Source organism: Rhinoderma darwinii, chromosome 1 (assembly GCF_050947455.1).
Source record: "Rhinoderma darwinii isolate aRhiDar2 chromosome 1, aRhiDar2.hap1, whole genome shotgun sequence".
NCBI classification, from domain to species: domain Eukaryota; kingdom Metazoa; phylum Chordata; class Amphibia; order Anura; family Rhinodermatidae; genus Rhinoderma; species Rhinoderma darwinii.
This window is the reverse complement of record NC_134687.1, coordinates 637908519-638038849: the sequence shown is the minus strand read 5'-3', so window position 1 is coordinate 638038849 and position 130331 is coordinate 637908519. Positions and strand designations below refer to the sequence as shown.

The following is a 130331-nucleotide window of genomic DNA, read 5'->3' as shown; positions in this document are numbered from 1 at the left end:
CATCAACCCTATTATTTTTACTTCTAACATCCTTAATCCTGGCGTAGAGATCCTTCAGAGAAGGGGGAGAGACGGTTTCAACTGTCTGGCTATAATCCAGCCTTAATCATATGTAAAATCCTGCGAGATCATGCTGTGCTGTGAGTACTGCTAAACATGAATGAAGAGAAGTGTATGACGCTGATTGGTCTGCGTCATACACTTCTCTTTACAACGCCACTATAAAGGATCTCACCGTGTTTGTGGATCCCCTGTGTCGTCTGGGTGATGGTGCATGTAACCCAGGTTTAGAGGCAGTCTGATAAATAGGACAGGCAGCAGACGTCGTTACGGGTATGGATAGCAATAGGTCAAGGCAGGCGGCAGGCAAGGATAGTACAAGTTCAGGCAGAGGTCACAACGGGAAATCCAGACAAAGGTAAAAGGCAAGGTAACGGAAACGGTACAGGGAAGCTCACAGGGATAACTTGGTTGAACAAGCAAGGATCTGAGGGAGGAGGATCCTTAAATAGGAAGTCTAAGGCTTGGTTCACACGACCTATTTTCAGACGTAAACGAGGCGTATTATGCCTCGTTTTACGCCTGAAAATAGGGCTGCAATACGTCGGCAAACATCTGCCCATTCATTTGAATGGATTTGCCGACATACTGTGCAGACGACCTGTAATTTACGTGTCGTCGTTTGACAGCTGTCAAACGACGACGCGTAAATGGACTGCCTCGGCAAAGAAGTGCAGGGCACTTCTTTGCCACGTAATTTGAGCTGTTCTTCATTGAACTCAATGAAGCACAGCTCAAGATTTACGAGCGTCTCAGACGGCTCGCAAAATGCGAGGAGGAGCATTTACGTGTGAAACGAGGCAGTTGTTAACAGTCTGTCTTTTCACACGTAAATGCCTCTCATCGTGTGAACATACCCTTAGGATTTGGGTACGCGCTGGCCCTTTAAGAAGGGAAGAGCCAGCGTGTGTGCCCTCTAGTGGCTGCAGCCGCACATCATGGATGACGGCCGTGGAGGGAGGTGAGAGATGCAGTTACCTGACGATGCCCAGAGCCTGCAGAGCGTCTGGATCGGGTGAGTGGAGCTCGGGACGAGCATGAGGGAATGGAGGGTACTGGAATTGAAGCAGTGGGGAACGGCGCGGCAGCCGTTACAGCCCACTTGGTGTAAAGGGAAGTGTTTTATATATTTATATCTATGTACATGTGAATGTAGATATATATATATATATATATATAATATATATATTTGTCCCTCCAGAAAGGTGTATATTCAGACACCCTCGGGGATGGAAGCCATAAGCATTAAACTAATCCAGGAAACAGGAAGTTCCAACTGCCCTCCTATCCCCCTACTAGATAATGGAATTCCATGAGGCCCAGGCCCCCTCCCTTTCACCTGCATGAGCCTGTGATGTCACACAGATGTGCACGGGGGGTTTAAAAGGACAAACGGTCCCAAAGTTCTGTCTCTTCTTCCTGCTCCCTGGCTTCACTAAGGGTTTCCTCTTCCCTCCTGGCCTGCTCCTGCCTCATGGCCCTGATGGCCCCACACGAACCTTGGACCAGATGAACTGCTAAGTATCTTCTCCCCTATACTCCCAATAACCCTTTCCTGCAGCCCCCACATTACCTGTACCCCTACATGCACATTCCCATACCCCCTGGTCCCCCCACCCTTCTTCCATTTACCCTTGCTGCACTACCCTGCAGTTACCCTTGACCTGCACATCCCCAGGTACACAGAAAGAAGAAGACATTCCCCTTGTTTCTCCTTATCCTGATTATTAAACCTTAGTGTATAGGGAGTGGTACAGAAATAGTGAGCGTGTATTGTATTGTAACGTAACTGTATTCATATGTATGTTTAGGAATGTGGGTGGAGGCATAACATAGGATACCGTGTTTATACTGTACTACGTATAGTGTGAGTATACTCAGTATATATTAACGTATTATATGTATTGGGGTATACTGATACTATACAGTGATCAGTTACTGTGTTCTGTGTTTCATGTATTTTATATGTAAGTGATTACTGTTAGTAATAAATATTACCCTTTATTTACTATACAATTATATTTATTGTACGGTCTTATTCCGTTGAGTAGAAGCAAAGCAAGTAGACGTTAGTATAAGGAAAAGGTAGGGGAACTGATTATAAAGGAGGTAGTAATAGTGGGCGACCAAGTAGGTGAAACCCAGCTATTATAACAGCCCTTTTACACACGTGGGTGAGTGTGTAGTGAGTATATATGGTATATATTATATATATATAGCCCTTTTTCACTTTGTAACAAGTTAAAAAAAAAAACGGCCAGTTGGTCATTAAGAAACTAATTAGCATAAATCTAAAACTGTTCATAACGTGCTAAAAAATGATATGTTATCTACATTACAGCGCCGATCAGATTAGTTAGGAGAAAGGGCACTTATAATCTGGTGACAGACCCTCTTTAAAGGGAATGTGTCGCTAGAAATTATTTATTTTTTTCTCAGTTAAACAGTTAGTATATAAGTGATTACACATTGTTTTAATTTTTTTCATTTTTTCACAAGTCAGGAAATATTATAAATTAGATTCTAAGTTATAACATTTCCATGTGCTGGTCACTAGAGGGAGCAATTCCCAAAATTGCAGCATTGGCAATGTGGTAAAGCAACCTCATTGCTTTATGCTGAAAATTTGGGGTAGACACACTCGCTCTAGTGTCCTCACACAATCCCCCCTCCCTTATTCTGGCTAGTGCCAGGAGAAGGAGGGGGTTGAATCTTCAAACCTCCTAAACTTTGTGCCGCCATTTTCTGATCGCACAGGGTAGGAGGATTAGATACAGTGGTAATCAGACAGTATAACACGAACATAATACACACATCACATACACAAACATAACTAGTGTAAGGAGAAGGAGGTGGTTGAATCTTCAAACCTCCTACACTGTGTGCCGCCATTGTCTGAGCGAATGCACAGTGTAGGAGGATTAGATACAGTGGTAATCAGACAGTATAACACGAACATACACAAACATAATACACACATCACATACACAAACATAAGTTACCTGCTCCTGCCGCCGTTGCCGCCTCCACTCCTATTCCTTGCGCCTTCGCATAAGGCCGGAAGCCGCGACCGGAAGTCGTCATCTTACTGTCCGGCCGCGGCTTCCAGTCCACATGAAAATGGCGCCAGATTTCGCTCTGCCGAAAAACTTCCTTTTGATTTGTGTGGGAACGGCGCATGCGCCGTTCCCACACGGACGGTGTACGCTATAGTGAATGTAACGGCTCCCATTCGCATTCTCTATGGGGATGTATGTGCCATATTCCATCTCTGTATGTGTCGTTAATGGACAGATACAGAGATGAAAAAAAAAATGGCAGCCCGCATAGAGAAGTAAAAGTAAGTAAAAAGTACAACACAACAACACAAATAAAGAAAATGTATATTAATAACATACTAAAAGCATTATTATATATATAAAAAAAAAAATTGTGACACCTTCCCTTTAAAGATAAAGAAAGAACCACTATGTCGGCACAGGAGGTGGAGTTGAAGGTACTGACTGAGGTGTGTAGACTGGCTTAAGGTAAAACTGCAAATATGTATACTGACTCTAGATATGCTTTTGGTATTGCACATGATTATGACCCAATCTGGAAGAGCAGGGATTTTTCTGGATCCACAGGTAAACCCATAAAGAATGTTGAGAGAGGCTCTGACACTGCCAAAGAGGGTAGGTATACTCAATGTGCAAGCTCTTACTAAAGTGCAAGCTACCCCTGAAGCGAGGAGAAATAGACTTGCAGCTGAGGCTGCGAAAGCTGCGGCTCTCACGTCCCTCAAAGAGGAGGACGTAGTATTCTTGACCAGCATAGCATCTGGTCCCATAGGCATGACAATATTAAAGGGAATGTGTCGCTAGAAAATATTTTTTTTTTCCAGTTAAACAGTTAGTATATAAGTGATTACACATTGTTTTCATTTTTTCACGAGTCAGGAAATATTATAAATTAGATTCTAATTTATAACATTTCCATGTGCTGGTCACTAGAGGGAGCAATTCCCAAAATTTCAGCATTGGCAATGTGGTAAAGCGACCTCATTGCTTTATGCTGCAAATTTGGGGTAGACACACTCGCTCTAGTGTCCTCACACAATCCCCCCTCCCTTATTCTGGCTAGTGCCAGGAGAAGGAGGGGGTTGAATCTTCAAACCTCCTAAACTTTGTGCCGCCATTTTCTGATCGCACAGGGTAGGAGGATTAGATACAGTGGTAATCAGACAGTATAACACGAACATAATACACACATCACATACACAAACATAACTTACCTGATCCTGACGCCGCTGCCACCTCCGCTCCTATTCCTTGCGCCTTCGCATATGGCCGGAAGCTGCGACCGGAAGTCGTCATCTTATTGTCCGGCCGCGGTTTCCGGTCCACATGAAAATGCTGCCGGATTTCTCTCTGCCGAAGACCTTCCTTTTGGTCTGTGAGGGAGCGGCACATGCGCCGTCCCCAACAGACGTCGTAAGCTATAGTGAATGGAACGGCTCCCGTTCGCATTCTCTATGGGGATGTATGTGCCGTATTCCATCTCTGTATGTGTCGTTAATAGACACATACAGAGATGAAAAAAAAATGGCAGCCCCCATAGAGAAGTAAAAGTAAGAAAAACGTAAAAAGTACAACACAAGAACACAAATAAATAAAATTTATTTTAATATCATACTAAAAGCAATATTATATATATAAAAAAAAAATCTGCGACACCTTCCCTTTAAGTAGAAAACAAAGTCAAGCCACAAAAGAAGAAAAAGAACAGTGACAGACAATGGGTGCCGGTGAAGGGGAGGATGGAATATGGGTAATAGGATGTGCCTAACCAGAGTCCTCTTCCCCATGGTAATCCAACTAATGCATGGACCAACACATATGTCAAGAGAAGGAATGTGTGCAATGGTGGGTAGCCCAAGGCTTCAGCAGTGCCGCTGCCAGATTTGTCCAGAGGTGCATGATATATATGTGCCTGCCATAACATAGGCAAAACTGTGTAGGTTGCAAAAAGGCATATGGTAAAGGCAGACAACCCATATCAGTGATTGCAGATTGACTCAGTTACCAAAGGTGGGACAGTATGAACATGTACCGGTCGGTATAGATCTGTTCTCCGGGAGGCCTGAGGCGTGGCCAGTAACGAGGGCGACAGCAAAAGTAAAAGATTGCTCTCAGAAGTGGTATGTAGATACCCTAAGACAATAGAAAATGATAGAGGAACTCACTTTACTGGAGAGGTACTCAAATAAATCTTGCAGGCCCTGGGCATAGAGCAGCTTCTCACACCCCTTATCATCCCCAGAGCAGTGGGAAGGTAGAAAGGTTGAATGGGACTTTGAAGATAAAAATCCAGAAGGCCATGGCTGAAACCCATAAACCATGGACTGAGTGTCTGCCCATTTCACTCTGATCTCACCAGTTATTTAGGAGCTCTGTAAAAAAAAAAAAAAAATAGCTCACGCAGATGTATAAATATGTTTATGATTCCATTCCAGATCCCAAGTGAAAGGAGGACATTGTTTACAGCCGGGGACTGGGCATGATTAAAGAGACAGCGTAAGGCCTCATTTACACGAGCGTATTATACGCGCGTGCGACGCGCGTGCTTTTCACGCGTGTCGTACGCACCTATAATAGTCTATGGGGCTGTTTAGACGATGCGTGTATTTTGCGCTGCGTGAGTGCGTTGCGTAAAACTCACGACATGTTCTATATTCTTGCGTTTTTCACGCAACACGCACCCATTGACTTCAATGGGTGTGTGAAAACAACGCATGCCACACGGACGGTCCTGCGTTGCATGCGCGAAAAACACGCAAGAGCTGTTATGTCCATTCTAATTAGTCTATAAAGCTACACAAAGCTACTCCAAACCAGGAAGTGCCTGCCTTTCAAGTGCGAGGGGGCAAGTCTAGCCAGTGCCAGGAGAGTTGTCTGCGGATAGTTTGGAGTGTTTCACAGCCATATACTACAGCCATGCCGCGCGGGATGGATGTGGAGCGCCTCATACTTTTTGTCCAGGAGCATCCAGCGATATGGGATAACAGATGTGAGGAGTATCACAACAGGACGGTGAAGGAGGACGCATGGGAGTTGGTGGCCAAAAACCTCTTTGGGCAAGAGTGGGAGACAGGCCGAACCCGTGACCGCACTCGGTTGGGTGAGTACCTGGCATTTTCTGTCAATGCCTGTCATGCCTATCGAAAACCTGGGCCCTGTATGTGTATTGCGCACATGAGCACGAGAAACTTTGGTGGAGCAGGTGCTTCCCCACGTCACACCGCATTGCCATTGCAGGGCCCTTCATTTTGTAGTGAGAGGTGATAGTTCTGATGGCGTGTTATGTTTTTGTTACATACACCAGTCCAAGATATCAAGACACGGTGGCGGAGCTGCCGTGATCAATTCAGGCGAGAGATGGGTGACAAGGGACGCAGCGGAGATGGGGCATCTCGCAAACGGCCCTACATTTATACTAAGCAGCTGATGTTCCTGAAGGACATCATGGATATGCGCACGTAAGCATTTATGTCGTTGCATGAGTGTAATGTGTGTTTGGCCAGGTCCTGTCTGCCAACGTGTTGTTGTGGGCATTGTTAGATTTTGTACTCATATTTTTTTTGCTCCTTGTAGAACCACCGACAATTTGGAGGACACAGCAGAGGAGACTGACGTGGGGGAGTCTGTGGCCGAACCCCCTGCTCCCAATATCCTGCCACCCAGCCCCGAGCCGACACCCCAGGAGCCCGCACCAGGCCAGTCAGAACGGCCGGTTGGCTCTCCAGCCCAGGAGCGGCCCGTGCGAGCCCGCAGTCGGCGTGTTCGTGCCCCACAGCCCTCCACATCTGCCCAGGTGGATACGCGGGTACTGGACTATCTGAGGCGAGCCGCAGAGGAGGATGGCAATGATGCCTTCGGCCGCAGCATTGTCCCCCTCCTACGCCTGGTGCCGATGGACCTTATGGGCCGTCTGCAGGCGTCGATCGTCACATTGATCGACGCTTGCAGACCGCCACACAATCCCCATATGTGTTTCACGGCAATAGAGCAGTGGCGAAATAATTACATGCCGCCACCCACGGCCCAGGTGCCTGGCCAATTTCACCCTGTTCCCCAGATGGCCCGTCCGCATCCATACATGCGCCCTATGGCTCCCCACTTCGCAGGGCCCACATTCCACCCACCACATCAGCACCACTATGCTGGCCAGGAACAACCTACCCAGCTCCAGGTCCAGCATAGTGGTGCTGAAATGCAGGCATATGCCTCCCCAGCCCAACTATACCAACACCTCTGAGTGTGTTGGTGCCAATATATTTGGCCGGCACTGTTGTGTGTGGTGCAGGCCTGGCCACGTATGTTGTGGGATCATGTTTTTATTTTGTATTTCGTTACACCATGTTGGTGTCTAAGTTTTTGTCCCCAAAATTTGGGATTGGTCCGAATCCCTAAATAAAAAAAAATAAGGTTAATGGTTTGATTTCGTTTTATTATTCATTTAGACCACACAACAGAAGGTTTGCCACACATTTCATTAGCCTACACTCTCACACACTTCTGGCCTTTTGGACCAATGCATGGACATGTGATATGAGGTTTTAGTTAATCTCTCGTGGTTTGACATGGCTTGAAAGGGATTGCAAAGTTTAGGTCCTGCCATGGGCCCTGAAGCAAAATAAGTACACTTGCAATTGGACTTCCCTAACTGGAGTCCGCACAACAGGATATATGGGCAAAGTAAGTCGGCAACTGTGTAAAGTCCTGCTCAAACCCCGAGAGATATAAGCTCGCAACCCGCGTCAAGGGTCCTCATGTTTTGCGAGTCCCTACCCCAACCCCAACCCACAAAAGAAACAAAACAAAAAATGCCCACATCTCAGGTGGGTAGTGAAGCGTCAAAATAACATTCACCCCATCACAGGTCATCAGCCCCCCACGGTGCTGGTCCAGATGGGCACTCAAAATATGCCGCCAAAGTATCACGAACTCGAAGGCCGGAGGAGACAGATCGCCCGAGAGGAATCACCGGGACATTGTCAGTGGTGTCTGCATGTGTTATGATATAGTCAGCATCAAAGTTTGCATCATTAATGCAGCAGAAGTTATGCAGAACTACACCCGCTTGGATAACACGTGTGACATTATGCATGGACAATTGCATTGTTGACAGAAAGACACGCCACCTGTTCGACATAATGCCAAAGGCACATTCGACACATCGCCGAGCTCTGCCCAGGCGGAGATTGAACATGCGCCTACGGTCATCCAAGCCCCTTCTTGCAAAGGGACGCATGACTTGCCTTGTGAGTGCAAACCCCTCATCTGCCACGATTACATACGGGATTGGGGGCCCGCTGGAGCCTGGGAGGATGGAGGGTTCCGGCAACCCCAGTCGCCTATTCACGAGTCGCTTCCCCATTCTTGATGTACGGAATATGCGTGCATCTGCCGAGCTTCCATACGAGCCAATGTCAACAATAGTGAAACAATAATTAGTGTCCGCCAAGGCTAACAATACCATAGAAAAATACTGCTTGTAGTTATAGTATTGCGAGCCACTGCGTGGGGGCTTTCTCACACGAATGTGTTTGCCGTCAAGGGCACCAATGCAATTTGGAAATTCAGTAGCTCTAAGAAATCCCTCTGATATACTTAGCCACTGTTCTGTCGTGGGCTGAGGCATGACCGTGCTCTTTAAACTCTGCCACAACACGACACAGGTGGATGTGACAATGAACGAAATGGTGGTCACTCCCAAAAGAAATTCAAAATGCAACGAATGATAACTATTGCCTGTGGCCAGAAATCTAGAAAATAAAGAGAAAGAAAAAGAAAGGAAGAACACATGTTAGTGCGGGGCTGGTGAAGCAGACAGCGGCATGGACTAAGTTATAGCAGCTTCATACATACCTCAAGGTCACAAGCAGACGTTCCTCGGGCGAAATGCAGCGTCTCATGTTCGTATTCTGGAAGGTGAGACCAGAGCGAGTTTGCTCAAGCAGAAGGTCAAATGTGGCCACAGACATGCGGCAGAAGGATCGAAATTTGTCGGGATGCCGGCGTAAGTCCTCAAACAGGGTATGGAAATGCCCTTTTATTGTACGTTGGGCCACAAGTGGATGAACCCAAATGCGACTTCTTCCAGGCGTGTGGTGCTGCAGCATGTGTCGGCGCTGGCCAAACCGACGTGAGATCATCCAGAGAAGAAGCACACGCGCCAGTGCTGGCGAAGCCATAATAGTTGGGTGTCAAAGCGATTCCAATTTGAAGGGAAAAACAAACACTGTGGTTTCTGCAGAGGCGGAAATAAGCTTGCAAACAGATTTCTACCAGCAAGCAGGGGTTGGGCCAGCTGGCCTATTTGTAGGCGGGCGTCCCACTAATCCCCTCTGCGTTTTTTACGCGCGATGCAAACGCTAGTCGTGCGCGCGTTTAAAACGCAACAAGGCTGCGTATACGCAGTGCATACGCCATACAAACGCGCGCAAAACGCAGCGTTTTTTGCGCGCGCAAAACGCATACGCTCGTGTAAATGAGGCCTAAAGCACTAGAGCCGCACTGTGGCGGTCAGTACCAAGTACAACTCACAACTTACACATCCGTTAAGTTGGAAGGAAAGACAACTTGGATACACGCCATTCACTGCTGAAAGGTCCTCAATCACAATGCTGAACTATGGGTCTCGTCAAGCTACGGCTGACCTTCATCTCCGTCCTCTCTACTCTACCTATGGTCCAAATGGTGATCTAGAAGAAGAGTTTAAGAACACGTTTATCAAACATCAAGTGATATTAGTATTGACTAAATTGCTGGACTGTTGTATATGTATCCATTACCCTCTTTCTCCAAAAACGATGCCATATCCGAAGATAGATGAAGTTATTGCCTTGGCCTTGCAGTCTCATCTCTTTTCCCTAGTGCTTAACCCTAAGGCTGGGTTCACACGACCTATTTTCAGGCGTAAACGAGGCGTATTATGCCTCGATTTACGCCTGAAAATACGGCTCCAATACGTCGGCAAACATCTGCCCATTCATTTGTATGGGTTTGCCGACGTACTGTGCCGACGACCTGTAATTTACGCATCGTCGTTTGACAGCTGTCAAACGACGATGCGTAAAATGACTGCCTCGCCAAAGAAGTGCAGGACACTTCTTTGGACGTTTTTGGAGCCATTTTCTCATAGACTCCAATGAAAACAGCTCCAAAAACGGACGTAAAAAACGCAGCGAAAAACGTGAGTTGCTCAAAAACTTCAGAAAATCAGGGGCTGTTTTCCCTTGAAAACAGCTCCGTATTTTCAGACGTTTTTGGTCACTACGTGTGCACATACCCTTAGGCTGGGTTCACACGACCTATTTTCAGACGTAAACGAGGCGTATTATGCCTCGTTTTACGTCTGAAAATAAGGCTACAATACGTCGGCAAACATCTGCCCATTCATTTGAATGGGTTTGCCGACGTACTGTGCAGACAACCTGTCATTTACGCGTCGTCGTTTGACAGCTGTCAAACGACGACGCGTAAAATGACTGCCTCGTCAAAAGAAGTGCAGGACACTTCTTTCAGACGTAATTTGAGCCGTTCTTCATTGAACTCAATGAAGCACAGCTCAAAATTTACGGCTGTCAGAGAAGCCTCGCAAAGTGCGAGGAGGAGCATTTACGACTGAAACGAGGCAGCTGTTTTCTCCTAAAAACAGTCTGTCTTTTCAGACATAAATGCCTGCTATCGTGTGCACATACCCTTAGGGCAGATTCAGACGAACGTTGCGTTTTTGCGCGCGGAAACAACGCGGGTTTTGCGCGCGCAAAAAACATTTGACAGCTGCGTGTGTCATCCGTGTATGATGCGCGGCTGCGTGATTTTCACGCAGCCGCCATCATAGAGATGAGGCTAGTCGACGCCCGTCACTGTCCAAGGTGCTGAAAGAGCTAACTGATCGGCAGTAACTCTTTCAGCACCCTCGACAGTGAATGCCGAACACAATATACAGCAACCTGTTAAAAAAAAAGAAAAAGTTCGTACTTACCGAGAACTTCCCTCCCGGCCGTCCTTGGTGACGCGCCTCTCTTGACATCGGGCCCGACCTCACTGGATGACGCGACAGTCCATGTGACCGCTGCAGCCTGTGCTTGGCCTGTGATTGGCTGGAGCTGTCACTTGGACTGAATTGTCATCCCGGGAGGTCAGACTGGAGGAAGAAGCCGGGAGTTATCGGTAAGTCAGAACTTCGTTTTTTTTTTACAGGTTCATGTATATTGGGATCGGAAGTCACTGTCCATGGTGCTGAAACAGTTTAACTCTTTCAGCACCCTGGACAGTGACTATCTCCTGACATCGCGTACCGGAATTTTTTTTGCCGGGTTCGGCCAAAACGAGTTTGGCCGAACCCGGTGAAGTTCGGTTCGGTTGTCCGGGTTCGCTCATCTAAAAAGACACTCCGTTTGGATGTTTGGAAACATAAAAGCACGTGGTGCTTTTCTGTTTACATTCATCCTTTTGACAGCTGGTGCGCTGTTTCAGTCGGTTCGCACGGAAGTGCTTCCGTGCGACCTGCGTGGTTTTCACGCACCCATTGACTTCAATGGGTGCGTGATGCGCGAAATACGCGGAGATATTGAACATGTCGCGTTTTTTGCGCAGCTGACAAACGCTGCGCAAAAAGCACGGACTGTCTGTACTGCCCCATAGACTTGAATTGGTCTGTGCGTGGCGCATGAAAACCATGCGGCCCGCACGGACCGAATACACGTTCGTGTGAACCCCCCTTAGGGGGGATTCACACGAACGTGTATTCGGTCCGTGCGGGCCGCGTGGTTTTCACGCGCCACGCACAGACCAATACAAGTCTATGGGGCAGTACAGACAGTCCGTACTTTTTGCGCAGCGTTTGTCAGCTGCGCAAAAAACGCGACATGTTCAATATCTCCGCGTATTTCGAAGTCAATGGGTGCGTGAAAACCACTGAAACAGCGCACCAGCTGTCAAAAGGATGAATGTAAACAGAAATGCACCACGTGCTTTTCTGTTTCCAAACATCCAAACGGAGTGTCTTTTTAGATGAGCGAACCCGGACAACCGAACCGAACTTCACCGGGTTCGGCCGAACTCGTTTTGGCCAAACCCGGCAAAAAAATTTCCGGTGCGCGACGTCAGGAGATAGTCACTGTCCAGGGTGCTGAAAGAGTTAAACTGTTTCAGCACCATGGACAGTGACTTCCGATCCCAATATACATGAACCTGTAAAAAAAAAACGAAGTTCTGACTTACCGATAACTCCCGGCTTCTTCCTCCAGTCTGACCTCCTGGGATGACAATTCAGTCCAAGTGACAGCTCCAGCCAATCACAGGCCAAGCACAGGCTGCAGCGGTCACATGGACTGCGGCGTCATCCAGGGAGGTGGGGCCAGATGTCAAGAGAGGCGCGTCACCAAGGACGCGTCACCAAGGCAATGGCCGGGAGGGAAGTTCTCGGTAAGTACGAACTTTTCCTTTTTTTTTAACAGGTTGCTGTATATTGTGTTCGGCATTCACTGTCGAGGGTGCTGAAAGAGTTACTGCCAATCAGTTAGCTCTGTCAGCACCTTGGACAGTGACGGGCGTCGACTAGCCTCATCTCTATGATGGCGGCTGCGCGAAAATCACGCAGCCGCGCATCATACACGGATGACACACGCAGCTGTCAAATGGTTTTTGCGCGCGCAAAAACGCAACGTTCGTCTGAATCTGCCCTTACTCTCATGGAATTGTTTCTCTTGTAATAGCAGCGTGGGAATCAGATCCTTGGCTGTTGTTTAACCCCTTCAGGACGCAGCCTGTTTTGGCCTTGTGGCACAGAGGATTTTTTCAAATCTGACGTGTCACTTTATGTGGTAATAACTTGGGAATGCTTTTACTTATCCAAGCGATTCTGAGATTGTTTTCTCGGGACATATTGTATTTTATGATAGTGGAAATATTTGGTCGATAAATTCAATATTTATTAGTGAAAAACACCAACATTTAGAGGGATCTCCTTGTAAAACAGATAGTAATACCACACAAAATAGTCACTAGTTACCATTTCCAATATGTCTACTTTATGTTTGCATAATTTTTTGAACATTCTTTTCTTTTTCTAGGAAGTTGCAAAGCTTAGAACTTTAGCAGCAATTTCTCACATTTTCAAGAAAATTTAAAAAGGCTATTTTTACAGGTACCAGTTTAGTTCTGAAGGGATTTTTATATTAGAATCCCCCAATAAATCACCCCATTTTAAAAACTACCCCTCAAAGTAATCAAAACAGCATTCAGAAAGTTTCTTAACCCTTTAGGGTATGTTCACACAGAGTTTTTTGAAGCGGAAACTGCACCGCAAAACTCGCAAAAAAACGGCCGAAAATGCCTCCCATTGATTTCAATGGGAGGCGGAGGCGTCTTTTTCCCGCGAGCGGTAAAACCGTCTCGCGGGAGAAAGGAGGGACATACCCTATCTTCGGGCGTTTACGCCTCGGACCTCCCATTGACATCAATGGGAGGCAGAGAAAGTGTATTTCGCTGAGTTTTATGCCCGCGGTGTTCAATGGCCGCGGGCGAAAAACGCCGCAAAAATCGGCGTGCAGGCAGAGGAAAATCTGCCTCAAACTTCCAAACGGAATTTTGAGGCAGAATTTCCGCCTGCAAAAAACTCTGTGTGAACCCATCCTTAGGCGTTTCATAGGAAATGAAGCAAACTAGATGGGAAATTTACAAATTTCATTTTTTTTTTGCCGAAATTCCTTTGTAATCCATTTTTCTCTGTAAACTCAAGGTTTTACCAGAGAAACGCAATCAGTATTTATTGCCCAGATTCTACAGTTATTAGAAATATCCCACATGTGGCCCTAGTGTCCTAATGGACCGAAACACTGGCCTCAGAAGAGAAGGAGCACCTACAGGATTTTGGGGTGTGCTTTTTTTTAGATTATATTTTAGGCACCATGTCAGGTTTCAAGACGTCTTGTGGTGCCAAAACAGTGGAAACTCCCCAAAAGTGACCCCATTTTGGAAACTACACCCCTCAAGGAATTTATCTAGGGGTATAGTTAGCATTTTGACCCCACAGGTATTTTGCTATATTTATATTTATTTTGCTATATTTATTGGAGTTAGTCTGTGAAAATAAAAATCTACATTTTTTCAGAAAAAACATAGAAATTTGTAATATTTACAAGGAATAAACAAGAAAATGCGCTCCAACATTTGTAAAGCATCTTCTTCCGATTACGGAAATACCCCATATGTGGTAATAAACTGATGTTTGGACCCACAGCAGGGCTCAGAAGGGAAGGAGCACCTTTTGGATTTTGGAGCGCAGATTTTGCTGGGATGGTTTTTGGTGCCATGTCATGTTTGCAACGCCCTGGAGGGAAACTACACCCCTCAAGGAATTTTTCTAGGGGTATAGTGATCATTTATACCACACAGAGTTTTTGCAGAATTTAGTGGAATTAGGCCGTGAAAATGAATATCAACATTTTTGTTCACTAAAATGTTTACTTTTTTCATTTTCACAAGGGATAAAGGAGAAAAAGCTGCTCAACATTTGTAAAGCAATTTTTCCCGAGTACGACAATACCCCATATATGGTAATAATAGTTTTTTTTTATAGAAATTAATTAACCTTTGCAGGACTGTGTTAGGGATCTGCCAGGTACTTCATCTAGCTATACTCCTGGGATTAATCAATCCACACCTGAGGCCAGACCTGTTCGACTGACACCATCTCCCACCAACCAGGCTGGCAGGCTCAGGAGTGGGAGAGCCTATCGCGGCCTGGTCTCTCGGAGTTAGCTCCGCCCCCTGCCCTTTATTACCTGCCCTGTGCTCTCCCTCAGTGCTTGTAATTCTTTTGGATTCCTGGCCCCACTGCTGCTTGCTCCAGCCTGCTTCTGCCGTGCTTCTGCCTTGCTGCAGTTCTGCTTGACCTGCTTTGCTTGCCCTGGCTTGCTCCTGTCTCCGTGCCCGCTCGGGTGTACTCACTTCGTCCTGGTCCTGACTGTTCGTTCGCCGCCCCGTTTCCTCGTGGCGTTCCGTGGCTACTGCCCCTTCCCTTGCGTGTTCCCTGTTTGTCTTCCAGTGCACTTAGCCAGCGTAGGGACCGCCGCCCAGTTGTACCTCGTCGCCTAGGGCGGGTCGTTGCAAGTAGGCAGGGACAGGGCGGTGGGTAGATTAGGGCTCACTTTCCCTTCACCTCCTTCCTGCCATTACATAATTACAAGCCCTTACCTAGTCTACCCTTTCTCCTACGCTGACGCTATCATGGACCCCCTTGAGACCCTGACCCAGCAGATGCAGGGCCTCTCCCTACAGGTCCAGGCCCTGGCCCAAAGGGTCAATCAGGGTGACGCTGCTTTAGTAGTACCCCTCACCTCACCTCTAGAACCCGACCTCAAGTTACCTGACCGGTTTTCAGGGGACCGTAAGACGTTTCTCTCCTTCCGGGAGAGTTGCAGACTGTATTTCCGCCTAAAGCCCCACTCCTCAGGTTCCGAGAACCAGCGGGTGGGTATCATCATATCCCGACTCCAGGAAGGGCCCCAAGAGTGGGCCTTCTCCTTGGCTCCTGACGCCCCTGAACTTTCCTCTGTTGATCGTTTTTTCTCTGCCCTCGGACTCATTTACGACGAGACTGACAGGACTGCTTTAGCCGAGAGTCAGCTGGTGACCTTACGTCAGGGTAGGAGACCGGTTGAGGAGTACTGTTCTGATTTTAGGAAGTGGTGCGTAGCTTCTCAGTGGAACGATCCGGCCCTAAGGTGCCAGTTTAGGTTAGGATTATCTGACGCCCTGAAGGATCTGCTGGTTAGCTACCCCTCGCCTGACTCCCTTGACCAGGTTATGGCCCTAGCAGTACGACTTGACCGACGTCTCAGGGAACGTCAGCTAGAACGCTTCAGTGTGCTCCCCTCTGACTTTTCTGCGATTCCCCCCGAGGTCCCGTCTCCTCGCCCCTCCACGGAGGACTCGGAGGTACCTATGCAACTCGGGGCCTCCATGTCCCCTCGACAACGTAGGGAGTTTCGCAGAATGAATGGTCTCTGCTTCTACTGTGGGGACGACAAGCATCTACTGAACACCTGTCCCAGGCGCAAGAATAAGAAGCCGGAAAACTTCCGCGCCTAAGTGATCATCGGGGAGGTCACTTGGGCGCACAGGTATTTCCCGTTAATGTGAAACGCAATAAAATTTTGCTTCCCTTTCAGGTCTCGTTTACTGGCCGGTCTGCCACGGGCAGTGCTTTCGTGGATTCTGGCTCATCTGCTAATATCATGTCTGTGGAATTTGCTATGTCTCTAAAGATGCCTTGTATTGATTTACCTTATCCTATCCCTGTAGTAGGAATCGACTCAACCCCCCTTGCTAATGGTTATTTTACTCAGCATACTCCTGTTTTTGAACTCCTGGTTGGCTCCATGCATTTGGAGCAGTGCTCTGTACTGGTGATGCAGGGATTATCGTCTGATCTGGTTTTAGGCCTTCCCTGGTTGCAGTTGCATAATCCCACATTTGATTGGAATACTGGGGATCTCACCAAATGGGGTAATGAATGTCTTATGTCATGTTTTTCCGTTAACTCTATTTCTCCCCGGGAGGAGGTAAACACGCTTCCTGAGTTTGTTCAGGACTTCGCCGATGTGTTTTCTAAGGAGGCCTCCGAGGTGTTGCCCCCCCATAGAGATTACGATTGCGCTATCGATTTGGTGCCTGGTGCCAAGCTTCCTAAGGGTAGGATATTTAATCTTTCATGTCCTGAACGTGAAGCGATGAGGGTATATATCCAAGAATGCCTGGCCAAGGGTTTCATTCGCCCCTCGACTTCTCCTGTAGGTGCTGGCTTCTTCTTCGTGGGGAAGAAGGATGGTGGTCTTAGGCCGTGCATTGATTATCGTAACCTGAATAAGGTCACCGTAAGGAACCAGTACCCACTTCCTTTGATTCCGGATCTTTTTAATCAGGTTCAGGGAGCCCAGTGGTTTTCTAAGTTCGATCTACGGGGGGCATATAACCTTATCCGCATCAAAGAGGGGGATGAGTGGAAAACTGCGTTCAACACACCCGAGGGTCATTTCGAATACCTGGTCATGCCCTTTGGGTTGTGTAATGCCCCTGCTGTCTTCCAGAATTTTATTAATGAAATCCTGAGAGAGTACCTGGGTAATTTTCTTGTTGTGTACCTTGATGACATACTGGTGTTTTCCAAGGACTGGTCCTCCCACGTGGAGCATGTCAGGAAGGTGCTCCAGGTCCTTCGGGAGAATAATCTGTTTGCTAAGACTGAAAAATGTGTCTTTGGGGTACAGGAGATACCATTTTTAGGGCAAATCCTCACTCCTCATGAATTCCGCATGGACCCTGCCAAGGTTCAAGCTGTGGCGGAATGGGTCCAACCTGCCTCCCTTAAGGCGTTACAGTGTTTTTTAGGGTTCGCCAACTATTACAGGAGATTTATTGCCAACTTCTCGGTCGTCGCTAAGCCTCTTACGGACCTCACCCGCAAGGGTGCCGATGTCCTCCATTGGCCCCCTGAGGCCGTCCAGGCCTTTGAGACTCTCAAGAAGTGCTTTATCTCGGCCCCCGTGCTGATTCAGCCCAACCAAGAGGAGCCATTTATTGTGGAGGTTGACGCTTCCGAGGTGGGAGTGGGGGCCGTCTTGTCCCAGGGTACCAGCTCCCTCACCCATCTCCGCCCCTGTGCTTACTTCTCTAGGAAGTTTTCGCCCACGGAGAGTAACTATGATATTGGCAACCGCGAACTTCTAGCCATTAAATGGGCTTTTGAGGAGTGGCGGCACTTCCTGGAGGGGGCCAGACACCAGGTAACGGTCCTTACGGATCACAAGAATCTGGTTTTCCTAGAATCGGCCCGGAGGCTTAATCCTAGACAAGCTCGGTGGGCACTATTCTTTACCAGATTTAATTTCTTGGTTACCTATAGGGCTGGGTCGAAGAATATTAAGGCTGATGCTCTGTCACGTAGTTTCATGGCCAATCCTCCTTCCGAGAAGGATCCCGCTTGTATTTTACCCCCTGGTATAATCGTCTCTGCCACGGATTCTGATTTAGCTTCTGATATCGCGGCTGATCAGGGTGCAGCTCCCGGGAACGTCCCTGGGGACAAACTGTTTGTTCCCCTGCAATACCGGCTGAGGGTACTCAGGGAAAACCATGACTCCGCTCTATCTGGTCATCCTGGCATCTTGGGCACCAAACACCTCATTACCAGAAACTATTGGTGGCCTGGGTTGCCTAAAGATGTTAGGGCTTACGTCGCCGCTTGTGAGGTTTGCGCTAGGTCCAAAACCCCTAGGTCCCGACCTGCGGGCCTACTACGTTCCTTGCCCATTCCCCAGAGACCTTGGACCCATATCTCCATGGATTTTATCACCGATTTGCCTCCATCTCAGGGCAAGTCGGTGGTGTGGGTGGTAGTCGACCGCTTCAGCAAGATGTGCCACTTTGTGCCCCTTAAGAAGCTACCTAACGCCAAGACGTTAGCTTCTTTGTTTGTGAAACACATCCTGCGTCTCCATGGGGCCCCAGTCAATATCGTTTCTGACAGAGGGGTACAATTTGTTTCCTTATTTTGGAGAGCTTTTTGTAAAAAATTGGAGATTGATCTGTCCTTCTCCTCCGCCTTCCATCCCGAAACTAATGGCCAAACGGAAAGGACCAACCAATCCCTGGAACAATATTTAAGGTGTTTCATCTCTGACTGTCAATTCGATTGGGTCTCATTCCTTCCCCTTGCTGAATTTTCCCTGAATAACCGGGTCAGTAACTCGTCAGGGGTCTCCCTGTTTTTCTGTAATTTCGGGTTTAACCCAAGGTTCTCCTCCGTCTCCCCTGGTTGTTCCAATAATCCTGAGGTAGAGGAGGTTCATCGGGAACTGTGCACTGTCTGGGCCCAGGTTCAGAAGAACCTAGAGGCGTCCCAGAGCGCACAAAAGATTCAGGCGGATAGTAGACGTTCTGCTAACCCCCGGTTTGTCGTCGGGGATTTGGTCTGGCTGTCGTCCAGGAACTTGCGCCTTAAGGTCCCGTCCAGGAAGTTTGCTCCCCGATTCATTGGACCTTATAAGATCATTGAAGTCCTCAACCCTGTATCCTTCCGTCTGGAGCTCCCCCCATCCTTTCGCATACATGACGTCTTCCATGCCTCCCTCCTTAAACGCTGCTCCCCGTCCTGGTCCCCCTCGAGGATACCTCCTGTTCCCGTTCTCACCCCTGAGGGGGTGGAATTCGAGGTGGCCAAGATTATGGACAGTAGGATGGTCCAGGGCTCCCTCCAGTACCTGGTCCATTGGAAAGGATACGGGCCGGAGGAGAGGACTTGGGTACCTGCCCGTGATGTTCACGCTGGGGTATTGATCAGGAGGTTCCACCTCCTCTTCCCCACTAAACCGGGTCCCCTTAGTAAGGGTCCGGTGGCCCCTCATAAAAGGGGGAGTACTGTTAGGGATCTGCCAGGTACTTCATCTAGCTATACTCCTGGGATTAATCAATCCACACCTGAGGCCAGACCTGTTCGACTGACACCATCTCCCACCAACCAGGCTGGCAGGCTCAGGAGTGGGAGAGCCTATCGCGGCCTGGTCTCTCGGAGTTAGCTCCGCTCCCTGCCCTTTATTACCTGCCCTGTGCTCTCGCTCAGTGCTTGTAATTCTTTTGGATTCCTGGCCCCACTGCTGCTTGCTCCAGCCTGCTTCTGCCGTGCTTCTGCCTTGCTGCAGTTCTGCTTGACCTGCTTTGCTTGCCCTGGCTTGCTCCTGTCTCCGTGCCCGCTCGGGTGTACTCACTTCGTCCTGGTCCTGACTGTTCGTTCGCCGCCCCGTTTCCTCGTGGCGTTCCGTGGCTACTGCCCCTTCCCTTGCGTGTTCCCTGTTTGTCTTCCAGTGCACTTAGCCAGCGTAGGGACCGCCGCCCAGTTGTACCTCGTCGCCTAGGGCGGGTCGTTGCAAGTAGGCAGGGACAGGGCGGTGGGTAGATTAGGGCTCACTTTCCCTTCACCTCCTTCCTGCCATTACAGACTGATCCTTTTTTGCTTTACTATTTTCGTTTTTCACTCCCCGCCTTCCAAACGCCATAACGTTTTTATTTTTCCATCAATAGAGTGGTGTGATGGCTTATTTTTTGCGGGAAGAGTTGTAGTTTCTATTGACACCATTTAAAGTACCATATAATGTACTGGGAAACCGAAAATAAAATTTTTCGGGGGTGAAATTGGAAAAAACTGTGATTCCTCCATTGTTATTTGGGTTTCGTTTTTACCACTTTCACCGTGCCGTAAAAACGACAACTTAACTTTATTCTGCGAGTTAATACGATTACGGTGATATCAAATGTATATCGTTTTTTTTTTATATTTGACTACTTTTACAAAGACAAAAATATTTGTTAAAAAAAAAATTGTTTTGTATCAACAAATTCTGAGATTCATAAAGTTTTTATTTTTTGGTCGATTGAGCGGTGTGAGGGCTTATTTTTGGCGGTACGAGCTGTAGATTTTATTGGTACAATTTTTTGGTACATACAACTTTTTGATCACTTTTTATTACATTTTATTTAGAGCTATGAAGTACTGCCTAAATAAACGTTTAAAAATATTTTATTGGTATAATTCTAAAAAATAGGGCACTAATGCCCAACAATCTGAGTATAGGCATTGGCAAAACAGATCAAAGATCCCTGATAAAGTGTCTAAGATAAAAAAGTTAAGTTTGGTAGACTTTTATATCGATACAACACTAAACAGGTGTAGTGATTCACACTACTAGTCCATTTGCTATAACGATACAAAATCACCAAGCCTCATTGAGATGTCCTTTATGCACTGATAACAAAAGCGCAACACTTTAGACATTCACAGAGGACCCTAGCAATTATAACAATGGTCTGTAAACCACAGATAAGAAAACGTCCCAACGCGTTTCTGCGCCCCTGTAAATACAGGGGAGCGTCCTCAGGGGTTTTAAATTGCTTTGAATATTTAACGACTGCTGGTCAGCACATATTATGCTGTTTATTTTGTATTCTCCGGCGTGCACTGAGACACTGGTAACTGGTCTAGCGCGCGCCGGAGAAACTCAAGAGCCTTATAGCGCTAGCCCCACCCACATTATAGACGTCATGTGGAGCCCGAAACCAATCAGTGTATTGAACGTCACAGTGACGCCCACCAACTAGAACGGCCCCCTGGTAACATCACATCCAATAGAAAAGATGCATCACGCAGCGAAGGTCGCTAGGGGAGTTTCAGGCGGTCTGAACATACATCGCTGAAAGAACAAGGTTAGGGTATGTTCACACGGCAGCGTCCGTAACGGCTGAAATTACAGGGCTGTTTTCAGGCGAAAACAGCACCGTAATTTAAGCCGTAATGGCATGTTGAGGCACTATTTCGTTGCGTCCATTACGGACGTAAATGGAGCTGTTTTTCCATGGAGTCAATGGAAACCGGCTCCATTTACGTCTGAAGAATTGACAGGCACTTCTTTGAGGCGGGCGTCTTTTTTACGCCCCGCCTTTTGACAGCGGGGCGTAAAAAAAATGACCATGTGCACAGAACATCGTAAGTCCCATTCTAATGAATGGGCAAATGTTTGCCAATGCTATCGAGGCGCATTTTTGGACGTAAATCGAGGCGTAAAATGCCCGAATTACGTCCGTAAATAAGCCATGTGAACATACCCTAAGAGTGAAATGCTCGCTAAGGAAGCTCTAAATTAACAAGTAGAGTAAGAGCAAAGGGGAATAAGTTTGTCGTATGGGATGTCTCACATCAATATCTCCGCAATGATGCCAGAAACGATGCAGGCAAATGCATAAATAAATAAGGGAGAAATAGAGCACTCAAAACGCAACGCAAAAAAAGGGAATAAAATGAAGAGGGCCAGATATATACACTACAGTTCAAAAGTTTGGGGTCACCCAGACAATTTTGTGTTTTCCATGAAAACTCACACTTATATTTATCAAATGAGTTGCAAAATGACTAGAAAATATAGTCAGGACATTGACAAGGTTAGAAATAATGATTTTTATTTGAAATAATAATTTTCTCCTTCAAACTTTGCTTTCGTCAAAGAATGCTCCATTTGCAGCAATTACAGCATTGCAGACCTTTGGCATTCTAGCTGTTAATTTGCGTAGGTAATCGGTAGAAATTTCACCCCATGCTTCCAGAAGCCCCTCCCACAAGTTGGATTGGCTTGATGGGCACTTCTTGCGTACCATACGGTCAAGCTGCTCCCACAACAGCTCTATGGGGTTGAGATCTGGTGACTGCGCTGGCCACTCCATTACAGATAGAATACCAGCTGCCTGCTTCTTCCCTAAATAGTTCTTGCATGATTTGGAGGTGTGCTTTGGGTCATTGTCCTGTTGTAGGATGAAATTGGCTCCAATCAAGCGCTGTCCACAGGGTATGGCATGGCGTTGCAAAATGGAGTGATAGCCTTCCTTATTCAAAATCCCTTTTACCTTGTACAAATCTCCCACTTTACCAGCACCAAAGCAACCCCAGACCATCACATTACCTCCACCATGCTTGACAGATGGCGTCAGGCACTCTTCCAGCATCTTTTCATTTGTTCTGCGTCTCACAAAGGTTCTCAAACTTTGATTTGTCTGTCCATAACACTTTTTTCCAATCTTCCTCTGTCCAATGTCTGTGTGCTTTTGCCCATATTAATATTTTCCTTTTATTAGCCAGTCTCAGATATGGCTTTTTCTTTGCCACTCTGCCCTGAAGGCCAGCATCCCGGAGTCGCCTCTTCACTGTAGACGTTGACACCGGCGTTTTGCGGGTACTATTTAATGAAGCTGCCAGTTGAGGACCTGTGAGGCGTCTATTTCTCAAACTAGAGACTCTAATGTACTTGTCTTGTTGCTCAGTTGTGCAGCGGGGCCTCCCACTTCTCTTTCTACTCTGGTTAGAGCCTGTTTGTGCTGTCCTCTGAAGGGAGTAGTACACACCGTTGTAGGAAATCTTCAGTTTCTTGGCAATTTCTCTCATGGAATAGCCTTCATTTCTAAGAACAAGAATAGACTGTCGAGTTTCACATGAAAGCTCTGTTTTTATAGCCATTTGGACAGTTTAATCGAACCCACAAATGTAATGCTCCAGATTCTCAACTAGCTCAAAGGAAGGTCAGTTTTATAGCTCCTCTAAAAAGCAAAACTGTTTACAGCGGTGCTAACATAATTGCACAAGGGTTTTCAAGTGTTTTCTAATCATCCATTAGCCTTCTAACACAGTTAGCAAACACAATGTACCATTAGAACACTGGAGTGATGGTTGCTGGAAATGGGCCTCTAAACACCTATGTAGATATTGCATTAAAAACCAGACGTTTGCAGCTAGAATAGTCATTTAGCACATTAACAATGTATAGAGTGTATTTCTGATTAATTTAATGTTATCTTCATTGAAAAAAACTGCTTTTCTTTCAAAAATAAGGAAATTTCTAAGTGACCCTAAACTTTTGAACGGTAGTGTACATACACACATATATATATATATATATACATACATACATATACACACATATACATACATACATATACACACATATACACACATACACACATATACATACACATACATATACACACATATACATACATATACACACATACATATAGACACATATACATACATATACACACATACAGTGAAGGAAATAAGTATTTGATCCCTTGCTGATTTTGTAAGTTTGCCCACTGTCAAAGACATGAACAGTCTAGAATTTTTAGGCTAGGTTAATTTTACCTTTGAGAGATAGATTATTTAAAAAAAATACCAGAAAATCACATAGTCAAAATTATATATATTTATTTGCATTGTGCACAGAGAAATAAGTATTTGATCCCCTACCAACCATTATGAGTTCAGTCTCCTCCAGACCAGTTACACGCTCCAAATCAACTAGGTGCCTGCATTAAAGACAGCTGTCTTAAATGGTCACCTGTATAAAAGACTCCTGTCCACAGACTCAATTAATCAGTCTGACTATCTAACCTCTACAACATGGGCAAGACCAAAGAGCTTTCTAAGGATGTCAGGGACAAGATCATAGACCTGCACAAGGCTGGAATGGGCTACAAAACCATAAGTAAGACGCTGGGTGAGAAGGAGACAACTGTTGGTGCAATAGTAAGAAAATGGAAGACATACAAAATGACTGTCAATCGACATCGATCTGGGGCTCCATGCAAAATCTCACCTCGTGGGGTATCCTTGATCCTGAGGAAGTTGAGAGCTCAGCCGAAAACTACACGGGGGAAACTTGTTCATGATCTCAAGGCAGCTGGGACCACAGTCACCAAGAAAACCATTGGTAACACATTACGCCGTAATGGATTAAAATCCTGCAGTGCCCGCAAGGTCCCCCTGCTCAAGAAGGCACATGTACAGGCCCGTCTGAAGTTTGGAAATGAACATCTGGATGATTCTGAGAGTGATTGGGAGAAGGTAGTGTGGTCAGATGAGACTAAAATTGAGCTCTTTGGCATTAACTGCTGCCTATGATCCAAAGAACACCATCCCCACTGTCAAGCATGGAGGTGGAAACGTTATGTTTTGGGGGTGTTTCTCTGCTAAGGGCACAGGACTACTTCACCGCATCAATGGGAGAATGGACGGAGCCATGTACCGTCAAATCCTGAGTGACAACCTCCTTCCCCCCACCAGGACATTAAAAATGGCTCGTGGCTGGGTCTTCCAGCACGACAATGACCCGAAACATACAGCCAAGGCAACAAAGGAGTGGCTCAAAAAGAAGCACATTAAGGTCATGGAGTGGCCTAGCCAGTCTCCAGACCCTAATCCCATCGAAAACGTATGGAGGGAGCTGAAGATCCGAGTTGCCAAGCAACAGCCTCGAAATCTCAATGATTTACAGATGATCTGCAAAGAGGAGTGGGCCAAAATTCCATCTAACATGTGTGCAAACCTCATCATCAACTACAAAATACGTCTGACTGCTGTGCTTGCCAACAAGGGTTTTGCCACCAAGTATTAAGTCTTGTTTGCCAAAGGGATCAAATACTTATTTCTCTGTGCACAATGCAAAAAAAAATATATAATTTTGACAATGTGATTTTCTGTTTTTTTTTTTATATATATAATCTATCTCTCACTGGTAAAATTAACCTAGCCTAAAAATTCTAGACTGTTCATGTCTTTGACAGTGGGCAAACTTACAAAATCAGCAAGGGATCAAATACTTATTTCCTTCACTGTATACATACACACACATATACATACATATACACACATATACATATACCCACACATGCATATACACACATATACTGTACATACACACATATGCATACATATACACACACACACACACACACACACACACACACATACATACATATATATATATATATATACATATACACACATACATATAGACACATATATATGTATACATACATATACACACAGATATACATACATATACACACACCTATACATACATATACACACATATGCATACATATACACACATATACATACATACATATATACACATATAGATATACACACATATACATATACACACATATACATATACACACATATATATACATATATCTATAACGGTTCTCACCGGTTTGTTTGTGGATCCTCTGTGTCGTCTGGGAGATGGTGCTTGTAATGGGTTACAAGCTTGGCACAGCAGGTTTAGAGGCACTCAGATGAATAGGCCAGAATTCAGGATAGGCAGCAGACGTCGTTACGGGTATGGATAGCAATAGGTCAAGGCAGGCAAGGATAGTACAAGTTCAGGCAGAGGTCACAATGGGAAATCCAGACAAAGGCAGAAGGCAAGGTAACAGGGAAAACTGGGTATAGGGAAGCTCACAGGGATAACTTGGTTGAACAAGGAAGGATCTGAGGGAGGAGGATCCTTAAATAGGAAGTCTTAGGATTTTGGGACACGCCAGCCCTTTAAGAAGGGAAGAGTCAGCGCGTGCGCCCTCTAGTGGCTGCAGCCGCACATCGTAGATGATGGCCGTGGAGGGAGGTGAGAGATGCAGTTATCCGACGACGTCCAGAGCCTGCGGAGCATCCGGATCGGGTGAGTGGAGCTCGGGACGAGCATGAGGGAATGGAGGGTACAGGAACTGGAGCAGAGGCCGCCGAAGCAGCGGGGAACGGCGCGGCAGCCGTTACAGTACCCCCCTTTATGCCCCCTCTTTTTTGGCTTGCTTGGGAATCTTCGTTCAAAGTCCTTCATGAGAGCTGGGGCGTTGACATTCTCTACGGGTTCCCATGACCTCTCCTCAGGACGATAATCCTACCAGTCCAGCAGGTACCACAATCTCCCCCCGTGTTCTTTTGACATCAAGGATCTCTTTAATCTCAAACTCAGCATCAGCCGCAAGAGCAGGATGGACAGGATTTGTTGGAAAATCGGTTGAATATTGTAAGTTTCAGCAATGAAATGTGGAAAGAATTAGAGATTTTCAGAGACTGAAGAAGGCGAATTCTGAAAGTTACTGGATTAATCTGTTCTGTTATCTCATAAGGACCCAGAAAACGAGGATCCAGTTTGTAACAAGGGGTCTTCAGTCGTATGTACCGGGTGGACAGCCAGACATTATCCCCAGGAAAGAGCTGCGGCGGTATCCTGCGTTTTTTATCCGCGTTTCTCTTGAACCTGGCTACGGCTTTGTGGATGGAGTCCTTGGCCTCCTGCCATATATGTACAAAGTCACGGTGGACCATGTTAGCAGCTGGAACCTCAGAAGGTACAGAAACTGGTAGAGGTATTCCTGGGTGCTGGCCATACAACAAGAAGAAAGGAGGAGAGCGGGTAGATTCCCCCGCATGGTTGTAGGCAAATTCGGACCATGGAAGTAGACTTGCCCAGTCGTCTTGTCGTGGAGACACAAAATTCTTGAGGAAACTTTCAAGTATTTGATTTATCTGCTCTACTTGACCATTGGATTGAGGATGGTAAGCGGAAGAGAAGTCAAGTTTGACCTCCAGCAGTTTGCACAATTCTCTCCAGAACTTGGATGTGAACTGTACTCCCCTTCAGAAACAATATGTTTAGGAAGACCACGAAGGCGAAAGATGTGCTTGATAAACAGCTTTGCCAGTCGGGAAGATGACGGAAGGCATGAAAGGGGTACAAAATGCGCCATTTTGGAAAAGCGATCCACGACTACCCAGATCACGGTACACCCAGCAGAACTTGGCAGATCAGTAATGAAGTCCATGGCAATGTGTGACCAGGGAGAATCAGGCACGGGTAGAGGATGCAAAAGGCCGGCAGGTCTTAAATGGGTGACTTTATTCTGAGAGCAGGTGGAGCAGGCTGAAACAATGTCTTTAGTATCTTGGAACATGGAAGGCTACCAGTACTGACGGATAATCAAGTTGAGAGTCTTTTTGATGCTAGGGTGCCCAGAAACCCTGGAAGCATGACCCCAGTGAAGAACACAATCCCTATGTTTAGGGTGTACGTTGGTCTTCCCTCTGGGAATGTGTACCACTTCAGCCGGCGCAGCGATCCTAATGCGTTCTGGATCTATAATGAACTGGGGACTGGGCTCTTGATCTGTGGGGTCAAAAGAGCGAGATAAGGCATGAGCCTTGGTATTCTTTCCAGCGGGTCTGTAGTGAAGATATAAATCAAATCTGGAGAAGACTAATGCCCACCGTGCTTGGCGAGGATTCAGGCGTTGAGCAGATCGCAGGTAAAAGAGGTTTTTATGATCTGTGTAGATGATGATAGTATGCCATGCACCATCTAGCAAATGTCTCCACTTCTCCAGGGCCAATTTAATAGCCAAAAGTTCTTTATCTACAATACCATATTTTTTTATCCGCAAGTGTAAATGATTTGGAGAAAAATCCACAGGCTACATGTTACCCTCTACAACTCTTTTGTGAAAGAATAGCTCCGACTCCCACAGATGAAGCTGTCACGGCACGGGGTGTGGACCAACTAGGTACAAAACAATGTCTGTAGTCCAGAACGGGTACCTGAGGCAATGTAGACAGTAGCGGAGACACAACTTGACTTTCACAGTAGATGGCACCGTGGATGCAGCGGAAGACACGACTTGACTTTCACAGTAGATGGCACCGTGGATGCAGCGGAAGACACAACTTGACTTTCACAGGAGATACGATAGCACGGGATACAGGGTACAGGCAGCTGGAACGGGTGACACTGGGAACTGGAAAACACTGGGAGACCATTTGCAAGACAAACTTAGGTATACTACAATGCTCAGGCAAGGATCAAGTGGGCAGAGCCCCTTTTTATAGTCCAGCAGCCATTTGGGCTAATTATTGAGTGATGACAGCTGGACACGTACTGGCCATGCAAACGCCCTGCAGGAAACAGTCCGAGGACCCGGAAGTGATTTCCGGCGTCTCCCTGGAGGGAGATGTTGCCGAGAGGACAGATGTCCATGGCCGGGGCCGTCAGAGGGTAAGTCTGAACAACGGCTAAACTGGCAGTAATAATTTGCGAATCCCAGCAGGCGTTGGATAGCTTTGAGTCCTTGTGGACGAGGTCAGTTGAGAATTGAGGATAGCTTGGCTGGATCCATTTCAAGCCCCTGGTCGGAAATAACATACCCCAGGAAAGACAGGCTGGTTTTCTCGAAGAGGCATTTCTCCAGTTTAGCAAGCAGGGAGTTCTCTTGCAGACGCTGTAACACTTGGCGCACATGCACACGATGAGTCTAAATATTGGGAAAAAGATTAAAATGTCATCTAGGTATACAACCACACAGCTGTACAATAGATCTCGAAAATTTTTATTAACAAAGGCCTCGAAAAATGCCCATCACGAGTGTTGAACGCGGTTTTCCATTCGTCTCCTTCGCAGATACGAATCAGGTTATAAGCTCCACGAAGGTCTAGTTTGGTGAAAATTCTAGCCCCCTGTAAGCGGTCAAAGAGTTCAGAGATCAACGGTAACAAGAGTTCAGAGATCAACGGTAACGGGTACTTGTTCTTTAACGTGATATTATTCAACCTACGGTAATCAATGCAAGGACGCAGGGAGCCATCTTTTTTCCCCACAAAGAAAAACCCTGCGCCAGCAGGAGAGGAGGACTTACGGATGAATCTTTTCTTCAGATTCTCCTGGATATACCGAGACATGGCCTCTGTCTTGGGCAAAGACAAAGGGTAGACTCTACCTCTGGGAGGCGTGGCGTTGGGGACCAGGTCTATGGCAAAGTTGTATGGCCTGTGAGGTGGCAGCGATTCAGCTTGTTGTTTACAGAAGACATCCGAGAAGCTTTTATATGGAGTAGGAAGTCCTGCTGAGTTAGGTTCTGTAGGCTGAGGCATGGATGGGCGAATAGGTTGTAGACAATGTTGGTGACAGAAGTCACTCCAGCGGGTAATTTAACCTCCAGTCCAGTCAATAACAGGAGAGTGCTTCTGCAACCATGGTAGACCCAGTAGCAAAGGGTTCATAAAGTTCTTTAAAACGTAGAAGGAGATACATTCCTGGTGCAGTGCCCCTGTTAACATGAAAATGGGCTCGGTGACAAGATAGATAGCCTCCTGTAGAAGCCTCCCATCCACAGAAGCAATGGACAAAGGTTTGGTTAGTTTTTTAACTGGGATTTGGTAGAGATTTACCAGGGACTGGCACAGGAAATTCCCAGCGGATCCGGAATCTAGAAAGGCTTGAACGCAGAAAGTGGTTCCTGCAAAGGACAGTTTTTCCGGTATGGTCATCTTTTGAGAGAGTGGTACTCCACATAGGGTAGCCTCTCCTACTTGCCCTAGGCATTGGAGTTTTCCGGCCCCACTGGACAGTCCTTGAGGAAGTGCGTTTTACCACCACAATATAAACATAAATTCAACTTGCGTCTCCTCAGGCATTAGTCTTGATCTCTCCACCTGCATGGGTTCATCCAACTGAGAGGAAGATGAGGCAAGAAGAGGCCTTTGGAAGGTTGGTGCCAACCGTGATGTCCGATTGCCCCGAGCAGATTCTTGTTGTCTTTTCGCGGAAACGTATATAAATCCGATTGGCAAGAGTGATCAAGTCATCCAAGGATGGTGGAAGGTCTCGGCCAGCAAGTTCATCTTTGATTCAGCCCGCCAGACCCTCCCAGAAGTTAGATACTTAAGCCTCGTTATTCCACTGGAGTTCTGTAGCCAGGGTGCGAAATTGAATGGCGCATTGGCCTACAGTGGAGGTTCCTTGCCGGAGCTTGAGAAGAGAGGAAGCTGCTGAAGACGCTCGAATCGGTTCATCAAACACCTTTAAAAATGTGGAGAGAAAGTTCTGAATATCATACATTATGGGGTCGTTTCTCTCCCAGAAGGACGATGCCCATGCCAGCGCTTCAGCAGAAAGCAGGGACAGGATGTAGGCCACCTTAGCCCGGTCTGAGGAAAAATGATGTGCCATGACCTCAAAATAGATTAACAAATCCTCTGCAGGTTTTGGGGTTACCCTCATAGCGGGCAGGCGTAGGTAAATGTAGTCCTGGACTGTAGACAGGAGCTTGAGGTGGTGGTGGCTGTATCGGAGGCGCCGGAGGCGCTAGTTCGTTCAAACGAGTGGACACATTTTGCAGAAGCTGGAAAAGCTGGTCTTGGCGAACTCATTGTCTTGAAAGTTCCTGAGCCATATCAGCTGCGTCAGGCAGGGCTGTGTCAAGGGGATCCATGGCTTGTTCAAACTATAACGGTTCTCACCGGTTTGTTTGTGAATCCTCTGTGTCGTCTGGGAGATGGTGCTTGTAACCCAGGGCAACGCTTGGCACAGCAGGTTTAGGGGCAGTCAGATGAATAGGCCAGAAGTCAGGACAGGCAGCAGACGTCGTTACGGGTATGGATAGCAATAGCTCAAGGCAGGCGGCAGGCAAGGATAGTTCAAGTTCAGATAGAGGTCACACCGGGAAATACAGACAAAGGCTTGAAGGGAGGTAACAGGGAAAACTGGGTACAGGGAAGCTCACAGGGATAACTTGGTTGAACAAGCAAGTATCTGAGGGAGGAGGATCCTTAAATAGGAAGTCTTAGGATTTTGGGACACGCCGGCCCTTTAGGAAGGGAACAGTCAGCACGTGCGCCCTCTAGTGGCTGCAGCCGCACATCGTAGATGATGGCCGTGAGAGATGCAGTTACCTAATGACGCCCAGAGCCTGCAGAGTGTCCAGATCGTGTGAGTGGAGCTCGGGGCGAGCAGGAGGGAATGGAAGGTACAGGAACCGGAGCAGAGGCTGTGGAAGCAGCGGGGAATGGCGCGGCAGCCGTTACAATATCCATGCATATACATACATATACATATATACATACATAAACACACATATACAGGGAAGGAAATAAGTATTTGATCCCTTGCTGATTTTGTAAGTTTGCCCACTGTCAAAGTCATGAACAGTCTAGAATTTTTAGGCTAGGTTAATTTTACCAGTGAGAGATAGAATATATTTAAAAAAAAAAAAGAAAATCACATAGTCAAACTTATATATATTTATTTGCATTGTGCACAGAGAAATAAGTATTTGATCCCCTACCAACCATTAAGAGTTCAGCCTCCTCCAGACCAGTTACACGCTCCAAATCAACTTGGTGCCTGCATTAAAGACAGCTGTCTTAAATGGTCACCTGTATAAAAGACTCCTGTCTACAGACTCAATTAATCAGTCTGACTCTAACCTCTACAACATGGGCAAGACCAAAGAGCTTTCTAAGGATGTCAGGGACAAGATCATAGACCTGCACAAGGCTGGAATGGGCTACAAAACCATAAGTAAGACGCTGGGTGAGAAGGAGACAACTGTTGGTGCAATAGTAAGAAAATGGAAGACATACAAAATGACTGTAAATCGACATTGATCTGGGGCTCCATGCAAAATCTCACCTCGTGGGGTATCCTTTATCCTGAGGAAGGTGAGAGCTCAGCCGAAAACTACACGGGGGGAACTTGTTCATGATCTCAAGGCAGCTGGGACCACAGTCACCAAAAACCATTGGTAACACATTACGCCGTAATGGATTAAAATCCTGCAGTGCCCGCAAGGTCCCCCTGCTCAAGAAGGCACATGTACAGGTCCATCTGAAGTTTGCAAATGAACATCTGGATGATTCTGAGAGTGATTGGGAGAAGGTGCTGTGGTCAGATGAGACTAAAATTGAGCTCTTTGGCATTAACTCATGTTTGGAGGAAGAGAAATGCTGCCTATGACCCAAAGAACACCGTCTCCACTGTCAAGCATGGAGGTGGAAACATTATGTTTTGGGGGTGTTTCTCTGCTAAGGGCACAGGACTACTTCACCGCATCAATGGGAGAATGGATGGAGCCATGTACTGTCAAATCCTGAGTGACAACCTCCTTCCCTCCACCAGGACATTAAAAATGGCTCGTGGCTGGGTCTTCCAGCACGACAATGACCCAAAACATACAGCCAAGGCAACAAAGGAGAGGCTGAAAAAGAAGCACATTAAGGTCATGGAGTGGCCTAGCCAGTCTCCAGACCTTAATCCCATCGAAAACTTATGGAGGGAGCTGAAGAACAGAGTTGCCAAGCGACAGCCTCGAAATCTTAATGATTTACAGATGATCTGCAAAGGGGAGTGGGCCAAAATTCCATCTAACATGTGTGCAAACCTCATCATCAACTACAAAAAACGTCTGACTGCTGTGCTTGCCAACAAGGGTTTTGCCACCAAGTATTAAGTCTTGTTTTCCAAAGGGATCAAATACTTATTTCTCTGTGCACAATGCAAATACATATATATAATTTTGACTATGTGATTTTCTGTTTTTTTGTTTTTTTATATAATCTATCTCTCACTGGTAAAATTAACCTAGCCTAAAAATTGTAGACTGTTCATGTCTTTGACAGTGGGCAAACTTACAAAATCAGCAAGGGATCAAATGTAAAGGATCTGCCAGGCACAGCTTATGTGTCTACGCCCATAGGTAATCAGTCTGCACCTGCTTCTATGTCTGTGAGACTGACTCCATCTTCTACCACTCAGGATGGCAGGCTTAGGAGTGGGAGAGCCTATCACAGCCTGGCCAGACGGAGCTAGCTCCCGCCCTCTGTCTATTTATACCTGCCTTTCCTGTTCCTCCTTGCTTGTGATTCTTCTCGTTTGGTTTCCTGGCCCTGCTGCAGCTTCTTGAACTATTTGACCCTGCTTCATATTGACCCTGGCTTACTGACTACTCTCCTGCTCTGCGTTTGGTACTTCGTACACCCTGGTTTGACTCGGCTTGTTCACTACTCTCCTGCTCTGCGTTTGGTACCTCGTACACTCCTGGTTTGACTCGACTCGTTCACCACTATTGTTGCTCACGGTGTTGCCGTGGGCAACTGCCCCATTTCCCTCAGCTTCTGTGTACCCTTGTCTGTTTGTCTGTCGTGCACTTATTGAGCGTAGGGACGTCGCCCAGTTGTACCCCGTCGCCTAGGGCGGGTTGTTGCAAGTAGGCAGGGACTGAGTGGCGGGTAGATTAGGGCTCACTTGTCTGTTTCCCTACCCCCGTCATTACACAAATACTTATTTCCTTCACTGTACATACATATAGACACATATACATACATATACACACACACACACACACACACACACACACACACACACACACACGCACACATATACATACATATACACACATATACATACATACACTACCGGTTAAAAGTTTAGGGTCACTTAGAAATTTTCAATGAAGATAACATTAAATTAATAAGAAATACACTCTATACATTGTTAATGTGCTAATTAACTATTCTAGCTGCAAACGTCTGGTTTTTAATGCAATATCTACATAGGTGTATAGAGGCCCATTTCCAGCAACCATCACTCCAGTGTTCTAATGGTACATTGTGTTTGCTAACTGTGTTAGAAGGCTAATGGATGATTAGAAAACACTTGAAAACCCTTGTGCAATTATGTTAGCACCGCTGTAAACAGTTTTGCTGTTTACAGGAGCTATAAAACTGACCTTCCTTTGAGCTAGTTGAGAATCTGGAGCATTACATTTGTGGGTTTAATTAAACTCTCAAAATGGCTAGAAAAAGAGAGCTTTCATGTGAAACTCGACAGTCTATTCTTGTTCTTAGAAATGAAGGCTATTCCATGCGAGAAATTGCCAAGAAACTGAAGATTTCCTACAACGGTGTGTACTACTCCCTTCAGAGGACAGCACAAACAGGCTCTAACCAGAGTAGAAAAAGAAGTGGGAGGCCCCACTGCACCACTGAGCAACAAGACAAGTACATTAGAGTCTCTAGTTTTAGAAATAGACACCTTACAGGTCCTCAACTGGCAGCTTCATTAGATAGTACCCGCAAAACGCCAGTGTCAACATCTACAGTGAAGAGGCGACTCCCGGATGCTGGCCTTCAGGGCAGAGTGGCAAAGAAAAAACCATATCTGAGACTGGCTAATAAAAGGAAAAGATTAATATGGGAAAAAGCACACAGACATTGGACAGAGGAAGATTGGAAAAAAGTGTTATGGACAGACGAATCGAAGTTTGCTGTGTTTGGATCACACAGAAGAACATTTGTTAGACGCAGAACAACTGAAAATATGCTGGAAGAGTGCCTGACGCCATCTGTCAAGCATGGTGGAGGTAATGTGATGGTCTGGGGTTGCTTTGGTGCTGGTAAAGTGGGAGATTTGTACAAGGTAAAAGGGATTTTGAATAAGGAAGGCTATAACTCCATTTTGCAATGCCATGCCATACCCTGTGGACAGAGCTTGATTGGAGCCAATTTCATCCTACAACAGGACAATGACTCAAAGCACACCTCCAAATTATGCAAGAACTATTTAGGGAAGAAGCAGGCAGCTGGTATTCTATCTGTAATGGAGTGGCCAGCGCAGTCACCAGATCTCAACCCCATAGACCAGTTGTGGGAGCAGCTTGACCGTATTGTACGCAAGAAGTGCCCATCAAGCCAATCCAACTTGTGGGAGGGGCTTCTGGAAGCATAGGGTGAAATTTCTCCCGATTACGTCAGCAAATTAACAGCTAGAATGCCAAAGGTCTGCAATGCTTTAATTGCTGCAAATGGAGCATTCTTTGACGAAAGCAAAGTTTGAAGCAGAAAATTATTATTTCAAATAAAAATCATTATTTCTAACCTTGTCAATGTCTTGACTATATTTTCTAGTCATTTTGCAACTCATTTGATAAATATAAGTGTGAGTTTTCATGGAAAACACAAAATTGTCTGGGTGACCCCAAACTTTTGAACGGTAGTGTATAGACACATATACATACACATACATATACACACATATACATACATATACACATATACACACACATATACATACATATATATTCACACATATACATACATACATACACACATATACATATAAACACATATACATACACATACATATACACACACACACACACACACACACACACACACACATACATACATATACATACACACACACACACAAATACATATACATGCATATACACACATATACATACATATAAATACACATATATATATACTCATATAAATACATATACACACATATACATACACACACACACACACACACCCACACACCCACACACATATACAGACATGCACACACGCACATTTTTTTTATTGGGGGGGGGGGGTAAATATATGTCTCTGGACTTGTGCCCTTGATCTTCTAAGACCCTAGCTACGTCCCTGGTGTAAACCTCCAAGAAGTGACCCCATTCTAGAAACTACAATTCATCTAGACGTATAGTCTGCATTTTCACCCCACAGATGTTTTGCAGAAATTATTACACAATAGTTGTTACAGATTGAAAATTGCCATTTCTCCATAGATACGTCATTTCAGTGCCCGATATGTTGTGTCCAGACACACCCCAGAAATTGTTCTCCAGAGTACAGAGAACTACAACTCCCAGCATCACCAGACACACCCCAGAAATTGATCTCCAGAGTACAGAGAACTAAAACTCCCAGCATGTCCAGACTGTTATTATGTGATATCAGAGGACATTACAGGGAGAAGGTATAAAAGAAGACTACAACTCCCAGCATGCCCAGGCTGTTATCATGGAATAACAGAGGACATTGCAGGGAGGAGTATAATAGGATAGAACTACAACTCCCAGCATGTCCAGACTGTTATGTGATATCAGAGGACATTACAGGGAGGAGGTATAAGAGGAGGGAACTACAACTCCAAGCATGTCCAGACTGTTATTATGTGATATCATTACAGGGAGGAGTGTAAGAGGAGAGAACTATAACTCCCAGCATGTCCAGACTGTAAGGGTATGTTCACACGCTTAAGGGAAAACAGCTCCTGATTTTCAGACGTTTTTATAAAGAGGCTCTGTCACCACATTATAAGTGCCCTATCTCCTACATAATCTTATCGGTGCTGTAATGTAGTTTACAGCAGTAATTTTTATTTTGAAAAACAATCATTTTTGAGCAAGTTATGAGCAATTTTAGATTTAGTTTCTTAAAGACCAACTGGGCAGGTTTTTACTTTTGACCAAGTGGGTGTTGTAAAGAAGTGTATGAGGCTGACCAATCAGTGACCAATCAGCGTCATACACTTCTCGTTATTCCAGCCCAGCTTCTTTCACTGCACAATCACGCTGTGCTGTGGATCATGCTGGGCTGGAACAATGAGAAGTGTATGACACTGATTGGTCGCTGATTAGTCAGCCTAATACACTTCTTTACAACACCCAATTGGTCAAAAGTAAAAACACGCCGAGTTGGTCTTTAAGAAACAAATTATCATAAATCTAAAATTGCTCATAACTTGCTCAAAAATGATTGTTTTTCAAAATAAAAACCACTACTGTTATCTACATTACAGCGCCGATCAGATTATGTAGGGCACTTATAATCTGGTGACCGAGACTCTTTAACCCCTTCCCGCTATGTGACATAGATGTCATTTTTTATCAAAATTTCTTATTTTCACAGGGAACAAAAGACCCCATTTTGTTGCCCAATTTCTCTTGTGTGCAGCAATACCCCATTTGTGGTGATAAACTGCCGTTTGGGGCCATGGGAGGCCTCAGAAGGGAAGGAGCGCTGTGTGTTCTTTGGAGTGCAGATTTTGCTGGTTTGGTTTTCGGGTGCCGTGTCACATTTGCAGAGCCCCAGAAGTATCAAAGCAATGGAAACTCACCAGAAGTGACCCCATTTTGGAAACTACACCCCTAAAGGAATTCATTTATGGGTAAAGTGACCATTTCGACCCCATAGTTTCTTTACAGAACTTATTTGAATTGGGCTGGGAATTAAAAAATATATATTTTTTCAAATAATATGTCGTTTTGGCTGAAAATTTCTTATTTTCACAAGAAACAAAATACCCCATTCTGTTGCGCAATTTGTTCTGAGTGCCACAATACCCAATTTGTGGTGATAAACTGCCATTTGGGCCCATGGGAGGGCTCAGAAGGAAAGGACCACCATTTGGCCTAATGGGGATTTTCTGGTGCGAAGTCATGTATGTAGAAGCCCCTGAGGTACCAGTACAGTTGAAACCTGCAAGAAGTGACCCCGTTTTAAAAACTACACCCTTTAGGCATTCATCTAGAGGTGTAGTGTGCATTTTGACCGGAGACATACACCCCATAAACTGTAATGTGGGTTATCCCGGGTATGGCAATACCCTCAAAGTGACTGTTATCAGCTGCCTGGGCACACAGCAGGGCCCAGAGGGGAAAGACGAGGGGGGATAAGCTGTGCGGAGTACATCAGGGTAAGTAAAATTGGGGTAAATTATAAACCAAGGGATGTATGATAAATTTTAAAACACTCTTTCATACAGAGCTCTGGTTATTCGGGACACGTGTCACATTGATATATTGTGTCATCCCTTATCGTCCTCTTATAGCAGACTTTGCACCTCTTTTGACTTTTTCCCTTCTTGCCAGTTTGGGGAACTTCTCCTGGAAAGTGTTGCCCTGGTACGATGCGTGTGGCCTCGCTTCCAGAAGTACTGGGTGCCCCCCCCTTCTTGGTCCATAAAGATTAGGTTCTTGATAATCACCTCTTGAAATTCCAGGAAAGTTCCCCTCAGGCCTGCACATCGATGTAGCACGTACGCATTGTACAATGCCATCTGTATGATGTGCACGGCCAGCTTCTTATACCACACCGCATGGCGCTGTAGGGCTTCAGGACTTGATCTGACAAGTCCATCCCTCCCATGTACCTATTGTAGTCCAGGATGCAGTCTGGTTTGGGGGTGGCCTTTCCTTCATATATCCTAAATTTGTAGGTATACCCTGATGCACTCTCGCACAGCTTATACATCTTCACGCCATACCTTGCCCTCTTACCCGGCAGGTACTCGCGGAATTGAACCCTCCCTTTAAAATGTACCAGGGACTCATCAATAGAAATACACTTCTCGGGGGTGTATGCTTGGGAAAACCGGGCACTGAAACGGTCTAATAGGGGTCTCCGTTTATACAAACGATCAAAACTGGGGTCATCTCGGGTTGGGCACGGCTCATTATCAATATAATGTAAGAAGCGAAGTATTGCCTAATTTATTAATTTTTTTAGGTTCCAGTTCAGTTCTGAAGTTGCTTTGAGGGGCCCATATATTAGAAACCCCTATCAAACACCCCATTTAAGAAACTAGACCCCTCAAAGTATTCACAACAGCATTTAGAAAGTTTATGAACCCTTTAGTTGTTTCACAGAAATTTAGAGCAAAGTAGAGGTGAAATTTACATTTTTTTTGTCAGAAAATCCTCTTTATACCATTTTTTTTAAAACACAAAAGGATTTATCAGAGAAACGCAACTTAATACGTATTGCCCAGATTCTGCAGTTTTGAGAAATATCCCACATGTGGCCCTAGTGCGGTAATGGACTGAAGCACCGGCCTCCGAAGCAAAGGAGCACCTAGTGGATTTTGAGGCCTCTTTTTTATTAGGCACCATGTCCGGTTTGAAGAGGTCTTGTGGTGCCAAAACATTGGAAACCCCCCAAAAGTGACCCCAATTTGGAAACTAGACCCCTTAAGGAATCCATTGTAGTTTTCTTGGGGTGCATGCGGCTTTTTGATCAGTTTTTATTCTATTTTTAGGTGGCGTGGTGACTAAAAAACAGCAATTCTACAATTGTTTTTTTATTCTATTTTTTTTACAGTGTTCACCGTGCGCTATAAATGACATATTCACTTTATTCTGCGGGGCGATACGATTACGGCGATACCCTATGTTTATAGTTTTTTTTTATGTCTTATGGTGTTTGCACAATAAAATACGTTTTGTAAAAAATCATTTACTTTTTGTGTTACCTTATTCTAAGAGCCATAACTTTTTTATTTTTCAATCAATAAAGCCGTGCGAGGACTTATTTTTTGCGTAACGAACTGTAGTTTCGTTCAGTACCATTTTTAGGTACATGCGTCTTTTTGATCTCTTTTTATTCCATTTTTTGTGAGGTGAACAAACAACCAAACAGTTGTGATTGTTGTACGGTTTATTATTATTTTCTTTTACAGCGTTCACCGTGCGGGATAAATAACTAAATAATTTTGTAGTTTAGGCCGTTACGGACGTGGCGATACCAATTACGTATAGTTTATTTGTTTGTTTATATATTTTTATTAATAATAAATGACTGATAAGGTAAAAAGGGGGATTTTTACTTTTAATACTTTTAAAACTTTTATTTTCTTTTCTTATTTTTACACATCTTTTTTTTACTTTATTACTTTGTCCCACTAGGGGATTGATCGCAATTCTAATACACTGCACTACATGCGTAGTGCAGTGTATTAGAACTGTCAGCTACTCACTGACAGCAAGCATAGTGGGTCCTGACGTTGTCAGGACCCACTAGGCTTCCGTTTATGGCATAGCCAGACGCCATTGTTTGGTGTCCGGTTGCCATAGTCACCATCGCCGGCCGCTATCGTGTAGCAGGCCGGCGATGGCAGCTAAACCCCTAAAAAGCCGCGATCTCTATAAAACGCGGCTTTTAAGGGGTTAATCAGCGGGGACACAGCGATCGGTCCCCGCTGTAGGAGCTGTGACAACTGCTGTACGAGACACAGCTGTCACAGCTCCTGTATGTGTCGGGAAGACGGCCGAAACGGCTGTTACTCCCGAGACGTACTATTAGGTCATGGAGCGCGAACGATACAGCTGCCATGACCTAATAGTACGTCCAGGAGCGGGAAGGGGTTAAAGATATAGGCCCCAACTGATCTGCAATGCTCTTTATTGCATCTCTGGTATAATCAACAACTCTTTGTTGATTGTAATAAATATAATGAATCCAGTCAACATTCTTATTTATTGTAGACCATCCGAAAAGTACAGACTTGAAGTCTGATGCAATCTGATTTCGGGCCTTAAACTCATTTGGCACCCCTCGGGGTACTCCTATTTTATCTATGTATATTCTATGGTCAAAGGAACCTCCAGGGATAGACCGCTTATAGCGATTCAGATAGTCTCCAGGGCGTTTTATCATTCTCTGAAACTCATGGGCTGAAAACAAGTGGAATGGCATCAGAAGCTGAACCAGAGTACAGCTTCCCTGCCACTTGGCCAGTAGCCTCCACATAGCCACCAGAGATCAGTCTTTGTCCTTGTCTGGTTGGTAAACTAATTACCATTATCGGTACCAATATCTATGGTGGTTTCACAAAGCTCTTCAATGAGGTTCCATACTTTCTTACCTTGCCCATTCCTCAGAAAGCAGGTGTAGCTGCCTGGGTAAGCCACTACTAAGGGAGGGATTTCATCTCTCCCCACAGGTGGGTACAATAAAGAGAGTGTCTTACATAATTTATCATCTGCATTATATGATGCATTATATAAAGATAACACACATTGCAGGCCTTGTGGGTTCTCCTTATCTGATAGCCTGAAAGGTATAGTAGCCAGATGTGCTCTAGTTTTCATGCTAGCGATACAGTTAGTTCTATTATCTTGGTGTAATGATGGGGGTAGGGAAACAGACAAGTGAGCCCTAATCTACCCGCCACTCAGTCCCTGCCTACTTGCAACGACCCGCACTAGGCGACGGGGTACAACTGGGCGACGGTCCCTACACTCAATAAGTGAACGACAGCCAAACAGACAAGGGAACACAGAACCTAAGGGAAACGGGGCAGTTGCCCACGGAAACACCGTGAGCAACAAGAGTAGTAAACAAGCCGAGTCAAACCAGGAGAGTACGAGGTGCCAAACGCAGAGCAGGAGAGTAGTGAACAAGCCGAGTAAAACCAGGAGAGCACGAGGTACCAAACGCAGAGCAGGAGAGTAGTCAACAAGCCAGGGTCAATACGAAGCAGGGACAAATAGTACAAGAAGCTGCAGCAGGGCCAGGAAACCAACAGAGAAGATTCACAAGCAAGGAGGAACAGGAAAGGCAGGTATAAATAGTCAGAGGGCGGGAGCTAGCTCCGTCTGGCCAGGCTGCGATAGGCTCTCCCACTCCTAAGCCTGCCATCCTGAGTGGTGGAAGATGGAGTCAGTCTCACAGACCTAGAAGCAGGTGCAGACTGATTACCTATGGGCGTTGATAAAGAAGCTGTGCCTGGCAGATCCTTTACGCTTGGATTACAGTGTATCTCATCCAGGCTAACCAGTCGTTTTTATCACTGTAACCTGTTTCTAATGTCAATTTATCTTCATAAGTGAAGTTGGCCAGATAAAATATAGAGGGTAGGTCTATCTCTCAGGGCTAAAGGACTTTCAGTTAAATCTTTTTTCTTAACTTCAATAAAGAAATTACCTATAGGATCAGTACCTGAAACTTCAGCTCCTATAGCATATAGTCCCTTATCCTTTTATTAGGATTTCGGAAGGTCAAAAATAACTAGTTACAGTTGGTAGAACTTGTACAGGGAGAGGTACATTTCTTCATAATAATTAACTTTTCTTTTAAAAAGAGATTAATGGTAGACATCATGGAATATCCATAATCATTATGGGCTGTGATCCATTTGGCCGAAGACCATAAAGAACATCATCTTTTCCCTAGGGTATTTACATAGATAATCCAAATGTATTTATCTGAATATGCTAGTTTGTAAGAAATTCAGGTACAGGGTCACCAGGAATACAATTAGAGATAGAAACTTCCCTGTTGGTTAGCATTTTTGCCATATATTCAACAAGTGTAAAATAAGACTCCTCATCCATCTAAGAGAATGGATTTAACTGTGGTATTACAAATGGTCTACCATACATCATTTCAAAAGGTGTCAAGCCTGATGCTGTAGGAGTCACATGCATATTTAGGACTACTAATGGTAAACAATATACCCAATTCTTCCCAGTCTCTTTTATTGTTTTCTTGAGTTTGTTTTTTAGTATCCCATTGTCGCTGTATATTTTCTCAGGTATCCCAAACCTAGGTATTATCTCCTTTACCAATGCTTTAGCGACTGTGATAGCATCTAGGCTTGCTGTGGGGAATACTTCTACCCATTTGGTAAATACATCAATAATCACTAAGCAATATTTCTTCCCTTTGAGTTTCGCATGAGAACCTAGGTCAAAGGTAACTAACTTTAATAACATACGAAATCAGCATGAATATACTTGTCTTAAAGGAACAATGTCTTTCTTATTCACTACATAAGAACAAGATGGAGTCTCCAGACAAGATGGCCTCTGCACAAAATAAACTCACCTAAACATTATTTCAATCACTGACACATTTCCCCAAGCCAGGTACTTAAAAGAGGGCTTATCCCCCTTACAGACTTTATTTTCTTAGCTTGCTCTACGGTCAAACTTGTCTTGCATAATGCCAAAAAGTTCTATACAGTGGCAACAGGCTGGGCCAAGTACTTGTCAAATGCCCCCTTGGGCATCATTCAAACCATCAAACACATAATCTGTAACCGTTTCCAATCTGTCGGCCACTTTCTCTATATTATGAGCATTTTTTACTGCTAAACCTACTAATAACCTGTGCTTAACTGGTTGCCGACACAGGACGAGTATGCCCGTCCTGAGCGGCGAGCACTTCACGCATTAGGACGAGCATACTCATCCTGTGTGACAGCAGTCTCTGCCGTCTCTGTGTGTGCGATCGAGGGCGGGGCAACGGCTGTAATACACAGCCACGGCCCCGCTCTGACAGCGGAGAGAAGAGAAACATCTTCTCTCCGCTGTTAACCCTTTGAACGCCGCGATAACAGCTGATCGAGGCGTTCAAAGAGGGGGGACTGCACATTGATCGCATCACAGAAAATAACTGTGACGCGATCAAAGCCCACAACTCATATGGCCAGACAGCCCAGGGTCCAGTGAAGGACCCCAGGGCTGTCTGAACATATTTCCTGTTGTTAGGGCATACTGAGGTATGCCCTAACAACTGCCTGTGTACAATCAGTACACAGGCTAATGTACTGGCATATAGATCTATGCCAGTACATTGCAGTTACAAAATCAAAATCAAAATGATAAATCCCTTTATGGGATTAAAAAAAAAGTTAAATGAATGTAAAAAAAAAATAATGGTAAATTAATAAAAAGTAAATAAAATACACAGAAACACACATTTTTTATAATAAATCAACTTTTTAAAATATAAGTCCCAAAACATGAAATAATATAGACATATTTGGTATCGCCACGACCGTAACAACCTGTACAACAAATGTATAACATTATTTATGATGATCGGCGTATGGTGTAAAAAAAAAATTATTAAAACTGCTGCGCAACTGCTTTTTTTCTGCATTTTAATCTAATTAAAAATTTATAGAAATTAAACGATAATGTATTTGTACCCAAAAATGGTACGTACATAAACTACAACTTGTCCCGCAAAAAACAAAGTCTCATACAACTACGTCGTACGAAAAATAAGAGTTATGAGCGTCGGGATGCAAAGAGGGAAATGTAAAAAAAATTGCTCTGTCCTCAAGGCCAAAATTGGCCGTGTCCTTAAGGGGTTAATATAACTAAGACCCAGTCTTAGTACCTAAGATCCAACTTAGGGTTTTTTTGTTCCCTTTTTTTTATTTTTATCACATAACCTTATAACATCTAAATATGAAAAATAATAAAAACATATATAAACAAAATTATATTACCTTTATTCAGATGAAAACTTGAATCCTCAATTCCTCTCTATACGTTCTTTTAGAATCCTTCACTCCAGCCCCCATACGTCCCATAAGACTGGCCTCTATTTGACAGCAATTAGCCGGAGGTCTTTCTTTTAGTGAGCTCATAGAATAACTCACCCCATGCACTGTAAGCAGTCCTCGGGAAGACGAGAGGTCAGGAGATGTTGGATTTCCGGTTCGAAGGACCAAATGTTAGAGGAATTTTATATTCTTATCAAGGAAGAGTCAAGAAGTCACCTGAATAGAGATAATGCGCGTCTTTATTCTTATCGATAAGGAGACATTATGGCAAAATGTCTCCCTCCATCCTGAATGACAGCGTTTTTATACATATTCTGAGAATAACATGTCTGGACTAGTTCTTGTTACATTTTGCTTCATATATCACAATTGACAACTAATAAGAAGTTAAACCTTTGTCTGGAAATTCTAATCTCCCTTTTTAGGAATTCAGCTACCCCCTCCTCATATATAATATCAGTTATCTTAACAATAAAACATACTAGACATTTTGTTAGTCAAGGTTTTCAGATACACAGTTTTAGTCTTCATTAGATAAAGTAATCATAAATTTAAAACTTTTCTATCACTATGTGCAGAATAAATGAATGGAGAGAAGTGTATGAAGCTGGTTGGTCACTGATTGGTCAGCGTCATACACTTCTATCCACAACGCCCACTTGGTCAAACAGTAAAACACGCCCAGTTGTCCATTGAGAAACTCATTAGCATAAATCTAATATAGGTCATAACTCCGTTAAAAAATGATCATTTTTCTAAATAAAAAACACTGCTGTTATCTACATTACAGCGCCGATCACATCATGTACAATATAGGCCACTTATAATGTGGTGACAGAGCCTCTTTAACTATTTTACTTTTTTTTTCTTGTCCCACTAGGAGACTTTACTTTGCGATCTTCTGATTGCTTATATAATGCTTCAGCCATGACTAAGGATGCAGGAGACGTCTGAAACGCGTAGGCTCCCTACACCATTGATACCTCTCCCTACACTCCAGGACATCATTTTTCTGATCCTGTTTTATCTCGACTGAATTAAACTTGGAGCCAGTTTCCGTTTTACCTACATCTACACTGGATTCAACCCTCTCTTTTTTCTAATGCTTTAGTATACCAAAGCATTATTGCCTCTGGCATGGCCTAATAGGCAGTTGCTGAAGGCAGACTTGGGGGCCTTTGTGAGGCCCCCGACTGCCATGGAAACCGATCGGCGCCCCACAATATTATTGCGGTGCTGCCAATAGGATAGCAGAGGGAGCTCCCTCCCTCTGTCAAACACATTAGATGCCGCTGTTGCTTTTGACAGCGGCATCTAATGGGTGAAACTGCGGGAATCGGAGAGCACTTCAATTCCGGCAGTTGGGGCAGGAGCCAGGCTGTGTATAACAGCCGTGCTCCTGCTGCGGATCTTGTGGCAGTACCCACCAGATCGGAGAGACGGATATATCCGTCGCTATGCAGGAACGTGCTAGTAGGATATATCCGTCGCTCGTCGTTAAGGGGTTAATCCATTTTTTACTGTAATACAGAAGGTTTTACCAGAGAAACCCAACTCAATATTTATTGCCCGGATTCTCCTGTTTTTAGAAATATCCCACATGTGGCCCTAGTGCGGTAATGGACTGAAAACGGGCCTCGAAGGGGAGCGGGGTGGATTTTGGGGCCTTCCTTTTATTAGAATATATTTTAGGCACCATGTCAGGTTAGAAGAGGCCAATACAAAGGTAACCCCCCCCCCCAAAAAAGATCCCATTTTAAAAACTACACCCCTTGAGCAATTCATCTAGGGGTAACTAATCCGAAAAAGCAACATGAATCTAGATACCCCAATGAAGAGCACATCAAAAGTAAGATATATATATATATATATATATATATATATATATATATAGCTCTACGGGTTAATTCCAGGGTGTTATACCCAAACAGCATCACAATTGAGTAGATGAGACCAAAAAAGAAAATAAATGCTGAGAGACAAAAGAATAATGAAAATACAAAAATGCTTTATTAACATATAATACACCTTATAATGATAAAAAAATCCATAAGCCAACAGTAAAAACACGGATACTCGACTGAAAGTTTACCTAAATACGTACAAGCGGTACATGAGATACATGTGGATTCCCCAAATGGAAATAATAAAAGGAATCTCACTGAATGTTTTTTATATAGTAATATGGTAATATGATCTGCTTGGATAAATAGGCCAGGTATATATATATATATGCAAGGTAATATAAACTACATAACATTACAAGAAAGAGTCACAGCCCAAAACGGTTGGTAATGCTGATATTGCAATCATGGTCCACTGACCTCAACATTACACATATCGTTATGCATGCAAGAAAAACAAACATGTAGAGACAAAAAATGGAACTAGGTGAATTTGCATCGGAGGAGTGAAATCTCACATACCCATAATGAACAAACGAGATGAATACAGCCGGGATCCTCCCCAATTTTGACCCCATAGGTGTTTCATAGATTTTATTAGAATTGGGAAGTGAAAATGAAAAATTACACTTTCTTCCAATAAGACGTAGTTTTAGCTCAAAATTTTTCATTTTCTCAACAAATAAAGGAAAAAAAGCACCCGAAGAATTGTAAAGTGATTTCTTCAGAGCATGGAAATACCCCATATGTGGTCATAAACTGCTGTTTGGGCACACGGCAGGGCTTAGAAGGGAAGGAGCGCCATTTGTCTTTTGAGCGTAGATTTTTCTGGATTGGTTTCTGGGCGCCGTGTTATATTTGCAAAGCCCCTGTGGTTCCAGTACAGTAAAAATTCCCCAGATGTGACCCCATTTTCGAGACAATACCCCTCAAAGAATTAAATTAGGGGCACAGTGATTATTGTGACCCCACAGGTGTTTTATAGATTTTATTAGAATTGGGCCGTGAAAATTGAAATCTAAATTTTTTCCAATAAAATGGCGTTTTAGCTCAACATTTTTCATTTTTACAAGGAATTCAGGAGAAAAGATTCCCAAAATTTCTTCTGCAATGTCTCCTGAGTGCAGCAACACCCCCATATGTCGTCGTACACTGATATTTGGACACACGGCAGGGCTCAGAAGGGAAGGAGCACCGTTTGGTTTTTGGAGCTCAGATTTTACAGGATTCGTTTTCAGGCCCCATGTTGCATTGGCCTGAGGTACCAGTACAGCGGAAACCCCCGAGAAGTCACCCCATTCTAGAAACTACAACCCTCAAGGAATTGATCTAGACGTATAGTCGGCATTTTCACCCCACAGATGTTTTGCAGAAATTATTACACAGAAGTTTTTACAGATAGAGACGTAATTTCAGTGCCGAATATGTCCAGACACACCCCAGAAATGGTTCTCCAGAGTACAGAGAACTACAACTCCCAGCATGTCCAGGCTGTTATTATGGGATATCAGAGAACATTACATGGTGGAGGTATAAGATGAGAGAACTGCAACTCCCAGCATGTCCAGACTGTTATTATGTGATATCATTACAGAAAGGAGGTATAAGAGGAGAGAACTACAACTCCCAACATATCCAGGCTGTTTTTATGGGATATCAGAGGACATTACAGGGCGGAGGTATAAGATAGAACTACAACTCCCAACATGTCCAGACTTATTATGGGATACCAGAGGACATTACAGGGAGGATGTATAAGAGGACTACAACCCCCAGAGTGTCCAGACTGTTATTATGGGATATCAGAGGACATTACAGGGAGGAGGTATAATAGAGAACTACAACTCCCAGCATGTCCAGACTGTTATTATGTGATATCAGAGGACATTACAGGGAGGAGGTATAAGAAGAGAGAACTACAACTTCCAGCATGACCAGGCTGTTATTATGAGATATCAGAGGACATTACAGGGAGGAGGTATAAGAGGAGAGGACTACAACTCCCAGCATGTCCATACTGTTATTATGTGATATCAGAGGACATTACAGGGAGGAGGTATGAGAGGAGAGGACTACAACTCCCAGCATGTCCAGACTGTTATTATGTGATATCAGAGCACATTACAGGGAGGAGGTATAAGAGAGGACTACAACTCCCAGCATGTCCAGACTGTTGTTATGGGATATCAGAGGACATTACAGGGGGGAGGTATAAGAGAGAACTACAACTCCCAGCATGTCCAGACTGTTGTTATGGGATATCAGAGGACATTACAGGGGGGGAGGTATAAGAGAGGACTACAACTCCCAGCATGTCCAGGCTGTTATTATGTGATATCAGGGGACATTACAGGGAGGAGGTATAAGAAGAGAGGACTACAACTCCCAGCATGTCCAGACTGTTATTATGGCATATCAGAGGACATTGTAGGGAGGAGGTATAAGAGAGAAGAGGACTACAACTCCCAGCATGTACAGGATGTTATTTTGGGATATCAGAGGACATTACAGGGAGGGGTATAAGACAGAACTACAACTCCCAACATCTCCAGACTGTTATCATGTGATATCAGAAGACACTACAGAGAGGAGGTATAAGAGAGAACTACAACTCCCAGCATGTCCAGACTGTTATTATTATTACAATTTCTGATAAACGATAGAAGAAAACGTTGAATCCATCACTTCTCCAAAGAACACAGGAGCCACGCCCCCTCACAGAGCTCCGCCCCTATGTCACGTGATCGTCATCACTTCCCCACACAGCACAGGAGCCCGCCCCATCACATAGACACGCCTCTCGTGTCATGTGATCAACATCACATGTCCTCCATCGCCCACGTCTCATCTCCACTGATAAGCTCCGCTCCTCCTGCCCCGGTCACATGGTGGTGACGTAATCACAGGTCCTTTAGCAAAAACAAATTATATTTTGCACTGCTTAGCTCCAATTGCTCCTTCATCGGTCACATGATCCTCATTACTCCTCATGTCAATTGATCATCGTCAGATGACATGAGTAAAAGGTCCTTCATACATCGCTCATTCGTTCCACTTCTAAGCTCCGCCCCTGATGCGCCGATCACGTGATCTTGATATCGGCACAGATTTTTCACCCACCACCCCTCCTCCACTTATAAGCTCCGCCCCTCCTGCCCAATTCACATGGTGGTGACGTCATCACAGGTCTTTCAGCTATTGCCGTGTAAGAGGTAGAGAGCAGCGCTTGTCAGGTGTCCTCTCTGTTATCAGTCACCCCTGTATGAGTGTGTATACAGAGAGCTGTGAATCATTGTGTGACCCCGCCCACTGGACTCAACCCCAAACAGCAGGGATTTAACCCCTTCAGTGCCGGCCTCTTTGGGGTAAGTAGTGCAGGAATTTCAGAGAGCGGTAAGTTGTTATTTCTGGTCTTTGGAGTGTCTGATGTTTTGTGGGATGATTAGTATTTTGTAATGACATAATATTAGGTACATATATCTCATAACTTCCAAGTAGCGTAAAGAGGGACAACCGATGGGTCTTGCGTAAGCCACGCCTCTAATCCCGCCCATTCCCCGCCCATACACACGCAGTGCAGCCCGCACAGTATCATGCCCCCATAGTGCCTCCAACACAGTATAATGCCCCCATAGTGCCCCCACACAGTATAATGCCCCCATAGTACCTCCACACAGTATAATGCCCCCATAGTGCCCCCACACAGTATAATGCCCCCATAGTGCCCCCACACAGTATAATGCCCCCATAGTGCCCCCACACAGTATAATGCCCCCATAGTGCCCCCACACAGTATAATGCCCCCATAGTGCCTCCAACACAGTATAATGCCCCCATAGTGCCTCCAACACAGTATAATGCCCCCATAGTGCCCCCACAGAGTATCATGCCCCCATAGTGCCCCCACACAGTATAATGCCCCCATAGTGCCCCCACACAGTATAATGCCCCCGTAGTGCCTCCAACACAGTATAATGACCCCATAGTGCCTCCAACACAGTATAATGACCCCATAGTGCCTCCAACACAGTATCATGCCCCCATAGTGCCTCCAACACAGTATAATGTCCCCATAGTGCCTCCAACACAGTATAATGCCCCCATAGTGCCCCCACACAGTATAATGCCCCCATAGCTGCCCCCACACAGTATAATGCCCCCATAGTGCCTCCACACAGTATAATGCCCCCATAGTGCCTCCACACAGTATAATGCCCCCATAGTGCCTCCACACAGTATAATGCCCTCATAGCTGCCCCCACACAGTATAATGCCCCCATAGTGCCTCCAACATAGTATCATGCTCCCATAGTGCCTCCAGCACAGTATAATGCCCCCATAGCTGCCTCCAACACAGTATCCTGCCAACACAGATGCCCCCACACAGTATAATGCCCCCATAGCTGCCCCCACACAGTATAATGCCCCATAGCTGCCCCTATACAGTATAATGCCCCCATAGCTGCTCCCACACAGTATAATGCCCCATAGCTGCCCCTATACAGTATAATGCCCCCATAGCTGCCCCCACACAGTATAATGCCAACACAGATGCCCCCACACAGTATAATACCCCATAGCTGCCCCCACACAGTATAATGCCCCCATAGCTGCCCTCATACAGTATTATGCCCTCATAGCTGCTCCATACAGTATAATGCCCTCATAGCTGCCCTCATACAGTATAATGTCCCCATAGCTGCTCCATAGAGTATAATGCCCCATAGCTGCCCCTATACAGTATAATGCCCCCATAGCTGCTCCCACACAGTATAATGCCCCATAGCTGCCCCTATACAGTATAATGCCCCCATAGCTGCCCCCACACAGTATAATGCCCTCATAGCTGCCCCTATACAGTATAATGCCCCCTAAGCTGCCCCTAGTGCCAGTGCCCATGTAGATAGTGCCACACCGCATTAAAGATAGTGCCACATCCCTGTAGATAGCGCAACCCCCCCCCTGTAGCGATTGGAACTCCCTCTAGGAGTGGAATCCCCGGCCAGAGCATCGGCCGCACTGTGGCCGGGGATTCCGCTCCAGGGGGAGCCACTGGCGTCACTGTCCATATATGGATTGTGAGGCTAAGGACTTCTCCGGGCCCAGAGCTTGAAGTAGCGCTGTGCCCAGGGAGTCCTCTGTACTAATGCTGAAGCAGGGAGCTGACAGTTCCCTGCTTCAGCATTGGGTTCAACTATACCTGAGGACGCAGATACAGTTGACGCCAGGAGTCCGGTACATACCACCAGCCGCCCATGACAGCGGGACACCGCCCGAAATCCGGGACTATCCCACTGAATCCGGGATGGTTGGAGGTTATGGGTACATACAACTTATTCACTGACTTTTATACATTTCTTGTTAATGTCGTTCACGGTGCGGTTTAAGGGAATGTTCACACGTAGCGAATACGACCCACAACACGCAAGGAAATCACCCCGAATATTCATCCCAAATGGTGGACGTATAATCCTCCCGAATATCTACTACAGAAATACAACAAGGCCGATCCTCAGCTCTCCGAGCGTTACCATAGCAACACCTCCCTGCTCTTCTGGCTGCTCTGTGTCCAGGAGGCCCCTATAATGACATGTGACCTTTCCAGCCTATGATTGGCTGCAGGGGTCACATGACGCCTTCTTTTTTTATATACTAGTCCTTCTCAATGAATTAGAATATCATCAAAAAGTTAATTTATTTGAGTAATTCAATTCAAAAAGTGAAACTCATTATATAGATTCATTACACACAGAGTGATCTATTACCAGCATTTTTTTATTTTAATGTTGATGATTATGGCTAATAGTTAATGAAAACCCAAAATTTAATCCCTCAGAAAACTGGAATATTAAATAAGCACAATTTAAAAAATGATTTTTAATACCAAAATGTTGGCCTACTGAAAAGTATGTAGAGTATATGCCCTCAATACTTGGTTGGGGGCTCCTTTTGCATGAATTACTGCATCAATGCGGCGTGGCATGGAGGCGATCAGCCTGGGGCACTGCTGAGGTGTTATCAATGCGGTGTAGCATGGTGGCGATCAGCCTGTGGCACTGCTGAGGTGTTATCAATGCAGCGTGGCATGGAGGCGATCAGCCTGGGGCACTGCTGAGGTGTTATCAATGCAGCGTGGCATGGAGGCGATCAGCCTGTGGCACTGCTGAGGTGTTATCAATGCGGCGTGGCGGCGATCAGCCTGTGGCACTGCTGAGGTGTTATCAATGCGGTGTGGCATGGTGGCGATCAGCCTGTGGCACTGCTGAAGTGTTATGGAAGCCCAGGTTGCTTTGATAGCGGCCTTCAGCTCGTCTGCATTGTTGGGTCTGGTGTCTCTCATCTTTCTCTTGACAATAACCTGTATATCCTCTATGGGGTTTAGGTCAGGCGAGTTTGCTGGCCAATCAAGCGAAGTGATACTGTGGTTATTAAACCAGGTATTGGTACTTTTGGCGGTGTGGGCAGGTGCCAAGTCCTGCTGGAAAATGAAATCAGCATCTCCATAAAGCTGGTCAGCAGAGGGAAGCATGAAGTGCTCGAACATGTCCTGGCAGACACTTCGTTGACTCCAGACTTGATATAACACAGTGGACCAACACCAGCAGATGACATGACCCCCAAACCATCACTGACTGTGGAAACTTCACACTGGACCACAAGCAACTTGGATTGATGCCTCTCCACTCTTCCTCCAGACTCTGGGACCTTGATTTCCAAATTAAACGCAAAATTTACTTTCATCTGAAAACAGGACTTTGGTCCACTGTGTTATATCATGTCCAGAGTCAGCGCAGCGTCTACCAGGAGATTTTCGAGCACTCCATAACACCTCATCAGTTGCACAGGCTGATCGCCTCCATGCCACGCCACATTGATGCAGTAATTCATGCAGAGTCGGAGCTCCGTTCAAGTATTGAGTGCAGATACTGTACATACTATTCAGTACGCTTACATTTCATTATTAAATATCATTTTTGAGATTGGGCTTGAACACGCGGTGCAGCCGCAGAGGATTCTGGGAACAATGGTGTTTGTTGCGGAACTTGACTTTCCAATTGAACTTAATGGGGAAATTCTGCAACAAATGTGCAGCGAATCCGAAATATAAATCCGATATCCGCACCGCAGGTTAACCCCTTAATGACCAGGCCATTTTTAGTTTTCGTTTTTCCCCCTCTGTCTTCTCAGATCTATATCTATTTTATTTTTCTGTCAGTGCCGCAGTGTGAAGGTTTATATTTTGCGGGACGAGTTGTAGTTTTTAAGGGCGTCATAAAAAGTATCACATATTGTTACTGCAAACTTTACGTGGGGTGAAATGGGGAGAAAATTTCTGATTCCTTCATTGTTTTTTTTGTGGTTTATTTTTGCGTCGATGCAGCGGAGTGAGGGCTTATTTTTTGTGGGGAGAGCTGTAGTTTTTTATGACTTTTTATTATCTATTATTTTTTTATGATGTTTATATTTTGTACATGACCAAAAACGTTACCTAAAAACCACGTCTTGTGAGATGTCACCAATGTCTCCCCAGTATCCGCCATGAGTCAGGTCTTCATTGTCTGGGGGGGGGAATGTCTTCATTTTACATTTCTCACCTGAGAGATGTGCCATAAATGTCTGATATATGGGGGTCCCATCTTTATGTGGAGAACGGGGGTCCCTCGACCCGCCCGGTGAGATGATGACTACATCCAGGTGGAGAATGAATGGAGAGGTGACCACACATGTGCACGACTCTCTCCATTCACTTGTATAGGAGTTCCAGAAACAGCCGAGCACGGCCAGAGGTGGAGCCGCATCTATCAGACATTTCTGGCATATCCTGGGGAGAAATGTCCGTGTTGGGAATACCCCTTTATTCCATGTGGTGACGGCTCTGAGAAGATGTTTCTCTCAATGATGAATAAGTGAGGTTCTGTATGTCACACATGATGTTGTCCCCTGTATGATCTCCATCTTCTCCTTTCTTCATAAAGACGTCTGCAGTACTAGATCCTCCAGTTTCTCCAGTTTCTCATCTTCTCCTCCACAACGTTCCTTCTCCTGAATGACCCACCAAGCATGGACAAGGACAGGAATGAGATGAGCAGAAGAATATTAGACTTCACCTTGGAGATCATCTACCTGTTGAGCGGAGAGGTAAACTTTTCTACATTATAGAACAAGTCACACATAGGGAAGGGACAATACATAATAGGAAGTAATAGGAAGAATCCAGTGTCCTGTATAACAGCGTCCAGACCTTCCAAGTGACGTCAAGAAGCTGAAGATCAGCCACCAATATGGTCAGTTATGTGTCATGTCACCAATGCAGCAATAGTAATGTTGTAGAGCAATGAGAATGACCAGGAACCAGGAGGATCAGGATGACCTCTATATAGAAACATAGAAGATGACGGCAGGAGGAGAGCACATGGTCCATCTAGTCCCCCAATATTATTTCTTTTTAGTTCTCTCTTAGGATAGATCTATGTTTCTCTCCGGCAGGTTTACATTCACTTACTGCTGATTTTCCAACCACATCTGCTGGAAGTTTGTTCCGAGCATCTACTACTCTCAGTATAATAATATTTTCTGACATTTCTTCTGATCCCCTCCACAACTAATGTCAGATTGTGCCCCTTGTTCTTGTGTTTAGTTTCTTCCCTCCTGTAACCTATGTAAAGGTTTCCACTATTTCCCCTCTTTCCTCCAGGAGATACCAATGACGTTCTTTAAGTCTCTTCTGAGAAGTTTTGTTCTTCAGACCTTCCACCATTCTTGTAGTCGTCTTTGGCCTCGTTCTATTTTCTCAATGTCTTTTTGTAAGTGAGGTCTCCAGTATTACAGATGTGGGGTCACTAGAGCTCTATACAGCGGGGTCACAATCTCCCTCTCTTTATTGAGGGGGGGGATACTGTGTTCAGTTCTCTAAGTGTCTCTCTCCATACACAGGAGTACACAATAGTGAAGAAGACATCGGGTGACTGTACGACTCCCATCATCCATGAGTCAGGAGGATTGAGCAGTAGTCAGAGCCCCATCACAGAACCTCCCCCTCACTCCCGGATACATGAGAAGAAGATCTTAGAACTGATCTACAAGATGACTGTGCTGCTGACTGGAGAGGTGACACTGCTGGGAATGCTGGGAAATTCTACAGTAACAGCACTGGAGGTGTCTGGGTGATGACTGTATCATTGTGTGTGTCAGGTTCCTATAAGGTGTCAGGATGTCACTGTCTATTTCTCCATGGAGGAGTGGGAGTATCTAGAAGGACACAAGGATCTGTTCGAGGAGGTCATGATGGAGAACTTCCGGCCGCGCACATCACAAGGTAAGAAGATATATATATTCTATTTTATTTCTTTATTATTTGGAGTGTTAATTTTCTCATGTGCAGTGTGTGTGTGTGTGTGTGTGTGTGTGTGTATATATATATATATATATACACAGCTATATGTACAGCTTGAGAAAGGTTCTGTGACCAACCGAAATGTCGCTGCTCACTTGAGGTGAATAAATCCACCCTTTTTTCATCTATCTGGAAGTCCTGGTGGCGTTATTTCGTCCTATGGTTCTTATGTATTTTAGTTGGGGAACTGATTCATCCTCTGGTAACATGCACATGGCCTAATATATAGCTGTGTGGAGTGCTGTGTTCATCTACAACTGGACTGTGTATATATATATATATATATATATATATATACATACATACATATACATGTGATTCCTGTGCTCCGATCACACGTTCCTTGCTTTGCTGCACTAGGGAATGTTCACAGGTTTGTTGTAGAAGTTTCCATATTTCTGAAGCAGGTGCATGAATCTTTATTAAAATTCAGATTAGTTGGATGGTCACAAATTTCGGCCACCATTTCTCCATGTGTGAATATCCTCTTAAATAACCAGTGACTGATCTGCGCTGCTCCTATGATCTCTACAAGATGAGGAGAGTATTTTTCACTTTATGGAGAATTGGGTTTCTGCAGTGTAAAGATTGTTGCCTCGGGATTGTCGTGGAAGTCAATGGCCTCGGGATTGTCGTGGAAGTCAATGGCTCAAAATATATTAGACTGAAATTTAGATGAGTGTTCCAAAAGACACTCACGCCAGGAACTTTATCCAGCATCCTAATTAGGATATTTCATACCGATATATATCGAGAGAGGAGAAAAAACACACAGACGCTGCTGATATGTTCAAAATACTCCTCTTGGGGTTCCAAACTCAATTACAATAATATCATTCAGAAGGGGTGTAGGCTTGAGGTTAACCAATCAGAGACAATGTGACAATATTTGTTACCATCAGGGAGGTCACTTGGGCGCACAGGTATTTCCCGTAAATATGAAACCTAATAAGATCTTGCTTCCCTTTCAGGTCTCTTTTGAGGGTAGGTCTGCCACCGGCAGTGCTTTCGTGGATTCAGGGTCTTCTGCTAATATTATGTCTATGGAATTTGCTATGTCTCTAGCTATGTCATTGATTGATTTGCCTAAACCTGTCCCGGTAGTGGGTATCCACTCCACTTGCTAATGGTTATTTTACACAGCATACCCCTGTATTTGAACTCCTTGTTGGCTCCATTCATTTGGAGCAGTGTTCTGTACTGGTGATGCAGGGATTATCGTCCGATTTTGTTTTAGGCCTTCCCTGGTTGCAGAGGCATAATCCCACGTTTAACTGGAATACGGGGGATCTTACTAAATGGGGTAATGAATGCTTGACGTCATGTTTTTCTATAAATTTTATTTCTCTCCCTGAGGAGGTGAACACTCTACCTGAGTTTATTCAGGACTTCGCTGATGTTTTTTCTAAAAAGGCCTCCGAAGAGTTACCTCCTCAGAGAATACGATTGCGCTATCGATTTGGTACCAGGAGCTAAGCTCCCTAAAGGAAGGATATTTAATCTCTCTTGTCCTGAACGTGAAGCCATGAGAGAGTATATTCAGGAAAGCCTGGCCAAGGGTTACATTCGCCCCTCTACTTCTCCGGTAGGTGCTGGCTTCTTCTTCGTAGGGAAGAAGGATGGCGGTCTTAGGCCGTGCATCGATTACCGAAACTTGAATAAGGTCACTGTAAGGAACCAGTATCCCCTTCCTTTGATTCCTGATCTCTTCAATCAGGTTCAAGGAGCCCAATGGTTCTCTAAGTTTGATCTTCGGGGGGCTTATAACCATATCCGAATCAGAGAAGGGGATGAGTGGAAGACTGCGTTTAACACGCCCGAAGGTCATTTCGAATACCTCGTCATGCCCTTTGGGTTGTTTAATGCTCCCGCGGTCTTCCAGAATTTCATTAATGAGATTTTGAGAGACTACCTGGGGGTATTTCTTGTAGTGTAGCTTGATGACATACTTGTGTTTTCCAAGGACTGGTCCTCCCACATTGAGCATGTCAGGAAGGTGCTCCAGGCCCTTCGGGAAAACAAACTGTTTGCTAAAACCGAAAAATGTGTGTTTGGGGTGCAGGAGATACCATTTTTGGGTCATATCCTCACTCCTAATGAATTCCGCATGGACCCTGCCAAGGCTCAGGCTGTGGCTGAATGGGTCCAACCTGTCTCCCTGAAGGCGTTACAGTGCTTCCTGGGGTTTGCTAATTACCACAGGAGATTTATTGCTAACTTTTCGGTCATCGCTAAGCATCTTACGGATCTTACTCGCAAGGGTGCTTATATCCTCCACTGGCCTCTGGAGGCGGTCCAGGCTTTTGAGATCCTTAAGAAGTGCTTTATCTCTGCCCCAGTGCTGATTCAGCCTAACCAAATGGAGCCATTTATCGTGGAGGTTGACGCCTCCGAGGTGGGAGTGGGTGCTGCATTGTCCCAGGGTACCAGGTCTCTCACCCATCTCCGTCCCTGTGCCTATTTCTCCAGGAAGTTCTCGCCAACTGAGAGTAACTATGACGTTGGCAACCGCGAACTCTTAGCCATTAAAAGGGCATTTGAAGAGTGGCGCCACTTCTTGGAGGGGGCTAGGCACCAGGTAACGGTCCTTACCGACCACAAGAATCTGGTTTTCCTAGAATCTGCCCGGAGGCTAAACCCGAGACAAGCTCGATGGGCGTTGATTTTTACTAGATTCAACTTTGTGGTCACCTATAGGGCTGGGTCTAAAAATATTAAAGCTGATACACTGTCGCATAGCTTCATGGCCAGCCCTCCTTCGCAGGAGGATCCTGCATGTGTTTTGCCCCCAGGTATAATCATATCCTCTGTTGATTCTGACTTGGTCTCCGAAATTGCGGCTGATCAAGGTTCAGCTCCTGGGAACCTTCCTGAGAACAAGCTGTTTGTTCCCCTGCAATTCCGGCTAAGGGTACTCAGGGAAAATCATGACTCTGCACTAGCTGGCCATCCTGGCATCCCGGGTGCCAAGCACCTCATTTCTAGAACCTATTGGTGGCCTGGGTTGCCTAAAGACGTTAAGGCCTACGTCGCCGCTTGTGAAATTTGTGCTAGGTCCAAGACTCCCAGGTCCCGACCAGCGGGCTTACTATGTTTTTTGCCCATTCCTCAGAGACCTTGGACCCATATCTCCATGGATTTTATCACCGATCTGCCTCTATCCCAAGGCAAGTCGGTGGTGTGGGTTGTAGTAGACCGCTTCAGTAAGATATGCCACTTTGTGCCCCTCAAGAAACTACCCAATGCCAAGACGTTAGCTACCTTGTTTGTCAAACATATTATGCGTCTCCATGGGGTTCCTGTCAATATTGTTTCTGACAGATGGGTACAATTTGTTTCATTGTTTTGGAGAGCTTTCTGTAAGATGTTGGAGATTGATCTGTCCTTCTCCTCGGCCTTCCATCCTGAAACTAATGGCCAAACAGAGAGGACTAATCAGTCTCTAGAACAATATTTAAGGTGTTTTATCTCTGACTGTCAATATGATTGGGTCTCCTTCATTTCCCTCGCCGAATTTTCCCTTAAAGAGGCTCTGTCACCAGATTTTGCAACCCCTATCTGCTATTGCAGCAGATAGGCGCTGCAATGTAGATTACAGTAACGTTTTTATTTTTTAAAAACTAGCATTTTTGGCCAAGTTATGACCATTTTTGTAGTTATGCAAATGAGGCTTGCAAAAGTCCAAGTGGGTGTGTTTAAAAGTAAAAGTCCAAGTGGGCGTGTATTATGTGCGTACATCGGGGCGTTTTTAATACTTTTACTAGCTGGGCGTTCTGACGAGAAGTATCATCCACTTCTCTTCAGAACGCCCAGCTTCTGGCAGTGCAGATCTGTGACGTCACTCACAGGTCCTGCATCGTGTCGGACACATCGGCACTAGAGGCTACAGTTGATTCTGCAGCAGCATCAGCGTTTGCAGGTAAGTAGCTACATCGACTTACCTGCTAACGCCGATGCTGCTGCAGAATCAACTGAAGCCTCTGGTGCCGATGTGTCCTCGCTCGTCTGACACGATGCAGGACCTGTGAGTGACGTCACAGCGTGATCTCTCGAGAACACGCTGTGTCTGCACTGCCAGAAGCTGGGCGTTCTGAAGAGAAGTGGATGATACTTCTCGTCAGAGCGCCCAGCTAGTAAAAGTATTAAAAACGCCCCGATGTACGCACATAATACATGCCCACTTGGACTTTTACTTTTAAACACACCCACTTGGACTTTTGCAAGCCTCATTTGCATAACTACAAAAATGGTCATAACTTGGCCAAAAATGCTCGTTTTTTAAAAATAAAAACTTTACTGTAATCTACATTGCAGCGCCTATCTGCTGCAATAGCAGATAGGGGTTGCAAAATCTGGTGACAGAGCCTCTTTAATAACCGGGTCAGTAACTCGTCAGGGGTCTCCCCCTTTTTCTGTAATTTTGTGTTTAATCCACGGTTCTCCTCCGTTTCACCTGGTGGTTCCAACAATCCCGAGGTAGATGTCGTTCATCGGGAACTGTGCGCAGTCTGGGCCCAGGTTCAGAAGAACCTTGAGGCTTCCCAGAGTATACAAAAGACTCAGGCAGATAAAAGACGTTCTGCTAACCCCTTGTTTGTGGTCGGGGATCTGGTGTGGCTGTCTTCAAAAAACTTGCGCCTTAAAGTTCCATCCAAAAAGTTTGCTCCCCGGTAAATAGGGCCGTACAAGGTCATTGAGGTCCTTAACCCTGTCTCCTTCCGGCTTGAGTTACCCCCGTCCTTTCAAATACACAACGTGTTTCATGCCTCCCTCCTGAAACGCTGCTCCCCGTCCTTGGCTGCCTTGAGGAAACTCCCGGTCCCTGTTCTCACCCCTGAAGGGGTAGAATTCGAGGTGGCTAAGATTGTGGACAGCAGGATGGTCCAAGGCTCCCTCCAGTACCTGGTCCATTGGAGAGGATACGGGCCTGAGGAGAGGTCTTGGGTACTTTCTTTTTGAGAAGATTTGTCCAGTTAGACCAATCCATTTAGTGTGGATGTGTCAGGTCTCTTATGTTCCCCTATCGGAGGGCAGCATAGGATCGGGGGGTAGACGCTGAGATCTGGGATATAACGTTTTCTATGACATTATTCAGTATTTTCATGTAAAGAACGGTATAAATGCTGCCAGGACTCCTAGAGAGAGCCTGTGAGTCCTGCTTCCCCTGCCCACACAGAATGATTGACCGCTTTTCCTTTGTGATCCTGATCATAAAATCTGAAGGTGTGACAGACGTTCCTGATGGGGCTGATGCCTGAGCTACAAACACGTTCCTTGCTTTACCTCCTGTCCGTTCAGAACATGTAATGAGTGATGCTTGAAGGGGTTAATATCAGCCCCCGAAAGACATTGAGATCACCTGCTGTAAATCTCCCCATTATTTTACAAATCTGTGCGCATTTGTGGGGAGGAACAAAATAATCATATACTGTAACATGCCACTCATCTTTAGTGTGGAGGATGGGCAGTCGTACCAGGTGTATGTTACTGCCAGTCATCAATCTCCGCTAGTGTGCTAAGCTGGTCATACACATTACATGTACGTGGGCCGGACCCGCTGATTTTCTAATGTGTATGGCGACTTCCCAACTCTCCTCGGACGGCAGATGTCAGGAGAGAGAAGGATCGGGCTGTGGAATTTCAACATGCCCGATCCTTTTCTTAGTAGATAAGTCGCTGTCAGAGGAGTCCGGCTGCGGTTTTCTCCCTATTGAAAACATATACTCATCTGACCGAGCACGCATGTATATGGAGGAACGATGGTTCATCTGACACATATCTAGAGTGTATTGCTGGCTTTAGACTAGTAGTTCACAAAACTAAGATCTGCACTAATCAACCATAACATTAAAACCACCTGCCTAATATTGTGTAGGTGCCGCCAAAACAGCTCTGACCCATCAAGGCATGGACTCCACAATACCTCTGAAGGTTCCTGTGGGATCTGACCTTCGCAGAAGATCCTTCAAGTCTTGTAAGTTGTGAGGTGCGGCCTCCATGGATCAGACTTGTTTTTCATCAGGTCACAGAAGCAATTGAATACTATGGTGGAGCAGGGAGCCGTAAATACTGCATATTTCGTTGCGGAAAATCTGCAGATTATACAATAGCAGCAGAGTGGATGAGATAGAACAAATCTCATCCACACGCTGCGTAAATGCTGAACGGAAAAGACGCTCAGAAATTGACCTGCAGTGCGTTTTTTTTTAGTCCACAGCATGTCAATTGTATTTGCGTAAACGCTACTAATTTTTTTGCGGATTTTCCCCATTGAATGGTGAGATAAAACCTGCAACAAGCAGTTTTTTTGGCGGCGGAAATGCAGCGATTCTGCTGCAAAAATCGCAACTCAGAAAAGAAGTAAAATCCTTAACCAGAAGTCTGTGTTTCTTCTTCCAGGCCGGCCTCCTGGGAAGACATTTCATTCCATGTGACCACTGCAACCAATCACAGGCTGCAGTGGTCACTTTGGATGAACCGTTCTCCCAGAGCTGCAGGACATCGGAGGGGCTCATCGCCATATTAAGTATCTATTTTTTTTTATTTTCCGCAGCAGACTTTTTGTAAAAAAAAAAAACTGCACCACTATTTGGTGCGGTTCTTCAGCCGGAATTCCCTGTGGCACAGCGTATCCTCCCTATGTGAACATACACTTGTTGTGCTTATTGTCACTGATTGGGCTGCGCTGGGTTCAGTTAGACCCAGCAGCAACCTCCTCCTACCAGCATCTCGGCAATCATGTGACTAGTCACATGACCACCAGGACCAATAGGGGCAGCGGCCTCTATTCTATACACAGCGTGTACATGAGTACAGAGAAGACAGAAGTTGTTCTCTCCAGGGTTCCTGGCAGTCTGACTGCTGGGCACCCGACATTCAGCTGCTCAATCGCAGCAAGTTTAAACCTGCACTATATATATATATATATATATATATATATATATTTCCAAAAATCAGGCAGCACTCCAGACATGTAGCAAAAAATACCAAAACCTAAAAATTGGAGTCTGACACACCAGAGTACATATAAAACAATGTAACTTTATTGAAAAAATAATAAAATAGCACACATTTAAAATACATCATATATGTATACAGTATATTTTTTTTAACATATTGTAATTGTAATTTCGATTCTTTGTGGCATCTATCTTCTATTGGATTACTTTATCCTTTTTGTACAAATCTGGTTGTCTTTCCGCACTGTTGAAATCATCTCTGTTTTTAAATGTGTGCTATTTTATTATTTTTTCCATAAAGTTACATTGTTTTATATGTACTCTGGTGTGTCAGACTTCAATTTTTAGGTTTTGTTAGATATCAGCGGGCTCCACCGTTACCACCATGTTCTTTATGGGCTGTTATGCCCTGGTCCCTATAGATACGATGCACTAGGTATAATACATGGTTACTAATGTATTTAGGGATCTTCTATTTCTGGTGTTCTCCAATTAGGTAGACTATGTAGCAAAAAATAGAAAAAGTGCTTTAATCCATCAGTCAAATGTTTTTTTTATAATTTTTGACTGATGGATTAAAGCACTTTTTCTATTTTTTGCTACATCTCTGGAGTGCTGCCTGATTTTTGGAAATATATATTTGGGTGACCGCTTACATGAAAGGGGGGTGCAAGCCTTCGGGAACTGACCACTGTCCCTCTAGACAAAAAACAGTAAATAGGCAGCACTCACAAAGGCTTATAGTGAAAAAATAGGGTGCTTTATTGACCCCAAAAGTGCGACGTTTCGGCTCACACAACCTGAGCCTTTCTCAAGCCGCAAATTTTATGTGAAGTTAGTGCCACTGGATGAGAGACACACGGACGCTGCTGCTTATAGTCTATGTAGAGGGTAGGGTGTAGGAGCAGGAGCACAAAGACACCGACGCTGTTGTCAATAGACTTGTTTGAAGTGGGGAGGGGGAGCAGAAGCAGAAATAAGAGACATGGGCTGCTGGTAAGAGTTATGTCACCCCAGTGCTGGACTTTCGCTATACTGCTTCTTACTGTTGTATGATGTGCTCCATGCTTTTGCAGCTTCTAAGGGTGTGCTACAGAGAGATAGTGGATCAGGATGGCTCTCTGTTCTGTGTGTGCAGTGTATAGAAGACATGATAGCAGTTAGACTCCACTACCTCAGGGAAATTAATTGAGAATTAAGAGCCTGCAGAGGGAAAACTACTACAAGAATGCCATATACAAGTCATGCAATAGCGAGAAACTGTGTCATTCCTCCTGTACACACATATGACAGATTATTTTGAAAAGTCATCTAAAAATTAGGTACGCTGTAAGGGTCTTTAAGAAGTTTTCATGTGGGTTTAAAGATGTTTTTTTTTTATATATATATTGGATTAATAAAAAAAAAACGATCCGTGATTATTTGGAAACACCAATTTTTAACAGTTGTTGACTGCCCTTGGATATTTATAACATCATTCGCAGACCATACAAAATGATCAACTTAAAAATTAGCCAGCTATATTTGGTCAAACATTTAATTAACTAACCCCTAATGTGATGGCTGGAAGTGCTGTTCTTTGGTGAGGCGTGTCTAAGTAGGCTGTGGCTCACGACAAATGCATTTAGGTCCTAACTCTACATGAAGCTTCAGCTAAATTTCTAAATTTTAGGAGCAGGAGGAGGGCAGAGAGAGCCAAGTAGTGTCATCTAGTGTCTACTAGTGAATGAGGTGGCGGCAGTCTGAGTAAGGTCGGTTAGTGCCGGCCCGGGAGTGGACCAGTCCAGTCCCCTGACCCAAGTCACTTGACCTCATGTCACTAGCAGTAGGAGTGACTACGCCTCACATTGAGTGTACAATCCCATCAATATGAGGTCAGACTGCAGAAAGCTTTTCCATTTAGGTGCCAGCTACTGCTTTAACAGAACTGTGCCCCTTATAGCGTTGTCCTACAATTAAACAGTTCGTAAAATGACAGTAAGTGGGATTCCGACCTCCTGTGTCCTCCATCATTACTGAGAACAGGGAATCGGAACTCTGCTTCTTCCAGTGGTTGCATGCGCATGGCTTATTCTCTGGCCTGAAATAGAGACTTGTGGCCCTTTGTTGTTTGTAACTGTGGGGTGCCGAAGGGCCAGAACAAATGACTTTGCAGGCCTTATAACAGGCGTCTCAAACATGCGGGCTGCATGCGGCCCTCGAGGCTGTCATCTGCGGCCCGCGGGGCACCGTAGCTCCATCAGGAGAGGAGCAAGCAGGCCGAAGGAGGAGTTCGCCGGCGAATGATGAAGCCCTTAACGTCACTGTCCATATATGGACAGTGATGTCAGGGGCTTCCCCAGAGCCAGAGTCCCAGAGTCCAGCTTATACTAGCGCTCTGCTCCGGGACTCCTTCTCTTAGGAAGCCCCTGACATCACTGTCCATATATGGACAGGTATGTCCGGAGCAGAGCTGGAGTTCCAGGCAGAGCGCTACTAGCACTCTGCCTGGGAATCCGACTCTGGGGTTGCCCCTGACATCACATTCGGGTTCAGGAGGATTGTTATAGTAATGGAGTATTATAGTAATGTAGTATTGTTAGGGTATGTTCACACAGAGTGTTTTTACTAGTTTTTTCGGGCCATAAACGTCCTGCAAAATGGCTGAAAAATCTAGAAAAACAGCCACAAAAACGGCCGTTAAAAATGCAGCGAAAAGCAGGACTTTGATTAAAAAACGTCTGAAAATCAGGAGTTTGGAGCAGCGGTCACAGACCCTACTTGAATTCACAAACAAACTTATCCTAGTGTTGAGGAGGCCAAAACAACAGAATGATCTTGGTCTTTATGGCAAAAATTGGCTTGGTGCTTAAAGAGCCGCTGTCACCACATTATAAGTGGCCTATATTGTACATGATGTGATCGGCGCTGTAATGTAGATTACAGCAGTGTTTTTTATTTAGAGAAACGATCATTTTTGACTGAGTTATGACCTATTTTAGCTTTATGCTAATGAGTTTCTCAATGAACTACTGGGCGTGTTTTACTATATTTATGCACAGAGAGGAGAAAAGGAGAATACACGCCTATATGTAAAACGTAACTGTTTTACTATATGACCAAGTGGGCGTTGTACAGAGGAGTGTATGACGCTGACCAATCAGCATCATACACTTCTGTCCATTAATTTACACTGCAGATAGCGATATATCTATATCTATATCGCTATTTGCAGTCACATAAACACACTATAACGCTACTCATGTGTCATGACAATGAATAGTCATTACCTCCAGCCAGGACGTGATGTGTATTCATTCTCCTGACCACTTCTGTAGCGTCTGTGTTATTTACAGCACAGCAAGATCTCGCTGTGAATGACAGTTTACAGTGTGATCTCGCGAGACTACGCCTGCTGTGTTGTAAATCACAGAGACGCTACAGAAGTGGTCAGGAGAATGAATACACATCACGTCCTGGCTGGCGGTAATGTATATTCATTGTCATGACACATGAGTAGCGTTATAGTGTGTTTATGTGACTGCAAATAGCGATATAGATATATCGCTATCTGCAGTGTAAATGAATGGGGAGAAGTGTATGACGCTGATTGGTCACTGATTGGTCAGCGTCATACACTTCTCTCCACAACGCCCACTTGGTCATATCGTAAAACACGCCCAGTTGTCCATTGAGAAACTCATTAGCATAAAGCTAATATAGGTCATAACTCCGTCAAAAATCATCGTTTTTCTAAATAAAAAACACTGCTGTAATCTACATTACAGCGCCGATCACATAATGTACAATATAGGCCACTTATAATGTGGTGACAGAGCCTATTTAAGGGGCTAATAAGCAGGCGACGCCCTGGGATGCGCCCTGCCGCTTTCAAGTTTGTACGTTGAATATTATAGCGGAGTAAAAGCCATCTTTCCCTTGCAAAACTATTGCCTCTCATTTGCCCATCGGCCACATCAGGCCTGCAAACTCCTAATTGCTAGGATCCAAGCACAGTTGGTGAGGACCCAAGTACTATCATTTACGCTCTAAAATGAAACATGGAATTGAAGGCGTTGAGAGAAGTGTCTGATATATAGACAGATATACAGTAGTCATGTATTCATTCACTGTGTGTTCCCTACAGATGAATCCAGTAGGAGAAATCCACCAGAGAGATGTCCCAGTCCTCTGTATTCCCAGGACTGTCCAGAGGAAAATCACAATGTCCCAGTGAATCATCAGGTAGATGAATCTGAGTCCTATACCAGATCTATATAGGGGGGTGTGGAGGTTTTTGGTCCTGCGGTCATAGATGTGGTGATAGATTTTGGTGGTTTCTTATGTTGATCTGTTACATTCTTCGCACTCTCTTCTGTATTGTACTGAATTGTTACATATGTGAAATCAGGGGGAAGATCTGACTTATAATAAAGCGGAGGATAAATCAGAAAAAGAGCGGGTGAGGGGCGATCAACCATGTAAGAGTGAAGTGGAGGAGAAAATTTCAGGAGGTTTTACCACAGGTAAGTTATAATAATTTTAGAAAGTGACTTCAGAGGTTCCTTGTAGATTAACTATTGTTTAAAAATGTTTCCCCATAAATCAATATCAGTATATGAGAAGATAAGAAACTTTGTAATTTATCTTATTACAGAAAGATGCTTTTTTTCTCCACTTATCAGACTCCTCTCCTCATCTCTCTCCAACTTCTGCTCTGAATTTACTGATAAAATCCATACACAGGTGTCTGCAGACTAAGATCAGGTTAAAGCTACTTCCCATAAAAGTCTATGGAGAGGATGAAGGAAAGAGCTGCTGCATAAAGAGAGAGACACACAGATGCTGCTTCTAGTAATGCTATATCTCACACCAGTAGTGAATTGACAGCTACACTGCCCATTATTTATTTTATAATGTCCTCCATGCTGCTTTTGCTTGTAGTAAGTGTTCTATCTAACCCCATTGCTGGATTCACAGCTACGCTGCTCAGTAGTGCTGTATAATGTTCTCCATGCTGCTTTTGAATGTGAGAGAGAGAGGAGCACGATCTTCTCTGTGTGCTGTGTATGGGAGAGCAGACACACACACACACACACACACACACATGACATCTTATTCAGGAAATTCACCCAGAATAATAAGTGCACTTTAGGGTAAGGTTCCGTCTTAGCGCTTGTTATGCCGCTGGTAGTGCTTAAAACCTCAACACCAGACAATCGCAATCACATGTGTGAAGCACGCATCAACACTGACAGAAAATAAAAGGCAAAGGTACTCACCAGTGGATAAGCGGAACCGAACACTAAAGGTAGTTGAATACGGAGACGCCTAAGTGAATGGCAGATGAATATCAGAATTAACAGCACTCACAGACCCTATCTGAATATCCCACAGCAGGGAAAGACAGATTGTCAGCAGATCAAACTCACAAGAAGCGTAAACAAACCATTGGAACTACTGATCCCAGGATACACATAAAATCCACTATACAAAAACTAGGTCTCTCAGAGTACCAACAGTACAAACAAACACATAGACAAGAACAACATTACCAACTAGAATCTGGAAAGAATTAAACATATGCCAGAAACAATATAACCAGCAGCTGAGTAATCCAGGCCTGAAGTATATAAAAAAAAAAAAAGAAAAGTACTCTGCCCTAATTAACCAGGCAAAGCTAAATTATGATAAAATCCAGTCCTGCTGCTAATTGTAACATGACCCCCTCCCCCATTAAAGGAGGACTGATGAACCTTTAATCCTGGGTTTATCTTGATTAACTGCATGAATGGCTCATATCAATATATCAGAATGGATGTTTCTAGCCATTCCCACGACTTTTCCTCGAGGTCATTGCCCCGCCAGTCAACAAGGTAATTGAGTTGTCTGCCATGCCATTCAGAATGAAGGCACCTCTAGACCACATACTCAGTCTGACCATGGACCAAAACAGAAGGAGTTCTACAGATCGCTCTTCTAAAAGAAGACACTGGTTTAAAAAGAGTACAATGAAAAGTTCAGGGCATTCTCATGCTTTGTTGTAAATCCAACATAAACGAAGCTGGATTCATTTGTCTTAAAACTACCAATAAATTTAGATAAATAACGTTTTTGGTGGACAACCACACTCTAGTTTCCACTTTGAAGTAATGTGGCCTGTGTTGGCGATCAAACTTGCGTTTAGCACGAAGGGCAGCTCAGCCCAAAGCCCCATGGACCTTACTCCACACTGACTTCAATAACTTAATCCTCAGTCTGAGCAATGGAATGTGAAAACCCACACTGCCGGTAAATGAAGATGCCTTGGGGTGAAAACCATAATTACGGAAAAACTGAGGGAGATTAGTGAATGCATGACACAAATTCTTATAAGCATACTCTGCCTACGGCAATAATTGGAGCCAATCATCATGTTGTTCTGAAACATTACACCAGAGATATTGCTCTAATGTCAGGTTCACTATCTGTCTGACCATTGGTCTGTTGTTGATGGGTGGTGGAGAAATCGAAATCAATACCTCAATTTGCACAAAAGGCCTTCCAAAATCTAGCCACAAACTGTGAACCCCTGTTGGATACAATATTTTCAGAAATACCATGAAGTCTCACAACTTGTTGAACAAAATGAGTAGCCAGCTTATCAGCAGAGAGCCAGCCAGACAAGTGTATAAAATGGGCCATTTTTCTGAACCTGTCTACAACAACCCAATTGGTATCCCTCCTCCCGGAACTGGGCAACTCGACAATAAATTCCATGGATATCGTATTTGTGTCCAAGGATTCCCGGGATTGGGCAAAGGTTTTAACCAACTAAAGGGTAATGCTGTAGATGTCTTATTGTGAGCACAAATGTCACATTCCCCACCAAACCTTTCTACATCTCTCCTCATATCTGGCCACCAAACTGATCGAGGCAAGGACTTATACATCTTAGTGATACCTGAATGACCCGCCAACATACTACCATGACACTCTAAAGGAACAGCAGGTTACTAGGAACATACAACCATTGGGCGGGTTTCTCTGGAGGTGCCTGAGTTTGAGCCTGCAGAAGTAAATCTGAAATATCCTGTGTTTGCCCTGTCACAATTTTTTCAGGGGGAATGATGAAAGAAGGTACAGGGGTCTCCACATGTTGCTGTAGAAAACTGCAAGAAAGGGCATCAGAAATGTTTTTTTTTTTTTAGTTAAACAGTTAATATATAAATGATTACACATTGTTCTAATTTTTTAAAAAATTTTTACAAGTCAGGAAATATTATAAATTAGATTCTAATTTATAACATTTCCATGTGCTGGTCACTAGAGGGAGCAATTCCCAAAATTGCAGCATTGGCATGTGGTAAAGCAACCTCATTGCTTTATGCTGCAAAATTGGAGAAGACACACTCGATCTAGTGTCCTCAAACAATCCCCCCTCCTTTATCCTGGCTAGTGCCAGGAGAAAGGAGGGGGTTGAATGTTCAGACCTCCTACACTGTGTGCCGCCATTTTTTGAGCGAATGCACAATGTAGGAGGATTATATACAGTGGTAATCACACAGTATAACACGAACATACACAAACATAACTTACCTGCTCCTGCCGCCGCCGCTGCCTCCGCTCCTAGTCCTTGCTTCTGAACATATGGACGGAAGCCGCGACCGGAAGTAGTCATCTTACTGTCCGGCCGCGGCTTCCGGTCCACATGAAAATGGCGCTGGATGTTGCTCTGCCGAAGACCTTTCTTTTGGTCTGTGTGGGAGCGGCGCATGCGCCGTTCCCACACAGACGGCGTACGCTATAGTGAATGGAACGGCTCCCGTTCGCATTCTCTATGGGGATGTATGTGCCGTATTCCATCTCTGTATGTGTCGTTAATCGACACATACAGAGATGAAAAAAAAAATTGCAGCCCCCATAGAGAAGTAAAAAAAGGAAAAAGTACAACACAAAAACACAAATAAATAAAATAAATTTTAATGACCTACTAAAAGCAATAGCATATAAAAAAAAAATAATTTGTGACACCTTCCCTTTAAGGTTTGTGGAACGTGGGTACGTATATCAATGGAGCAGTCCTGCTCTCTGAGGGGGAACATTCACAATTTCTCTATACTCAACAGGCAGAACCTGGAGACTGGTGAATGCGACTAGAATCGGGGAACAAAACTTTCCCCAATGCACTAATTCTCCTGAAGTCCAATCAAACACTGGATTATGGAGGAGAAACCTAGGATACCCAAAAATAATTGGATAGGAGGGAGAGAGAACTAACAGAAAATAAATAGTCTCACAGGGGATACTTCCTTCTGAAAACTTCAGACCAGGAGTACGGGATCTTACCGATCCTCCAGACACCACGAGTACCATCCAATGAACAAATGTCAATGGGTTTCTCCGGAGGTGCAGGAATAATACATAAAATCAATATCTAGAAAAGCTGCTGCAGCACCAGAATGAACAAAGGCCTGCATAGAAGGGTACATAGGAAGAGAGAACTACAACTCACAACATGTCCATGCTGCTATTATGGGATATCAGAGGACATTACAGGGAGGGGGTATAAGATGGGAGAACTACAACTCCCAGCATGCTGAGGCTGTTATTATGGAATGTCAGAGGACATTACAGGGAGGAGTTTAAGAGTAAAGAACTACAACTCCCAGCATGTGCAGGCTGTTCTAATACAATATCATTCCAGGGAGTAGGTATAAGAGGAGAGAACTACAACTCCCAGCATATCCATGTTATTATTGGATACTAGAGAACATTACAGGTAGGGGTATATGAGGGGAGAACTACGACTTTCAGCATTTCCAGACTAATTATTGGATATTAGCAGACATTACAGGGAGGGATATATGAGGAGAGGACTACAATTCCCAGCATTCCCCTGGCTCCAGCACTTACACAATTGCTGACAACCTATAGAAGAAGAAAATACTGAATCCATCACTTCTCCACACAGCACAGGAGCCCTGCCCCTTTCACAGAGCTCCTCCTTTACAGGGCTCTGCCCGTCACCAAACCCCGCCCCCTCATGTCACGTGATCATCACAGGTCCTTCACCCACCTTTCATTCTTTTCACTTCTAAGGTCCTCCCCCTGATGCACCATTCACGTGACAGGTTCTTCATCCACTACTATTCTATATTGCTGAGCTCCGCCCCTCCTTTGCTGGTCTCATAATGGTGATATCATGTCCTTCAGCGATTGCAGCGTAAATGGTAGAGAGCAGGCGCTGGTCGAGTGTTCTCTCTGTTATCAGTCATCCCTCCCTGTATGACATGGGAGAGACGTACGCTGGGTGTACAGTTACTCCGCCCATGCCCGGCCGCTATCCTGCATGCCACCTATTACAGGGGTTGTACCAGGAAGGACATTTATCAGCCATCCAAGTCACTGGGGTGTATCACTTCCTTATCCGTCCTGCAGGTGTGAACAGAGCCTTAGTTACAGGGGGACATACAATGACTATTAGCTACATGAGAGAGTGTCCTGATCACAATCTACGAGGAATAGAGGAACACAATATGAATAAGGAGCTTCTTATATTTCCACTACTGTAATAAATAAGAATGTTATATGTCTCTAAAGTTCCCGCATCTCTGAGGTCATGTCTAATATCTCATCATTTATAGTCCCAGGATATGCCATAAAAATCAGATAATTGGGGGTCCCACCTCTATGTGGAGAACGGGGTTCCCCTGACCCGACTGGTGAGGTGATGACTGCATCCAGGTGGAGAATGAATGGAGAGGTGACCACACATGTGCACCACTCTCCATTCGCTGGTATAGGAGTTCCAGAAACAGCCGAGCACGGCCAGAGGTGGAGCCGCATCTATCAGATATTTCTAGCTTATCTTGGGGAGAAATGTCTGTTTTGGGAATACCCTTTTAATCCATATGGTGACGGCTCTGAGAAGCTGTTTCTCTCAATGCTCAACAAGTGGGGTTCTGTATTTCACACATGATGTTGTCCCCTGTATGATTTCCAGCTGCTTCTGTCTTAATAAAGACGTCTGTAGTACTAGTGTTCGGAAAACACCTGTTTCTTTAAGGTTGCTATGACAACCTGTCTAGCTTCTGGCCATTTCTTCTTTTACCTTGAGCTTATCTCTCTTCTCTGTCCTTCTGCCAATCAGCTGTGGGGTTGTATTTATATGTCTTTTCCCACCTGTCTTTGCTTGTGAATTTTCCTATCTCCTGGTTTCTGATCAAGCTCCTAACTGCTCCTGCACTTCTTTTTTCTGGACCTCGTGTATACTGACCTCGGTTTGTGTCTCGTTAACCCTCTGCTTACGGATTCTGATTATCCGCTCCCGGCTGGTTTTGACCGTGGCTTGTCTGATTACCTCTACTCCGTTTTTGGACTTTCAGTTAACCTACTGGCTGTCTGGTTTCCAGCTCAAGTTTTCCTGCATTGCACTTTTTCAAAACTACACTCTGTTAACTCCTTAATGACCGGGCATGTTTGTACCTTAATGACCAAGCCAGATATGTCAAATCTGGTATGTCTGACTTTATCAGAGAATAACTCTGTGAAAGTTTTGAATATCCAAGTAATTCTGACATTGTTTTTTCGTCACATGTTGTACTTTATTTTAGTGGTAAAAGTAGACTGATACGATTTGCGGAAATTAATTAAAAAATAGAGAAATTGAAGAAATTTTGTAAAAATTATCATTTTTCCCTATTTTTAACTGCAATATGTCACATATGTACATACATACTGCACAATTTTTTTAATTAAATATATATTTCCATCTCTTTACTCTATCTTGGCAGCACTTTTGAAAAAATATTATTTTTTTTGAGCAATTTGGAAGACTTACAAATTTAGTAATCATTTTATACATTTTGAAGTACATTTTGTTTTCCTGCACCAAGCCAGGTTTTCAGAGGCTCATAGGTGTCAGAATGGTGGAAACCCCCACAAGTGACCCCATTTTGAAAACTACACCCCTTAAGGTATTTATTAAGGGGTGTTGTAAGTATTTTGACCCCACAGTTTTTTTGTAAGAATTCATGCAAAGCAGGCGTAAAAAAATATAATTTCACTTTTTTCATAAAAGTATCACTTTGAAGACTGATTTCTGTGTAAAGTGACCATGAGAATGAAGAAACACACCCCAAAATATATCACCCTGTTTCTCCTGTTTTCAAAAATTCCCCCATTGTGACCCTAATGCATTGCTTGGACACACGACAGGGCCCGAAAGGGAGGGAGCACCCGGAGGCTTTCAGGACTCATATTTTGCTTAAAAATGTTTTAGGCCCCACTGTACATTTGGAGAGGCTTTGAGCTACCAGAGCGATAGAATCTCCCCATAAACGACCCCATTTAGAAAACTATACCCCTTAAGGTATTTATCTAGGGGTGTAGTGCGTACTTTGACCCCACAGTTTTTTGCTAAATTTAATGCATAGCAGGTGAAAAAAAAACAAAAAACACTTTTTTCATAAAAGTATCACTTTGAAGACCGATTTCTGTGTAAAGCGAATATGAAAATGAAGAAACACACCCCAAAATCTATCACCCTCTTTCTCCTGTTTTCAAAAATACCCGCATTGTGGCCCTAATGCGTTGTTTGGACACACGGCAGGGCCCCAAAGGAAGGGAGCACCCGGAGGCTTTCAGGACTCATATTTTGCTTGAAAATGTTTTAGGCCCCACTGTACATTTGGAGAAGCTTTGAGCTGCCAGAACGATAGAAACTGCCCATAAATGACCCCATTTCGAAAACTATACCCCTTAAGGTATTTATGTAGGGGTATAGTTAGCATTTTGACCACACAGGTTTTTCGCTAAATATATTGGAATTGGTCTGTAAAAATTAAAATGTACTTTTTTTCTGAAACAACATAGAAATTTTTATTATTTACAAGGAATAACGAAGAAAATGCACCCCAACATTTGTAAAGCAATGTCTCCCGATTACGACAATACCCCATATGTGGTAATAAACTGCTGTTTGGACCCACAGCAGGGCTCAGAAGGGAAGGAGCGCCATTTGGATTTATGATTTTGCTGGAATGGTTTTCGGTGCCATGTCGCATTTGCAATGCACTGGAGGGACCAAAACAGTGGAAACCCCTCAAAAGTGACCCCATTTTGGAAAAACCTTCAAGGAATTTTTCTAGGGGTATAGTGAGCATTTACACCCCACGGGTCTTTTGCAGAGTTTATTAGAATTAGGGCGCGAAAATTAATATCAAAATGTTTTCCACTAAAATGTTGAATTTTCTCATTTTCACAAGGGATAAAGAAGGAAAAAAACAACCATTTTTTATAAAGCAATTTCTCCCAAGTACGGAAATACCCCACATGGGGTCATACGTTTTTTTCATTAGAAATGAATTAACCCTTTCAGGACTGATCCAGTTTTTGCTTTCTTATTTTAGATTTTCCCTCCCCGCTTTCCAAGAGCCATAACTTTTTTATTTTTCCATCAATAGAGCGGTGTGAGGGCTTATTTCTTGCGGGAGGAGCTGCAGTTCTTATTGGTACCATTTTTTGGTACATAAAAAGTGATTCAAAAGTTGTATTACATTTTTTTTTTAGAGCGAAGGTGACAAAAAAAAAAACTGCGATTTTGGCGGTTTCAATTATTAAATTTTTTTAAGGTGTGCACTGTGCAAATTAAATAATGGTATATTGTAATAGTTCGGACTTTTACGGACGTAGCGATACCAATTTTGTTCATTTTTTTACATTACTTTAGAAGAAAAATGCGAAAAGGTGTTTTGTTTTTTTAACTTAAAAAATAAATAATTCTCACTACTAATAACTATAATTCTTCTACACATTTTATTAATCAATCCCCTTAGGGGACTTGATCCAGCGATCATTGGATCACTGGTACAATACACTGCAATACTAATGTATTGCAGTATATTGTTATTCTTACAGGCTTCTGTAACAGAGCGATCGCTGTTCCTGTCCGTTAGTACCGAGGGGGCCTGCTGTAATACACAGCCGACACCCGCAGCGTATGGAGCAGGCTCAGAACGTGAGCCGGCTCCATACATCAACCGCCGCACCATGATGGGCAATTAAGTCATAGTGCGCAAAGGGGTTAGTGCACTGCGGATGGTTCAAAGTGAAAATTGCAATTTTCCACCGATATGCCATTTTAGTGCATAATATGTTGTGCCCAGTGTGTGCCACAGAAGACAAATACCTCATAAAACGTTAAGCGGGTTCTCTCGGGTATGGCGACACCGTATGTGTGGGCGCAAACTGCTGCTTGGGCACACTGCAGGGCTCAGAAGGGAGGGAGCGCCATTTTGCTTTTGGAGCGCAGATTTTGCTTGGTAGTTTTTCTGTTTTGGGTTTCGCTGGTATTTCAGTTTATAATGTGGGGGGCATATGTAATCTGTGCGGAGTACATCAGGGTATATGTAATCTGTGTGGGGTACATCAGGGTATAATAAGGGTATAATAATGGGGTAAATAAATAATAATTCATAGATATGTGACTGGTGTCGCACTGATAAATGGCGCCCGATCTTATCCGCTTTTGGAACATTTTGCATCGCCATATTCTGAGAGGCAGAACTTTTTTATTTTTTCACCACCGGAGTCATGTAAGGGCTTATTTGTTGCGGGACAATCTGTAGTTTTCATTGGTACCATTTTGGGGTACATGCGATTTTTTTTTTTTTTATCACTTTTTGTTCAATTTTTTTGCAATCCTGAGCAAAAAACAGGAATTCTGACACCATTTTTTAGGTTTTCTTTTTGCGGCGCTCACCGTACGCTATAAATTACATTTTTACTTTATTCTGCGGGTTGGTACGAATACGGCGATACCATATGTATATAGGTTTGGTCCTTTTTTTTAGCGTTTGCACAATAAAATCACTTATTTATAAACCCCAAAAATTTCTGTGTCACCATATTCAGAGAGCCATAATTTTTTTATTTTTTAGTCAAAAAAGCTGTGTAAGGACTCGTTTTTTGCGGGACGGATAGAAGTTTTTATTGGTACTATTTTCGGGTACATGCGACTTTTTGATCACTTTTTATTCTTTATTTAGGGAGCAGTGGTGACCAAAAAAATTGTGATTCTGTCATCGTTTTTTATTGATTTTTTTTGGGGTGTTCATCGTGCGGGAAAAATAACATTATAGTGTTATAGTTGGGGTCGTTACGAACGCGGCGATACAAAATATGTGTACTTTTTTAACGTGTTCATTTTTTTTCTATAATAAAAGTCTTATTATAGGAAAAAAAGTTTGTAGAACTTATAACTTTTATTTTTACACTTTTTTTGAAACATTTTTATTACTTTTTTTTAACTTTTTTTACTTGTCCCACTAGGGGACACTTAGTCTTGCAGCTTTGATCGCTGCTAGAGTACATTACACTACACACGTAGTGTGATGTACTCTAACTGTCATTGTGACGTGACTGTCACACTGACAGGAAGCAGAGGAGGAACGGCCGGAGGCTGTTCCTCCGAGGCTTCCGTACATGGCAACCCGGAGGTGATTATCTGACCTCCGATTGCCGTGACAAGCATCGGTAGCCCCCACGATCACTTCGTGGGGGCTGCCGATGTGCTTCAAACCACTTAAATGCGGTGACGGCAATCCGTCGCCGCACTTAAGGGGTTAACTGCCGAAAGCAGCGGCGATGGTCCGCTGTCCGGCAAGACTGATGTCTCAGCTGTCGGGGACAACTGTCAGCGCGGGTCTGTCACTCTGTGTTTACACAGAGTGACAGTTTGAAATGCGGACGAAAATGCACGTCCTGGTGCGGGAACTAGCAGCCGACCAGGACGTGCATTTTCGTCCTTGGTCGTGAAAGGGTTAAGACAAACTGGGTTCTAAGCAGCAAAGTCCATCCCACCTTGCGGTCGGCTCTGGCGAACACCTTGGAGTAGCCTTAGACACCGTCGATCAGAGTGGATTTGAGGTTGCGGGTTTACGTGCATGCTCTCTCCCGGCAGGCTCCAGCAGCCTTAAGGTATCGCTCCACTTGCATTTCCATAACAAATAGATCCTCCAGTTCCTTCAATTTTCGCCTCTTCTCCACAGCGATCCTTCTGAACAACCCACCAAGGATGGACAAGGACAGGAATGAGATAAGCAGAAGATTATTAAATTCCACCTTGGAGATCATCTACCTGTTGAGCGGAGAGGTAAACTTTTCTACATTATAGAACAAGTCACACATAGGGAAGGGACAATACATAATAGGAAGAATCCAGTGTCCTGTATAACAGCGTCCAGACCTTCCAAGTGACGTCAGTAAGCCAACAACAGAAATGCTGAAGATCAGCCACCAATATGGTCAGTTATGTGTCATGTCACCAATGCAGCAATAGTAATGTTGTAGAGCAATGAGAATGACAAAGAAATCCTATATATGTCTCATATTACCATACTATACAAGAAAGAATCTTTAGACATGTATTTAGTCCAAAATATTATTTTTTATTATTCCATAAATATGGGAAAAAAAAACAACTCACATAAATATACATACAAATATTAAAACATACTTAAAAAGGAAAAAACTCTGAGATCATCAGAAAATAACCACCATTGCCTAATCTATATGGTAATACATAATGTGCAATAGGTAGGGCAACAACACACAGGCAGAGCAAGTAATATGCTTCTAGACAGAGGTCCACTAGCACATCCACCTTCAATGTAGTCTATAAAGTAATAGATGACTAACCTACATAAATGATCAGCAGAACTTCATATCCATTACCTGTGGCTGGCATGATGGCTATCAGTGATCTCAGGAGAGGAACACCTCGACGCGCGTTTCGCACCCTTCGTCAGGAGAAGATGTTAGTGTACTGGAATTTGGTTTAAATAATGTACCTGTATACTGGTGACCAATGGCGCATAGCGATCATTAAGCCCCCCACGTGTGTCTTCCGCGTCAGGAGCGTACTGTGCAGTGGCAGATTTCTCCATCATCTGCACTTCCGCCCTAACTCTGACAACTTCTGGCACAACATGTAGACGGCCAATCAAGCGCATGCGCACATCACCCTATGTGTCAAAAATCTAGATTTTAGAGTCCGAATTTGCCGTACAGACTTTTCGGAGAATTAATTCAAAGAGGAGTTCATGATGTTTTCAATATCAACCAACAGCCATCAATCCACGTCACAGTTAGTTATACAAAATATATATCTATTTATATCTCTGTATGACCATGTCACACACTGAATCCTTTACAAACATTGTAAATGTAACATACACCGGAGTGCATCACACCACTATGCAGTACAGTGTGTACCAACGGTGGAGGAACGATTAGGTAAGATCATCACCAGTGCCCAACACCGATGGTGAAAGTCACCCATCCGGACCCCCACAGTAGCACACATTACACCACACACCACTGCGAGACACAAATGACATATCTGTACAACAATGTCACACACTAAATCCTTTGCAAACACTATAAATGTAACTTAACTGGAGTGCATCATACCACTATGCAGTACAGCGTGCACCAGCGGCGGAGGAACGGATAGGGAAGGCTCCCCACCCGGACCCCCCAGCAAAACACACTGCACCCCACAACCCCATGAGACACATAGTAAATGAAAAAATAGAAATGCACACACACAAAGGTGTGTGTGTAAGGTTGGAACATTATCGGCGAAGGACACCACCCACATCAGTGAGAGGTGACAATTCACCGAGCACACCCCAACCGGGGATGCCAATAATACACACGTACGTTCAAACAAGCATATGTGGTAAAGGATAATATGTGTGAGATGATGACATATGGTAATGTATACAAACTCGAAATATATAGAGAGTATAGAATTCATAATTTTATAAGTGATATCGTGACCAAATACCATCTAAGCATATATGTCCTTTACACCTCCTACTAAAGAGCAAATAAAAGATTTTAATAAGTGTGAACCTAAAAGAATATATGGAGAGAGAGGGGAGAGTTAGCCACAATGAGAATGACAAGTAGGAAAAACCAGGTGAATCAGGATGACATCTATATAAAAACATAGAAGATGACGGCAGGAGGAGAGCACATGGTCCATCTAGTTGCCCCAATATTATTTCCTTTTTAGTTTTGGTCTCGTTCTATTTTCTCAATGTCTCTATGTAGGTAAGGTCTCCAGTATTACAAATGTGGGGTCACTAGAGCTCTATACAGCGGGGTCACAATCTCCCTCTTTCTACTGAGGGGGGAATACTGTGTTCAGTTCTCTAAGTGTCTCTCTCCATACACAGGAGTACACAATAGTGAAGAAGACATCGGGTGACTGTACGACTCGCATCATCCATGAGTCAGGAGGATTGAGCAGTAGTCAGAGCCCCATCACAGAGCCTCCCCCTCACTCCCGGATACATGAGAAGAAGATCTTAGAACTGATCTACAAGATGACTGAGCTGCTGACTGGAGAGGTGACACTGCTGGGAATGCTGGGAAATTCTACAGTAACAGCACTGGAGGTGTCTGGGTGATGACAGTATCATTGTGTGTGTCAGGTTCCTATAAGATGTCAGGATGTCTCTGTCTATTTCTCCATGGAGGAGTGGAAGTATCTAGAAGGACACAAGGATCTGTACGAGGAGGTCATGATGGAGAACTACCAGCCACGCACATCACAAGGTGAGAAGATATAGATATATATATTCTATTTTATTTATTTATTTTTTGAAGTGTTAATTTCCTCATGTGCAGTGTGTATGTGTGTGTGTGTGTGTGTGTGTGTGTGTGTAAGGCCGATATATATATATATATGTTGGCCAGAAAAATAGGATCAATGGCACTTCTTGCGCGTCAAATTGTTAATTCTACGTAAAGGTTTACAAACTAGAGAGTGTAGATGATGACTAGAAAATGTGGATTTATTATTTTCAAACGTATGATTTCTTCCACATTCACCTTTTACCTGGGTGACGGTTTACATTCACTGTACAATCCACTTCTACTGTGATAAATTATATATATATATATACATACATACATACATACATACATACATACATACATACATACATATACACACACACACACACACACACATATGCTGTTCAGCCATAACATTAAAGAGACTCTGTCACCAGATTATAAGTTCCTCTCTCCTACATAATGTGATCGGCGCTGTAATATAGATAACAGCAGTGGTTTTTATTTTGAAAAACAATAATTTTTGAGCAAGTTATTAGCAATTTTAGATTTATGCTAATTAGTTTCATAATGGACAACTGGGCGTTTTTTACCTTTTGACCAAGTGGGCGTTGTACAGAGGAGTGTATGACGCTGACCAATCCGTGACCAATCAACGTCATACACTTCTCTCCATTCATGTCCATTTGTATTCACTCTGTGCTGTCACATACACCCACATTAACTTTACTGAAGTGTTTTGAGAGTGAATAGACATTGCCTCCAGCCAGGACACAATGTCTATTCACACTCCCGACACTTCGGTAAAGTTTGTGTGGGACTGAATCACGTCACAGCGTGATCTCGCGAGATCATGCTGTGAGTGACAGCGCAGCGTGATCTCGCGAGATCACGCTGTGAATGACATCACAGCGTGATCTCGCTGTACTGCGTGTGTAAGTCCCACAAAAACTTTACTTTAGCTCATCCTCTAAGCAGGAGCTGTAACGAACAGCTCCTGATTTCAGAGCAGCCTCCTGAATACAGCTTGGGTCGGAAAACATTCGAACACCAGCTGTTTAACCCTTTGATCGCCGCGATCCGTGACGGCGGCATGATCAGAGGGAATTCCCCTCTTTGATTGCATCACCGGGATTTCGGAGATGCGATCAAACACCGGGGAATCCTCTGCATTCAGCCCTGGGGACCTACAAAGGATCCCAGGGCTGTCTGTTCCGTTTGCCTGCTGTTCGGGCACACTATGTACAGGAGTATGCTAATACATTATAAGTAAAAAATAAAGTTATAAATAAAGTTATCCCTTAATGGGATTTTAAAAAAAAGAAGTAATAAATAAATTAAAAAAGTCCCCCAAAAAAGTCATTATTTTGCATAAAATATATTTTATTGTTCCCACATTACATAAAAACAAAAAAACCTACACATAGTAGGTATATACAAGACCGTAATAACCTGAAGAATTAATTTAACAGGTTATTTAGCGTGAAACGTGAACGGGATAAAAAATAAACAAGAAAAACAATACCAAAAATCGCTTTTTTCCTATATTCACGCCGTTTTGTTACCCCCAAACTGCGTGAAAAACTAATACTATTTCTCTCGCATAAAACAAGGCCTCATACAGCCACGTCAATGAAACCACATTTTTTTCTCTAAAGTAATGTAAAAAAATAAAAATACACAAAATTTGTATCGCTTTATCCGTAAAAGTCAGAACTATTACAATATACCATTATTTAACTCGCACGGTGAACGCCATGAAAAATAAAGAATGTAAAATGGCAAAATCGCTGTTTTTCTGGTCACCTTGGCTCTACCAAAAAATTTAATAAAAAAGGCTCAAAAAGTTGTATGTACCAATAAAAATTACAGCTTGTCCCGCAAAAAATAAAGAAAAAGCAAAATATGGTTCAGTCCGGAAAGGGTTAATTACTTTCTAATGAAAAAGCATTTATGACCACATGTAAGGTATTGCCGTACTCTGGAGAAATTGCTTTACAAATGTTGGGCGGCTTTTTCCTCCTTTATCCTTTGTGAAATTGTAAAAATTCAACATTTTAGTGGAAATAATGTTGATATTCATTTTCACGGCCTAATTCTAATAAATTCTGCAAAAGACCTGTGGGGTCTAAATGCTCACTATACCCCTAGATAGATTCCTTAAGTGGTGTAGTTTCCCAAATGGGTTGTAGCGCCCATGGCCACGGGCCGTCGGGTTTGCTCACCTCCTGAAGCCCGCAGCCATGGATCCGTGAGCGCTGGTCCCCATCTCCTTCGTAGGAGACGCCAGCGCTCACTTCCGCTCCGGTCTGCTGTGTGCTGAAGGGTGCGCACAAAGGAAATCGTCATCATCATCAACTGCCACGATTTCCTAGTCTATAAGAAGGCTCTAGGCCTTCTGATCCTTGCCTGAGCGTTGTTCGTTTTCCCAGTCTGTCTTGCAAATGGTCCCTTAGTGTTTTCTGTTCCAGTTGTTACCCGTGCCTTGTTACCTGTTCCTGTATCTCGTGCTGTTCTTGTTCCGGTGCCTATTACTGTCGGGGTCGTGTCACGTCTTGTGTCATCTGCCACGTCCGGAGGAATCCACCACGTCCTGTGTCATCTGCCACGTCCGGAGGAATCCGCCACGTCCTGTGTCATCTGCCACGTCCGGAGGAATTCGCTACGTCTGGCGCAACCTGCGGCACCTGTGTCATCCGCCACGTTTGGCTTTACCTGCTGCACCCATCTCCATCTGTACTAGAGCTGCGGCCACTGTCTGGACTATCCAGGTACCTTTGTGCGGGACATAGTATTGCTGGGGTTTCCTGTTGTTTGGCCAGCTGCATCCCCGCTACGGCGGTATGGCCTAGTGGGTCCACTAACCAGACCTTCCGCTTGGTTTTTGAGGAACCTGGGAGAGTTTTTTCAGCTGCTGCATCCTTGCTGACCCTACACCAGGGAGACCTCTCCATGGGCGAGTATGCCATTCAGTTCCGTATCCTGGTTGCTGAATTGACCTGCAACGACGAGGCTTTGGTGGCCACATTCTGGCAGGGACTGTCTTCAGGGATTAAGGACGAGATGGCTGCTCGCGATCTGCCATCTACCCTGGACGATCTTATCCTACTCGCCACCCGGGTTGACATGAGGATCCGGGAGCATTCCCAAGAGGTTCTCCGGGAGAGAGAACTTCCTAGGCTGGATTCTACTTTCCAGCAATCTTTCTCAGTTGTCCCACCAGAAGATCCTATGCAGAGTAACTGTGTAAAATTGTCTACCCAGGAGAAACAACGCAGACGCACTTCTGGACTTTGTTTGTATTGCGGCCTCGGAGGCCATATTGTGCATCTGTGTCCCCAGAGGCCAGAGAGACCCCATTGCCTAGGATTGATTGGAGAGACAACCCTAGATGTAACGGTACCTAATAAAGAATTCTGTTCCAAGTTGACTATTCCTGTGACCCTAGTATCCGGCGAGAGGACGCATCAAGTTTCTGCCTATCTTGACTCTGGTTCTGCTGCAAACTTCATCCAGAAAGAGCTAGTGAATCCTCTTCAGTTTCCCACAGTTCCCCTAGAGACGTCTTTGGCTGTTGCCTGAGTTAATGGACTGCCTCTGCCTGATCCCATAGTTTCTAAAACCAAGCCGTTGAAGCTCCAGGTTGGAGTCCTTCATTTTTAACTGATTTCTTTCCTTGTTTTGCCCGAGGCCATCAATCCTGTTCTGCTGGGCCTACCTTGGCTTCGACTACATGGACCAGTCCTGGACTGGAATTCTGGAGAGATTCTCCAATGGGGCTCCAAGTGCCTTGGTCGTTGTCTGTTGCCGATCCATCCTGTTAAGCCTCCTCTGCCTCAGTCATTGGCGGGACTGCCTCCCCAGTTTGCTCAGTATACAGATGTTTTCAGCAAAAGGGAGGCTGAGACGCTGCCTCCACATCAGACTTATGACTGCCCCATTGAACTGGTTCCTAATGCCTCTCTCCCCTGTGGTCGAGTATATCCCCTCTCCTTGCCAGAGTCTCTATCCATGTCGGCCTATATCAACCCTGCATTGACTACCATGGTCTCAACCAGATCACGGTCAAGAACAAATACTCACTGCCACTTATATCTGAGCTGTTTGATCGCATACAAGGAGCCAAATTTTTTTCGAAGCTAGACCTACGGGGTGCTTATAATCTAGTCCGGATTCGCCAGGGTGATGAATGGAAGACGGCATTTAACATCTGGGACGGGCACTACGAATACCTAGTGATGCCCTTCGGACTGTGTAACGCTCCCGCAGTGTTTCAGGAGTTTGTTAATGATATCTTCCGAGATCTCCTCTATGTCTGTGTTGTTTTTTATCTCGATGATATTTTGATTTTCTCCACAGATCCGACGACTCATCGGAGGCATGTCCGTTAGGTTCTACTACGATTAAGGGAGAATAATTTATACGCCAAGCTGGAGAAGTTCGTCTTTGAGAAGAGTACTCTGCCTTTCCTGGGCTACATCATCTCGGATCAAGGTCTCAAGATGGATCCTGAGAAAGTGAAAGCTGTCCTGGAGTGGCCACGTCCTCAAGACTTAAGGGCCATACAGCGGTTCCTGGGATTCGACAATTTCTACCGGCAGTTTATTCTAAACTTCTCATCTCTGACGGCTCCGATCTTTACCCTTACCAAGAAGGGTGTGAACGCCAAGGGTTGGGCTCCAGAGGCAGAGTCCGCATTTATTAGCCTCAAGAGATCCTTCACTTCAGCTTCGATCCTCCATCATCCTGATGTATCTCGGCAGTTCTCACTAGAAGTGGACGCTTCATCTGTTCGTGCAGGTGCACTTCTGTTCCAGAGGAGCTACAAAGCAAAGGCAGTAGTATGTGGCTACTATTCTAGACTTTTTTCTTCTGCTGAGCGCAATTACTCTATTGGAGATCGGTAGCTACTGGCCATCAAATTGGCTCTGGAGGAGTGGAGACATCTTCTAGAGGGCGCTACTCACCCCATCCTGATCTTCAACGACCACAAAAACCTTACCTTACTTCAACGACTGAATCCCCGTCAAGCCAAGTGGTCGCTGTTCTTCACCCGTTTCCAGTTTGTGCTCCACTACCGTCCCACAGACAAGAATGTGAGGGCCGATGCCCTGTCCTGATCGTTTGAGAAGGAAGACACGGTGGAGTCCCTTCAGACTATCATAGACCTGTCCTGCATCGTCACTGCTAATCCTCTGCAGGTTAGAGACATCCCTCAGGGGAGGACTTTTGTTCGGTTGGCAGACAGAAGAAGAATTCTCCGCTGGGGACACAGTTCTAAACTGGCTGGGCACCCTAGTGTCCGTAAAACCCGAGACCTGATTGCTCGTCAGTTCTGGTGGCCCACGCTACCTAAAGATGTTCTGGACTTTGTCTATTCTTGCACAGTGTGTGCTTCAAAACAAAGTTACTCACTCCATGCCTGCCGGCCTGCTTCAACCTCTGCCTGTACCCAATGCCCCCTGGCAGCACATTGCGATGGACTTTGTCACAGACCTTCCCCCCCCTCAGCAGGATGCAACACCGTTTGGATGGTGGTGGATCGGTTCTCTAAGATGACACATTTTATCCCGCTGACCGGCCTACCTTCTGCTCCTCGACTGGCAAGTCTCTTCATTCTACACATTTTTCACTTGCATGGCTTGCCTCTTCACATTGTGTCCGACTGGGGGGTTCAGTTTACGTCAACGTTCTGGAGAGCCCTCTGTAAACTCCTGGATGTGAGATTGGACTTTTCCTCAGCTTATCACCCCCAGTCCAATGGGCAAGTCGAGAGGAGCAACCAGATCATGGAGAATTCTCTCCGCCACTTCATCTCTTCACAGCAGGATAACTGGGTACAGCTTCTTCCATGGGCCGAGTTCTCATACAACAACCACACAAGTGAGTCCACCACTTCCACTCCATTTCACATTGTGTACAGTCAACATCCTAGACTCCCTCTTCCAGTGTCAACCACATCTCAAGTACCCGCTGCTTACTTTGCATATGGGGACTTTCTGCAAATCTGGCAACAGACCCGTTCCTCTATTTTGCTGGCAGTCGATCGCATGAAGAGAGCCGCCTCAGTATCTTCCGGGTACCAAAGTCTGGCTATCCTCTCGGAACATTCGTTTGAAGGTGCCTTCATACAAGTTTGCTCCCAGGTTCCTTGGTCCTTTTGAAATTCTGCAACAAATAAACCCTGTCTCCTATAAGCTGTGGCTGCCTCCTGCCCTCAGAATCCCAAACTCGTTTCATGTGTCCCTCCTGAAGCCTGTGGTCCTGAACCGCTACAGCAAGACTTCTAGTTCCACAGTTGTTCCCAGTGGTTCATCTCATGTGTTTGAGGTGAGGGAGATCCTGGAATGCAAAAGGGTAGGAGGAAGGAATTTCTATTTGGTGGACTGGAGAGGGTTTGGTCCTGAGGAGAAGTCCTGGAAGCCGGAGGAGAACCTCAGTGCTCCTGCTGTTATTAAAAAATTCCACTCTCGCTCTGGCCCCAAGAAGAGGGGGCATAAGAGGGGGGATACTGTAGCGTCCATGGCCACGGGCCGTCGGGTTTACTCACCTCTTGACGCCCGCAGCCATGGATGCGTGAGCGCTGGTCCCCATCTCCTTCCTAGGAGATGCCAGCGCTCACTTCCGCTTCGGTCTGCTGTGTCCCGAAGGCAGTTTCCTTTGTGCGTGCGCTGGCCCTTTAAGGCCGGGTACGAGCGTGCGCGCGCACAAAGGAAATTGTCACCATCATCAGCTGCCACTATTTCCTGGTCTATAAGAAAGCTCCAGGCCTTCTGATCCTTGCCTGAGCGTTGTTAGTTTTCCCAGTCTTTCTTGCAAGTGGTCCCTTAGTGTTTCCTGTTCCAGTTGTTACCCGTGCCTTGTTACCTGTTTCTGTATCCCGTGCTGTTCTTGTTCCTGTGCATATTAGTGTTGGAGACTTGTCACGTCTTGTGTCATCTGCCACGTCCGGAGGAATTTGCCACGTCTGGCGCAAACTGCGGCACCTGTTTCATCTGGCACGTTTGGCGTTACCTGCTGCACCCATCTGTACTAGAGCTGCGGCCACTGTCTGGACTATCCAGGTACCCTTGTGCGGGACATTGTATTGCTGGGGTTTCCTGTTGTTTGGCCAGCTGCCTCCCCGCTATGGCGGTACGGTCTAGTGGGTCCACTAACCCGCTACGTGACAGGGGTCACTTTTGGGGGGTTTCCACTGTTTTGGCCTCTCATTGCGTTTTGCAATTGCGACATGGCACCCGAACACCATTTCAGCTAAATTTGAGCTCCAAAAGCCAAATACCCTTAGAAGGGAAGGAGCGCTATGTTCACACGCTTAACCAAAAATGTCTGAAAATACGGAGCTGATTTTCAGGCGTTTTTGAAGCTGAAAATGAAGCTTCTTTTAATTTGGAGCTTCTTTTGAGGCTTCTTTTCAGGCATTTTTCATAGTGTTCAATGGAAAATCAACTCCAAAAAACGCCTCAAGACGTGACATGCATTTCCGTTTACGGAGCGTCTTTTTACGCTCCATTTTTTAAAACAGCGGCGTAAAAAGACGCCCCGTATGAACTAAATTCTGTTTTTCCTATTGATTTCAATGGGCAGATGTTTGCAGGTGTTCAGCTTCCGTTTTTTCAGGCGTTTTTCAAGGCGTAAATGCCCCGAAATCACTGCATGAAAACCCTGTATGTGAACATACCCTCAGCCCCGCTGTGGGTCCAAACAGCAGTTTGTTACCACATATGGCGTATTTCCGTAATCGGGAGAAATAGTTTTACAAATGTTCTCCTTTTATTTTTTGTAAAAATTAAAAATGGCTATGTTTTTTCAGAAAAAATGTAGATTTTTTTACCTTGACAGACTAATTCCAATGAATTCAGCAAAATAAATGTGGGGTCAAAATGCAAACTTTTCCCCTAGAAAAATTCCTTGAGGGCTGTAGTTTCCAAAATGGGGTCACTTTGGGGGGGTTTCCACTATTTTGGTCCCTCCAGTGCTTTGCAAACGCGACACGGCACTGAAAACTATTCTTGCAAAATCAGAAATCCAAAATCCAAATGGCGCTCCTTCCTTTCTGAGCCCTGCTGTGGGTCCAAACAGCAGTTTATTACCACATATGGGTTATTGCTATAATCGGGAGAAATTGCTTTTTCCGTATGTTGGGGTGTTTTTTCTCCTTTATTCCCTGTAAAAATTAAACATTTCTACATTTTTTCAGAAAAAAAGTAGATTTTCATCTTCACATACTAATTTAAATAAATGTAGCAAAAAACTGTGGGTCCAAAATACTAACTATACCCCTAGATGAATTCCTTGAGGGGTGTAGTTTCCAAAATGGGGTCACTTTTGGGGGTTTTACTGTTCTGGCCCCACAAGACCTCTTCAAACATGACATGGTGCCTAAAATATATTCTAAAAAAAGGAGGCCCCAAAATCCTCTAGGTGCTCCTTTTCTTCTGAGGCCTGTGTTTCAGTCTATTAGCAAACTAGGACCACATGTGGGATATTTCTTAAAACTGCAGAATCTGGCCAATAAATATTGAGTTGCATTTCTCGGGTAAAACCTTCTGTGGTACTGAAAAAAATGTATTAGAAATGAATTTCGCCCAAAAAAATTAAATTTGTAAATTTGACCTCTACTTTGCTTTAATTTCTGTGAAACGCCTAAAGGGTTAAAACACTTTCTGAATGCTGTTTTTGAATACTTTGAGGGGTTCAGGTTTCAAAATGGGGTGATTCATGGGGACTTTCTAATATAGAAGGCCCTCAAAGCCACTTCAGAACTGAAATGGTCCCTGAAAAAATAGCCTTTTTAAATTTTTTCTTGAAAATATGAGAAATCGCTGCTAAAGTTCTAAGCCTTGTAACGTAGTAGAAAAATAAAAGAATGTTCAAAAAACGATGCAAACATAAAGTAGACATATAGGAAATGTAAACTAGTGACTATTTTGTGTGGTATTACTATCTGTTTTGCAAGCAGATACATTGAAATTTAGAAAAATGCTAATTTTTGCACATTTTCTCGAAATCTTGGTGTTTTTTTACAAATAAATATTGAATTTATTGACCAAATTTTTTCACTAACATAAAGTACAATATGTCACGAGAAAACAATCTCAGAATCACTTTGCTATGTAAAAGCATTTCGAAGTTCTTACCACATAAAGTGACTGAAGGCCAAAACAGGCTCAGTCCTGAAGGGATTAAACTAAATAAAAATATGTAAAAGAAAAACCAACAACAACAAAATTTACTTTAACCCGTTAGTGACCGGCCCATCGTGTTTCTACGTCGGTCACTAACGGGCCTTATTCCGATGCCATAGACTTTTTACGTCGCGGCATCGGAATAAGTAAACAGAGCAGGGAGCTGTCAAATCTCCCTGCTCTCAGCTGCTAGAGGCAGCTGAGGGCTGGGAGCGTCCCTGCTCTGCCGTGTGAGATCGATATTAGTATCGATCTCACACGTTTAACCCCTCAGATGCGGTGCTCAATAGCGAGCACCGCATCTGAGTGGTTTTGGAGAGAGGAAGGGAGCTCCCTCTCTCTCCCACCGACACCCGGCGATACGATCGCCGATTGTCTGTGTCTCTAATGGCAGCCGGGGGTCTAATAAAGGCCCCCAGGTCTGCCTGGAGTGAATGCCTGCTAGATCATGCCGCAGGCATGACCTAGCAGATGCCTGTCCGTGTTAAACGGCCAGGCAGTAATACACTGCAATACAAAAGTATTGCAGTGTATTATAATAGCGATCGCAGAATTGCATATTATAGTCCCCTAATGGGACTATTAAAAACGTGAAAAAAAAGTTTAATAAAGTTCATTAAAAAAAAAATGTGAAAAAAATGAAAAACCCAGCTTTACTATTAAAAAAAAACAAAATAAAGTTAAAAAGTTACACATATTTGGTATCGCCGCGTCCGTAACGACCCCGACTATAAATCTATTACATTATTTAACCCGCACGGTGAACGCCGTAAAAAAAATAATAAAAAACTATGGAAAAACTGCTGTTTTCTGTGAATCCTGACTTGTGAATCCTGAAATGTGATAAAAAGTGATCAAAAAGTCGCATCTACTCCAAAATGCTACCAATAAAAACTACAAGTCGTCCCGCAAAAAAAAAGCCCTCATACAACCGCATCGGCGAATAAATAAAAACGTTACGGCTCTTCAAATATGGAGACACAAAAATAAATCATTTAGAAAAAAAGCGTTTTTACTGTGTAAAAGTAGTAAAACATACAAAAACTATACAAATTTGGTATCGTTGCAATCGTAACAACCCGCTGTATAAAGTTATTGTGTTATTTATACCACACGGTAAACGGCGTAGATTTAGGACGCAAAAAAGAGTGGCGAAATTTCAGATTTTTTTCTATTCCCCCTCAAAAAAAGTTAATAAAAGTTAATCAATAAATAATATGTCCCCCAAAATGGTGCTATTAAAAAATACAACTCGTCCCGCAAAAAACAAGACCTTATACAGCTATGTCGACGCAAAAATAAAAACGTTATAGCTCTTGGAATGCGACGATTGAAAAACGTAAAAAATAGCCTGGTCATTAAGGTCCAAAATAGGCTGGTCATTAAGGGGTTAATATTTTTTAATCAAATTAAAGTCAATAAATTGTATAAAACATACACATACTTGGTATTCCCGCACCCAAAATAAGCTATTCAATAAAATTATTGTATCAATATTATATGGTCCCCCAAAATTATGCAGGTCAAAAGCTCCTCCTACAAAAATACAAGGCCTTTTACCCCTGCACGACTTCTGTCTTGCATATACTGCACTATGGAAAGGGGTACCTGCAAACCGCAGTACAGTTACATCGCAGTGATGGCGCAGTTCAAAAGTTGAGCACGCGCCATTACGCCATCAGAGCAAGCGACGATCCTGGCCAATTAATCCCTTAGATGCCACTGTCAATAGCGACCGCGGCTTCTAAGTGGTTTGTAGCCACACAATTGCAGGGGTGCCGATGGCTTCTATGGCAACCAGAGGCTTAACAATGACCTTTAGGTCCGCCGTGTTGTAACACCTTCAGAATTTTCTATAGTTCGACCAAAAACTATTAGATTTGCACACATGTCCTAAAAGTAGATAAAGCGTACCAAATCAAACAAATGAGTCAAAAATATTATACATGGTCATTTGGACATGGTCGTTTATTTATTAAAAGGATCCAATATCACATATCTGTGAGTGGCAAAAGTGTAACGTCCGCGGACGCAGACTCCTCTCATCCTGCCGATGCCTTCCTTGCCGGAGATGCCAGCACATGCTGGCCATCCAGGCCTGCAGGGACCACTTGGGTGCGCGCGCGCGCGAGCGAGCTCAGTCCCGGCTTTAAAGGGCTAGCGCGCACACATGTTTAGTATTGTCTAATCACCCTGGGCTATAAGATGGACCCTGCCCCTTGACTCATTGTCTGAGCGTTGTTGTGTTTTCCTGTGTCAGTCTAGCAAATGATCCCTTAGTGTTTTCCTGTTCCCGTTCCTGCTACCTGTATCCCGTGCTACCTTGTTCCTGTGCCTTAAAAGAGTTGGAGTCGTGTTGTGTTACACCACGCCTGGTGTCTGCTGCCAAGGTCCCATCTGAGCCTAGCCATCGCTACTGTCTGTACTACCACAGGTACCCTTACTTGGACTATAGACTTTACTTGGTACACTGTTTGGCCAGCTGCTATCCCGCTACGGCGTACGGCCCAGTGGGTCCACATACCGACAGATCGTGACAAAAAGTATGCGAACCTTTAGGATTAGCAGATATTTTGAAGGTGGAATTAGAGTCTCGTGTCTTCATTCAATGGGAAGACAATCAGATGTGAGTGGGCAACCTGTTCTATTTAACCAGTTCAGGACCGGCTATTTTGAGCCTTCAGGACCAGACACCGTTTAGCCATTTTTAGCACGCGTTAGTTAAACGGCTATAGCTTTTTTATTTGTTGGGCCAGCAACCTGATTTTTGCGATGTTTTTTTTCGTGGACAATGCGGGCTTCTTTTTTTATCATTTTTATTCACATAATTTTTTGCTATTTTTTATGCACATCCTTTTTGCTAATTTAATTTCTAGGCTTAACCCCTTCGCGCTCAGCGACGTACTATTCCGTCGCGCTAACCAATGCGTTCGCGCTCAGCGACGGAATAGTACGTCGCGGGAGTAACGCCCATTTCAGCCGTTTTCCCGACACATACAGGAGCTGTTACAGCTACTGTCTCTTACAGCAGCTGCCGCAGCTCCTACAGCGGGAAACGATCGCTGTGTCCCCGCTGATTAACCCCTGAAAAGCCGTGTTCAATAGCGATCACGGCTTTTTAGGGGTTAAGCTACAATCGCCAGCCTGCTATACGATAGCGGCTGGAGATGGTGACTATGGCAACCGGACACCAAACAATGGCGTCCGGCTAAGCCATCGACGGAAGCCTAGTGGGTCCTGACGAAGTCAGGACCCACTATGCTTGCTGTCAGTGAGTAGCTGACAGCTCTAATACACTGCACTACGCATGTAGTGCAGTGTATTAGATTAGTGATCAGGGCCTCCTGCCCTCAAGTCCCCTAGTGGGACAAAGTAATAAAGTAAAAAAAAAGTTAAAGAAAGATGTGTAAAAATAAGAAAATAAAAGTAATAAAAGTCAAAATCCCCCCTTTTCCCTTATCAGTCCTTTATTATTAATAAAAATATATAAACAAACAAACTATACATAATTGGTATCGCCGCGTCCATAACGGGCTGAACTACAAAATTATTTCGTTATTTATCCCGCACGGTGAACGCCGTAAAATAAAATAATAATAAACCGTCCCAGAATCACAATTCTTTGGTCACTTCACCTCCCAAAAAATATAATATAAATAGATCAAAAAGTCGCATGTACTCAAAAATGGTACTGATGGAAACTACAGTTCGTTACGCAAAAAATAAGTCCTCGCACGGCTTTCTTGATGGAAAAATAAAAAAGTTATGGCTCTTAGAATAAGGTAACGCAAAAAGTAAATGATTTTTTACAAAACGTATTATTATATTGTGCAAACGCCATAAGACATAAAAAAAACTATAAACATCTGGTATCGCTGTAAAAAAAATAGAATAAAAAAACAATAGTAGAATTGCTGTTTTTTAGTCACCGCGCCACTTAAAAATAGAATAAAAACTGATCAAAAAGTTGCATGCACCCCATGAAAACTACAATGAATTTCTCAAGGTGTCTAGTTTCCAAAATGGGCTCACTTTTGGGGGGTGTCCTCTGTTTTGGCACCACAAGACCTCTTCAAACCGGACATGGTGCCTAATAAACAGGAGGGCTCAAAATCCACTAGGTGCTCCTTTGCGTCGGAGGCCGGTGCTTCAGTCCATTACCGCACTAGGGCCACATGTGGGATACTTCTCAAAACTGCAGAATCTGGGCAATAAATATTAAGTTGCGTTTCTCTGGTAAAACCTTTTGGGTTATAAAAAAAATGGTATAAAAAGGATTTTCTGACAAAAAAAAAATGTAAATTTCACCTCTACTTTGCTCTAAATTCCCGTGAAACACCCAAAGGGTTCATAAACTTTCTAAATGCTGTTGCGAATACTTTGAGGGGTCTAGTTTCTAAAATGGGATGTTTCATAGGGGTTTCTAATATATAGGCCCCTCAAAGCAACTTCAGAACTGAACTGGAACCTAAAAAAATAAATAAATTAGGCAATACTTCGCTATACTGATAATGAGCCGTGCCCTCCCCGAGATGACCCCAGTTTTGACCGTTTGTATAAATGGAGACCCCTATTAGACCGTTTCAGTGCCCGGTTTTCTCAAGCATTCACCCCCGAGAAGTGTATTTCTATTGATTAGTCCTTGGTACATTTTAAAGGGTGGCTTCAATTCCACCAGTACCTGCCGAGTAAGAGGGCATGAAGATGTATAAGCTGTGCGAGTGCATCAGGCTATACCTACAAATTTAGGATATATGAAGGGAAGGACACCAGTATTCAGCCCCCAGAATGCCCCCCCCCTTACTGGGAGTTAATGCAAAAATTGTGTGGGATTTGGTGCACCCACTGCTGGACCAGGGTTACCACCTATACCTGGATAATTTTTATACCAGCGTCCCACTCTTCAACTGCCTCGCTTCCAGAAGTATTGCGGCATGCGGCACTGCTAGAAGAAATCTGAGAGACCTCCCTAAGACTCTGCTTGGGCAAACACTCAGAAGGGGTGAGAGCAGGGCACATTCTAGCAGCAACATATTGTGTGTCAAGTACAAGGACAAGAGAGATGTCACACCAGTACCCATGTACCTGTATGAGGTACCAGTACAGAGACCCCCAAACCAGACTGCATCCTGGACTACAATAGGTACATGTGAGGAGTGGCCTTGTCAGATCAAGCCCTGAAGCCCTACAGCACCATGCGGTGTGGTATAAGAAGCTGGCCGGCACATCATACAGATGGCATTGTACAAACGCGTACGTGCTACATCGATGTACAGGCCAGACGGGAACTTTCCTGGAATTTCAAGAGATGGTTATCAAGAAACTAATTTTTAGGGACCAAGAAGGGGGGGCACCCAGTACTTCTGGAAGCGAGGCCACACGCATCGTACCAGGGCAACACTTTCCAGGAGAAGTTCCCCAACTGGCAAGAAAGGAAAAAGTCAAAAGAGGTACAAAGTCTGCTATAAGAGGGGGATAAGGAAGGACACAATATATCAATGTGACACGTGTCCCGAAAAACTAAGGCTCCGTATGAAAGAGTGCTTCAAAATGTATCATACATCCCTTTTTAATCTACCCCAGCTTATCCCCCCTCGTCTTTCCCTTCTGAGCCCTGCTGCGTGCCTAGGCAGCTGATAACAGCCACATGTAGGGTATTGACGTACCCGTGAGAACCCACATTACAGTTTATGGGGTGTATGTCTCCGGTCAAAATGCTCACTACACCTCTAGATGAATGCCTCAAGGGTGTAGTTTTTAAAACGGGGTCACTTCTTGGGGGTTTCAACTGTACTGGTACCTCAGGGGCTTCTGCATACATGACTTCCCACCAAAAAATCCCCAGTAGGCCAAATGGTGGTCCTTTCCTTCTGAGCCCTCCCATGGGCCCAAATGGCAGTTTATCACCACAAATGGGGTACTGCCACACTCAGGACAAATTGGGCAACAGAATGGGGTATTTTTTTTCTTGTGAAAATAAGAAATTTTCAGCCAAAACTGCATATTATTGGAAAAAAATAATTTTGTTTTAATTCCCAGCCTAATTCAAATAAGTTCTGTGAAAAAACTGTGGGTCAAAATGGTCACAACACCCATAAATAAATTCCTTGAGGGGTGTAGTTTCCAAAATGGGGTCACTTCTGGTGGGTTTCCATTGCTTTGATACCTCTGGGGCTCTGCAAATGCGACATGGCACCCAAAAACCAATTAAGCAAAATCTGGACTCCAAAGAACAAATAGCGCTCCTTTCAATCTGAGCCCTCCCATTGGCCCAAATGGCAGTTTATCACCACAAATGGGGTATTGCTGCACTCAGGAAAAATTGGGCAACAAAATGCGGTATTTTGTTCCCGGTGAAAATATGAAATTTTGATCACAAATTTACACCTTATTGGAAAAAAAAATCATTTTTTTAATTTCACAGCCCAATTAAAATAGGTGCTGTGAAAAAACTGTGTGATCAAAATGATAACAACAACCATAAATTAATTCCTTGAGGGGTGTAGTTTCCAAAATGGGGTCACTATTGGGGGATTCCTACTGTTTTGGCACCTCAACACCTCTTCAAACCTGGCATGCTGCCTAAAATATATTCTAATAAAAAAGAGGCCTCAAAATGCACTAGGTGCTTCTTTGCTTCTGGGGCTTGTGTTTTAGTCCAGTATGACACTAGAGCCACATGTGGGACATTTCTAAAAACTGCAGAACAATCTGGACAATACATATTTCGTAGTGTTTCTCTGGTAAAACCTTCTGTGTTACACAAATTTTTTTTTATCAAATTGAAATTCAGCAAGAAAAAAGAAAATTGAAAATTTCACCTCCACTTTGCTTTAATTCCTGTGAAATGCCTGAAGGGTTAAAAAACTTTCTAAATGCTGTTTTGAATACTTTGAGGGGTCTAGTTTTTAAAATGGGGTGTTTTATCTGGGTTTCTAATACATAGGCCCCTCAAAGCCACTTCAGAACTGAACAGGTACCTTAAAAAAAGGCTTTTGAAATTTTCTTAAAAAAAAGAGAAATTGCTGTTTGTTCTAAGCCTTGTAACGTCCAAGAAAAATAAAATAATGTTCAAAAAACGATGCCAATATAAAGTAGACATGGGAAATGTGAACTAGTAACTATTTTGGGTGGTATAACCGTCTGTTTTACAAGCAGATGCATTTAAATTCTGAAAAATGCTATTTTTTCTACATTTTCTCTAAATTTTGCAATTTTTCACCAATAAACACAAACTTTACCACGAACATGAAGCCCAAAGTGTCACGAGAAAACATTCTCAAAATCGCTTGGATAGGTTTAAGCATTCCGACGTTATTTACCACATAAATTGAAATATGTCAGATTTCAAAAATGGGCTCTGAGCTTAAGGCCCAAACTAGGCTGCGTCCTTAAGGGGTTAAAGTTTTAAAATTAACGTTAAAAATATGCTTTTTTAATTCTTAGCTATTTTTTTCTATTAATAATATAGTTTTACCCTAAAATAGACCTTTTATTTGTGATCATCCTTGTCTACCGTAAATGTTAATATATTACATGTCTATATTAGGGTAATTTGCTCAGGGCTATAGTGTATTTATCATTCATTTTTTATGCACTTTATTTCACTTTTATTTTTTTATTATTATGGTCTGTTCCTCAAAGGTCAGAAAAAGCTTTGTGGTTTTTTGTTTTTCCCCTTATTTTACAGCATATTTTTCACTGTAACTGAGGCTGCTGTGCTGCCCCAGTTACAGGAGAAATCAGCCGTCTTATAGTGAATATTGTCATTAGTAGGGCTGTGCTGGGTGTAGTAAGACCCAGCAGCAGTCCGCCACTAACGGCATCCCGGCGATCATGCTGCCGCTGCCTCTATTCATATACACATTGCTTATTGAGATCAGAGAAGATTGAAGCAGTGACAGCTGCTTCTATCTTCTCTTCAGAGTCCCCGGCAGTCACTGCCTGCCGTGGACCTGACATTCAGCTCGGGCAGCAAGTTAATGCCCGCGCCGTAAATACCCTATGGTGCGGGTTTTAAGGACCACGACTGCTGGACCTAAATACACAGCCGGTGGTCAGGAACCGGTTAAACAACTGGGATCTATCAAAGTTTGATCTTTACAACACATGTTTGTGGAAATGTATCATGGCACGACAAAGATTTCTGAAGACCTCAGAAGTAGACATATTGATGCTCATCTGGCTTGAAAAGGTTACAAAACCATCTCTAAAGAGTTTGGACTCCACCAATCCACAGTTAGACAGATTATGTAAAAATGGAGGAAATTCAAGACCATTATCACACTTACCAGGAGTGGTCGACCAACAAAGATCACGCCAATAGCAAGGTGTATAATAGTCCGCGAGGTCACAAAGGCACCCATGGAAATCTCTAAGCAATTAAAGACCATTCTCACATTAGCTAATGTTAATGTTCGTGAGTCCACCATCAGGAGGACACTGAACAACAATGGTGTGCATGGCAGGATTGCAAGGAAAAAGCCGCTGCCATCCTAAAAGAACATTGCTGCCTGTCTGCAGTTTGCTAAAGATCAACTGGACAAGTCAAAAGGCTATTGAAACAATGTTTCGTGGATGGATGAGACCAAAATACACCGTGTTCCAAATTATTATGCACATTGGATTTAAGTGTCATAAACATTTAATTATTAGTTTTTCAATGAAATTCATGGATGGTATTGTGTCTTAGGGCTCTTTGGATCATTGTAATCAATTTCGGACATCTGTGACAATTAGTTTTCCAGGTGTGCCCAATCAAAGAAAACTACTTAAGAAGGACGTTCCACATTATTAAGCAGGCCACAGGTTTCAAGCAATATGGGAAGGAAAAAGGATCTCTCTGCTGCTGAAAAGCGTGAAAACATTGGATATTTCAAGAAAACGTAAGCGTGATCATCGTACTGTGAAAAGATTTGTGGCTGATTCAGAGCACAGACGGGTTCGTTCAGATAAAGGCATAATGAGGAAGGTTTCTGGCAGACAAATTAATAGGATTAGGAGAGCAGCTGCTAAAATGCCATTGCAAAGCAGCAAACAGGTATTTGAAGCCACTGGTGCCTCTGGAGTCCCACAAACCTCAAGGTGTAGGATTCTCCAGAGGTTTGCAAGTCTGCATAAAGCTATTATTCGGCCACCCCTAAACAGTGCTCACAAGCAGAAATGGTTGCAGTGGGCTCAGAAATACATGAAGACTAATTTTCAAATGTTGTTTACTGATGAGTGCCGTGCAACCCAGGATGGTCCAGATGGATGGAGTAGTGGATGGTTGGTGAATGGCCACCATGTCCCAACAAGGCTGCGACGTCAGCAAGGAGGTGGCGGAGTCATGTTTTGGGCTGGAATCATGGGGAGAGAGCGGTTAGGCCCCTTTAGAGTCCCTGACGGTGTGAAAATGACCTCTGCAAAGTATGTAGAGTTTATGACTGACCACTTTCTTCCGTGGTACAAAAAGAACCGTGCCTTCCGTAGCAAAATTATCTTCATGCATGACAATGCACCATCTCATGCTGAAAAGAATACCTCTGTGTCATTGGCTGCTATATGCATAAAAGGAGAGAAACTCATGGTGTGGCCCCCATGTTCCCCTGACCTCAACCCTATTGAGAACCTTTGGAGCATACTCAAGCAAAATGTCTATGAGGGTGAGCGGAAGTTCACATCAAAACAGAAGCTCTGGAAGGCTGTTATCCTGCAAAGATATTCAAGCAGAAACTGTCCAAATACTCACAAATTCAATGGATGCAAGAATTGTGAAGGTGATATCAAAGAAGGGGTCCTATGTTAACATGTAACTTGGCCTGTTAATTTTTTTTTATTTGAAAGAGCTTTTAATTTCTGTAAATATGACCACCTGATGCTGCAAATTCCACAAATTACCATTTTAGTTCTCTTTACAACCTTTAAAATGCTTTGATCTCTGTTGTGCATAATAATTTGAAACCAGTGCATTTTGAGTTTTTTACTTCTAAAAAAAAATCTGTTATCATTAGGAAATTTGTTCAATAAAATTTGCATTATACTCCAACGGTTGATGGCTTGAAGATTATACTGACTGTCATTTGCATCGACTATTTAGAAAAATCAGTGAAAAATAACATTTGCATAATAATTTGGAATGCGGTGTAGAGCTTTTTGGTTTAAAAGGAAAACACTGCATTCCAGCATGAAAACCTCCTACTAGGGTTATCAAGATACCAGAATTCATAGTTTGTTACCGACAGGGGCGTAACTAGGAAAGACTGGGCCACAGAGCAAACTTTTGACTGGGCCCCCCCTCCCTCCTCCTACTCCGACCCGACCGCTGGAGGAAGCTTTGGCTGTTGTTGTACACAGTGCAGAAAGGTGAGGAGATTGTTGAAGGACTACGGAGCATGCGCTGCATACCATCTAATGAATGCTGCTTATCCTCTATTTACTTGTATTTACCTGAAAGTCAGTGGCTTCCAGCTCCCTTCCAACTCCACGCCTCTGCTACATACAACGTCAGACCGCTACTTCGGTAGTTACGCCCCTGGTTACCGATACTTTGTGTAGTATTGCGATTCTCGGTACTAAAACAATACTTTGGCAACAATAATTTTAAAAAAAAGTCCTACCATTTTCGGATGTGAGGCACGTGGTATAATGAATTTTGAACCTCCATGTGCCTCACATTAATAGTAATTAACCCCCATCATGTTTCTCACAGTCATAATGGACAACATTGGGTTAATGTGTGATGTTCATTATCGGGTTAATCACAATTAGTAAGAGGCACATGGAGGTTCAAAATTCATAACACCTCGTGCCCCCCATTAATAAGTGAAAGAAAGACGTTTTCATTTTATTTTTTTACAGCGTACACATAAATGACGCTTAAATTTGTTGTACAGGTAATTACGGTTGCAACAATACTGAATATGTGTATATTATTTTATGTATTGAGACTTTTGTTTTAATGTTTATTGTAAAAAATTTGTGTGTATTTTGTAAAAAAAATTTTATTTAACATTACTTTATTCCTTTTTTTACTATTTTATTTTTCAGCTTTAATGTACTGGCATATATCTACATGCCAGTACATTAGCCTGTGTACTGATTGTACACAGGCAGTTTTTAGAACTTTCCTAAGTATGCCCTAACAGGAAATATGGACAGACAGCCCTGAGGTCCTTTAATGGACCCTGGGATGTCTGCCCATATATGATATGTCCCTAGATTGCATCACAGGGATTCCCTGTGATGCGATCCAAGTGGCATTCCCCTTCTCATTTTCTCTTTGAATGCTGCGGTCAGCATTGATCACAGCGTTCAAGTGAATAGTGGCGGAGATCAGAGGTTTCTCTGATCTCCGCTGTTAGAGCGGGGCTGCGGCTGTGTAATACAGACATTGCCCCGCTCCTGACAAGTGTGCACTCAGAACCCAGAAACAAGTGTGCACGCGCGGTGAGCATGACATGATGCAGCCGTCGTTGCACTAATGAGCGGTGGTGCCGGCACTGAAGACGGAACATAGGGGCGTTTTGGGGTGTGCCCGGCATGTTCTCTGTCTACAGTGCCAGCGCTCATTAGTGCATCACATAATGCTGGCCACTTGCGCACATTTGTCAGCTGTGGGGCAATGGCTGTGTTACACAGCAGCAGCCCCGCTCTGACTACATTAATGTACTACAATACTCAGCTGTGTGGCAGCACAGCTTAGTATCGAAATACATGAATTAACGGTATTGAACCGTTTCAAGGTGCACGGCATCTAAATAGTATCGATATTTTGATGCATCGTGCAACCCTACCTCATATTAGGGATGCACGATGCATCAAAACTTCTATACTGTTTCGATACCGTGCACCCTCAAACGGTTCAATACCATTATTTCATGTATTTCGATACTAAGCTGTGCAGCCGCACAGCTAATTATAGTAATACATGATTGTTGTTAGATCGGTGCTGCGGCTGTGTGATACATCCATTGCCCCTGTAAAGGATCTGCCAGGCACAGCTTCTTTATCAACACCCATAGGTAATCATTCTGCACCTGCTTCTAGGTCTGTGAGACTGACTCCATCTTCCACCACTCAGGATGGCAGGCTTAGGAGTGGGAGAGCCTATCGCAGCCTGGCCAGACGGAGCTAGCTCCCGCCCTCTGTCTATTTATACCTGCCTTTCCTGTTCCTCCTTGCTTGTGAATCTTCTTCTCTGTTGGTTTCCTGGCCCTGCTGCAGCTTCTTGAACTATTTGTCCCTGCTTCGTATTGACCCTGGCTTACTGACTACTCTCCTGCTCTGCGTTTGGTACCTCGTGCTCTCCTGGTTTGACTCGGCTTGTTCACTACTCTCCTGCTCTGCGTTTGGCACCTCGTACTCTCCTGGTTTGACTCGGCTCGTTTACTACTCTTGTTGCTCACGATGTTGCCGTGGGCAACTGCCCCGTTTCCCTTAGGTTCTGTGTTCCCTTGCCTGTTTGTCTGTCGTTCACTTATTGAGTGTAGGGACCGTCGCCCAGTTGGCACCCCGTCGCCTAGGGCGGTTCGTTGCAAGTAGGCAGGGACTGAGTGGCGGGTAGATTAGGGCTCACTTGTCTGTTTCCCTACCCCCATCATTACAGCCCCGCTCCGGAGTTTTGACAAGTGTGCGCGTGGTCAACATGATGTGATGCGCCCAACGCCGCACTAATGAGCGGCAGCACTGAAGACAGAGAACATGGCGGACACACTACAAAACACCCCCCCCATGTTCTGTATTTAGTGCCTGCACCGCTGATCATTAGTGCAGCGCCAGCCGCATCACCTCATACTGTTCGGGCGCACACAGTTATTGTTAGGAGCGGTGCAATGGCTGTATTACACAGCCGCAGCCCAACTCTATCGGCAGAGATCAGAGAAACCTCTCATCTCCGCCGCTATTCCCTTGAATGCTGCGATCAAAGCTGACTGTAGCATTCAAGGGGAAAATGATAAGGGGGATGCCCTTTGGATCGCGTCACAGGGAATTCCTGTGACGCGATCGAGGGACATACCATATATGGACCCCCATTGAAGAACCCCAGGGCTGTCTGACCATATTTCCTGTTGTTAGGGCATACTTAGGTATGTCCTAACAACTGCCTGTGTACTATCAGTATATACACAGTGTTCCAAATTATTATGCACATTGGATTTAAGTGTCATAAACATTTAATTATTAGTTTTTCAATTAAACTCATGGATGGTATTGTGTCTTAGGGCTCTTTGGAACATTTTAATCAATCTCAGACACCTGTGATAATTAGTTTGCCAGGTGTGCCCAATCAAAGGAAAACTACTTAAGAAGGACGTTCCACATTATTAAGCAGGGCACAGGTTTCAAGCAATATGGGAAATAAAAAGGATCTCTCTGCTGCCGAAAAGCTTGAAATGGTGCAATACCTTGGACAAGGTATGAAAACATTGGATATTTCAAGAAAACTTAAGCGTGATCATCGTACTGTGAAAAGATTTGTGGCTGATTCAGAGCACAGACGGGTTCGTTCAGATAAAGGCATAATGAGGAAGGTTTCTGCCAGACAAATTAATAGGATTAGGTGAGCAGCTGCTAAAATGTCATTGCAAAGCAGCAAACCGGTATTTGAAGCCGCTGGTGCCTCTGGAGTCCCACGAACCTCAAGGTGTAGGATCCTCCAGAGGTTTGCAAGTGTGCATAAAGCTATTATTCGGCCACCCCTAAACAATGCTCACAAGCAGAAATGGTTGCAGTGGGCTCAGAAATACATGAAGACTTATTTTCAAACCGTGTTGTTTGCTGATAAGTGCCGTGCAACCCTGGATGGGCCAGATGGATGGAGTAGTGGATGGTTGGTGAATGGCCACCATGTCCCAACAAGGCTGCGACATCAGCAAGGAGGTGGCGGAGTTATATTTTGGGCTGGAATCATGGGGAGAGAGCTGCAAGATGCGTAGAGTTTATGACTGACCACTTTCTTCCGTGGTACAAAAAGAAGAACCCTGCCTTCCGTAGCAAAATTATTTTCATGCATGCCAATGCACCATTTCATGCTGCAAAGAATACCTCTGTGTCTTTGGCTGCTATGGGCATAAAAGGAAAGAAACTCATGGTGTGGCCCCCATGTTCCCCTGACCTCAACCCTATTGAGAACCTTTGGAGCATCCACAAGCAAAATATCTATGAGGGTGGGAGGTAGTTCACATCAAAACAGAAGCTCTGGGAGATTATTCTGACATCCTGCAAAGATATTCAAGCAGAAACTGTCCAAATACTCACAAATTCAATGGATGCAAGAATTGTGAAGGTGATATCAAAGAAGGGGTCCTATGTTAACATGTAACTTGGCCTGTTAAGTTTTTTTTGATTGAAAGAGCTTTTGATTTCTGTAAATATGACCTCCTGATGCTGCAAATTCAACAAATGACCATTTTTTTTTTAAACTCATTTTATTGAAAAAATACAGTGCACAAGGTATGATAAACATAACATTTTGGGTGACATGCAAGAAACCCATTATTTCAATGTAACATAACCATACAAACAGCAACATCGATCTCCGTTACACAGTGAGAATAAGATTTGGTACATCCGTTTCCGGTATGTTACTGAGTATAACCATTACATTTATAGGAACAAAAGCAATGCAAATATATACAACTCTGTTATAGATAGTTGTACAATCCAGGACTGATCTCGCCCAACCCCCTATCGAACCCCCCCCCCCCCCCCCCAGTTAGGGCCCGCTACCCCGTCCCTGCTTACTCAATTAAACCCCCAGACTGTTTAGGGAGGACCTGAGGTCACCTACATTAAACGATGCAAGAGGTGATGAGCACCAACTACCCCACACTTCCAGAAATTTATACGGACATCCCCGATGTTTGTATACTAGATTAGCGTAAGGTATTACTGAGTTGATCAGTGATTTCCATTGTGGAACCGTTGGGTGAAGATTTCCCATCCAACGAAGTGCAATAGCCTTCCTGGACCTTGAACAGGGTCTCCCGTAAAAATATACCTTCATAGTGTGTCCAGGAGTTTGGTGGGAACAGACCCAACAAACATAGCCCCGGCTCACAGGGGACTCGTTTACCTGTTACTGATGAGAGAAAGTCCGTGACCCCTCTCCAGAATTTAGCAATTACCGGGCAGTGCCACACCATATGGTCAAAGTCTGCCCGACCATGCCGGCATCTTTTACAACTAGCCGAGGAAGATCTGCCCATATGCAATAGCCTGGTAGGAGTTATATAACATCTATGGAAAATATATAGCTGCGTCATTTTATTATTAGCCGCTGGTGAAACCGCAAGATGTGACGACATTGCATCAAGCCAATCCTCCTCAGTCAGGTTCGGAATCAGCCCCTTCCATCTAAGTTCCACCGCACAACCCGCGTGTGCTAACCTTTGAGACAGTAGGAACGTGTAGACTACTGATATCAGGCCCCGCGGGCCTTGTGTTCGAAGCACCCCTATAAGGGGTAGGGAAGATATCAAAGTCTGAGCGTGTCTGAATTGGGCCCTGAGAGCGTGGTGCAGCTGTACACATCTAAATGTATCCCTCTCTGGCACCTGGAATGTATCTTGTATCTCCCTTGCTGATAACGCGTGTCCATCTCCAGTACTCAAATGTTTCATTTGTGTCACCTCTAAACCCTCCCAGAATGCATGATCCTGAAATCCCAAAAAGTGAGGTAACTCATGGTTGGACCACAGCGGCAACTCCGCTACCGTATCTTTAAATTTCAACAGTGATTTTGCATGAGCCCACACCTGCTTCGCCAGTTTAATCAACGGTAACATATGCTTAGGGCTAAAATCATGTGGTTCTAAAACGGGCCATAAGTTAGGTACTCTGAGAAAATGTGCTAGATGATGTTCGGCATTGGGCAATGGATCATCCAACATCCACAGCCTAATATATCTAAGTTGACCTGCCAAATAGTACAAAAACACATCCGGTAGGGCCGCTCCCGCCCTCTGTTTGGGCCTCTGCAGAGTGTCTATTTTGAGCTTATGTCTATTCTTTCCCCAGATAAATGGAGTAAATATAGGAGTTGACCAAATTAAAGAACTTTTTAGGAACCATTGTGTCCGCGTGTTCCAAGACATATAGCAATTTAGGTAGCACTACCATTTTAATTAGGTTAATTCTACCCGCCACTGATAAGGGGAGTGATTTCCAGACTGCAAATTTATCTTTCAAATATGAAAGTAGGGGTACACATTTATATCGTATGAGTGTGAACTATCCCTAGATATCCAAACTCCCAGGTATTTAAAACTATGCACCACTTGTAGACCCTGAAAATGTGAGCCCCACCCACAATTGTTAGAATGGAGAGGCATGAGATAGGACTTACTCCAGTTAACATGCAGGCCCGAAAAACTGCTAAACACCTCCATCAATCTCATAGCCCTAGGTAATGAGGCATTCGGGTTGGCCAAGAACAGCAGCATATCGTCAGCGTAAAGTCCTATGCGGTCTTCTCGCGGTCCGATCCGAATGCCCTGAAAGGCCATATCTCTTCGAATCCCTATAGCCAGGGGCTCTATGGCAAGTGCGAACAATAGGGGGGACAATGGGCACCCCTGTCTCGTACCCCTATGAAGCAAAAAGGAGGGGGACAAAATCTCATTAACCACTACCGAGGCTTGAGGCTCTTTATATATGATTGTAATCCATTTGATAAAGGTAGTCCCGAACCCAAATTTCCTGAGCACCTCACATAGGTATGTCCACTCTACAGAGTCAAATGCCTTGGCTGCATCCAAGGATGCCAGCGCCCAATCCTGCTGCTCCCACCACCCCATCTGAGTAACCACCTGAGCTCTACGAATACTATCCGAAGTGGATTTCCCTGGTATAAAACCGGTCTGATCAGAGTGTATGACATCATTGATGACCCGCGCTAGTCTATTGGCCATTAATTTAGTCAGTATCTTATAGTCTATGTTAAGCAGTGATATGGGGCGGTAAGAACCACAATCCTCTGGGTTCTTGCCTGGTTTTAGAATAACTACTATGGTAGCTTCTTTCATAGAATCCGCCAGGTCACCCGCCAATAAGCACGCCTCAAATAGAGAAAGAAGTTGGGCTGACATAACCTCAATGTATTGAATATATACTTCCAGAGGAATCCCATCCGGGCCCGAGGCCTTACCCTTAGTCATATCCAATATACACTCAGAAATCTCCACTGTGAAGGGGGGCTCGAGTAACTCACACCCCTCCTCCGACAACTGTGGAAACTGCATGTCATCCAAATATTTCCCCAACTCTTCCATTGAGTGCCCAGCCCTAGACGTATATAAGTCCCTATAGAAGTTTGCAAATTGAGCCACTATCTCCTGGGAGGTATGGACCAAAACATTCTGAGCATTTTGAATATTCAACACTGGAGGAGACATGGTATTCTGTCTCACCACATGAGCCAAGAGTTTGCCGGATTGGTTACCCAATTCAAAAAAGGATTGGCCAGTGAAGAAGATTCTACGGTCCGCCTTCTCCTGCAGTACTAAAAGATAATCTCTCCCCACCGAGAGCCAAGCCTCCCTGTTTTGTGGGGAGGGATCACCCACAAACGCGGCCTCCAATTCTCCACACTTTCCCGCCAAATCCTTTTCCCTTTGGGCTGAGGAGCGCTTCACAAATGAACTTGATGGACATGTGTCTTTTTTCAACCGTACAAACTATGTAACTATATATTGATGATTTCAGGCAGCCTCTCAAATACGCTTTCAGCGTATCCCATCGTAGTAACCCATTCTGCTCCTGCCTATGTGCTTCAAGAAAGACATCTAGCTGATCTGGGATCCTATCGTTTGGTTTGGTTTGATTAATTGGAGCCAAAACGGGTGAATTTTAAGGGCCCCCCTCCTACCCACCTCCGGTAGTGACATTTGCAGGAGAATCGGACTGTGATCAGAAATTGCTCTGGGGAGATGTTCAATGCTCTCCATAGAATTATATACAGAGGACGTGCCAAAAATATAATCTTTACGAGACAATGCATCAAATTGTGGTGTGTGACGTGAATTCACGAAGTCCCATATGACTAACTCTCCATAGATCTACCCAGCCTATCTCCTCCATTAATGCGGCTAATGGGGAGACCCCTTGTCTTGCGTCACCCTCTCCCCTCAACAGGAACCGATCAATAGACTGATCCATTATAAGGTTCAGGTCTCCTAGGAGGATCACTCTGGCTTCTTGATCTGCGGAAGCAAAGGAAACCGCCTCCCTAAGAAGTGCCAGAGACCCTGGCGGTGGGTTATATATCCCCATTATGACATAAGGTGTGGAATTAATGTTGGCGTGGACGAATACGTATCTCCCCTCAGGATCAATTCTGGTATGCATCACTTCCCACCTAAGAGTTCTATGTATTAATAGAGATACCCCTCTAGAGGCAGAAGTTCTAACAGAGTGTCTACTCCACTGAATCCAGGGCTTACATAAAAACTGTACTGTGTCTGCTGTCAGATGCGTCTCCTGAAGACAAATTATATGTGGGTTCACTTTCTTAAGCACAGTGAAAATCATATTCCGTTTCCTTGGAGTCCCCATGCCCCTCACATTCCAGGACAAGAACTTAAGTGACGCCATACTTAAAAAACTCTCTATGTTCTGATAACAGCCCTTCCCTCTCCCCCCCCCCTCTCCCTAGGTAGTGCCATTCCCTGATATGCAGCTCTCAAAATGTAAGGTACTCGTTGTCTGACATAGTGTAAAACAGAGATCAAAAACATGAACCACATAAAAACCCATTTTGCCATCAGGAGCTCAAGAGCTATATACTATATATGAAAGGGGTAGCTTCCACCGCTAAGGAATTTACACAGTGGAATCACAAATCAGACTGCGTACTCCAGCAGATTCCCCCCTATATTGTGCTTTACTGTGCCACAGAATTAGAGGAACAACGACCCGTTGGTCAGAATCCCCCTATTAACACTTCGGTAACCTACTACAATCACATATCGTAACAAGAGTAAAATATGATCTGGAACCATTCTGAACTCCGGACCCCCTTATAGGCATATTACAGGCATATTACAGGAATATAAAGCATTATGAAAGGAAAACATTTTCTTTAAACATTGTCTCCCCCATGTATAACCTCTCCCCACAGGCTTTCTTTAAGTATTCGAATGCGACTTCAGCCTCCGGGGTCCACATCTTGGCATTCATACCTTTCTTAGTGAGGGTGCAGATAGGGGCTGTCAAAGATGAGAAGTTGGGGATGAAGAGTTGGTAGAAGTTGGCGAATCCTAGAAAGCGTTGGATGGACCTTAAGCCTTGGGGGCGTGGCCACTCCAGGACGGCCTTTACCGTTCTGGGGGTCCATCTTGAGGCCCTGATCTGAGATAATATAGCCCAGGAAGGATAGAGACTTCTTCTCAAACACACACTTCTCCAACTTGGCGTAAAGTCGATTCTCTCTTAGACGAAGCAACACCTGGAGGACATGACTTTGATGAGTTACTGGATCTGGGGAAAAAATCAGAATGTCATCGAGATACACCACAACACAAACATAAAGGAGATCACGAAAAATGTCATTGACAAATTCTTGAAATACTGCGGGGGCGTTACACAGGCCGAAGGGCATGACTAAGTATTCGTAATGCCCATCACGAGTATTAAAGGCAGTCTTCCATTCGTCACCTTGACGGATCCGATTTAGATTATAGGCCCCCCGCAGGTCCAGTTTAGAAAAAAAATTTGCCCCCCGTATGCGATCAAACAGTTCCGAAATTAAAGGCAGAGGATACCTGTTCTTCACCGTGATCTGGTTTAAGCCTCGGTAGTCAATGCAAGGTCGTAACGATCCATCTTTTTAACAAAGAAGAACCCTGCTCCGGCCGGAGATGAAGATTTACGAATGAAAGCCCTCTCCAGGTTCTCCTTGATGTAAGCCGACATGGACTGGGTCTCTGGCAAAGAGAGAGGGTACACTCTACCAGGAGGAGGAGACGATTCTGGAACCAGGTCAATCGGGCAGTCATATGCCCGGTGTGGCGGCAAGGTCTCCCTCCTTTTTATTGAAGACATCGCCGAACATGGAGAAACAGGGGGGGCAAACCTGCCAACGACTGAAGAGGAGTGGACTGTGGCGACTGGATGTGACTCAGACAGCGGTCAAGACACTTCGGGCCCCACTGGAGAACCTCTCCAGAGTTCCAATCCAGGACGGGAGCGTGCAGACGAAGCCAAGGCAAACCCAGCAGCACGGGGTTGACGGCCTTGGACAGGACGAACAGAGAGATGAATTCAGCATGAAGGGCTCCCACTTGGAGTTTCAATGGCTTGGTTACAGACACAACTGGGTCCGGTAATGGCAGTCCATCCACCGAGGCAACGATCAGCGGCCTTTCAAGCGGGATAGTGGGCAACTGTAGGAGATCCACAAGATCCTGGCAGATGAAGTTGGCTGCAGAGCTGGAGTCCAGATATGCAGAGACCTGATGGGACCTCTCGCCAGCAATGATGGTTACAGGGATGAATAGTTTGGAGGAGAGTTCTTGCTTCAATGTGTTGACGCCCAGGGTTGTCTCTCCAACCAAGCCTAGGCGCTGGGGTTTTTTGGCTTGTGAGGACACAGACGCACGACGTGGCCAGCGAGGCCGCAATATAAGCAAAGTCCAGAAGTACGCCTGCGCTGTTTCTCCTGGACCGATCATTTTAGTCGGTCAACTTGCATCGGAACCTCGGGCAAAGCGATAGATGCAGGCAAGAGGGGTTGCTGAAAGTTGGGCGCCAGTCTAGGGCGCCGACGTTCCTGACGAACCTCATGGGATCTCTCCCTCAGCCGTATGTCAACCCGAGTGGCAAGCAGAATCAAGTCGTCCAACGCGGAAGGCAGGTCTCGAGCAGCCAGTTCATCCTTGATCTCGGGCGACAGGCCATGCCAATAGGATGCCACGAATGCCTCATTGTTCCAGGATAGCTCTCCTGCCAGAGTCCGGAACTGAATAGTATATTCGCCCACGGAGGTGTATTCTTGGCGAAGGTTGAAGATGACGGTGGCGGCTGATGAGACTCGTCCCGGCTCCCCAAAAACGGTTCGGAATATTCGTGCGAACTCCGGGAAGTCTCGGGTCTCGGGTCCCTGACGTTCCCAGATAGGGTTAGCCCATGCCAGGGCCTTGCCGGTCAGGAGGGAGATGATAAATGCGATCTTGGCTCCATCTGACGGAAATGCCCGAGAGTGCAGGGTAAAATGAATGTGGCATTGGTTCAGGAACCCCCGACACGCACTTGCGTCTCCATCGAACCGAGAGGGCAATGGCAGCGAGAACCGAGGGTCCGTACAGGAACTGCCAGGAGGAGCAACAGGAGGGTCGGCTTGAGGAACTTGGATAGAAGCAGGAATGGAGGCAACTAGCGTCCCTAGCTGCTGCGCCATAGAGTCCACGGCCACGAGGAGCTGGTCCTGCCTAGCTCGGAGATCCAGCAAATCCGCTTGCATGGCTTGGGAGGGTGTCAAGCCCTTGAATTGGCCAGCGGGGTCCATGGCCAGAGCGTACTATCACGATGCGAGGTGTGAACCCACTGGGCAGTACCGCGTAGCGGGGATGGCAGCTGGCCAAACCGGAGAGTACACAGTTCAATGGTTCAGCGAGAGTACCTGAGGCAATTGTAGGCAGTGGCGAGGCGGACACGTCCAGGGACAGGCGGCGGGAAGTCGTCCGGTGGGGCGTAGCAGGGCAGCGTAGGCTGTAGGACAGAACGGCAGGTAGCACAGCACGGCAATAGCACTAGGTAGCACGGAGACAGGATACGGAATACAGGAGCAAGGTACACTGGGAGGCTGGAAGACACTGGGAGACCATAAGCAAGACAAACAATGGAAAACTAACAACGCTCTGGCAAGAGGGCAGAGCCCCTTTTATAGCCCGGGGCATCCTGGGTCAGATTGCAATTTTACTGTAAAAACGTGCGCACTGGCCCTTTAAGGCCGTGCACGCGCGGGCGCGCGCCCCCGCCGGAGACACTCAGGATCCGGAAGAGAGTGCCGGCGCCTGACTGGGGGACGACGCTGCAGAGAGGTAAGCTGTCTATGACCACGGCCATCGGGGTTAATGACCGATCGACGGGCCGTGGCCATAGACACTACACTTTCACTTATTAGGCGAAATTCACACGAACGTGTGCGTTTAGCACGCGCAAAAAATGCAGCGTTTTTTGTGCGTTGCAGTTCCGTGTGTCATAAGTGTTTGGTGCGTGACTGCGTGAATTTCTCGCATATGCCATCCTTATGACACGCGGTTTTGTGGTTTAGAAAAATAAATTAAGGTGGTGGTTTCATTTTTCCTTCATTTCTTGATCTACTGTTTCGCGAATCACGCGTAGCACACGGAAGTGCGTACGTGTGCTGCGCGGGATTTTCACGCACCCAATGACTTCAATGGGTGCGTGATGCGCAAAAAACGCTCAAGTATAGGACATGCAGTGAGTTTCATGCAGCGGAAACACACTGCGTGAAAAACACGGAATGTCTGAATGTCCCCATTGCCTTATATAGGTCCGTGCATGTATCATGGACGTGAACTACGCTCGTGTAAATAAGGCCTTAATGTGAGACACGAGGTATTATGAATTTTGAACTTCCATGTGTCTCACATTAATAGTAATTAACCCCATCATGTACCTCACACATTAACACAATGTTTTCCATTATGACTAAAAAACATGATGGTGTTAATTACTATTAATGTGAGGCACATGGAGGTTCAAACTTCATCACACCACGCGCCTCACATCAGAAAATTGAATAACTTTTTTTTATTTTAATTATTATTGTTGACAACAGTATCATTTTGGTATCGAGTATCGCAATACTACACTAAATATCGGTATTGAAGTCCAAATTCTGGTATCGTGACATCCCTACCTCTGTGAAACGTGGTGATGATGGTAATGTCCTGGTTTGGGCCTGTTTTGCTGCATCTGGGCCATCTTTACATCATTGATGAAGCAATGAATTCTGAATTATACCAGAAAGCTCTAAAGGAAATTGTTATGACGTCTGCCCATGAGTTGAATCTCAAAAGAACGTGGGTCATGCAGCAAGTCGTTCTACAGAAGAATGGTTAAAGAAGTTTTAGAATGGCCAAGTCAAAGTCCTGACCTTAATCCAATAGAAATGTGTAAGGACCTGAAGCGAGCAGTTAATATGAGAGAACCCACCAACATAACAGAGTTGAAGGTGTTTTCTACGGAGGAATGGGCTAAAATTCCTCCAAGCCGATTTGAAGGACTAATTAACAATTATTGGAAATGTTTAGATGCAGTTATTGCTGCACAAGGGGGTCACACCAGATACTGAAAGCAGAGGTTCACATACTTTTGCCACTCACGGATACGTGTTATTGGATCATTTTCCTCACTAAATAAATCTTAAAGTCTTGACTCATTTGTTTGAATTGGTTCTCTTCATCTACTTTTAGGACTTGTGTGAAAATCTGATGTAGTTCTAGGTCAAATGTATGCAGAAATATAGAAAATTCTGAAGGGTTCACAAACTTTGAAGCACAACTGTACGTAAGTAGTGCAATGCATTATAATAGCAATCAGTGGTTCAGGCCTTCAAGTACCCTAGTGGGACTAAAAAAATAAAAAGTTAAAAAAAAATTGTACAAAAAATGTTTCGAGTTAAAATACCAAAAATCTTATTTTCGGGAAAAAAAAAATATATACATAAATACTATTTATGCAGCTGTAGTGACCAGAGCTATAAAACTATCATGTTTTTTTTATCCCTTATGGTGAATGCCATCAAAAAAAATTAAAAACAATGCGGTCAGGAACAGCGATCGTTCGGTTACAGAAGCCTTTAAAAATTACAATATAGTGCAATACATTAGTATTGCAGTATATTGTACCAGCGATCCAATGATCGCTGGTACAAGTCGCCTAAGGGGACTAATAAAATGTGTAGAAGAATTAAAGTTATTAGTGAGAAAGAAAAAAGTTTAAAGTTAAAAAACCCCCTTTTCCCATTTTTCTTCTAAAGTAATGTAAAAAAATAAACAAAATTGGTATCCCTACGTCCGTAAACGGCCGAACTATTACAATATACCATTATTTAACACGCACGGTGAACACCGTAAAAAACGTAAATAATTGAAAGCGCCAAAATCACTTTAGCTCTAAAAAAAAAAATGAAATACAAATTTTTGATCACTTTTTATGTACTAAAAAATGTTACCAATAAAAACTACAGCTCGTCCCGCAGAAAATAAGACCTCCCACCACTCAATCAACCGAAAAATTAAAAAGTTACGGCTCTTAGAATGTGGTGAAACAAAACCATTTTTATTTTAACAATTAGATTTTTCTTTGTAAAAGTAGTATAATATAAAAAAAAATATATATAAATTTGGTATCACCGTAATTGTTTTGAGCCGCAGAATAATGTAAAGTTTTCGTTTTTACTGCACGGCGAAAGCTGTAAAAACGAAAACTCCAAAAAGTTGAATAATTTTTTTTTGCTATATCAGCCCGCAAAGAATTTTTTTTCTGTTTCCCAGTACATTTTATGGCACTTTAAATGGCGTCAATAGAAACTACAGCTCCTACCGCAAGAAATAAGCCCTCACAGCACTCTATTGACGGAAAAAGAAAAAAGTTATGGCTCTAAGAACATGGGGAGTGAAAAACTAAAATAAGAAATAAAAAAATTGATCAGTCCTGAAAGGGTTAATTCATTTCTAATGAAAAAACTGCATGACCTCATGTGGGCTATTTCCGTACTCGGGAAAAATTGCTTTACAAAAATTGGTGCTTTTTTTCTCCTTTATCCCTTGTAAAAATGAAAAAATGCAACATTTTAGTTGAAAAAAATTGTGATATTCATTTTCGCGGCCTAATTCTAATAAATTCTGCAAAAGTCCCATGAGATCTAAATGCTCACTATACCCCTAGAAAAATTCCTTGAGGGGTGTTTCCAAAATGGGGTAACTTTGGGGGTTTTCACTGTTTTGGTCCCTTTCGGGCGTTGCAAACGTGACATGGCACCGAAAACCATTCCAGCAAAATTTGTGCTCTAAAATGGTGCGCCTTCCCTTCTGAGCCCTGCTGTGGGTCCAATCAGCAGTATTTTACCACATATGGGGTATTGCCGTAATCAGGAGACATTGCTTTACAAATGTTGGGGTGCATTTTCTTCTTTATTTCTTGCAAATATTAAAAATTTCTATGTTTTTTTAGAAAAACAGTAAATTTTCATTTTTACAGACTAATTCCAATATATTTAGCGAAAAACCTGTGTGGTCAAAATGCGAACTATACCCGTAGATAAATTCCTTGAGAGGTGTAGTTTCCAAAATGGGGTCACTTTTGGGGGGTTTCCCCTGTTTTGGTCCCTCCAGGGCGTTGCAGACGCGACATGGCACCGAAAACCAATCCAGCAAAATCCATGCTCCAAAATCCAAATGGCGCTCCTTTGTATTGCAGTGTATTATTGCCTGTCCGTTTAAAACGGACAGGCATCTGCTAGGTCATGCCTGCGGCATGATCTAGCAGGCATTCATGACAGGCAGACCTGGGGGCCTTTATTAGCCCCCCGGCTGCCATTGGAGACACAGACACTCGGCGATCGTATCGCCGGGTGTCGGTGGGAGAGAGAGGGAGCTCCCTCCCTCTCTCCAAAACCACTCAGATGCTATTGTGCACCGCATCGGAGGGGTTAAACGGGTGAGATCGATACTTATATCGATCTCACACGGCAGAGCAGGGACGCCCCCAGCCCTCAGCTGCCTCTAGAAGCTGAGAGCAGGGAGATTTGACGCTCCGTGCTCTGTTTACTTTATCCTGTTGCAGTGCCGTAAAAAGGCATATGCATCAGAATAAAGCCCGTTAGTGGCCGCCGTTAAAAGGCGTATTGGCGGTCACTGACAGGTTAAAATCTGCAGCCTGTCCCGCAAAAAACAAGCCCTCACACAGCTTAGTCGCCGCAAAAATAAAAAGTAATAGCTCTTAGAAAATGGCGTCACAGAAAACAATTTAGTTTTGTCAAAAAAGTGATTTCATTGTTCAAAAGCTGTAATACCTGAAAAAAACTATAAACTTGGTATCACCGTAATCGTATCAACCCTCAAAATAACACCCCTTAAAAAATACATTGAGGGCTGTCGTTTCCAAATTGGGGTCACTTCTCAGCAGTTTCTTCTATTTTTTTTGTATCTCAGAGCCTTTACAATTGTGAACAATGCTGTGTAAATCACCAAATTAGGCCTCAAATGTGCATGGTGCTCTTCATTCCTGAGCCCTGTCGTATGTCCAGACAAAAAATTAGGGACACATGTAGGGTGTTTCTAAAACCAGGAAATACAGCATAATAATTAGAGAGCTGTCTGTTCATGGTGGCACAAGCTGGGCGTAAAATATTGGGCACTGAAATGTCATATCTATGGAAACATCCACTGTACACTAGTTTACATTTGCGGGGTCAATATGCTGACTACACCCCCAGATGAATGCCTTGAGGGGTGTTGTTTATAAAATGAGTTCACTTCTGTTTTGGGCTTTGCAAATGCGACATGGTGTCTGCAAACCATTCCTCAAAATCTGCGCTCCAAAAGCCAAATTGCGCACCGTGCTTCCCTTTGAGCCCTGCCGTGCGTCCAAACAGCATTTTATGACCGCAAATGGAGTATTACCGTACTCGGGTAAAATTGTTTTACAAATGTTGGGTTGCTTTTTCTTCATTTATTACTTTTAAAAATGAAGATTTTTAGCTAAAACTACACCTTATTGGAGAAAATTTAAGTTTTAGTTTTTATTTTCACTGCCTAATTTTTATAAAATCTATGAAACACTTCAGAGAACAAAATGCTCACTGAACCCCTAGATGAATTCCTTGTGGAGTCTAGATTCTAAAATGTTCTTTTTTTTGGGGGGGGGGGTGTTTTTTGTATTTTGGTACCTTAACCCCTTAAGGACAAGCAACGGATAAATCCGTCGCAAGCAGGTGTTAGTTCCCGCATAGTGACGTATATATCGGTCGCTCTGATCGGGTGGGTACTGCCAGTGTACCCACGTGATCAGCGGCAGGAGCACGGCTGTTCTACACAGCCTGGCTCCTGCCGGAATTGAAGCGCGCTCCGATTCCGGAAGTTTAACCCATTAGATGCCGCTAGATAGCTACAGCGGCACCTAATGTGTTTGACAGAGGGAGGGAGCTCCCTCTGTCACCCCATCGACGCCTCCGCAAAGAAATTGCAGGGTGCTGTCGGGTTTCCATGTCAGCCGGGGAGCCTGACAAAGGCCTGCCTTCAGCATGTGCCAGAGGCATGGCCTAATAGATTGCCTGTCAGTTTTACACTGACAGGCAATAATGCTTGGGTATGCTAGGTATACCATAGCATTATATAAGCGATCAGCAGATCGCATGGTAAAGTCCCCAAGTGGGTCAAAAAAAAAAAGTAAAATAGTTAAAGTTTATGGAAAAATAATAAAAAAATACTGTAAAAATAAAATAAAACCATTTTTTCCCCAAAAAGTAGTTTTATTTAGTGAATGTGTAAAAAAAAAATTAACCAATACACATATATGGTATCACCGTGATCGTAACGACTCAAACAATAAAGTTAACGCATTAATTAAACCGCCGGGTGAACGGTGTCCAAAATAAACACAAAAAACTATGGCAAAATTCCTTTTTTTCTCTCATTCCCACCATAAACAATAAAATAAAATAAAAGTTAATCAATAAGTCCCATGTACCCCAAAATACTAATGAAAACTACACCTTGTCCCGCAAAAACAATCCCACATTTGGCTACATCAACGGAAAAATAAAAAGTTACGGCTCTTGGAATGCGGCGATGCAAAAACAAGTAATTGTTTTTTTAAAAAAGGGTTTTTGCTTTGCAAACGTAGGAAAACATAAAATCGCTACATATTTAGTATCACCATAATCATTCCGACCCATAGGATAAAGGTAACATGTTATTTATGCCGCATAGTGAGCGGCGCAAATGTATAACATGAAAAATAATGCTGGAATAGCCATTTATTTTCTATTCTTTCCTAAAATAAAGTTCATAAAAGTTATTCAATATAATATATGCACCGAAAAACGATACAATTGAAAAATACAACTCGTCCCGCAAAAAACAAGCCCTTATACGGCTATGTCGACGGAATAAAAAAAAACTTACGACTCTTAGAATGCAACAGTGAAAAGACAAAATCAATCCTTGGTCGTTAATACACAAAATGCCCCGGTCATTAAGGGGTTAAGGCCTCTGCAAACCTATAGTGACGCCTAGAAAACATCCTAGTGAAAAGGAGGCTCTAAAATCCACAAGACACTTAGGATGGAATAGGTTATGGAAATGTTCTTGAAAATTTTAAAACATTGCTGCTAAAGTAAGGAACCTTTCCCCTTAGAACAACCTGAATTCTTAGTGGAATGATATAACAAGATACTGGAATCATTAATTAAAGATTCTGAATGATAACCTCACTCTGTCTATTCTATAAAGATGTTTTATAACATTGAGATCCGGTGACCGTGCAGCCATTAGGATATACAGACCTCATTGTCATGTCCGTGAATTCAGCATGAGATGTGTCCTTTGTCTCATGGCGCATTATCTTATTAAATGTAGACTGCAGACATGATTTGATTGTCAATAAAGCTTTGTTCACACATAGCAGCCACGGCACGGCTCATGCATCCGAAAACTGTGCCGACAAGGTTTTCAAATTGATCATTGTAGTGTGATTTTGCTGATCAACTGTTTACCCGAAAAAATGAACGGCCATTAACATGTAATTACAAAAGCTTAATAGTGAAACCGCTTGTCGACACGGTTTTTCGGTCGCATTAGATGCACCTCAGTCAGTTTAGTGGCCACTATTTGTGAACACAATCTTACAATATTGGGGGTTATTTATCAACAATTCTCTGCCAGTTTTCTACACCATTAATGATGCCGGCCAACGTCAGGATGTAGAATGTGACGCAGCACTGATGTTAAAGTGCTGCATCGCATACAAGGTCCTGACGCTGCTGTGTCAGAGTTTACTCAAAGTTTTCTCTTTATTAAGACTGGCATTTGAAACCCCAGTCTAAATAAATTCCCCCATTAATCTTCGCTATTGTATTAAAGTGATTCCCAATTTGTATTGAAGGGCCATATGTGTTGTCAGAGGACAGGCTTAATTTTCAGACAAAGTTGTACTTATCAGATTTTGGAACTTTATCAAGTCCAGGGTTATGTAAAAACAGTGGTCACTAGAAGAAATCGGGAGTTTGTATAAAACTTCAAAATGTATCAATGACAAAGCTTTATAAGACTGGAATTACACATGAAGTTTTGGTTTAGTTTTTGTGTCAGTTTTATGAGCCAAATCCAATAGTAGATTCAAAAGAAATAGGAAATATAAGTGAAGAACGTATACTTCCCGTTTTTGCTGAATTTACTGTTGGTGTTTGCTCAAAAAAAATTGATTGTAAAACTGCATGTGTGTTTCCAGCTTAATAAGAATGTTATATATTTGTCTAATTTGTGGTTAAAAAAATAAATCTATTTTAATCCCAACAGGAAATCCCAGTAAGAACTCTGAGGGAAACTTCATGTTATCGATACATTATAAAGTAGAAGATGAAGATATCATACAGCAGTCTTCAGGAGAAAACCTCCTTATCCTTAATGTACAGCCAGGACTTCACAGTACAGATCTATCATATAATTCCCCTATTCATGTGCAACCTTCCCCTGACCAATCGGAGATCCTTACCACAAGTACAGCTCAGAAAGGGGGTAAAGGTTTTCAATGTGTTAAACAGTTCAAAAAAACCTTAGGTCGTGTTATGCACAGAAGAATTCCCACAGCGGAGAAGCCATACTCCTGTTCAGAATGTGGAAAATGTTTTGAACAAAAATCTAATTTTGTTATACATGAGAGAATTCACACAGGAGAAAAGCCATATTCCTGTTCAGATTGTGGGAAATGTTTTACAGATAAATCAAATCTTGTTGTACATGAGAGAATTCACACAGGAGAGAAGCCATATTCATGTTCAGAATGTGGAAAATGTTTTAGAGATAAATCCTATCTTGTTCAACATGAGAGAATTCACACAGGAGAGAAGCCATATTCATGTTCAGAATGTGGAAAATGTTTTACAGACAAATCAAGTCTTTTGATACATAAGAGAAGTCACACAGGGGAGAAGCCATATTCATGTTCGGAATGTGGGAAATGTTATACAAATAAATCAAATCTTGTTAAACATCAGAGAACTCACACTGGGGAGAAACCATATTCATGTTCGGAATGTGGGAAATTGTTCACAAATACATCAGGTTTTGTTGTACATATGAGAACTCACACAGGGGAGAAGCCATATTCGTGTTTAAAATGTAAGAAATGTTTTACAGGTAAAACAGATCTTGTTGTACATGAGAGAAGTCACACAGGAGATAAGCGGTATTCATGTTCGGAATGTGGGAAATTTTGTACCAATAAATCAAATCTTCTTAAACATGAGAGAACTCACACAGGGGAGAAGCCATATTCATGTTCGGAATGTGGAAAATGTTTTACAGATAAATCAAGTCTTTTGATACATAACAGAATTCACACAGGTGAGAAGCCATATTCATGTTCGGAATGTGGGAAATGTTGTACAAATAAATCAAATCTTGTTAAACATAAGAGAATTCACACAGGAGAGAAGCCATATTTATGTTCAGAATGTGGGAAATTGTTTACAAATACATCAAGTCTTGTTGTACATATGAGAACTCACACAGGGGAGAAGCCATATTCGTGTTTAAAATGTAAGAAATGTTTTACACGTAAAACAGATCTTGTTGTACATGAGAGAAGTCACACAGGAGAGAAGCCATATTCATGTTCAGAATGTGGGAAATGTTTTACAAGTAAACAATACCTTGTTATACATCAGAGAATTCACACAGGAGAGAAGCCATATTCATGTTCTGAATGTGGGAAATTGTTTACAAATACATCAGGTCTTGTTGTACATATGAGAACTCACACAGGGGAGAAGCCATATTCGTGTTTAAAATTTAAGAAATGTTTTACAGGCAAATCAGATCTTGTTATACATGAGAGAAGTCATACAGGAGAGATGTATTTATGTTCAGAATGTGGAAAATGTTTTAGAAGTAAACAATACCTTGTTATACATAAGAGAAGTCACACAGGAGAGAAGCCGTATTCATGTTCAGAATGTGGAAAATGTTTTATAAGTAAAAAATACCTTGTTATACATGGGAGAAGTCACACAGGAGAGAAGCCATATTCCTGTTCAGAATGTGGGAAATGCTATACAAATAAAGCAAATCTTGTTAAACATGAGAGAAGTCACACAGGAGAGAAGTATTCATGTTTAGAATGTGGGAAATGTTTTACAAGTAAATCATACCTTATTATACATGAGAGAAGTCACACAGGAGAGAAGCCATATTCATGTTCAGAATGTGAGGAATGTTTTACAAGTAAATTAAACCTTGTAATACATGAGAGAAGTCACACTGGAGAGACGTATTCATGTTTAGACTGTGGGAAAGGTTTTACAAATAAATCATACCTTGTTATACATGAGAGAAGTCACACAGGAGAGAAGCCATATTCATGTTCAGAATGTGGGAAATGTTTTACAAGGAAATCATACCTTGTTACACATCAGAGCAGTCACACAGGAGAGAAGCAATATTCATGTTCAGAATGTGGGAAATGTTTTACAAGGAAATTAATTTTAAAAAATCATCAGAGAATTCATGTAGAGAAGAAACCATAGTCTCTTTTTTAACAGATCAATCAGGTTATTCAGAGACATAAAACAGGCAATACGAGAATTCATTATTGGGCTGGACTTGAGCTGCCAAACACCCAAATTATATTTGCCTGAGGTGAACTGTGACCAAGATCAATGGAGGAAAAGTATTGTGGATTTAAGGGTATGTTTACATGAGTAGTTTTTTTTTCTTGTTTTATTCCTGTGATTTTTGTAATCATGACAATAGCACGGTGGTTTCTAAAACAATTGGCGCAGTTTTACATTTATTATGAACACTGCGTCAAAAACTGAGAATGATCAACTAGTTTTAATTACAATTTTCATAAATTCACCCACACTGCAGGAGAATCCAGAGAATCCATGTAAACGTATATTTTTTTATTTAACTGCATTTATTGAAAAAAAATATTATTGTTTTTTCTTGAAAAAAATAAAAGATACATTAAGCAAACGTTCTCATCTGCATCATTGTACAATATATCACATGTGCAGAGAGGGTAATGTAAAATCAGAACATTCTGATAGCTGAAAGATGAAAAAAACAATAATCCTTATTGATCCAAGTATAAAGCATAACAATAAAGTCAAAAATATCCAATGAGAGTAAAAGCACATAAACAGGATAATTTCACAAGGAAACCCAGTAGACAATATAACACAAATGGGGAAAAAAGGTGGGGGGGCCATAGGGAGCTTAACCAACATGATGTCGGTGTGAGATTAAGAAACAGCTGATGAGCAATCCAATGTGTATCTCATAAGGCCCAGGAGGAATGAAATGCATCAACCCTATTATTTTAACTTCTAAAATTCTTAATCCTGGGGTAGAGATCCTTCAGAGAAGGGGAGAGACGGTTCAACTGTCTGGCTATAAGCCAGCCTTAATCATATGTAAAATCTCGCGAGATCATGCTGTGCTGTGAGTACTGCTAAACATGAATGAAGAGAAGTGTATGACGCTGATTGGTCTGCGTCATACACTTCTCTTTACAACGCCACTATAAAGGTTCTCACCGTGTTTGTGGATCATCTGTGTCGTCTGGGTGATGGTGCTTGTAACCCAGGGCACCGCTTGGCACAGCAGGTTTAGAGGCAGTCTGATGAATAGGACAGGCAGCAGACGTCGTTACGGGTATGGATAGCAATAGGTCAAGGCAGGCGGCAGGCAAGGATAGTACAAGTTCAGGCAGAGGTCACAACGGGAAATCCAGACAAAGGTAGAAGGCAAGGTAACAGGGAAACTGGGTACAGGGAATTTCACAGGGATAACTTGGTTGAACAAGCAAGGATCTGAGGGAGGAGGATCCTTAAATAGGAAGTCTTGGCACACGCTGGCCCTTTAAGAAGGGAAGAGTCAGCGTGTGCGCCCTCCAGTGCCTGCAGCTGCACATCATGGATGACGGCCGTGGAGGGAGGTGAGAGATGCAGTTACCTGACGAAGCCCAAAGCCTGCAGAGCGTCCGGATCGGGTGAGTGAAGCTCAGGACGAGCATGAGGGAATGGAGGGTACGGGAACTGAAGCAGCGGGGAACGGCGCGGCAGCCGTAACAGCCCACTTGGTAACAAGTTAAAGAAACCCAGCCAGTTGGTGATTAAGAAACGAATTAGCATAAATCAAAAATTGTTCATAACTTGCTTAAAAAATTATGTTATCTACATTAAAGCGCTGATCAGATTAGTTAGGAGAAAGGGCACTTATAATCTGGTGACAGAGCCTCTTTAAAGGGAATGTGTCGCTAGAAATTATTTTTTATTTTTTCAGTTAAACAGTATATAAGTGATTACACATTGTTTTAATTTTTTCACAAGTCAGGAAATATTATAAATTGGATTCTATTTTATAACATTTCCATGTGCTTGTTACTAGAGGGAGCAATTCCCAAAATAACACCATACAGCCCTCCTTGTAGGTAACGCCATACAGCCCCCCTGTAGGTAACGCCATACAGCCCCCCTGTAGGTAACGCTATACAGCCCCCTGTAGGTAACGCTATACAGCCCCCCTGTAGGTAACGCTATACAGCCCCCCCCTGTAGGTAACGCCATGCAGCCCCATCCCCCCAAAAGAATCCGATCTATAGTGTGTCCTACAAAAGACATGTATCCCCTATCCACAGTGCTTAACCCTAACTCTCATGGAGTTGTTTCTCTTGTAATAGCAGCGTGGGCATCAGATCCTTGGCTGTTGTTTAACCCCTTCAGGACGCAGCCTGTTTTGGCCTTGTGGCACAGAGGATTTTTTCAAATCTGACGTGTCACTTTATGTGGTAATAACTTGGGAATGCTTTTACCTATCCAAGCAATTCTGAGATTGTTTTCTCGTGACATATTGTATTTTATGATAGTGGAAAAATGTGGTCGATAAATTCAATATTTATTAGTGAAAAACACCAACATTTAGAGGGATCTTCTTGTAAAATAGATAATAATATCACACAAAATAGTCACTAGTTCCCATTTCCCATATGTCTACTTTATGTTTGCATCATTTTTTGAATGTTCTTTTATTTTTCTAGGACGTTGCAAAGCTTAGAACTTTAGCAGCAATTTCTCACATTTTCAAGAAAATTTCAAAAGGCTATTTTTACAGGTACCAGTTTAGTTCTGAAGGGGTTTTGAGGGCCTTATATATTAGAATCCCCCAATAAATCACCCCATTTTAAAAACTGTACCCCTCAAAGTATTCAAAACAGCATTCAGAAAGTTTCTTAACCCTTTAGGGTATGTTCACTCAGAGTTTTTTGACGAGTTTTTTGACGCGGAAACCGCAACAACAAAACTCATTAAAAAAACGGCTGAAAATGCCTCCCATTGATTTCAATGGGAGGCGGAGGCGTCTTTTTCCCGTGAGCGGTAAAACCGTCTCGCGGGAGAAAGAAGGGACATGCCTTATCTTCGGGCGTTTACGCCTCTGACCTCCCATTGACATCAATGGGAGGCAGAGAAAGCGTATTTCTCTGACTTTTATGCCCGCGGTGCTCAATGGCCGTGGCCGAAAAATGCCGCAAAAATCGGCGTGCAGGCAGAGGAAAATCTGCCTCAAACTTTCAAACGGAATTTTGAGGCAGAATTTCCGCCTGCAAAAAACTCTGTGTGAACCCAGCCTAAGGCTATGTTCACACGGAGTATTTTGGGGGAGGAATATCTGCCTCAAAATTCCGTTTGGAACTTTGAGGCAGATTTTCCCCTCCCTGCACGCCGATTTTCGCGCTGTTTTTTGCCCGCGCCATTGAGCGCCGCGGGCATAAAACAGCGCAAAATACGCTTTCTCTGCCTCCCATTGAAGTCAATGGGAGGTCAGAGGCGGAAGCGCCCGAAGATAGGGCATGTCGCTTCTTTTTCCCGCGAGGCAGTTTTACTGCTCGCGGGAAAAAGACGCCGACGCCTCCCATTGGAATCAATGGGAGGCGTTCTCGGGCCGTTTTTGCCGAGTTTTGCAACGCGGTTTCCGCGTCAAAAAACTCGGCAAAATACTCTGTGTGAACATAGCCTTAGGCGTTTCACAGCAAATAAAGCAAAGTAGAGGGGAAATTTACAAATTTTATCTGTAAACACAAGGTTTTACCAGAGAAACGCAATCAATATTTATTGCTCAGATTCTGCAGTTATTATATAACATGTGGCCCTAGTGTCCTAATGGACCGAAACAATGGTCTCAGGAGCAAAGGAGCACCTACAGGATTTTGGGGTGTGCTTTTTTTTTAGATTATATTTTAGGCACCATGTCAGGTTTGAAGAGGTCTTGTGGTGCCAAAACAGTGAAAACTCCCCAAAAGTGACCCCATTTTGGAAAATACACCCCTCAAGGCATTTATCTATGGGTATAGTTAGCATTTTGACCCCACAGGTATTTTGCTATATTTATATTTATTTTGCTATATTTATTGGAGTTAGTCTGTGAAAATAAAAATCTACTTTTTTTCTGAAAAAACATAGAAATTTGTAATATTTACAAGGGATAAAGAAGAAAATGTGCCCCAACATTTGTAAAGCATCTTCTCCCGATTACGGAAATACCACATATGTGGTAATAAACTGATGTTTGGACCCACAGCAGGGCTCAGAAGGGAAGGAGAGCCTTTTGTATTTTGGAACGCAGATTTTGCTGGATTGGTTTTTGGTGCCATGTCATGTTTGCAACGCCATGGAGGGAACAAAACAGTGGAAAGCCCCCAAAAGTGAAACTACACCCCTCAAGGAATTTTTCTAGGGGTATAGTGAGCATTTATAACACACAGTTTTTTTGCAGAATTTAGTGGAATTAGGCCGTGAAAATGAATATCAACATTTTTGTCCACTAATGTGTTGAATTTTTTCATTTTCACAAGGGATAAAGGAGAAAAAGCCACACAACATTTGTAAAGCAATTTCTCCCGAGTACGACAATACCCCATATATGGTAATAATTGTTTTTTTTAATAGAAATTAATTAACCCTTGCAGGACTAATCTTTTTTTGCTTTACCATTTTAGTTTTTCACTCCCCGCCTTACAAACACCATAACTTTTTATTTTTCCATCAATAGAGTGGTGTGAGGGCTTATTTTTTGCGGGAAGAGTTGTAGTTTCTATTGACACAAATTAAAGTACCATATAATGTACTGGGAAACCGAAAATAAAATTTGTGGGGGGTGAAATTGGAAAAAACTGTGATTCCTCCATTGCTATTTGAGTTTCGTTTTTACCGCTTTCACCGTGCCGTAAAAACGACAACTTAACTTTATTCTGCGAGTCAATACGATTACGGTGATACCAAATGTATATATTTTTTTTATATTTTACTACTTTTACAAAGACAAAAATATTTGTTAAAAAAAAAATTGTTTTGTATCAACAAATTCTGAGTTCCATAACGTTTTTATTTTTTGGTCGATTGAGCAGTGTGAGGGTTTATTATTGGCGGGACGAGCTGTAGTTTTTATTGGTACAATTTTTAGTACATACAACTTTTTGATCACTTTTTATTACATTTTATTTAGAGCTATGAAGTCCTGCCTAAATAAACGTTTAAAAATATTTTATTGGTATAATTCTAAAAAATAGGGCACTAATGCCCAACAATCTGAGTATAGGCGTTGGCAAAACAGATCAAAGATCCCTGATAAAGATAAAAAAGTAACGTTTGGTAGACTTTTATATCAATACAACACTAGACAGGTGTAGTGATTTACACTACTAGCCCATTTGCTATAACGATACAAAATCAGCAAGCCTCATTGAGATGTCCTATATGCACTGATAACAAACGTGCAACACTTTAGACATTCACAGAGGACCCTAGCAATTATAACAATGGTCTGTAAACCACAGATAAGGAAACGTCACAACGCGTTTCTGCGCCCCTGTAAATACAGGGGAGCATCCTCAGGGGTTTTAAATTGCTTTGATTATTTAATGACTGCCGGTCAGCACATATTATGCTGTTTATTTTGTATTCTCCGGCGTGCACTGAGACACTGGTAACTGGTCTAGCGCGCGCCGGAGAAACTCAAGAGCCTTATAGCGCTAGCCCCACCCACATCATAGAGGTCATGTGGAGCCCGAAATCAATCAGTGTATCGAACGTCACAGTGACGCCCACCAACTAGAACGGCCCCCAGGTAACATCACATCCAATAGAAAAGATGCATCACGCATCGAAGGTCGCTATGGGAGTTTCAGGCAGTCTGAACATACATCGCTGAAAGAACAAGGTAAGAGTGAAATGCTTGCTAAGGAAGCTCTAAATTAACAAGTAGAGAAGAAGCAAAGGGGAATAAGTTTGTGGTATGGGATGTCTCACATCAATATCTCCCAAATGATGCCAGAAAACGATGCAGGCAAATGCATAAATAAATAAGGGAGAAATAGAGCACTCAAAACGCAACGCAAATAAGGGAATAAAATGAAGAGGGCCAGATATATATACCTGTGTAGGATAATTGATGCTATGTAAACAACATTTGAGGTAAAAAATTAACAGTATGAGGAAAACAAACAGGAGTTATGGCACTTTGTTATGGCACTTCAGTCGTATCTGAGAGATACGATGGAAGTGTTGAGGAAACTTTAGGGTATCAGAGTTGAACCCAATGTTCTCCTTGCAAGTTTGGACGTGGAGGCACTCTACAGTTCCATTCCTCACACACTTGGATGTCAAGTGGTCGAATATTTCCTCCAGCATAGAAGAACCCAGTTCCATGCTGTAACGTCTATGGCCACGGTCCGTCGTTCGGTCGTTAACCTCGATGGCCGTGGCCATGGACAGCTTACCTCGTTGCAGCGTCATCCTCCTGTCAGGCGCCGGCACTCACTTCCGGACTCAGAGTGTCTCCGGCGGGCGCACGCGCCCACGAGTGCACAGCCTTAAAGGGCCAGTGTGCGCATTTTTGCAGGAACTCTGCAATCTAGCCCAGGATGAACTGGGCTATAAAAATGGCTCTGCCCCCTTGCTCTTTGCCAGAGCGTTGTCCGTTACCCATTGTTTGTCGTGCTTATAGTCTCCCAGTGTCTTCCAGTTTCCCAGTGTACTTTGTTTCTGTTTCCTGTATCCCGTATCCTGTTTCCGTGCTACCTAGTGCTATTGCCGTGCTGTGCTACAGTCTACACCTGATCTGCTATGCCTCACCTGACGACTTCCCATCGCCTGGTCCTGGACATGCCTGCCTCGCTACTGCCTACGATTGCCTCAGGTACCCTCGCTGAACTATTGAACTCTGTACTTACCTGTTTGGCAAGCTGCCATCCCGCTACATGGTACGGCCCAGTTGGTCCACACCCCGCACCGTGACACATGCTCATAACCAATTTGTATTGAAATTACTTTGGTTTGTTTTGGAGCATAATTTTTTCCTTTTTGATCATAAGATCTTCCACCAGCTCAGTGGAGTGTCAATGGGAAGCCCTTGTGCTCCCACTAATGCCAATCTCTATCTGGGCTGGTGGGAGGAGTTTGTGTTTGGTGACCAAATGGAGAAGTATACGTCGTGGATTGAGCTGTGGCTTAGGTTTATTGATGACATGCTCATTCTCTGGTCGGGAACAATTGTGGAGTTCAAGGAGTTTGTATCCATTCCTAATATCAATGATGTGGGCCTCTCTTTCACATCAGAAATCCAGGAGAAAAATATTAATTTCCTGGATATCAAGATTGAGAAAACGGACCTCGGCTATATACGAACAGAAATGTTCAGAAAAAACACTGCAACCAACAATCTATATAGGTGGGACAGTTGGCATCCTATACCCCTTAAGACAGGTATACCTAAGGGACAATACATTAGAGCCAGACGCAATTGCACCACAGTATCTGATTTTAAGACCTCAGCAAAGGGTTTGAGAAATAGATTCGAACGGAGAGGCTATCCCAGTGGTGTACTCAGAACAGCATATCAACATGCTTTGGGTGCGAATAGAGAATCCTTGCTAAACCCAAAAATACATCCAGCACATTAGAGTGATAGGCACCTACGATGCTGCACATCAGGATGTTAGGAGGATACTCACTCTATATTGGGATATCCTTAAAGCAGATCCGGATGTAGGTAGCCTTGTTGGTGATAGGCCACAGATTACCTTTAACTGGTTCCTGACCGCTGGCTGTGTTTTTACGGCCAGCGGTCAGGGTCCTTAAAACCCGAGCAATAGACTTTTTACGGCTTGGGTTTTAACTTGCTGCCCGAGCGATCGGGCAGCTGAATGTCGGGTCTCCGGCTGTCAGTGACTTTCGCTGTCAGTGCTTTTGCTGCTTCTATCTTCTCTGATCACTTGTACACAGTGCTCAATGAACGCGCCGCTGTCTCTATTTCTCCCGCTATTCATGTGACTGGTCACATGATCGCCGGGTGCCATTAGTGACAGACTGCTGCTGGGTCTAACTAGACCCAGCACAGCCCTATTAGTGACAATCATCACAATGAGAGGGCTGATTTCCCCTGTAACTGGGGCTGCTGTGCAGCTCCAGTTACAGTGGAAAAACATGGTGTAGAAGAAAGAAAAAAAATATATAAAGTTCCCCAAAGGTCTTTTTTGACCTTTGAGGGACAGACCATAGTAATAATAAAATAGTAAAGTAAAGTGCAAAAATAAAATAATAATAAATACACATAAAATACCCACCCCAAAAAAAAACGTTCCCCTCCTGTCAATCATTGTTGTAACGCTAGTGCTGACCCAATTACCCAAATATAGACATGTAATATATTAAAATTTACAGTAGACAATGACGATCACAAATAAAAGATCTATTTTAGGGTAAAACTATGTTAATACCAAAAAAATAGCTAAATTTAAAAAAGCTTATTTTTTTACTATTATTTTTAAAATTTAAGCCTAAACATTCAAAATTAGCAAAAAGGATATTTATAAAAAGGATAAAAAAAGAAACCTGCATTGTCTACAGAAAAAAACATCGCAAAAATCACGTCGCTAGCCCAACAAATAAAAAAGTTATAGCCATTTAACTAACGCGTGCTAAAAAGGGCTAAACGGTGTCTGGTCCTGAAGGCTCAAAATAGCCCAGTCCTGAACTGGTTAAAAGAGTTCGTAACATCAAAGACAGATTAGTGCATAGCCATCTTGAGGTGGTAAAAAGCAGTACTTGCTATCATCAAATCTGAAAGGTACGTTTCGCTGTGGTAGATGCAAAGCATGTATCTCTATGTGGAACATCAGAACCTTTAAGAGTACAATCACAGGTGAAGTTTTTGACACGAGATCCTTTATCAATTATTCGACAAAAGGGGTGGTTTACTTGATAACTTGGGCTTGTGGTCTACAGTACGTCGGAAAGACTAGGAGAGAGTTCAGGCGGAGGGTCAGGGATCACATTTGTGATATTAACAGGAAAGAAGATACGTCAGTCTCCAGACATGTGTGGGAATGCCATTCAGGGGATCTTTCAAATGTTGTTTACATAGCATCAATTATCCTACACCGGTATATATATCTGGCCCTCTTCATTTTATTCCCTTTTTTGCGTTGCGTTTTGAGTGCTCTATTTCTGCCTTATTTATTTATGCATTTGTCTGCATCGTTTTCTGGCATCATTGGGGAGATATTGATGTGAGACATCCCATACCACAAACTTATTCCCCTTTACTCTACTTGTTAATTTAGAGCTTCCTTAGCGAGCTTTTGACTCTTACCTTGTTCTTTCAGCGATGTATGTTCAGACTGCCTGAAACTCCCCTAGCGACCTTCGATGTGTGATGCATCTTTTCTATTGGATGTGATGTTACCAGGGAGCCGTTCTAGTTGGTGGGCGTCACTGTGATGTTCGATACACTGATTGGTTTCGGGCTCCACATGACCTCTATGATGTGGGTGGGGCTAGCGCTATAAGGC

General features: G+C 43.8%; 1 protein-coding gene across 1 annotated transcript; it reads left to right on the top strand.

Annotated features, from left to right (window-relative positions):
- Positions 1 to 49317: 49317 nt before the first annotated feature.
- Positions 49318 to 121391, top strand: LOC142655485 (uncharacterized). Its single transcript, XM_075829753.1, has 10 exons — positions 49318 to 49466; positions 54078 to 54240; positions 55036 to 55209; positions 55294 to 55417; positions 66581 to 66678; positions 66845 to 66959; positions 77466 to 77569; positions 79662 to 79835; positions 79920 to 80043; positions 118781 to 121391. Exons 2-10 carry the CDS (start codon positions 54163 to 54165, stop codon positions 121006 to 121008), a joined length of 3219 nt encoding a protein of 1072 aa, XP_075685868.1. The 5' UTR covers positions 49318 to 49466; positions 54078 to 54162; the 3' UTR covers positions 121009 to 121391.
- The last annotated feature ends 8940 nt before the right edge of the window (positions 121392 to 130331 follow it).

What these genes read in the sequence shown, in the direction of transcription:
- LOC142655485 (XM_075829753.1), top strand. Translation starts at nt 54,163, where the DNA reads ATGGACAAGGACAGGAATGAGATGAGCAGAAGAATATTAGACTTCACC. An exon ending in TCTACCTGTTGAGCGGAGAG is followed by an intron (nt 54,241 to 55,035) that starts GTAAACTTTTCT and finishes CTCCATACACAG; the next exon opens with GAGTACACAATAGTGAAGAA. An exon ending in CTGAGCTGCTGACTGGAGAG is followed by an intron (nt 79,836 to 79,919) that starts GTGACACTGCTG and finishes TGTGTGTGTCAG; the next exon opens with GTTCCTATAAGATGTCAGGA.